This window comes from Jatropha curcas, chromosome 1 (assembly GCF_041381405.1).
Source record: "Jatropha curcas cultivar XTBG-Jc1 chromosome 1, XTBG_Jcur_1.0, whole genome shotgun sequence".
NCBI lineage: Eukaryota > Viridiplantae > Streptophyta > Magnoliopsida > Malpighiales > Euphorbiaceae > Jatropha > Jatropha curcas.
Window position 1 is genome coordinate 29,241,572 of NC_143151.1, and position 131,009 is coordinate 29,372,580.

At 32.1% G+C, this 131,009-nt stretch overlaps 17 protein-coding genes, 1 long non-coding RNA gene and 1 other non-coding gene across 36 annotated transcripts in view; 10 read left to right on the forward strand and 9 right to left on the reverse strand.

The window, feature by feature from the left end:
- The window catches only part of ATAN11 (Transducin/WD40 repeat-like superfamily protein), a 3,530-nt gene extending 2,323 nt beyond the window's left edge, over positions 1-1,207 (reverse strand). For all 4 annotated transcript variants that reach the window (XM_020677854.3, XM_020677853.3, XM_012212025.4 and 1 more), the window contains exon 1: positions 1-1,207. This exon is cut by the window's left edge and continues 122 nt beyond it. In XM_020677854.3, the coding sequence (XP_020533513.1) occupies positions 1-986 (986 nt within the window). In that variant the 5' untranslated portion in view covers positions 987-1,207.
- Positions 1,208-4,903: 3,696 nt separating this feature from the next.
- On the forward strand, positions 4,904-6,905 carry LOC105630253 (pentatricopeptide repeat-containing protein At3g26630, chloroplastic). The gene has a single exon (XM_012212026.4). The coding sequence runs from the start codon at positions 5,169-5,171 to the stop codon at positions 6,621-6,623; it is 1,455 nt and encodes a 484-aa protein (XP_012067416.1). The 5' UTR covers positions 4,904-5,168; the 3' UTR covers positions 6,624-6,905.
- Positions 6,906-8,890: 1,985 nt separating this feature from the next.
- ACS (acetyl-CoA synthetase) lies at positions 8,891-15,751 on the forward strand. Of its 3 annotated transcripts, XM_012212029.4 has the most exons (19): positions 8,891-9,287; positions 9,620-10,023; positions 10,126-10,269; positions 10,418-10,573; positions 10,679-10,801; positions 10,881-11,049; positions 11,137-11,219; positions 11,556-11,657; positions 11,780-11,868; positions 11,947-12,037; positions 12,682-12,795; positions 13,345-13,421; positions 13,506-13,584; positions 13,732-13,800; positions 13,902-14,077; positions 14,243-14,299; positions 14,491-14,581; positions 14,708-14,806; positions 15,247-15,751. In XM_012212029.4, exons 1-19 carry the CDS (start codon positions 9,260-9,262, stop codon positions 15,430-15,432), a joined length of 2,337 nt encoding a protein of 778 aa, XP_012067419.1. In that variant the 5' UTR covers positions 8,891-9,259; the 3' UTR covers positions 15,433-15,751. The 3 variants fall into 3 exon arrangements, 2 of the variants coding, with proteins under 2 accessions (XP_012067419.1, XP_012067417.1); XM_012212027.4 differs by lacking the exon at positions 8,891-9,287 and having other exon boundaries at positions 9,468-10,023; XR_002283975.3 differs by lacking the exons at positions 8,891-9,287; positions 15,247-15,751 and having other exon boundaries at positions 9,459-10,023; positions 14,448-14,581; positions 14,708-14,770.
- Positions 15,752-17,274: 1,523 nt separating this feature from the next.
- LOC105630255 (eukaryotic peptide chain release factor subunit 1-3) lies at positions 17,275-21,017 on the reverse strand. Of its 3 annotated transcripts, none has more exons than XM_012212031.4 (2): positions 20,859-21,017; positions 17,275-18,943 (listed from the first exon to the last, which is right to left on the reverse strand). In XM_012212031.4, exon 2 carries the CDS (start codon positions 18,903-18,905, stop codon positions 17,592-17,594), a length of 1,314 nt encoding a protein of 437 aa, XP_012067421.1. In that variant the 5' UTR covers positions 18,906-18,943; positions 20,859-21,017; the 3' UTR covers positions 17,275-17,591. The 3 variants fall into 3 exon arrangements, with proteins under 3 accessions (XP_012067421.1, XP_012067422.1, XP_020533520.1); XM_012212032.4 differs by having other exon boundaries at positions 20,838-21,009; XM_020677861.3 differs by lacking the exon at positions 20,859-21,017 and adding an exon at positions 20,550-20,802.
- Positions 21,018-21,901: 884 nt separating this feature from the next.
- Positions 21,902-36,186, reverse strand: LOC105630256 (ARM repeat superfamily protein). Of its 4 annotated transcripts, none has more exons than XM_020677815.3 (24): positions 35,568-36,174; positions 34,113-34,211; positions 33,697-33,921; positions 33,470-33,589; positions 33,261-33,344; positions 33,097-33,174; positions 32,777-32,905; positions 32,610-32,671; positions 32,384-32,443; positions 31,132-31,255; positions 30,353-30,487; positions 28,513-28,593; positions 28,217-28,330; positions 27,992-28,071; positions 27,662-27,797; positions 26,672-26,821; positions 25,461-25,546; positions 24,902-25,089; positions 24,704-24,796; positions 24,331-24,518; positions 24,068-24,179; positions 23,498-23,655; positions 23,165-23,281; positions 21,902-22,539 (listed from the first exon to the last, which is right to left on the reverse strand). In XM_020677815.3, exons 1-24 carry the CDS (start codon positions 35,793-35,795, stop codon positions 22,315-22,317), a joined length of 3,072 nt encoding a protein of 1,023 aa, XP_020533474.3. In that variant the 5' UTR covers positions 35,796-36,174; the 3' UTR covers positions 21,902-22,314. The 4 variants fall into 4 exon arrangements, 3 of the variants coding, with proteins under 3 accessions (XP_020533474.3, XP_012067423.3, XP_020533476.3); XM_012212033.4 differs by having other exon boundaries at positions 32,384-32,440; positions 33,115-33,174; positions 35,568-36,173; XM_020677817.3 differs by having other exon boundaries at positions 33,115-33,174; positions 35,568-36,173.
- Positions 36,187-37,449: 1,263 nt separating this feature from the next.
- CXIP1 (CAX interacting protein 1) lies at positions 37,450-40,368 on the forward strand. 2 transcript variants are annotated; one of them, XM_012212035.4, is made up of 4 exons: positions 37,450-37,787; positions 38,084-38,353; positions 39,951-40,013; positions 40,191-40,368. In XM_012212035.4, the coding sequence occupies exons 1-3, from the start codon at positions 37,583-37,585 to the stop codon at positions 40,004-40,006; spliced, it is 531 nt and encodes a 176-aa protein (XP_012067425.1). In that variant the 5' UTR covers positions 37,450-37,582; the 3' UTR covers positions 40,007-40,013; positions 40,191-40,368. The 2 variants fall into 2 exon arrangements, with proteins under 2 accessions (XP_012067425.1, XP_012067424.1); XM_012212034.4 differs by having other exon boundaries at positions 37,454-37,787; positions 39,951-40,368.
- Positions 40,369-41,411: 1,043 nt separating this feature from the next.
- On the reverse strand, positions 41,412-45,411 carry LOC105630258 (4-coumarate--CoA ligase 1). Its single transcript, XM_012212036.4, has 5 exons — positions 44,328-45,411; positions 42,698-42,896; positions 42,073-42,286; positions 41,868-41,970; positions 41,412-41,772 (listed from the first exon to the last, which is right to left on the reverse strand). Exons 1-5 carry the CDS (start codon positions 45,321-45,323, stop codon positions 41,653-41,655), a joined length of 1,632 nt encoding a protein of 543 aa, XP_012067426.1. The 5' UTR covers positions 45,324-45,411; the 3' UTR covers positions 41,412-41,652.
- A 6,914-nt stretch (positions 45,412-52,325) lies between these two features.
- Positions 52,326-55,267, reverse strand: LOC110008615 (protein SUPPRESSOR OF GENE SILENCING 3 homolog). 2 transcript variants are annotated; one of them, XM_020677790.3, is made up of 6 exons: positions 54,637-55,267; positions 53,999-54,506; positions 53,613-53,913; positions 53,070-53,314; positions 52,810-52,976; positions 52,326-52,741 (listed from the first exon to the last, which is right to left on the reverse strand). In XM_020677790.3, the coding sequence occupies exons 1-6, from the start codon at positions 55,110-55,112 to the stop codon at positions 52,471-52,473; spliced, it is 1,968 nt and encodes a 655-aa protein (XP_020533449.2). In that variant the 5' UTR covers positions 55,113-55,267; the 3' UTR covers positions 52,326-52,470. The 2 variants fall into 2 exon arrangements, with proteins under 2 accessions (XP_020533449.2, XP_020533451.2); XM_020677792.3 differs by having other exon boundaries at positions 52,326-52,729; positions 54,637-55,260.
- Positions 55,268-55,894: 627 nt separating this feature from the next.
- On the reverse strand, positions 55,895-59,068 carry LOC105630386 (uncharacterized). The gene is made up of 5 exons (XM_089717747.1): positions 58,469-59,068; positions 57,324-57,843; positions 56,933-57,218; positions 56,617-56,861; positions 55,895-56,447 (listed from the first exon to the last, which is right to left on the reverse strand). The coding sequence occupies exons 1-5, from the start codon at positions 58,960-58,962 to the stop codon at positions 56,091-56,093; spliced, it is 1,902 nt and encodes a 633-aa protein (XP_089573873.1). The 5' UTR covers positions 58,963-59,068; the 3' UTR covers positions 55,895-56,090.
- A 5,777-nt stretch (positions 59,069-64,845) lies between these two features.
- LOC119369161 (protein SUPPRESSOR OF GENE SILENCING 3) lies at positions 64,846-67,927 on the reverse strand. Of its 2 annotated transcripts, none has more exons than XM_037635156.2 (6): positions 67,156-67,927; positions 66,524-67,031; positions 66,144-66,438; positions 65,614-65,858; positions 65,347-65,519; positions 64,846-65,278 (listed from the first exon to the last, which is right to left on the reverse strand). In XM_037635156.2, the coding sequence occupies exons 1-6, from the start codon at positions 67,557-67,559 to the stop codon at positions 65,113-65,115; spliced, it is 1,791 nt and encodes a 596-aa protein (XP_037491084.2). In that variant the 5' UTR covers positions 67,560-67,927; the 3' UTR covers positions 64,846-65,112. The 2 variants fall into 2 exon arrangements, with proteins under 2 accessions (XP_037491084.2, XP_037491085.2); XM_037635157.2 differs by having other exon boundaries at positions 64,846-65,266; positions 67,156-67,920.
- A 471-nt stretch (positions 67,928-68,398) lies between these two features.
- LOC105630383 (uncharacterized) lies at positions 68,399-71,601 on the reverse strand. The gene is made up of 5 exons (XR_005176845.2): positions 70,988-71,601; positions 69,840-70,359; positions 69,449-69,734; positions 69,133-69,377; positions 68,399-68,952 (listed from the first exon to the last, which is right to left on the reverse strand). It is a non-coding gene; the product is annotated as an uncharacterized LOC105630383 (transcript).
- Positions 71,602-74,336: 2,735 nt separating this feature from the next.
- LOC105630262 (E3 ubiquitin-protein ligase RSL1) lies at positions 74,337-76,094 on the forward strand. Its single transcript, XM_089723084.1, has 2 exons — positions 74,337-75,222; positions 75,861-76,094. Exons 1-2 carry the CDS (start codon positions 74,492-74,494, stop codon positions 75,931-75,933), a joined length of 804 nt encoding a protein of 267 aa, XP_089579210.1. The 5' UTR covers positions 74,337-74,491; the 3' UTR covers positions 75,934-76,094.
- A 2,961-nt stretch (positions 76,095-79,055) lies between these two features.
- Positions 79,056-82,235, reverse strand: LOC119369165 (uncharacterized). Its single transcript, XM_089716616.1, has 5 exons — positions 81,634-82,235; positions 80,489-81,008; positions 80,098-80,383; positions 79,782-80,026; positions 79,056-79,611 (listed from the first exon to the last, which is right to left on the reverse strand). Exons 1-5 carry the CDS (start codon positions 82,125-82,127, stop codon positions 79,252-79,254), a joined length of 1,905 nt encoding a protein of 634 aa, XP_089572742.1. The 5' UTR covers positions 82,128-82,235; the 3' UTR covers positions 79,056-79,251.
- A 1,932-nt stretch (positions 82,236-84,167) lies between these two features.
- Positions 84,168-85,924, forward strand: LOC149499326 (E3 ubiquitin-protein ligase RSL1-like). Its single transcript, XM_037635180.2, has 2 exons — positions 84,168-84,974; positions 85,616-85,924. The coding sequence occupies exons 1-2, from the start codon at positions 84,244-84,246 to the stop codon at positions 85,689-85,691; spliced, it is 807 nt and encodes a 268-aa protein (XP_037491108.2). The 5' UTR covers positions 84,168-84,243; the 3' UTR covers positions 85,692-85,924.
- Positions 85,925-88,431: 2,507 nt separating this feature from the next.
- Positions 88,432-91,008, forward strand: LOC149499327 (uncharacterized). The gene is made up of 4 exons (XR_016322068.1): positions 88,432-88,721; positions 88,938-89,076; positions 89,750-89,832; positions 90,836-91,008. It is a non-coding gene; the product is annotated as an uncharacterized LOC149499327 (long non-coding RNA).
- A 3,072-nt stretch (positions 91,009-94,080) lies between these two features.
- On the forward strand, positions 94,081-96,108 carry LOC105630263 (E3 ubiquitin-protein ligase RSL1). The gene is made up of 2 exons (XM_012212041.4): positions 94,081-95,031; positions 95,895-96,108. Exons 1-2 carry the CDS (start codon positions 94,223-94,225, stop codon positions 95,965-95,967), a joined length of 882 nt encoding a protein of 293 aa, XP_012067431.2. The 5' UTR covers positions 94,081-94,222; the 3' UTR covers positions 95,968-96,108.
- An 8,117-nt stretch (positions 96,109-104,225) lies between these two features.
- On the forward strand, positions 104,226-107,009 carry LOC105630264 (E3 ubiquitin-protein ligase RSL1). Of its 2 annotated transcripts, XM_089715676.1 has the most exons (3): positions 104,226-104,501; positions 105,287-106,023; positions 106,719-107,009. In XM_089715676.1, the coding sequence occupies exons 2-3, from the start codon at positions 105,296-105,298 to the stop codon at positions 106,789-106,791; spliced, it is 801 nt and encodes a 266-aa protein (XP_089571802.1). In that variant the 5' UTR covers positions 104,226-104,501; positions 105,287-105,295; the 3' UTR covers positions 106,792-107,009. The 2 variants fall into 2 exon arrangements, with proteins under 2 accessions (XP_089571802.1, XP_089571776.1); XM_089715650.1 differs by lacking the exon at positions 104,226-104,501 and having other exon boundaries at positions 105,140-106,023.
- Positions 107,010-107,788: 779 nt separating this feature from the next.
- Positions 107,789-117,264, forward strand: LOC105630265 (P-loop containing nucleoside triphosphate hydrolases superfamily protein). 4 transcript variants are annotated; one of them, XM_020677842.3, is made up of 13 exons: positions 107,789-108,205; positions 108,295-108,380; positions 108,632-108,641; positions 109,767-109,829; positions 110,169-110,282; positions 110,396-110,457; positions 111,476-111,530; positions 111,779-111,980; positions 112,209-112,315; positions 114,234-114,289; positions 115,565-115,657; positions 116,225-116,339; positions 117,013-117,210. In XM_020677842.3, exons 1-12 carry the CDS (start codon positions 107,872-107,874, stop codon positions 116,330-116,332), a joined length of 1,290 nt encoding a protein of 429 aa, XP_020533501.1. In that variant the 5' UTR covers positions 107,789-107,871; the 3' UTR covers positions 116,333-116,339; positions 117,013-117,210. The 4 variants fall into 4 exon arrangements, with proteins under 4 accessions (XP_020533501.1, XP_089579625.1, XP_020533503.1 ...); XM_089723499.1 differs by lacking the exons at positions 108,295-108,380; positions 108,632-108,641 and having other exon boundaries at positions 107,790-108,205; positions 117,206-117,264; XM_020677844.3 differs by lacking the exons at positions 108,295-108,380; positions 108,632-108,641 and having other exon boundaries at positions 107,790-108,205.
- An 8,197-nt stretch (positions 117,265-125,461) lies between these two features.
- Positions 125,462-127,512, forward strand: LOC105630266 (uncharacterized). Its single transcript, XM_012212048.4, has 2 exons — positions 125,462-125,941; positions 127,122-127,512. Exons 1-2 carry the CDS (start codon positions 125,860-125,862, stop codon positions 127,316-127,318), a joined length of 279 nt encoding a protein of 92 aa, XP_012067438.1. The 5' UTR covers positions 125,462-125,859; the 3' UTR covers positions 127,319-127,512.
- The last annotated feature ends 3,497 nt before the right edge of the window (positions 127,513-131,009 follow it).

The window sequence follows — 131,009 nt, forward strand, 5'->3', positions numbered from 1 at the left end:
TGAGAAGAAGACCACTGCAGCTGCTCAATTTCAGCTCCAGCAGTGTAAGCCAATATAGGATCCAATCCGCCCTCAACAGGCTGTCCCATGGAGGAGAGATCCCAAATCAAAGCCTGAGAATCATCTCCGGCGGTACAGATATGGCAAGAGCTATGTGGGGCCCAAGCAATAGCATTGACACTGGCGTGGTGCCTCTGCAACTCCACCACAGGTAGAGTAGGGAAGCGGATATCCAACACCACCACCTTGGCGCTGTCCATGATGATAGTAGCCATATACCTCGGATCCTGCTTGTTCCATCCTAACCGGACCAAGGGAGTATCCGGTTCCGAACTCTCATAAATAATAGTAGAATGCTCCTTATCGCGAAGATCGAAAACCCTAACGGAGCCATCGGCGGAGACGGAGGCGAAAACACCAACGCCGCCCCAAGCTATGTCGTATACCTCCTTATCATGAGCAATTAGCTGCGTATCAACGGTCTCTCTCTCGATATCCCAAATCGTGCAAGTAGTATCGATACTAGACGTACCAATACGCTTCGGCTCAGCTTCGTTCCAGTCAAAGGAAGTGAGCGGTCCGCAAAACTCGCTACTTTTATTCCCATTAAGCAAGGTTTTAAGCTCCACACGCGACTGGTCTTCCCCAATCCGCCATACACGGAGGAAGTCACTGGAGGTCGCCAACAAATCCGGCTTCTGGCACTCCTTATCAGGAATAAACATGATCTTAGTAGGCGGGTACGGGTGCTCGAACGAGAGATTAGGGTCGGAGCGGATCTCACCATTTGAATCATCAAGCTGGACAATCTCGACTCGGTTAGGGTACTGTTCGAGGAGACTAGCTATGGCTAAACGGTACTTCTTGTCACGACGGACACTCCAGTTCATGGCGTAGATGTGCCATGGAGCTTCATAGGTGTAGATCTCCGATCTCTTCTGCTGTTCATCCGAACCGTCTTGATTCGGATCACTGCTTGCGCCCATAATTTTTCCGTCTCTTTTTTTTTTTTTAATCGGATAATTGGAGATTGAAATGGATGAAGTTGTTAAAACAGAGCGAACCAGAGCCAGTAGGCAGCAGGCAGTGGCAGAGAGGAAATCCGTCTAGTTTTTGTTTTAGGGAATATCCTCTGAAGAGGAAGACTGAATTGAATTTGCCTAATTACCTTATTTGAGATAAATATTAGATTTTTAAGAAATAAATAAAAAATTTTCTTTAGAATTGTCTTTCCTATTCTTAATTTACGTATGTGATGAGTTAGAATTGTTTTTTTCCATTATTCATTTTAAATGGAAAATAAAATCTGTATAAAAAAAAATAAAAACTCATTTTCTCTCATCCTCCACATCATCACGTGATCCCTCCTCTCTTTCTCATCGTTACATTGTCATCCTAATCAACCAACGACCAAGATTCGACCTTCACGCTACACAGCCATCTTGCGCTACTGCAACTGTGATAATTGTGGAAGAGAGGCCAGAAGTAAAGCGTCGATTATGATTTCCAACAATAAGGTAAGCTTTAGTTATATTTTTATAGTTTGCGTATAACTTAGATTTGATTAGTTTTGCATATTTGAATAAGATTTAATAAATTGTATTTGAATAAGATTACGTGTTAGTCTTGCACTTTTGATTTTCTCTCTCATTGGATTTAGTATTTATCATTTATTATTAAAAAAGTCAAGATTTTAAATAAACGCATATGAAATTCTTCACCTCCCCACCTTCCTTAAAGGCATTTGAAAAGTCAGATGATAGTTGACTCATATTATTAATCTCATAAAAAATAATTACTAATAAGATTATTTTTAAATTAATATTTTCTCATTTATAATTATTTTAAAATAATAAATTTCTAGTAAATGGGATTTTAAAATTTTAATTACTATTTTTATTTATATAATATTAAAATAAAGAATAATGTTTTCACTTTAAAAATTAAAAAAAACATATACATGATATTATATAAAACCAATTATATCATTAATGATCATTTATATCTTAACATCAAGTTTTATCAAAATTTTGTTAAACACTAATATCCATCAATTAACTGCTATTAGCCAAGTTTTCTTAGTTTAAGCGAGTATTGATGTTTTGACCAAATTTTTTTACTGAAGTTATCCGAATTAGGTTGGGTGTTTATAGAGATCTATTGGCTCGGGTTAGTTTTTGAATAAAATAAATTTTTGGTGGATATTATAAATTAATAAAATTTAATCTTTTTGTGGATAAAAAAAAACCACTATTTACCACTAGCCGCTAATAACTATTGCTAGGTATCAGCCGGTACAAAGAATTAAATCAAACAAATTCTTATATTTTAGATTAAAATCCGCACTTCATTGAGTTTTTAAATACATCCATTATTTTAATAAATTTACCAAATTACCATTTTTAGGTCATGGACTCATGGATAATTATCTCTTTCATCGGCGTATGATTATAATTTATTCACATCCTCCTAAAGTATTGCATTTACTTGCAAAATTAATGGAGTTGATGAACTATTTTGCAACTTGCATTGGCAAGCTGCTTTATTCAAAAAAAAGACTGCCAAATAGAAAATTACAACTTCTGATTGTGGGTCATCACGTGAGTTTCTTTGGATGGGATTTGTTGATGTAATTTTAATAAAATGCTAGACTAGTACTCACGGCAAAAGCACGTGACATGACCACTTGGCAATTCATGTAATGTGAGGGTAAGGATCCGTGATCCGGCTGTTTAATTGGATTGGGTTCGGAAATGGTCAAAATTAAAATAATAATAAAAAAAAAGAATCAAACAATTTCAACTTTGTTTGTTTATTATTATTATTATTTCTATAAAAAAAAATCGAATTGGGAATTTAGAATTCACAAATTGAATCCCAACAAATTCCAAAAGAAGCGTATCGAATTTTCAAATTAAAATTAGCTCTAAATTCATGAATTGGAAATCAAACGCCAAAATTAATATTAGTGGGATATCATACTAGGAGTTAAATAATAATAAACTATTCTATTATTCACTCACAAGTCAATTTGTATCCTAGCACGTGAGATCTATCCTTGTTGAATGAAGAGCAAAGCATAATTTAAATATTAATAGTGAAAATTAGGGGTGGCCATATTACGGTTCCCGGAACCGGAACCTCGAACCGGTCCGGAACCGTAACCGAAATCGGTGAGAACTGGAACTGGAACCGGAGATTTTCGGTTCGATTCCGGTTCCAGATTTTTGGAACCGGAACCGGCGGTTCCAGAGAACCGGTCGGAACCGGACTGGAACCACCGGTTCCCCGTCCGGTTAGAACCGCCGGTTCAAACCGGCGGTTCTAGCCATTATAAACTGTCAGGTTTGTTTTTTTTTTTTTAAATTTTGTTGTGAAATCTCTTAATAATTATGTTCAAGTCTTTAAAAAAATAAATTTAATTGAAGTATTTTTTAATTTTTTAGGTGTATCTTTTAATTTTTTATGTTCAAATATATATTTTTTTAAAACCGGTCTTCAAAATTTAAAATTTAAAGTTATGGGATTCGCCGGAAAACCAATTGGAACCGTCGGTTTGGTCACCGTACCGGAACCGGAACTTTTCGGTCCGGTTCCAAATCAGAACCGGAACTTTTCGGTTCGGTTCCGGTTCCAGTTTTTTTGGAACCGGAACCGTGGTCACCCCTAGTGAAAATATTAATCAATAAATGATGTTTTTGGTAAGTAAATTAGAGACGGAAGTAACTCGCATTATTAATATCAAAATTCATACAAGCTAAATCTTCTAATTGGAAAAATTTTGAATTCAATTAATTTATTTTTATCTTTAGTAAAATGTTTACTTTTATTCAAAATAGGCAAATCTCATCGCTTCTACCGCCTTTATCACCTAGTAATAATTTGAGAGTCTTAATTGGCGATTCAGACCGTTTTTCTCTCAACGATGAAACTTATCTCTCATTATCTCATTGGACGACTTTGATCCCTTATTATTTTTGAGATATAAAGTGTATAAAATATTTATATTTAATTTGCATTATTAAGTATATTTTCCCACAAATAAATCATCCAAATTCCTATAGAGAAAGTGAATTCCTTATGGATTTTCAGGAAAGTAAAACTTTTCTAGCTAAGCGGAATGAATTCACTGTATCAATTTCTAAAAACTTTATTAAATTTACGAAAATACTATATTCCAAAATATTTGTCACATTTGTTGTTTTAAGGAGTAATAATATTTTTTCCATGTTTAATTAACATTTCAATTTTTCAAATTTTTGGAGTTTGAATATATTAAATTAAGAATAATATAGTCAATTTACTCAATAATTTATTATAACTTAGATAAATTTAATGATTATTTTGAAGGATGTGAAATTCCAAATGTGATTTAGGAACGGAGGTAGTATCGATTTATCCTATTAGCTATATACACTTAAATTTGTATTATAAACATTATTAATTTGAGAGCAATTTACTTCCTAAAAAGTTAATTTACATGTCGAAAGTGTACTTCCTCCAAAATGTATTTTTTGAGAATGTGTTTCCAATCTTAATAACGAAGTTTAATTAAATGCCAAAATTTATCATTTCTTAACTTTGCAAATAACCCCGTGATGCCTTAAATTTTGCAATATTCCTATTATGTTTTTAAAGTCCTTAAATTTGAATAACGTTACACACTTCTATGCACCAGTAATAAATTTTTATATATATTTTGTTTTCATATATAAAATATTGATTTTGCGTATGCTTATTACAAATTTTATAACAATAATTTCATATTTTTTAATTTTTATCAATTGAAATATTGAATTAGTATTTTTTTTTTTTAAAGTAAAAGGATAGATTTATGAATTTAGCCATTTTCTTATACATGGAAATTCCAGGGTGTTTGGATGTCAAAAATCCAAACGCAGCAACCACAAAATTAGAAGCACTCGTATCAGCTCGTAAAATCTCTGCTTCATTTGACTGAAAGAATTATGACCTCACATATCACAAAGACGAGGTTCGGTTTGGTCACTTAGCCGGTCCCATTGCCAAATTTTATCAAGAATTTCCAGAATAAGCATAGAATTTCAATATTTCTGTACGAGACGACACCAAAGGTTATCTTTGAAAAAAAAAAAAAAAAAAAAAACCTCCAGCTGCACCAGGACCAACCCAGAATCGAAGAACTTATAATGGTTGCATGCCTTTCATGTGCAGCCAATACTCTCTCAACAACTACTCCATTTCTGAGCTCTCAGATACAAAGTCACTCCAATAACCCAAAGTTTGGTTCTCAAGAAGCTCTAATCGTTTTTCAAAACTGCTCTAATTTCACTCATCTCAAGCTTGTACATGCTAAGATCATTCGAAATGGCCTTTCTAATGATCAATTGCTTGTTAGAAAATTGCTTCACTTGTGCTTCTGTTATGGCGAAATTGATTATGCCACCTTGCTTTTTCATCAAATTCAAAACCCACATACCTTCACATGGAATTTCATGATTAGAGCTTATACCAAAAATGGTAACTCTCAAGAAGCTCTTTTTCTCTACAATCTTATGATTTGCAGGGGATTTCCGCCTGATAAATTCACTTTTCCTTTCGTTGTTAAAGCTTGCTTGTCCTCTTCTGCTCTTGATAAAGGAAAAGAGATTCATGGGTTTGCTATTAAAACTGGATTTTGGAAAGACACCTTTTTGCATAATACTCTAATGGATCTTTATTTCAAATGTGGGGATTTTGATTATGGGCGTAAGTTGTTTGACAAAATGCGTGTTAGAAGTGTTGTTTCGTGGACTACTTTTGTCGCTGGCCTTGTTGCTTCCGGCGAATTAGACGCTGCCCGTAAAGCATTCGACGAAATGCCAATGAAAAATGTTGTTTCTTGGACAGCAATGATCAATGGGTATGTGAAGAATCAACGAGCTCAGGAAGCTTTTGAATTGTTTTGGAGAATGCAGCTCGATAATGTGAGGCCTAATGAGTTTACACTCGTTGGCTTGCTAAAAGCATGCACTGAACTTGGGAGTCTCCAGTTAGGTAGTTGGATTCATGAGTATGCCTTGAAAAACGGGTTCAAACTTGGAGTTTTCCTTGGGACTGCTCTTATTGATATGTATAGTAAATGTGGTAGTTTGGAGGACGCAAAACAAGTGTTTGACAAAATGGAAATCAAGAGTTTGGCAACTTGGAATTCGATGATCACTAGCTTAGGGGTGCATGGTTTTGGCAAGGAAGCGCTTGCTCTTTTTGCACGTATGGAGGAGGCAAATGTGCAACCAGATGCAATCACTTTTGTAGGTGTTTTATGTGCTTGCGTGCATACGATTAATGTAGAAGAGGGTATTAGGTATTTCAAGTATATGACAGAATGCTACGGTATTATGCCTGTTTTAGAACATTACACTTGCATGATTGAACTCTACACTCGTGCCAACATGTTGGATGAGGTTAGGGAATTAATCAACTCCATGCCAGTGGAACTTAGTAGCAGTCCAGCAGCAGCATTGATTTTGCAAAGCATCATTGATTGTGATGCTGAAAATGAGAAATTGTTTGATTTTCCGGGTAAGGATTTAGACTGTTTTGCAACACCTACTTATTTGTCCCAAAATCAGTTACAATGCTTCGAATGGGATGTTGGTTGACATTTCTAGTTCATTTCTGCGACATTATTGTAGTTAAATGTAACATAAATTGAGAATTTTATACAAACATGTCCCAACATTTATTTTCTGAAGGAGCCAAATGATAAACTTTTGGCCACTAGGCGTAACCATCTTCGTTATTCAAAGACAGAATTCAAGTAGATATGACAAGTATGCAATTATGTACATCGAATAAGTGGGCATAAATTGTATAATTAAACTACATCTGATATTCATTACACATAAGCAATGTGAAATGGTGACATTTCTCTAGTTTTGCAACTTCAAAAGAAATTTATTTTTATGTCCACTAAATCTACAACCATACGGTTTCTTCTATTTTGTTACAGGATGCATCTAAGATTCAGACATACAAATAGCATGTTATTTTGTATTCCATCTTGTGGATATAGTTTTTACCTTAATTTAAAATGTCAATTGAAGAGAGCATGAATTTGGCCTGAAAATTTTTGGTAGATCAGAAACTTGAGTGCCAAGGATTTGAACGCAGACCTCTTCCTCCTGTCCTGGGAGTCTGGAATTCGAATACTTGACTACTGGTTTATTGTAGCCTGGAATATTATTCATATAAATCTTTTCAAGTGCCAATTAACAAAGTATGCATGTTCTGTTTGTGAATGCAGTGATATAGTTTTTCAGCTCTTTTATGTTATTGAAGATCTATTGTATAGTAATACTATTTTTTGACCTTTTTCCTAGCATTGAATAGTACCTTATCTTATCTATTCTATCTGTGTGTTTGTATATTTGCTCCACTAATAACTCTTCATCATTGAAGGGGTACAAAATATATGCTTATATTTCCAAATGCAGAAGCGCCAAACAAGTCCTTGTTGGTGGAAAAGCCAAAGAAACCTGTTCATTTTAAAGTTTGTGGCAACTATTATTTTGAATTTATGCCAACAAGTTTGCTTGGTTTATTGATTTTGATTAATAATGAGCCTATTTCTTACTTTTACTCATGAAGTTGAGTAGATTTGTCTTCTATTGCAAATGAAACCTGTTCATTGGGATATTCAGAATTTTGGTTTACTATTTCTTACTGGCTTAGTAATTAATTAGTACTAATAAGCTTATATCAACAAGTTTGCTAGTTTTTGCCATGAGATGGATACATGACCACTGTTCTGATAGATGATCTATATATGAGTTTTTAGTTTTTTTTTTTTTTCTTTTTCTGTTTACAAATATTCTTCTCTCTTTATGAGAGATTATTCGCACTTGACGAGTTTAACTTGATGGTAAGTGCATATACAATTTAGCCGGAGAAATTAAATTGAAATTTTCTTTTTTTAATGTTTAATTTAAAAAAAAAAAAAAGAAAAAGAAAAACACCATTTGCACTTTCACTTTTTTTTTTTAATGTACAACAAGTGTACTAAGTAATTTATTGTGTTATATGTCAGAGGGAATCTAATCTCATGCCTCGTATTTATTGTAATGTATTAAACTTTATTAACAGTATGTCATATAACACACTCTACCAAGGTTGCAAATTATAAAAATGGTTTGAATCATAGAACGTGAGATTCATAAATTGCAAAATTAATGAAACTTTATGTTTCATTAATTGTTTCATTGAAGAAGTATAGTCCATAGATAAAATTAAATGGTTTAAGTTATATTATTAATAAAAATAATAAAATTAAGAAAATTTTACCACTGAATTTATCGTGAAATTGGAATTAATGATAAAATCTATCAATTCACAGATGATAATCTATTTTTTTCAATTAAATAAAAAATTTTAATAAAATCCATAAAATGGATGCGTTTCATTTGTTAAATTTCAATAATTCAAACGATCTTATAGAATTAAAATACTTGGTAAACATGAGAAATTATCCATTTGTTAGTGTTAAAACTAATAATTAGTTATTGAGTAAGATATAAATTGCAGTTAATTACAAATCAATGTACGGAAAAGACAGAAAATTCTTTGAAGGGGTCAAAATTGCATCTATGAATATTTACAGCTACCATTGTAAATTTAAGCCATAAACATCAGAAGTAGATAAATGATATGAAACATATGTAACAAAATTTTCACGTTTGATTCTATAAAAAACAAAAGAAAAAGGTATCATGTTTGATTATCCATCACGAAAAGAATTTACCATTTATATAATTTTTTTTTTTTTAAAAAAAAAAAAAGGCAAAATGGTTGCTATCTCAAAGTCTCAATCATGTCTTCTCCACCACCAATCACACCATCGTCTATTCTAATCATAGCCCGAAACAAGAAACACCATAGCAAAGCTCACAACAAGAACGGAAATAACCAAGAAAGAGCATACATCAACACATTGCCTTTTCTTTTTCTCATACAACAGAAGGTCAATGGCGACTAGCCGGAAAAAGGAACACAGAGTTCACTAAATAAAGAGCAAACACAGTCCAAAACGAACTACAAGACAAAAAAACAAACCAATTTGTCGCATCGTACATAGCTGCGCCTACTCGCTGCAATTGATTAGCAGCTAGCACAGCAAAACTCCAATCGTCGTTACCTTCCATTTTCATCTTCCTCTTTCTTGAATTCTAATCAAAAAGTTCGTTGAGGATTGTATTTCTTTCAATTAAATTAATTTCCACTTTCTTCTCTTTGGGTGACAATGAAGGCAGCGACATTAATGTCACCAGGTTAGCATTTTCATCTTTTTTCTTATCGATGGAGTTTGACGATAATTACCATGTTAATTTAACTTTATATCTAGATTTAGAATTTGTCTTTATATTATTAAATAATATGTATATATACAATCTGGCATTGACTGTTATTTTTTAAGTTGTTTACCAAATGGAATTGGCAAACAGGAACCACAGCTCTAATATGAATTTTTGTGATAAATATAGAGAAAAAAATTAATTGCGTTGCTCTTTAATCAACGGAAGAAAATAAAAGAAACTAGGAAAAAAAATTAAATAAAAAATTATGTCCATGATGTCCCCGCTCTCATATAGCGGTTTGGTAGGAAATGGAAGAGTAGGAGTTGGAGCAGCTCAGGAAGTTGGCGCTGTTCAAATATCTCCCGTGCTTCTTCGTACTTCTTTGGTCAAACGTTCTTTAACCGTCTCAAATCTTTCTTCCTCCTCCGTATCCTCCGACTCTGTTTCTTCTTCTCCTCGTCATCGTCGTAGTATTCTTTGCAGTCAACGAAAGCTTCAGATTGGGATCGGGATGGCAAATTACAGTTTGAAGACAACGAAAAATCACCTTAGGCATGTTGAGTCAATGAATATTCTGCCGTCCGGTGCCGGTAAAATTCCTTGCCTTAACGCTGTTATATTAGGCGAAGCTTTGGCTTCTGAAGAAGACGATCTCGTCTTTCCCAGTGTCGAGTTCTCTCGCCAGGCTCTAATTCCGTCTCCTCAGAAGGTAACACTTGTCGGTTATAACACTTGTCGCTTATACTGGAATTTTAGTGTTTACTAGAATGGAAATGGTAATGGCAATTTTTTTTTTAAATTTTGAGATCAGTACTTGGAGATGTATAAACGGTCCATTGAAGATCCAGCTGGATTTTGGTCAGATATTGCCTCGCAGTTCTACTGGAAAAAGAGCTGGAGCCAACCGGTAGTATCTGAGAATTTTGATGTCCGCCAAGGGAACATCAAGATTGAGGTCAAAATTCTTTGCTTTGATTCTTAATTTATGTCGAAAGCGTTTTCAAATCTAACATTGAAGCTGCATTTTCAAATCTAACCTTGAAGCTCCATTTTCGTAATTGTAATTGATAATGGTAATGACAGTGGTATTTTGTATTATGCAGTGGTTCAAGGGTGGTATCACCAATATTTGTTACAATTGTTTGGATAGAAATGTTGAATCTGGAAATGGTGATAAGATCGCTATGTACTGGGAACCCAATGACCCTGGTTCTCAAGATTCTTTAACCTACTCCCAGCTTCTTCAAAGAGTTTGCCAGGTTATTTTCCTCTTCATCGTATTTTTATGAGGATGAAAAGGCTAGATATTTAGCTGCTCTACTTGGATTTAAGTGTTATTATTATTATCTTCTTTTCTTTTGCAGCTAGCTAATTACTTGAAAGATAAAGGTGTTAAAAAAGGTGATGCTGTTGTGATTTATCTACCCATGCTCATGGAACTCCCTATTGCCATGCTCGCTTGCGCTCGCATTGGTGCTGTGCATTCGGTATTGAAGCTAGCTAAATCCCCTTTTCTTCTCTTTGGTTTTTGGTTGAGAAATGCCTCTTACATTTTCATTCCATCAGGTTGTGTTTGCAGGATTTTCTGCTGAATCTCTTGCTCAAAGAATTGAGGACTGTAAGCCAAAAGTTGTAATTACTTGTAATGCTGTTAAAAGAGGTCCTAAAGTTATTCCCCTAAAAGACATAGTTGACGCTGCTCTTATTGAATCTGATAAAAATGGGGTTTCAGTGGGTATGTAAATCATCAAACAATTGCTTTGTGGTTTAAACATGATCATCGACCTTATAATTACTTATGGTTGTTTTCTTACTTTGTCAGATGTATGTTTGACATATGAAAATGAATCTGCTATGAAAAGGGATAAAACAAAATGGCAGCAGGGAAGAGATGTATGGTGGCAGGTTAGTACATCATACCTAACTTAGCATATAAACTGAGAAAAAAAAAGCTATTTTTGTTGGTAGTTGGCACATCCAATCTCTTGTTCTGTTTCTCAACCTTTGTATTTTTTTTCTTTATACTATTTCCAATTGCTCGCTATAAGATGGTAGATGATTTACTATAAGACAGTTGCATAGCTATTGTTTACGTTAAGATGGTTGCCTGGTTACTGTAATTCACTAATTCTATCTGTCATGTCCTAATCTAATTGAAAAAGCAGCTTATATAATTGATCGTGATTGCAGACTTAAGTTCATATTTTGAGTTTTGATAAATGATAATACTTCATCTATCAGGATGTTGTTCCTAAATATCCAACTACTTGTGAAGTGGAGTGGGTTGATGCAGAAGATCCACTGTTTCTCCTATATACTAGTGGGAGCACAGGAAAGCCGAAGGTGCTTACAATTCTTAGTTCTATAAAGATTCTTATTACACCTTCTTCTATTCTTGTATTTCAATCATTTTCTGTTTATTTTATTTTCCTTACTTTTCTTTTCTCTACCTTTCATCCCTAAAGGGTGTTGTCCATACCACTGGAGGATATATGGTTTACACTGCCACAACATTCAAATATGCATTTGATTACAAGCCGTCTGATGTCTACTGGTATGGTTCATCAAAATTTTCAACTCAAAACAGCTTAATAGTGTCTGGAAATTTATTGAGAAATTTGATGTGTTTCAGGTGCACGGCTGACTGTGGTTGGATCACTGGGCATAGCTATGTTACATATGGACCCATGCTCAATGGAGCAACTGTTGTCATATTTGAAGGGGTAACTTCCTTTTGAATTACAAACCATCTTTCTTGTTCACTTTTTAGTAAAACACATGCGACATCCCAAAAAATAAATGTTAAGAGTATAGTTTTTATTATCCAATTGTTTCAGTTCTGGCATTTTGATATTCTGCGACTGAGAAAATTTGCCTGCCAGTAGCTTATGGAAAAGTACAATCCAGGTAGAAAGTATGGAGCATATTTAGACAAAAGCAAACTTGTCATGGCATGCACCTTAAAATTTATTTATCATATAAAATAAGTTATGAAGTTCTTCGACGCTTAGATTACTTTATTTTTACAAAGCAAAAAGTATTTACAAATCAAGAAAAAGCAGAGTTAACAGTAAGGAGTAGTAGAAAGTGAGGTAATATATAATCATAAAAATATTATTTCATAGAAAATTTAAGTTTTTTTATCTTAATATCACACTTGTAAAAGCTGTATCATGACAAGTAATAATGTAAAGGCCTTCTATCTTGACACACTGAAGTACCTGTGCTTCTACCAGTGGTAGAATTGCAAGAAGAGGCCATGCATCATAAGTTTTAAATTTTATACCTGTCCCTTTTTAGTTCAATTTTTATGATTGAAACTGCTTGGATTTGTCAATTTTCCCATTTAATAGGATATTGTGTGCAGGCCCCAACTTATCCAGATTGTGGACGCTGTTGGGATATTGTTGACAAATTCAAAGTGTCAATATTTTACACTGCCCCCACGTTGGTGCGGTCTCTCATGCGTGATGGTGATGAGGTAAGATATTTCTCTTTTCACATGAGCTAAGATATTACATAAATCTGTAGTAAACACCTTTATAGTAATTTTTTTTGTGATCAATGTGAAATTAAAATTCAACAGTGCCTTTGTGAAGCCATATGAATTTTGTTTCATAATGCTTAGTTGCGAATTTTATGCGATTTATGTTCATAGTTTTTTTAAGCTGAAGTCATTTTGTATCTATTGGCTTTAATCATAAGCTTTTTGGCTGTTATCATCCCTGCAACTCCGTTAACTTAAATGTACAATGAGGATTCGAAGGAACTAACTCCCCTGTGACTGCAAAAGAATTCTACTTTTGTAATTAATTTTAGTATCACAAAGCAGCTCCACTTGAATCATTTAACCACATGAACTTAAGTCTAGCTTTATTTTTGTGTATTTATGGTGCCTGTTTTTCTTCTTAAGGATTGTGAAACCTGTATCCATTATGAATTATGTCATATACGCATGCAGGTGCATGCCTAGACCTAGAAGCTTTTGTTTGTAAATTAGTACTGATAACAGCTGATGTTGGTTATGCAGTATGTTACTCGCTATTCACGCAAATCATTACGGGTCCTTGGAAGTGTAGGCGAGCCCATTAATCCAAGTGCTTGGAGGTTTTTAGCTCCATCTCATTTTTCTTGACCCAGAAAATTTCATATTTACATGAGACTGAATTAACAGAAATCTGTTTCTTACAGGTGGTTTTTCAATGTAGTTGGAGACTCGAGGTGCCCTATATCTGACACTTGGTGGCAAACTGAAACTGGTGGCTTTATGGTGATTTAATTTCTTTGTACTTGCTGTCCATACACTGCCACCCCTTTGTTACTGTGATTTGTAGTTTTCTATTGCCACCAAAAACAGATTGCTTTACTTTCTCCACTATAAATATCTTAATAATGATTGCCTGTTGCTACCTTTCAGATTACTCCACTACCGGGTGCTTGGCCACAGAAGCCTGGTTCTGCAACGTTCCCGTTCTTCGGTGTTCAGGTTCTTATCAAAATCAACTTTTTATCTTTTCACTTTGCCCCTGCTTTTTTCTCTGTATGTTCATTACTTATGCTTATCAATTTTCATCTGATGAACTGTAGCCTGTCATAGTGGATGAGAAGGGTGTTGAGATTGAAGGAGAATGCAGTGGATACCTTTGTGTGAAAAGCTCATGGCCTGGGGCATTCCGAACCCTTTATGGAGATCATGAGAGATATGAAACTACATACTTCAAGCCATTCCCTGGCTATTATTTCAGCGGTGATGGTTGTAGCAGGCATGTTATTACTTGAACCAATATCACACTTTTACTTGGTGTAGCTATATATGTTGCTGTAGATCTTGATGGTCTCTTGTCTGGACTCTAGAGGCTTTGATTCCCTGATAGCCTTTGGTTAGGACAGGTCAGCTAAAGGACTCATGTTTGATATCAATTTTTCAGGGACAAGGACGGATACTACTGGCTTACTGGAAGAGTTGATGATGTCATCAATGTTAGGTATAAAAATGTTTTTGTTCTCATCCAATTTATATTATTAAAAATGTATTCCAGTTTCCTGGATTTAAATACATTGCAGTTAAATATGCTGAGTTGCGATTGTTTTTTTACTGGTTCCACTCTGCAATCGTCTATCATTACTTGCAAGCAATTGTTTTCGCCTTGTTGTGATGTTTCCAAACTATCGGCAGTGGTCATCGTATTGGAACAGCTGAAGTAGAATCTGCTCTTGTTTCTCATCCCCAGTGTGCAGAAGCTGCAGTAGTTGGTATAGAGCATGAGGTACCTCCATTATTTTTTTTGGATAGCGTGTGAAGGAGAGAGAATATGTTTGCAAGTGCATCAGTAATACTTGCAATTACTTCAAGCACATATGTTTGCTTAGTCTTTAATGTTTCTTGCTGATAGGTTAAAGGACAGGGCATTTATGCATTTGTCACTCTTGTCGAGGGTGTTCCTTACAGTGAAGAACTACGGAAAAGTCTTATCCTCACAGTGCGGAGTCAGGTCTGTGCTAAATCCAATATTTTCTCTATTCAAAAGACAGGTTAATGCATGCTTAATTGCTTATGGCATAAACTATTTTGCAATCAATATATCTAGTATGTCACCTTGGCAGTCATAAGCTTACGAGTTGTAAGTACTGACATGCATAAACTCAGAATTAAAATGCACAGTTCTTATATCATTTTAAATATTTCATTAATCGATCTGCCATTTCTCCAAACTGATATAGATTTGCTCTTGTCAAGTTTGAACAGTTCCGGTTGACTTAATGATACAGTGATTTGCGAATCTTCCCCCAGTTACCTCTCCTATTCCTTATTTTCTCTGTAACTATTAACAAATTACAGGATTGCAGTCAATTAAAATATAAGGATGAATAAGGAGATGCATCTAAATATGTTTATCGGTTACATTCTCTAAAACCTAGTTTCATATTTCAGATAGGAGCATTTGCGGCGCCTGATGCAATCCACTGGGCACCTGGCCTTCCGAAGACAAGGAGTGGAAAGATAATGAGGAGGATTCTGCGAAAAATTGCTTCCAGGCAGTTCGATGAGCTTGGGGACACGAGCACACTGGCAGATCCCGGTGTGGTCGATCAGCTTATAGCACTTGCTGATGTCTAACAATTCTACTGGCAACTTCAGAAGTAGAGTCTTTTATAGAGGAATTATTTAATATTAGCAACATTGATTCATGCTACATTTAGATTTCTGGAATACAAGTCGAAGTATTTGGGTTTCGGCTAGATGCTTAAATTCGTATTCACATATCTGAATCTAGCATTAGTTTATTTTCACTCTTGCCTGTAGTTATATTTCTGTATTTTTCAACAAAATAATCCAGGCAAGTTTTTTATTCTCAGAACAATTTCCTTGGCGCTTGATGCATTATCAAGTTTTGTATTGTATTTGTAATATTAATATAGATGACATTTTTTCAAAATACTGAAAACAATGACAATAGAGACTAGATACTAAGGCACTGTACCAATAATAGTCTTTGCCATTTTGGTGGTGATTGCTAGTTAACATAACACACTTCATTACTAATTAATTGCTTGCATGCAAATCCAAATAATTAGATTTTTCAATAACTAGGCTCTTCTTGCCATATCCAAATTCTAGTACCCCGACTGAAACTCATGATTTGCTCAATTAGCTATTGCTTAAGACTACACTGTGGATCTTTTCGGTTAAAACGCTAAAATTAGTTCAAGCTGTTCAGTTAAAATGCTAAAAGTTAGTTTAAAATACTAAAAGTTGTTCGGTTAAAACATTAAAAGCTTGAACAAGTTAGTTCAAGCTATTCGGTTAAAACGTTAAAATTTAGTTTAAATGTTAAAAGTTAATTCAAAATATGCTGCTAATCCTATATAAAGCAGACATCTTTTATAGAGGCCATGTGGTTATAAAGGCCATGTAGTGATGGTGGAAATCTAGACCTATATATGGTTGTTCTCAATCTTCCACTTGAGGCTGCAGTGGTTCTTTGCACACTTACAAGCCCAATAAGCTCATAAAGACGTGGCTTTCCCATAAAACTTGTGGAGCTTTAACAAACTTTTTTTAATCTTCTACTGATGCTCCCTGTACTGTTCATTCTCCATTCTATTCCCCTTTTGCAGAACTACAGTGTTAATTTTAATCAATCCTTTGGCACATAAAAAGTCCTTAAATGAGAAATTGAGAATGTTTAGGGTTTGAACATTTAATCTTCTACATTGTGGGTATTTATTTGATCATTTGGCAATTAGCTTAATTGGAATTCCTTCTTAATATAATGTTATTTTTGGAATTTGTTTTGAGTCTGAATCTAGTCCTTACGATGTTTGCTAGCAAGGTTAATGATTAGTATATGAATTTGACCTTACATCTAAAATCTACCTCCTCCACTATAAAATATATAGCGGTTGCAACTTAGTAAAATTTTGTTTTTTTTAGAATTTGTTGCAGAAATTACTTCAACTTTAATATTTTTTCCAATTTTATATCAAACATTAAACATTAATAATTTTACTATGAAAATTTTTAATTTCAATTTTTATCATTTTATCACTTATCTAAATTCATGAATTACCAAAAATTACTAAAATTAGGCCCGCCAGTCTCGAAATTCAAGTCTAATTTCCAAATTTTTTTTAATCGTTGCAATAGGACTATAAAAGTTTAAAAGGTATTTTATAAAATTAACAAAATTAAAAATTCATGATAAAATTATAAAAAGAACTAAAGCTGAAGCAATTTTCCTTTTTCCCCGTTAAGCTGTTGTTGAGTTCATCTACTTATAGTTAAACTAGCTATGCCTGTAATTAAACACGAGGGTTTAGAGTTACCAGCAACACCAAAACAAACTTTTGCAGCGCAAATCCTAAGATAAGTAGAATCCCCACCTTGTTGCTTATATCTGTAAATGACCACCAAAAATATATTTATCCAAAATCAAAGAAAAATATTCTGGAAACCGAATTTTTGTACTCCCCAAGCAGATTCAATTTCTCTCTTCTATTGTGCACGTTGGCACAGAATAACAAACATCGTAGTTTGAAATATTGTACAATGTCTCAATCAGTGGGAAAGAGAGGGCAAAACATAAAGGAGAAAGAAGAAAATAAAATGGGGAAGCAATGAACATTCTAAATATCCAAATGAAACGCAGCAAAATGATAAATATCGAAGCAGCAAAATGAGAAAATTATTTGTAAGTCTCAGGCAACATCAATAACGAAGATCCATCACACTGCTACGGGCTTCCATGTGGTCGTGAAACATCACCGTATGGATATCTAATCTGAATCCTCGTAAATTTCCCCATCATCAGACAACTCGTCAAAAGATCTTATGTCAAGCTGGTAGCGAAGAATACCTCCGATTCCACCAAACCCTCTGCAAAATTGTGATCCCTCTTGAGATTTGTTTGTAACAAATTCAAGCGAGCAACCAAAACGCTTGTACTCATTCGCAAACCACTCGAGCAAGGGCATCTTTTCCTGAACCTCCAACTCTGCAGAGTTGGCTGAATCCCTGAAGTTACTCTGATCAGCCTCTTGATCCTTGTTCAAGTGCTTTATAATTATTTCGCCTGTAACACTGTTTTTCAGCACAAATCGATTAATATCAAGATTTTCCCATACAATAAGGATTTCAACAGCACCCATCTCAAGAGCCTTCAATGTGTCATCAACACCAAAAACATATTTTCCAGTATCCTGACTGATCTCCTCAAAGTATTTCCCAATCAAGCGTTTTTCCTGAATGAACTTAACATTTGATAGAATTTCAGCTGACAACTCAATCGCTTGGTTGAAACCATTCTCTCCTCCATAAGAAACATCAACAACATTCAATATCTTTGCTTGCAAACGAGGATCAAACATATCTGACTGGCTCAATTCAGTCTTGAAGTCTGCTGAACCAGCCAGTATCAGCCCCGCAACATTCGGCTGACTAGTAGCAGGATTGATGAAGAACTGTGTGGCAAGCTCAGCAGTTTTCCTAACATAGTTGTGCCGTTTTTCCATCCGAAGACGAGCAAAACGCAGAGCAGACTGTCCTCCTCTTCCATGCTTCTTTGGTAAATCAACAGTAAATTTATGAAGCACTTCTCTTGTGTTGCCACTTAAGGTCCCAAACAGTGTGCCATTCCCATCCATGACAATAAAACCAAACTTGTCATCAGATTCTAAGAGTTCATTCAATGCTTCAGTGTGAAACTTGTTGTCACAAAGGTAAAGTGATGCATTTATAGGCTTGAAAGGCTCAAAATCAATTGTCACCTTCTTTTCCTTGCCATCTTCAGTAACGACTGTTCCAGTATAAAGCACCAGTCCATTAGGAGGAACCTTGTTATAAAGCTTCAGCCTTTGCTGAGCAGATGTAATAGCAGCCAAGACAGACTGACGGTTGACTCTACTCTTAATGTTTGAAGCAGTTCCAAATTCATCGCCCAACATCTTTGTTACCCGAGATATTTGATCACGAGGAGGCATTATAAGAGATATCATACTCGTGCCATTACCCCTTGCTGACTCCAGCGCCTTTATCAGCTTTTTGATTTTCCATATCTCAATATTCTTGTCTGATTCATGACCGTCTGACATTTTGAGCAAAAGTAGACCCCAGACAGATATACACTATCCTGTACAGGTTTATTCCAATAATAAATAGTCAGGAAGGCAAGCCATCACACAGAAAAAGGAGTTATAGTACATTTAACTATTAATGAATTAATAAATAAAAATTAAACAATTTCACATGGTAGCAGAAAACCATATTAACAAGGCAAATGAACAAAGCGATGTGCATGCTTGCATTTACGTAATGTAAGGAAGAATTACAAAGAACTAAGCATTCCCATTTATCAATCCACATCTAAGGGTACTCACACACTTCACAAAACTGTAAACAAATACCAGTATCAGAACACTTCAAGTTAGTGGATGTTCTTAAATGCTTCCTAAAGTATTTACAAAGTTTTGATAAGAAAAAGTAGGAAATAAAATAAGTACATCTCGCAGAACGACACATTTTTCCCGGTACAGGCATAGCTAAAGCCTAACCAACTTCTAGCAATGCTAGTGCTTGAAACATTCTTCTCCAGGTGGTATTTTGATGGTAACCAGCATAGAAAATATAATATTGCAAGGAGCACAGCTTGACGGGACAAGAAGGCAAAACATAACAGCAGAAATACATGTTGACTGAACATAAATGTATAAAGCAAAATCAAAGGGAATGGAATGTAATCTAAAATCTAGAAAAGGATTATTGCAGTACTACTGATAGTGGCAGTTTTGATTTAACAATAGTCAATGACAAACATTCCAAGTGTTGAGGTAGCAAATCAAAGGGGTGTACTAAAACATTCCCATGGACTCAAGGCAAAACGCACGCCCTTGAGATAGAATTAAGCTAATCTAAGAGCATCCTTTATCACCATCCTAAGGTTCTAAGAGCATCCTTTATCACCATCCTAAGGTCAGATGGCATTGGCAACTACTATCACTATTATCAACATAACAGGTGAATAGCTTCCTTACTACTCTGGGCAAAGAAATAAATCAACTGGGAGCTGTTAATTTATTTTTCAATTAAGATTTGGTAAAGTAAAACAAGTATTACATCATGACTCCACTGGGATCGAACCCAGAATATCTAGTTCCAGGACAAGCGCCTTATCCATTGGGCTATGGAGGTTTTCATTGACACCAAAAATTAGCAGTTATTATTTTAAGAATGGGCATGAGTGTGTTTGACAGAGAGTTAAGATTATAAGAAGTCAATTAATGCTACTTCAAGGCCTACAAGACAGGAGGGGGAAAAAACCAACAATTAGAAAGACGAGCAATAGGGATTCACTGAGATACAGCGAGTAATTTTTCACAGAACAAAGTATGATGGTGAGGCAACAAGAATATGCCAATGAAATGAGAAATTATTACAACGCGAGCTTTCATCAAAGGTTGCTATTATTAGAACTTGTCTTCTTGCATCTTTCATCATCTTATAGAATCAAATATAACTTCCTGATCGAGCCAGAAGTCCAGCACAGCCCATCAAGGCTGATGCCCATCTTCTGGTTAATACCATGTAAAAAAAATGATATCTGGTTAAATCATTACACTAAGTTCACAGATGATCTAAATAAGACAGCTCCAAATTCTAGATTGAACCTAATTTTTCCCACAGAAGTAACTATCTTGCTATATCTCAGGACCTTCATAAAGGAAATTACTTAGCCGCACCTTTGCATCAAAGTAAGTAAATAAAATATTTTCTAACAAGATCTTATAGCTTCCCATACTTGGATCCTTCTAATCAAATTTTAGCTACTCCATCACTAGATTCAAGCAACTAGTAGGCAGTTAGAAAGGGAGCTAATCAAATCCAAATAGAAGAAAATAAAAACTCATACAAAATTCAAAATATCAAGTTCAATCAGATCGTCAAAGGGAAAATCTATGCTTGAAAAGAAATAAAGGGAAAAATCGAACAAATGAAGAAGAAAAGATTGAAAAGATAATGAAACACACCAAGAAAAGTGAGAAATACACCTGCAAAAGAAAGACTGATTTGATGGTGGATTGGATTTGAAGTGTGTGTATGTCTGTGTTTAGTATCTTTCTCTCTTTTAGCTGTATTTTTACTCTTCTTTCCACATAAAATGGTCAGACGAGTCAATATGCTTCTTTAGGGTTTCCTGTAAGTGCTCCTTCGCCCCTTTTTTTTTTTTTTTTTTGTCTGATCTATTTTTTCTCAATATTACGTACTTGCCCTAGATTTTTTTTAAAATTTTTTAATTTTTTTAGATTTTTATTTTTCTTCCTCTTGTATTTTTATGAAAAAAAAGAATATTTATGTGCAGTATTTTTTTAATTTTATTATTAATTTTAATGGTTTACAAGTTAGTATTCTTTTATTATTAAATTAAATGGCTATATTTCTAATTTAATTAATTTTACAATGGCATAATCCAGAATAACGGTTGTTTTATCATGAAAAACTGATTATCGATAAAAATAATATTTTTGAAATTATAAAATTTTTTTTCTCTAGTTAATTTGCAAAACTTTGTCTAGTTTTATTTGCCAAATACCATAAAGTACGAAGATGATAGAATTAAGTGTTCCTAAACTTTAGTTCAAATTCAGATGTGAAATATATATTTTATTAAATAATAAATTTATAACTTTAAATTTCAGTTGAATTTCTAAATATGTAATTTATATGTGATAAATATCTTTCAAACTTACAAAACAAAATAACAAAAAATAAATATAGCTATAATATACACCTAGCCTTTATTTGGATGGATGTAAAATAAAGAGTAAAAATTTACTGAGATTATCAAAATCTCTTGTTCGATTTAAGGTAAAATATCAAGGAATGTATAAAATAAATTTATTTTACACCCATTTTAACCAAATTTTCACTCCATTTCGGAAGGAAAATGAATAGTAAAATTTTTCGCCCCTACTTTACTTCCACCCCTTATTGTACTTCCCCTCTTCCCAAAAAAAAGCATTAACAAGAAAGATACCTTTTAGACTGGTAGTTCTCACTTCTGAATCTAAGAGTGAAAAAGAAAGATAAGCAGTTGTCTAAAGAGCTAACAAAAGGATTTCATTCATGCTTGGAAATTGGAAAAGCATTCGCATTGGTTTATTCCCAAGTAATAAATACTCTATACCATCGTATCTACTCTAGCCGCCGCAGTTGCAGATTGGTACACTCAAGCTAATGAGAAAATCTGTATATCCTACATTTAATCGGAAGGTTTCACAAAATTGGGATTTTGGAGAACACTGTACACAGCAGAAAAAAGGGGCAGTAAGGGAAGTAATTACAACGTGGGGACATTGCTCAAAAGATACACCCCCCAGGATTTTCTTTGCCTGATTGCAAGCCAACAATGTATAGCTATGATAGAACACCAGCAGCAACAGGCTCACTAGACAAAAGCTCTTGAAGCTATGGACCGGTTCGGTTATATTTGGATGTTGAGATATCTTAAATTTGGGATGGAACATTGCGGTGACTATCAGCAAATTCTCGAATTAATCGCTTCAAACCTCTCCCTCCTTTACCTTGCATATGCCCATAATTGTTCTTCCCACCGTTGCAACTTCTACTATCAAGATAGTCCGATGCAGCACCGACAAGGGCTTCCAGCCAAACAGGGACAAGAGTTTCGGTTTCTCCCTGCTTTAGATACTCGACTGGAAGAGCCTGCACCTGTTGTAATTTCTACAAGTTAGCCAAAGCTGAAGGCTGAACAACAAAACACCAGAAAATATAAAATCATGGGTATGCAGGACTTTACCTTAGAAGATATGCAAAGGCAGCAAGATATTAATGAATTTAAAAAGGTTCAAGATCAGTAATGAAAATTTCACAAAGATTGCTAGTGTTTTTATTATAGTCATCAGTAAAAAATTTTAGCAACCACAAAGGGCACAGAGCTTGATATGAGGTAGTTAAATGATTCAGCTAATTGCAAAATCCCACTAAACAAAATGATTAACTTGAACTTGATTATTTCACAAGAATCACTGCAAAGTTTAGAACTTTGTAGTGACAGTGAAGTTGATTTATCCTAGAAAGAATTTCATATAACGGGAACTGAGACTACTATTTTAAAACTTCAAATCTGAACAGGACAAATTTCATGTGTTCAATTCTAATGGTTACCAAAATTATTAATACCTATCGAGAAAAAGCATATAATCAAGGAAAAACTGCAAGGTTAAGGTAACCAAAATTGCCCAGTCAAAAAACAAAACTAGCTATCTTAGATGGTTTCTTTCAGACGAGAAAACTCCAAACTTAAAAGTGAGAGAGAAAGAGAGTGAGAGAGGACCGCTGCATGTAGCCAACCGCACAAAGATTCCCAACAGAGAATAGCCTTCCAAGTTGTTCTCTCACTGAAACTGCAAATGGCAGCCAATTGTTGCAAGATTGTTGCGCACTTGTGAACCTATCAGGAAAAGGGCCACATAAGTACAGCGCATTATCGAAGATAAATTCCAACAACATGAGAACCAATCATCAATGAAGTCAGATGTAGAAATACACATGGAGAAATAGCAGATATACGGTTCTAAACACCATATCGTGTCTTAATTAAGAACCAAAATAGGAGATAGAATGTTTAAAAGAAATTACTATCACAAACAAGTGCGTAAAAGCATACCCGTGACATTGCTGAGACACCAAGCAAAGCATACACCACACTTGAAACTAGTCCCTCGCCACTACGAGATATGACCTGAATTGTTATGGCACCATATGATCCTTCAGGAATAGAAGTTCTCGATTCCAGCAAAGAGGCCAGGCTCACCTCCAAAAAACCTAGAAGAGTCAACAAAATTTACATTCATATATAAGGGTCAATAACAAATTAGATTCAGATGCCTCACCTACATATAAATGAGATCAACTCAAAATTTCAAAAGAGACCAACAAAGCTACATTCTTTGAGGATATTGGTCGTACAAACCATGTATCATATTACAGTATATGTATATATATATATATATATATACAAGCTACAAAGAGCATCTTGTTTTTATTTCCATCTTTCAGACAAATTGTCTATCACGAGCAACAAAGCACTATACTTTTTCCATTTTCAAATTAACCTCAAAACAATTTGAACAATAACATAAGTTACAAATTCGGTTAATCACTCTACTCCAGCACTTCTTATTCATAAAGAGCATCAATTCTAGAAGAGACTCCTTAACACAATTACCACACTTACATGACAAATATGACATTGCTGCCAGTGCTGCTCCACGATGCATAGCGGTACAGCATATAGCTGCCTTTTGGAAGGAGACTTCAAGAAGGGAACCAGATGCAGCTAATACTTCCTGAATAAATTACATAATCGGACAAATAAATCAACTCTTTGCCTTTAGTATCAATAGGACTCGTAAAAACTCATTTATCAGTAGCATCTAACCAATATTCTATAAAAAGCGAGATAGAAAGGCAACTCTTGACAAAATAGGAATACTAAACCTTACGAGAGCTACGAACAAATGTGGATGCAAAATTTGCATATGCCTCCACTAAATCTGGCTCTTGGTCACATATATATGACGAATTTAGACCCATTACTGATGCTGCTTGAGTAAATCTTTCAAAAGTTGTGGCAAACAAGGGTCCATACTCCTCTCTATTACTGAATTCTTCAATAACAACAGATGCTGATGATTCCATGGCCCCCACCGCACCCAACAATAATAATAATAATAAAAGAAATAAAGGGAAAAAATTAAACATATGGTAAACCAGATTAACAAAAATGAATAAGAAAAATAATAATGATGCACAGAAAGGAATTAGATACATCAAACAGGAAATAGTATTCAACCAAATCCCAACAGCTTACCTGTTCTTATGTAACATTCGTGACTTTGGAATAACAGAAAATTACTGGATAGGCAATCTAGAACATTAGGCAATAGCATTACAAAGTGCTCCCCTGCAATAATAAACTTCAGTTGCAATATGAAATGCAATATGCTATCTGGACAGACAACCAATCTAAGTGCACAAGGAAAACACAGAAAGAACACTCTTTCATTACCAGAGGACTGAATTGCTAGTGAAAGAGCCCGGCAAGCTGCAGTAGATAAATTGCTACTCTCCATATGTCCAGACCTGAATAGTTTCTCTAACACGGGCCAGAAAACCCTCAGTAGTTCAAATATAGTATCATCTGCACCAGGCATACTAGGTAGAGGTGTAGCAAGATGACTAAATACAGTTCCTATCCTGTAAACAATGACATAAGAGTTGGAGCATAACAATGTTATCAAGGATGGAGCACATACTAAATGGAAAGAATCAGTATCCATCAAAAACAAAATATTCATCTCCTCAAAGAAATTATCATACTTTCAGTCCGCAGTCTTTCCTGACGTATTCTACTTCTTCTCATTTTTATGGTTCAGAAAGTTTATGTCGCTTCAAAAAGAAGCCCAACCACGTTTACTCAAATTTCAATAAGAAACAACATTTAGTTTTCATTTTTGTCCCACAGAGATCAAAATAAGATAGCTGAATAGCTGATAAAATAACGTAACTGCACAGGTGGTAAATTACGCATATGCAAGTAACTTAACTCAATTATCCCAATTGCATACCTGTACAAACCTCTTGCCACAGAGTTCAAAAGTTGTGTATAAGTGGCTGGATTTTGTCTAAGAGAATGAAAGCTGTCTTCATCAATCTGAAAGAACTATGAGCTATTAATGTGGCGTGAAAGAGTGAAGAGTTGACATGAGAATGAAAACAAAACATGCATGGAGTTTAATGAATCAAAATCAACAACAAATGCTGCATGCATATGTCACAAAAAGGATCATAAAGCTATATTTCAGGTCTTCCAGTGACAGTTTGAAACTAAGTAAGCAACCTTCCAGAAACTGAGTTCAAGAATTCATCACCATTGATACGACATTATTCCACACAATTTACCATTCCTCTCCAGTGTGCTAACTATACCAAATGTAGATATTAGCCATTCGAAACAAATGGGTAAACTCTGACTCAGTTTTGGTAGCAACTAAGCATGTAGGAGGAGATAACTGATGATCAAGACTAATTGAGCTCACAATGGTAAGAGGTATTACAAAGATACTTTTTCCTTGTTTCTTAGTATAGAGTATAGACGCAATGAGAAGATACTGTTGTTTCACATACTGGACTAAAGGAACTCCACACAATTGCCTCAATCCCAAACTAGCTGGCACCAACTACGTAGATTGTTATTCATTCAGCTTGGTTTAGGGCCTTATACCAAGGAAACGTAAAAGTCTGAGTTTAAAAGGCAACTGCAACAAAGCTAACCTTCATTCTGAAAATTGCAAGCTTATGTCTCATCCATAATACCTCCATCCCACATACATCATTCCCTTTATTTCTTGACAACACTAGCAGTAAAATTTGACTGCTTAATGAAAAAGTTATGCTTGCAGGCTGCAATAGTCATTTGGTCAGACATTATGATTGAAGAAAATTACCAAAATCTAACAATTCACTTGCATGATTTCATGATATTCTGTCACTTAACCAAGAGAGGAGGGTGGATGACTTTAGATTCACTTCAATTCGCTTAAAAAGGCTATATTTACTAGCAAAAAAATAAAATTCTTTCCCTAAGACATCTTAGAAAAGTTTTGTTCACTAATAACAACGATCACAAATATAGGTGTGCAAAAAATGTTTGCAAAGTAGAACTATTGATAAAGCCAATAACTAGAGCCAGCAAGATCACCTACATAACTGACGAAATTGCAGGAAAGCAGATACCATAAATATGACAAATGGCCATACAAAAGACTTGGAATCTTACAAGTTTTCCTATAGCATCATAGCTAGAAGATAGCAGTCTACCCAACAGATTGTTCTTTAGCTCCTTATTCGGAACAGAGCCAAGGATCATGCTTATTGCACTAACTACTTCTTCCTCATCTTCCAAAGGTAAATGCCTCTTCTCCAAAGCCTGACAAATCAAAACAAGGAAAAAAGATTTTATTCATTCCTTTCTTCTTCTGTTTTTTTTTTTTTAACTTTTGAGAAAAGGAGAGGGGGCAAACACACAGACATGGCAACAATGAATATTTAAATTGGATAAAGATGTAAAAAGATTTAAGTATGAACCCAGGAAAAAGAAAACCTAAAAAGTGGGCATTTTAGACAGCAGGTTTAATAATTATAATAAGATGTCATCCTCTTTTATTTTGGTCGTGTTTTGTGTTTGTGCACGGGCAGCGTCACTAGTGTGCTTCAAGTCTGTGCATTGTGATGTGGCCATGGCAAACATTAACATGCCCCAGAAGGCCAAACTCTTCCTATTTGATGAAACAATGCATACTATGGTAGACAAACTCAGTAAGGAACCCCACCACGCATGACCAAAGATCAGTAAGACCATAAATGGCCATACAACGGTGACCTGTCCAAATCATTGACTTGAGAAATAATACAAGGACAATTTCACTTCATATGCAGGCATCTAAAGCACTTATTGACTTACTAATTCATGTTTGACGAAATCATGGTTGAATACTTCATATCTCAATCAGGAAGCGGAGACACTAAAATGCCCCGAACATAATGATAAATTTCTCAAACACATCAATATCAATAGAGAATATACGTAGGCAGAAAGAAGTTAAATGAAGTAGCAGATTCACTATTTTCAAACCCCCATCCGCACTGCCCCTCCCTCGCACCCCCCCCCCCCCCAAAAAAAAAAAAAAAAAAAAAAAAAAAAATATATATATATATATATATATATATAGAACATCAGATAATGGCATGTTAAACATAAATCCACTACCTCCCCAATCCACATTAAAATTTCCAGATTTGAGGGTTCATAAATCACAGGGGAGGCATCTTCACAAAGTTTACGCAGGGCAGAGGCACAAGCATTTGAGGATTGACGCTCCGAAATCCCTGCAGCAAGAAATAATCTGAAAGTAGCAAGTCAGCCCGAGAAGGAAACTTGATAGTGAACTTCAATGATGCTACATGATGCATGCAAGGACTTCCTTTTAAGAAGGGGAAACACCAATCAGGTGAAGCTGAAATTTGTTGATAACAAGCAAGATAATCATAGTTTCATATTTAAGTGGAAATGTACACATAAATGAAAAAACAGCCTTACAATAATGGCCTAGCATTAGTTTGAAAGGTAGAAATCCACTTGGAAAAGGAGCCAACAACATCTGCAAGTGATCTGTATACCTAAAATGAAAATGTATCTTATAAATAAGAACAAATCAGACCTAAATGGATATCCGAGACGATACAAATAAGCACAGTAGTATTGGCAACTAATATTTACTCTGAATTTGAAAACATAAAATTCTTAAGGAACAGTCTGACATACAATGCACATGAATCCCTTGAGCTTGTCTGAAGGCCTAATAGACAACATAGTTGCCAACTGTATGATCACCGAAAAGTCAAAAGTCTGGGCCTCCTGAAGGACTACTTCAGAGACCTGAAATGCAGAACTTATACACTATAACAATAAGAACAATTGTGCATTGCCAAGAAGCAGTCGCAGCTTCCAAGTTTTAAAAGCTCATGGAAAAACATATTTGAATGACTGTCAAAAAAAATTCAACAGAAAAAAAAAAAAAAAAAAATGATAGCAAAATCATAGAGGTAAGTTGCACTGACCACATTAAGAGCAAACAATTTGGCTTCCACCTCTTTCCAAGGCACTGGTATATTTACAGATGCCCATCCACCAAAGAAAAGCTGCAGCAAAATCATAAGAATAAAATAAGACCGTCATAATCTATTATAAAGAAATCTATAAAACTATTAACTATATGTATCACAAACTGTGGAAAGGAAAAAAGAAGAAAATTTCGACTCCAATATTTTAGATTCAAACAATGATGTTTAGATTCCATGCTCAGCTTCTTCGAGTTCAGAAGGAATAGATTGATGATAGGTTTTTGAAGCGTACAACCTACCTAAAATGGGAAAACTCAACATAAGTTGTACTGTAAAATGACCAACACAGATTTGCCTCCCTTGCTGCTAATATAAACCTACACATAAAGGGAATTGAGCACTTAATCAAGGCCCATCAAAGCCACCCCTCTTATTCTTAATACTGTCCTTGTCTACATAGAATAATAGTACAGCCCATTGAAAACATCATTTAACAAAAATAAATGACTCTTCAAATGAGTTGGGTAATAACATCAGATTTAAATCCATGCCATAATTCCAAATTTTCCCCATTGTACAGAGAAGATTGGATATAGGAAAGGCAAAAGAAGCTAAGGGAATTAGGGCACTATGGCACTCCAAGTAATAACCCAAAGGTGGTTGGCAGGGAAAAAAAATTAGGTTTCTTATGTAGTAATATATACCAAAAAACAAAAGAAAAAACATAAAGAGATTAGATCAACTCATCCAATGTCACTTTGGGATACATGCAGATACTGCCCCACATGGCTAAAAGTAAGCCAGAAGAGCTCTAACTAGGTATATGATAAGTATGAAACCAAAAAATTAAAACCTAAAATTCCAAGTATCATTACAGTTACTAGAACAATACAACACAAGGCTCTGAATATGTCATTTACAAAAATAAACAAACATGCACATCAGTTTGGTCAAGGTGTCGATGCTTTTACCAACACCAACTTTAACATTTTTTTTATAAAATAGTTAACAATTCCATTCTACAATTTTTCTTCTTTTACAGCAAAAAAACTTAAATTGAAATTTGTGAAGGCCTTACAATAAAAATAAAAAGGGGAACAAGGACACCATCATAAGTACATAAGAATTATCCAAGAGAAGCACAAAATAATTAAGTAGATGGACACTCACTGACTCTCCGATTGAAGCCCCAGACCCAAGTTATGCATAAAATATTAGTTAAAAGCAAAAGAACTTCACAAAGAGAAAAAGAGAGATACAAGAAAGAAGAGGGGGAAGGGTGAGCGACGATCCATCTTCTTACATTCCTTTTTATAGCAAACCAATTAGTCTGGGTTAGTATTTGCCTTTCCATGACACAAAACTACACTTTAGCCCTTATCACATCCTCAGCACGTTCTGGTTACTCGATTACATTCAAAATACAAACTAAAATTTAAAGTCTGCAACTTATTTCACCAAGAAGCATAGAGAACTAAGAGTTTAGACAGAAGCCAAATTTTACACCATGAAAATTGTCCAAACAATTCTGACCTCCAAAGTCAAATTTATTTCTGGGCATGTTTCAGATGAGCATAAGTTAAATATTAATGAGGTGATGAAGTAAAAATTCTACGTACAAAGAATGATGAACAGCTAAGCAGGAATCACAAAAATCAATCAGCCAGCAGTTTACAGCCTCACTATTTCCCCACATCTATGACCATAGAAGCATGATAAAATATGCATTATCCATGCAGATAGCAAAGAACTATCTCATTAATTCAAAAGTTTACATTTTTCAAATAACAAGTTGCTTTATATGTTCATGTGTGTAAGCATTCTCTGAAACAAGCACCTTTTGTACAAATGTCACAGGTCTTAGTAATTGACAAATATCCACCAAAAGTTCTGCAAGATTCATCCTGAACTGGACAAGACCATCTGGCAGGTCAAGCATTCCACTATCATCATTAAATGTAGATTCATCAACCTGTCAAAGACAAATTTTTGATACAGTTATAATAGTGGCAAAAAAATAAAGTTATAGATCCCAAAAAAAAAATAAAATAAAATAAAAGATCATATTGACTTATCAGTTGCATTCAATTTAGGCAACACATTGAACTCAACTCCAAATAGACACACTTGTTCTTATTCTTATTGTAAAGTTATAAATCAATCTCTAATGAAAGCAAACTATAAATCATAACTGAGTTATTAGTTGCATTAAATTGAGGCAACACATTGCCCTACACTTCAACTATGCATACTTTTACTTATTGTTAAATCATAAAGATTAAATGCCAATCAAGATGTTATACCCTTTCGCTAAATGCCTCTATCACTCCTAAGATATTCATGTTCAGAACTAATACACATAATTTCACTAATGAAACTCAACTCATAGAAAATTATCTTGAATTCAGTGGTAGGACAAGAGAATACTGCATTCTGTCCCTATCACCAAAAGAGCATAAACATACACACATAACAACTGTTTCACACATTAATCTACTGGTTTGGAGGGTCACCAACCCACTAGACCATCATTGACAGCAATTGTTAGACAACATGAATTACTTACTCAAATCACAGGGGATAAGATAAAAGGAAAAGGGGGCAAACAGAGAAAACCTGAGCACGCAATAAAAGAGCATCAAGCAATGCAGAAAAAACGGAAAAAAACACATCTTCCACATGTTTCCCATTTTTTGAACTCTCTGTATCAGGGCTGAGAATATAGCTTGCAAGTGTAGACCTGGAAAAGACAAGTTAAGGAAGCTATCATTATAGTGCTCTTGTCAAGAACCAGATAAACCTTTAAAACAAACACCTCCACACTACCCAGGATAAACCGTGATAGCAGTACAACCAAATCCCACAACTGAGTGCAAAAAAGGTTTTGGTTTCACTATCATTAGAATTATTGAAAAGCATTACATTAACATTCCAAATACAAACTTTCTTAATCTATTCTCTTTTCAAGTGTTTGTTTGTTCGTATTGCACTCTTGCTTCTAATCAAGATAGTATCAGCCAGACAACTAAAAACTAAAAAGATTGATAAGAGATGCCTATCACAACTTCTGCAATGAATAAATGCTAGGCCTCAAATGATTCCTCATGAACAAGACTATAATTCTCCTTGATTTGACCCTCATTTTCCCTTTTTTTTAATTTTATTTATAGCACAAACTTGTGTGCATTCATCCAAACTAGCCCATCCTTAGGACCAAAATTCGCCATCAAATCTCTATCCACCAATGTAAACCACCATCTTTCCAGCAATAGGTTGTTTCAAAGAAAAAGGAAACTGGTTATATTCCCTCTAATTCACAATTTTGAACTAATTTAGACTATTCTTATGTGATGTTCATTATTGACGTCTACGAGCCAGTAGTCTACAGTCAACTGATATGTTTACTTTCTTATACTGCAATTATAAGAAGAATCCATATCCTTGGCATATAGACCATCAGATCTCTGTTTATTATCCTCATCAATAATTTGCAGCCATGGGTGCAAGCCTATTGTAATTTATATTGCTTCACAGAAAAGGCTTAAGATCAAAAGATTGATACAACAAATTAATATTTTTAAGCAGGTACAGTTGGATAGCAATGAAATTATCAGTCAATGAATAGCTTTATTATGGACACAATTCAGAGTTCGTCCAGAGTTGCATTTAATAAGAGCCCCTAAGACATAGCTCAATTGATTCTGGAGTCATAATGCAACCTAAAGAGCAATCTTTAGACATTTCGATTAAACGGCTTCACACGGCAATAAAACACAAGAATAAATGCTACAAGTAATTACATGTGTGGGTGTGTGTGGTTTGCCTATGACAAAAACTACCAGGTAAATATTGAAATAAATAAGAATACCAAAACTGCAATGTTGAGTCTGCAATCTCCCAGTCTTCACTTGGAAATGCTACACAGCTGCTAAAATGGGAAAATAATTAGGCATAACAGCACATATCAGACACAGATCAACAAACACTGTACTCCAAGGCTCCTAATCTCGAGTATATTAATGCATGCTTTCCATCTCAGAAACTTAAATGAATTTAACGAAATTCTTTTTTAAATTTGAAGATTGATATAACACCTCAGTAGCGAATCTGCCAGCGCAAGTGCCTCGACACTTGCCTCCACAATCAGAGATGGTGCCTAGTGTACATTAAAAATGCAATAAAGCTAATAAGGAAAAGGTCAGGTACAGAATCAGGATACAGAAACTCATTGATGAAATCAGAAAAGAAAAAGAATACTGACAGCCTGCCCAATTTCAGACATCAAGCATGCAAGACCACTGATTATCTTCTCGTCTCCATTGTTGAGAGCAGGTAGGAGGAGTACCTCTTTAAGAAAATGTACTCTGCATAACAAAACCTGAGGTAGACCCTGCAAAAGGATGCTTCATTAGAAAATTATAAAAAAGTATCATGAAAAATCATTATGAAGTTCCTAGAAAGCTAAACACTAAGCATAATAACCTAAACGCATACTTCTTCTTCATGATAACAATAACGTACACATGTAATACATGCACATGAATGTCAAAAAAGCAAAGGTATATTGATAAAGGATACTACCATATGGCATTGGCCTACCTCATGTCGACTTGCAAGTTCAACAAGCACTTCAATTGCCAAATCAAATGAAGACGAAACCTGTGAGCACCAATGCAAAAACTTTTCCCGCATGAGTGCTATTAATTTCACACATTTTCAAGTTAAAGATCACTGCAATTATGTACCTGCAAAGAATTGAATACAAAATTAAGAAGTGGATGTGTTGGTAGTGAGCCTTGTGGAATTTCTGAGAAGCACCCAGCTCGTACCTGCATGCAAGAACAAGAAAATCAGAATTACAATAAAACTATTTAAGTAGAATACTGATTTCTTAAGGAATCCTTGCTTTGATAGAATTTGAAATTATTGACACAACTTTCAACCATGATCTTACCCAACTCAGCAAGCATCGGAGAACTTTTCTATTCCTCTCATGCAGTTGAATACCACCATCATATGTTTTCTGAGATTGCTCCAGGAGGAACTCAAGCACCGTAGGAGTATGAGAAAGAAGCTGAATTTATTATGTTAGATACAAGAACAAATAAGTGGGGAGATGCAAAGCTTAACAGCAACATAGAGTGAAATGCAGGTGTAATGATAAAAAGGACGAACAAAAACCTCTTGGCCATACTGGCTTCTATGAGCTGGACTAATGTTACCATCAGCATTTTGAGTGTCAACAACTTCTTCTGGGAGAACAGTAAGCATCTCCAGAACAGCCATATTACTATCATCCTGGTTCTGCAGAGTCCGAAGGCTGTAAAAAAGCTGCTCAATAGGTTTTCCATGCTCAGCAGCACGTAGTATAAGGGCAGCAAGTGCAAGACAAATTTGAGTCAAAAGCTGTCATTGAGATAGCACAAGACCTCATCAAAAACATACTCCAGTGCACTTCATATGTGAAGCACTAATTAAAAAAACACATCATTGTATTCTAACATCTAGTCCAGTTATTCATATAGCCTGCATATATCATTTCTTCCAAGTTGTGGAGCACCAACAGTGTCCTATTTGGAAGGGAAAAATTGAAGCACCTGGGGAGGGCCTGAACTAAATCTTTTGGCAGCCACAAGAAGAGCATTTAATAAAGCATCTTTGACTCCTAACTGCAAATAATATCCTTCACTCTGGATCTGCATTGTGAAACAACGTCTAAATGAAGTGTCAACATGCCATAAATATTTATAAAGTTGAAAGAGGAAAACAGAAGAATTTGCTACAGTTAAACATAAGGCTTCTGAAAAAAAAAAAAACAAAAAAATCATGTTGTTTGATGCACATATAAAATATAAAATCCAAGCATCAAGTTATTCAAGGCTGCTAGCTACCGTGCAAGTCTGACATTAAAGTTCAGATGAGTTATCTAATAGATGCACCAAGGAATTCATTTTCAGACGTTTGAGTTGGCCAAGTAACATTTAGTGAGAATCAACTAAATATACTCCACAGCAGCAGAAATTTAGAGGAAACAAATCTCTGACACAATACAATTTGTGAATACAAAGCACAAAAATTACACCACAAAAGTTGCAACTATCCAAGCTTCAGCTGATAGCCATCCACTTTGAATATATGTCATTTCTTAACCACAAAAGGATGCACATATAAGTAAACATCTATCTAGGTCGCACCCATCTAAGATTCACTAATAATAATCCAATTTGAATAGCCTTATTCTCATTTCATAAAAGGACAGATTACCAAACCTCGGTCTCGAGTGATTCCTATGTTTAGTTAAGTTATATTCCATTCAATCTAACCCCCAATTCTCTCATTTCCTCTTATCTTACTGAACTGTTTACAATTGTGTTTGTTGCCAAGTGCTGAGTGCTTATACTCCAACAATTAAATTAAGTAAATCTTTGAAATTGATCACCTTAAGCTATATTTTAAAATCTTTATAAAAATATTCATAAAAAAAAATAAAAAGATGATGTCCAGCCTGCAAATGGTTATAAGGTGTTGTTCGATTACATGGCCTTTTAAGCCTTTATTCACTTTACCAGGTCCAATTTATAGAATAAAATGTCATAACCTACAAACAAAGGAAAACAAAAGCATATCGACTGCGTCTCAGTTCAGAAGAACAATGCTCATGTCCAACTGATAAGCTTCCACAATTCCTTCTTTCAGATAGGTAACCATTCAGTTGGAACATTCTTATTTCATTTATTAACATCGTTAGAATACGAGGATATGGAAGTGAAATTCAATGGCTTCAGTTAAAGTAGTATCAAATTAGTGCATAAATCTACCGACATTTTTATATACCGATTACCAATTTTGCCACCGGCAATTGGAAACTACACCATATACTAGTGCAGAAGTACCTTAAAAGAGTAAAGTAAAGCTATGCTCAAACCTAAAGCTATTCCTCATTGTTAATTAAGGAATCGAAATGCAGTCCTTATAAACCTAAAAACACATTTACAGTGCAAAAAATTAAAAAGAAATAGAAATGAAAGCAGAAGAAGAAGAAGAAGAAGAACCTTTCGCTTAAGAATCTGTGCCGCAAAAAACTCGACTTCGAAATCGGAGAAAAAAAGCTGGTGATGGAGATGAAGCTGATCGGAAGTTAGAATAGAAGTGGCGACTTCCCAAGCAGCGTCAGTTTGCTGGAACTGAACCAACCATTGATTAGCAGCCACGCGGTTACAGGACTGAGTGTCGTGGTTGAGGACATGAACAGCTTGGGCTACCTTGATTTGCAAGTCCATTTAAATTGTTTTTTCTTGTCTTTCCTTTTAAAGAAAAAATAAAATTTTATATATATATTTAATGAAAATCAATCATCCAGAGAAGGACGCCTGTGATTCCCTCAGGAAGCTTGGGCCTGACGCTGATTGCTGATTTCGCTCTCTTCGCAAACACCTTGCCCTTTCATCGAACGGCTATTCGTTGCGAAGGTGGTTGCCGCCTGCTACATTCGGTTGATTTTTTGGGAGTCCCTTTTTTTCTTTTTTTTCTTTTTCGAGTAGAGAGAACAGCGTGACGCCGTGTGGCTATTCGCAAGTGGTTAGTGTCACCGTCTGTGGCGGATAGCGTCTATTTTCGGATTTCGCTCCACTCAAGTTGAACTCATGGATTGGCCGCTCTTAATGGGTCTTAATCGGGTAATAACATTTTTGCCCATTCCAGCCCAAATCTTAAAAATATATAATATATTTCCTACATCCCATAAATTTTATCCTACTTTTTATTTGTATCGGATGGCAAAATGACCTGCTCCACGGTGATCCGACTTGCCCCGCCCTGGGTGGAGCCGTTTTTCTCAATAATTTAATATCCTATCTGAAAATCGATCCACCCCGAATACGAATGTTAATATATATATTTATTATATATATAATATTAATATATTTTACATATAAATTTTTAGAAATGAGATGAGCGGGAATGGATTTTTTTTTTTTTTTAGACGGCGCGAAATTGGGATGGAGTTTTTGTAACCCGTCGGATTTCGAGGCAAGGATGGGGCAAATTATACAATGACATTGCGGGGTCGAGATGGGCAATAACCCACCCCTAACCGCACCGTTGCCATCTCTACAAAATATTATCCTATTTCTCTTTTTCTTTTTAAATGAATAATATTTAGAGTTCATATTTTACATTTATTTAATTTACTTTTTTTCTCAATTAATATATTAGGTAATAAATAAATAAATAAATATATATATTATATATGTTTCATAATACATGTCCCATTTAAAATTTCACGTCTCTTAAAAAATAATTAAATTTATCTAAATTACAATAAATTATTGAATAAATTAACTATATTACCTTTAATTTAATATTAATTTTATAAGAAAACTATTTAATTTGAAATAATAGTTATTGGTCATATATAAAATATAAAATGAAAAAAAAATTATTTCTCCTTGAAATCATAAATGTGATAATTATTTTGGAACAAACTATTTTCTCATATGTATAGTTTTTCATGTGTGACAAGTATTATGAAACTGATATTATATATATATATATATCAAATTAAGATATCAAACTTTAATTTTCAACTTAAATATTAACCAATTGCCTTGATTATTAGATAATAAAATAATATAATTTAATTATTAATGAAATATTAATGTGAGTGTATATTTATAAAAAAATAAAAAACAAAAATATCATTTAAGTATATAAATTAAATTTTATTAATTTGTACTAGTTAAATCGAAAAATTTATTAAACAGTGGAGTAAAAATAATATTAATAATATAATTATTTCCAATAAAAATAAATTCAAATATTGCAAATTCTAAATGATTTAATTTCGTTCAATTTATTTTTATTTCTATGATTTGGCCCAAAATAATAGCAGGGGCTATTTGCGTAATTTTCGTAGAAAACTACGAGCCGCCGGCATCCACCTGGATTCTTTGACCGTACACGTGTTCTTTCTATATTCTATATTCTCCAAAGACAAAGAAGGTGAACAGTGAACAGGGAAGGAGGGAGATAAAAGTGACGGCCGTAGCTGTGGTAAGTTAAGACTTGAATGGCTTCGCGGTCAGTGTTTTCATTGCCATCGGCAATAACAGCATCATATTCCTCGTCGCCGAGCAAAATCTCATCGTCGATTGCTCTTCCACTTGTCAATTCTCGATCTCGTTTCCTCTCCTTCCCTCCCCAAACGACTCTCGCCGGTAACCTAGCTTTTAGAGTCAAGCCCAACTTCACTAGAACCTCCTCCATTCGCTGCGGTATTTATCTATCTCTTCTGTAAATATTCTTTTTTCCTTGTTTATCAAAATTGAATCAGATCCACTAGTAATGAAACTGAAATTATTCTTTAATTTTTTTAATTTATTGAATTTATTTTTACAGAAAAATTGGGGAATAAAAAAGGGTTATGTTCTTTTTAGGTAGTTTTGCTGAGAATCTATTTTTAATAATAGAAATGAAACTTTTTTTTTTATATATATTTTTGTATAAAAAAAGCAGAAAAAAGGAAAGGTTATACATTTTTTTTCCGTTTGATGAGAATTTATGGTTACAGCTTTATCTCCTGAGCTGAAGAGTACGTTGGATAAAGTTGTGTCATCGCAAAAAGTTGTTCTTTTCATGAAGGGAACTAAGGAGTTTCCTCAGTGTGGATTTTCAAACACTGTAGTGCAAATTTTGAATTCATTTAATGTTCCTTATGAAACGATTAACATATTGGAGAATGAAGTTCTGCGTCAAGGATTGAAGGAGTACTCTAGTTGGCCTACCTTTCCTCAACTTTATATAGATGGGGAGTTTTTTGGTGGTTGTGATATCACTGTCGGTAAGTTCAGTTTAGATGCAATTTTAATCTTTCTAGTATTTGTTAATCCTATTTGGAATGTTGCCTTGTAAATTTATGTTTGTATTGTTGTATAGTTTGCTTCCTTTGTGCAGACATAATAGTTGAAGGTTTTATGTGAAAAGATGTTAACCTGTTGGTTCTGTGTGGTTATTTAGAATTTAGATCATCTATGACCGTCAAATGCATCCACTATTTTTTGCTGACATTGATTCCTTTGCTAAATAGAAATTTGTGCATTATGGAGAATTTCAGTGTGTTTTGCTTAAGTGTTAACAGGGTACATTTTGTATCTAGTTCTAGTATATGGTTGTGCAGTGCAGGCTAGCAATACACCGGGACATGCTGTGTTCATTCTTCACATTCTGTCCTGTGTTGAATGTTGTAGGTAGAAAACATACTCTTTTGGTCTAGATGATAGCATTTTTTTTTTTTTTCCGTGTGTGTGCATAATGAGAATACTGTGTGAAGAAATTTTTGAGTGTTGTTTGAATTGTAAGCGACCATAATGATGGTTTAGATTTGCATGCTGCACATATGCACAATAATTTGCAATAGCTTGTTGTGTTGAAGTTGTCATCCCAATTTTGGGCCTTCCATTGTAAGTGAACATATTATGATGGTTTAATCAAATTACTATATGTTTGGTGACTTGATCTTGATCATCCTTTATATTTCATGCATTCAAATTTGTCTGCAATTAATGAAAATTTTTACAATGATTTGTATGTTTATAAGTATGTTTGTAATTGTAGGGAGAGAGAAAGCAAACGATAGCTCTGTAGCTTGAACTTTTCTTGAAGCTGCAAATGTGAAAAGCAGTATCAATTGCAGGAAATTAGGGTCTTTTAAAAAAAATTTTGCAGGAATTTAGAGAGTACTTTCAGTTCAGCAGAGAGTCACCTGCTCTCCTTTTTGTGAGGGAGAGGACACAAAAAATTATGGACCAGCTGGTCAAGCCTAGCTATATGAGATTTCTGAACACATTAATTTAGACATATTTATGGGCGAAGTATATAGCCATAAATCACAGTGCCCTAACTGATAGCTCATCTCAATGAACTATTCATCACAAATGAATCTTCTTGAGAGGCTCATTTATGAAGAAGGTGCTTGATATATGTGTGAAGCATGACATTGCATTGCATCTAAAAGATTTGATATAGAATGGTGGGAAATCATGTGAGTAACATTAAATTGTGGACCTAATTTGCATTCTAAGAAGTGACAAAGCATTGATGTTCTGTAGATATGTGGTGTTCACAATAAAGGTGCTAATTCACATCAAATGTTAGTGATGTCACCCTCTCTCTTTTTTATCTTGCCTTTTCTTTCTTTCTTTTGCTAGATAAACTTTGACAGCTTCTTTATTAAGTTTAAATTGTGTTCATACCGCAATCTAGTGTTTTCTTTTCCTTTTTTTTTTTTTTTTTTATATATATAGCAATGGAAAGCATTGGCATGGTATGCCTACTTGATGACTGATCTGAGTGCACAAATGTTTAAATTTATAAGAACTCATGCTTACTATATAAGTTGTTCGTGTTTTGACTTTGGATTGAATATATTTGTTTGCCAGATGCATATAAGAGTGGCGAATTGCAAGAATTATTGGAGAGAGCAATGTGCTCATGAATTTCAGGTGTGGAAGGTGGTTCTACTCATTGACTTGCTTGATAATATTGGCTGTGATGGATTAGTCTGTTGTATGTCAACTTAAATCTTTCCAACTAGATAGTAGTGAATGGCGACTAGATTATTCGCCATATTTATTTGGTGTTTGTTCCAGTAGTCAAGGGATTTGCATTTATGTCTGTAGGAGCCCGACTGCCCATGTTTTGGGGGTGTCTACTGCAGATGGTCTGCCTCAGAATGCTGGAACAAATGGTTGTTACTGTATGAGATTAGAACGCTAATCCAGAATCTCTTAAAATTATACTATAAAGCTCAGGAAAAAGACAGTGTTTTTACAGAAAAAAGAAATTATAGTGTTGCAATACTGTGCGCTTAAACATTTTTCATTAATAATAGTCAAGAATCATAATGATTGTAGTTTTTTAGGCAAGAATCAAGATATAAACAGCATTGATAAAAGTCGAATTTGGTTGTGATGCTCAAATGATTTAAGTGCTGAAATTTGTAAGTTGCAAATTTGCTGAAAATCAGAGTGATTTATTATATCTAGCTTGGATTTTAAGTTAATTTTTGTTTAATTTTTAATGAAAGTTTAGATTAATTGAGATTTTAAGTAATATATGGACAATAAGTCATCAAACAATTTAAAACTAATAAGTTAGAAGTTTTAATTTTAAATATTAAAAATATTATTTAGTAAAATTGAAAATTTAGGACCTAAATTTAAGTGTTGGATAATTTGAGGGGCAAATTACTATAAAGTTCCTAAAGTTTGATTGAAATTATTATTTCATCCTTGTTATTTGGAAAAATTATTGAGTCCCAAGGTTTGGTCTTAAAATGTATTTAATTAATCTAATTTTATAAGTTAAAGTATTTATAAAATGATTTTACAAGTTGAAGCGTTCATTAGGTGTAATTTTATAAATTGAAGTGAAGTGTTTAATTAATCAAAGTAAAAATTGAGGTTGTCACGAGATTTTTCTTGAAAAGCATGCAGGTAGAAATTAACTTGACCATTAAAAAATTAAAAAATTGTAAAAATACGGATTTTGTATTTCCTGCTTTGCTATTTTATCGCGAGACTTGTTATTATTGAGATATATTTATGGTTGTTGTATTTATGAAGCTTGATTTGATCAATATTTAATCTCATGTTCCTTTTTTTTTCTAATGAATGATCTTTGTTTAAAAAGAACAAGTTGTTGAAGTAGGGCTTCCTTCCTTCACTAAAATTAAGGCATCATTAGGTTAATTGTCATAGCTGTTCTTTCCCCCTCCTCCAATATATATACATAACAAAAAAGTAAGCTAAACATAAATGAATCTCATGTTTCAAATAAAAAAATTTGATGCTCAATTAAAAAAAAAAAAAAAAAAAAAAGGCGCATTTGATAAATGAAAATACAACAAACAAATACCGAGAGTTAATAAGGTAATAACAAGAGAAACTGTGGTTTTTCAAAGATGCAAATCATACAAAGAAGAGCTTGAGAGTAATTTCGTAATTGATTACCCCAACATTTATGTTTTTTAGCACATCTCTATATATACCAGCATCATCTTGTACTTATCCAAGCATAATTACTTGCAGACGTTCCTTTCCAAGTTTTTAAATAAATAGGACAAGGATCTTCATCGTCCTTTTAATTTTGAAAACCAGCTGCCAATTTTTCTCTCAAGTTTTTCCTCAAGATTTTGCCTGATGGTGCCTTTGGAATTGCCTCTACGAAGAACACACGATTTACTCTTTTGTAAAATATCACCTGGAATGGAATGGATTATCATGTGGCGATTGAGTAAGCGAAACTACTTGGTAGAGTGGCCATTTATGTACAATAAGAAGAAGGAAAAAATTTACCTGTTTGGAGACATACTGCTTAATTTCATCCTCTGTAATTTGGGATTTTTCTGCTCTGACTACAAATGCAATTGGGACTTCTCCAGCATCCTCATTTTTCAGTCTGAAAGTTTAATTGAAAGAATTGACAATGTCAATTACTATAAATCTTGAGATTCACAAAATAGCTAGAAAAATTACAAAAAAGATCAAGTTTTGCACTTACCCAACAACAGCAGCATCAGAAATTTCAGGATGAGCTAACAGCAAGGCTTCAATTTCGGCCGGCGCGACCTGAAACCCTTTGTATTTGATTATTTCCTTCAATCTATCAACAATGAAGAGCTCATCATCATCATCAATGTAGCCAATATCTCCTGTGTGTAACCATCCTTGTTTGTCTATGGTTCTTTCAGTGGCCTCTGGGTCATTAAGATATCCTGAAACATTGTTTAAACAAAAAATATTTGGACCGATGAGTTTTGACTACCGGATGGTTAAAAAAAAATTCTAAAAACATGAAATACTTCATTTTTCATGAAATACTCATTGTTTTTAGTTATAAGAAAATTTTTATATTATTTTGTATTTATTAGGTAGGTATGCAAGGAGTACATTTGCTGACTAAAATAAAGATATGGTCTCCAGTCAATAATGTGGGTTCAAAGTTATTGTCAATATAAAATAGTGCAAGTGGCATTACCTAACATTTTCACTTATAATTTATCAATTTATCATGAAAGCAATTGGATAAAACTATTTCAAATGAGACAATAATGAATAAACAAAACAGCTGCTAAGAGTACCTCTCAAAAAAAAAAAAACAGCTAGTAAATGCAACATTATTATACCTTTCATGATTTGATCTCCCCTAATGCAAATCTCTCCTGGTTGGTTCCTGGGAAGAGAGTCCCCAGTTTCAGGGTCAACAATCTTCATTTCTGCATTCCTCACCACAGTTCCACATGCCCCTGCTTTTATCTCAAATGGCTCTTTTGCAAATGCCAAGCACATGGCGAGCACAGGCCCTGCCTCTGTCATCCCATATCCCTGTAAATTAAACCATTATTAATTTCCCAATAACTACATTACTTTACATAATACAATTTTTAATTGTTCATATGGTTTAGTTAAAACAGAAGGTTAATCCATGGTATAGAAGAATTATATAATAATTCCTTTCAGTAATCTCTTGCACAATTAATAATGCAATGCTGACCATTTGACTTTCATAAATCATATGAAATATCCTTTTTATCATATGATTTGATTTCAAAATTATTATAAAATATAATGTGCTTCTTACAAATTTGATTAGACCTCTAAGCATATCCTATAAAATTTAACATGCTTCTTACAAATGAGATTAGCCCCACAATGATAATAACTGCTGTAGCTGCAAACAAATGGTCTGGTCGCTAATAGCCAATTCTGTGGGAGCAGAAATGACAAATTGAATTAGGCCACCCAACCAGCTGCTACTTTTTTAATTAATTAATTAATTACAATATAAAAACTCTACCATGTAATAATAAGCTAATGATCTTTTCAAACGATTGATTGTTGATTTGGAACCAAGGCAAGCCAAACAAGATTTTCTTTTTCACACCTTAATTGTAGTCTTACGTAAAAGATAAGGCACATGTGGCTTACCTAAGTATTTTATAGATAATAATTGCCTAGGTGGATCTAATCCATCTGGGCCTTTCCCTAAGTATTTTAAAATTTTCGCCTATGAAAAGGTTTTATAATTGATGTAGGATCAATGGTCCATTAAGGTTGGCAAAAGAATTATACATATATATATATATATATATATATACACACCCAATGAATTGAACAATAATACTCTACCTAAATAAAAATATAAGTATCTTTTCATAAAAGAAAAAGAATAATGAATAATAATGACAGTTTCTTTTCAAATGATTTTTTTATTTTGTATACTTTTGAATATAAAATTAATTTTATTTTAAAGTTTCAAATTATTCATTTCCATAAATATTTTCTTTACAAATCGAATACTTAAAAATCTTTCGCATAACTTATTATTAGAGGCATTCTTATAAATCATATTTTTCAAATGATTGATAAATAGTTTCTATATGAATTAAAAATAGTTAATATTTTCCTTTAAAAAAAAGTTTAATTAAATATTTTCTTATACGTGCACAACCATGAAATCACCAGAACAAAACTTGCCTACATCAATGTATGAAACTATTCATTCAACAAGCCAATTATAATTTTTTGTTTTTGAGGAATATTAGGATGTTTTTTGAAGATTATTATTGTTTTTATCTATATTATGAGTATATTCATTTAAACAAGAAAAAACTATTTACTTGAAATAATATTCCTCAAAATGTTAAAAAAAACAAAAAAATCCATCTCTTACTTGAAATAATATTCCTCGCATTAAAATTTTCAAATAAAAATAGCGATTCCTAGGAATCAATCAAACCAGGGAAGTACTCATACCTGACCAAGTACGGCTTGAGGAAACTTAGCTCTTACAGTATCTTCAAGCTCCTTACCAAGCGGTGCAGCGCCAGATTTCAACATCCGGACAGACGACAGATCGTACTTTTCGGTATCCGGTGATTTAGCAATAGCCAAGACGATCGGCGGCACAATCGGAGCGACGGTCACCTTATATCTCTGTATCAACTCCAACAGCGTCCCAATCTCAAATTTCGGCATAATCAAAATCGCAGCTCCAACCCGCAATCCGCAAAGCATTATCGAATTCAAAGCGTAAATATGGAACATCGGCAAAACACACAGAATCACATCTTCGCTTCGGAAATACAAATTAGGATTTTCGCCATCAACTTGTTGCGCTACACTGGCAACTAATCCTTTATGGGTCAACATCACTCCTTTTGGCAAACCGGTTGTGCCGGAAGAATACGGCAGCGCCACCACGTCATCGGAGCTGATTTTGACATTCGGTATTTCTCTCTCATCGGCCTCAGCCAGCTCAGAGAAATGTAAACAACCTTCTGGCGCAGAATCTATACATAATACTTTTATATTACTGGTATTAGCCAATTCCTTGACTTTCTCTGCATAAGCGGCCTGTGTTATAATCAGTTTGGTGTTCGATGCTTTAACTTGTTTGGCTATTTCTGCAGGAGTGAAAAAAGGATTCGCAGCAGTTGCAATGGCGCCACGAAATGAAGCGCCGAGAAAGGAAAGAACAAACTGAGGAGAATTGTGTAATAGAAGCATAATAACTTCGCCTTGTTGAATGCCAAGCTTGTTCAGCCCTGAAGCTACTCTGCGTGCAGTGAGTTCAACCTCTGCGTAGGTGTAGATTTCGCCGGTGACGCCATTGATTAAACAAGGCTTTGAAGAGTAATCAGAAATGTTTTCAAATATATATGAATGCAAAGGAAGGTGTTTGGGGATGTAAATGTCAGGGAGTTTAGAACGAAATATGATTTCTTCTTGTTGCTTCAATGGAGTTGCCATTGTAGGTTGCAGAGAAAGAGGGACTCTGTTTTTGTTTCTTTAATGTTTGAGTTCCCTCTGAGAAAAGAAGAGAGAAATTAGTGGTGATGATATAGAGAAAGTTTGGGAGTCAAGAATCAAGATGTTGAAAGGCTGAAGGTGGTTGGTGAAAGGGCAAAATGGGAAATGAGAGAAATATTGGAGGGTAAAGTAGTAAAACAGAGAAAGAGTTGAAGAAAAGTGAAAGTTGGTTTGGTGATTAAGAGAGGGAGGAGGGAGTGAGTGATACATGGTGATGGTGGAGTTGGGTTGGTGAGAAAGGATTAATATCAAAAAGTGGGGTCGGGAGGTTGGATGTGGGGTCCATGGTTTGGTTGTGTGAGGAAAAAAGAATTGGGCAGTTGACCTGAGAGAGGTGGCTGTTTTTAATTTTTTATTAATAATATTTTATTTTATTTTATTTTTTTTGTTGATTGTCTCTTTATTTTACCTACCACCAGTCAATTTTTTTGATGGGCAAAAATTTGTCAGCTGTTTGGACTGTCGCCCTTCACCCACCACACAAATGGAAAACTTATTGGGTCTTTCTGTTTAACTCAGTCTAAAGCCCAACTATTCAACTCTTGGTTGATTTTGTTTTCATTCACAATTCTTATTCTTTCTTTTTATCCACAAAGCCCAATTCTCGATAAGGTTTTTTTTTTTTCTCAATTTTTTTTGAATTACTCTCTTTAGAAATACTTTCAACCTCCAAAAATTGTAATCCCACTTTTACTCCTCATTTTTATTTTTATAAATATTTTTCTTTTACGATGCCCTATATAATTAATATTAATTGAATTTATTAGATAATAAAGAAAAAGTGGTAAGATAATTAATTTTAAAATCTTAATATACTAACTCATTATTATATTTTGAAAGTTTTAATGAATCATTATTATACAAGCTTTAGGGTCATTAGAGGTGTATATGAAAAAAAAAGAAAAAATGGTAATTTTAACTAATTTAACTAGTTTTGTTTAAACTTTGTGAAAAATAGTTGGGACTATAATTTTGAAATATATATTAATTATGTATTCAATATATTACCATTATTTAATATTATTGTATTATTTAAATTATGAATTAAATTTATATCTTATTATTTAATTTTTTAAATATTTAATATAATATATAATTTTTTAACATATTAATATAATAATATATTGTTGTTTATTATATTCATTCTAATTAATAGTAGTATTTTAATTTCTAATAAAATAGAATCAGAATAAAATATAGTTCAAGTTATTGAATAAGGTCATACTGAATGATTGTGTATAATCTTTTTTTAACAATGCTCAGTTTATTTTCTGAATATGTTTCCAATGTATAATTTATTTAAAATTGAGCTTTTACGTGGATTTTAATAAAAAATTTTAATTTTAAGAGCAATTTAAACCATTTTTTGGTTTGATTGGTCGATGCGTATAAAAACAACAACACAATAGTTAGACCGTAGTCTCAAACAAGCTGAGAGCAACTATACAATAACTAACTTTTTAACTAACTTTTATATGATAAGGTAGATTTTTATGTTAATTATTGTACATTTAACTTTTAGCATTTTACTGTTTAAATAGCTAACCGCTACTATTAAAATAACTAATTTTACCGTATCGATACTAAAAAAAAACCAATTATGAGATAGCTAGATTAATTGGGGTGAGCTATATGAAATTTTTCCCTCTATTATGTTTGTTCATAATTAAATCCTCAATGACATTTGTGATTAATTTTCTTTTAGCTTAAATATATTTACTTATTTTCACTTAAATTTATTTACTCATTTTCACTCAACTACACTTTGTACCGATCAAACTCTGAGCTTCATTGTCTTTTGATTAAAAGCTCTTATTAAAATCTATCCAATAATTCAATATTGAATAAATAGAGTTGAATATTTTTTTATTAATTTCCGCCTAATTACTAAATTATTATTTTAATTAGTTATGATTTTTTGTATTAATTATTTATTACTATATATAGATATAGCTGTCACGTTTGTGGTTGGTGAGTGTACAGTGTACAGCATGAAAATGTGTCTTGGATAAAAATGGTTCAATTGTTTACGAATTTCCAAATGCGAGTGCGATGGATCTCCTGGCTGCTTACGTTATATACCAAATATGTTAAAAAAATAAAAATCAACTAGTATGATCCAATCATAAACATGTATAATTTATTTGTAATGTTAAAAAAAAAATTTCCAACACACCAGTCTATGTCAAGAAAATTTTTTTTTTTAATACTAGTCCGTTCCAAAAAAGATAATTCACTTTATATTTTCATATAAATTAAAAAATATAGTTAAATTACAATCATATAAGATACAGTACTAATAGAGTTCGCTAAAGATCAAGTTAAGCTTCTCAGTAATTGATTTATTATGCAAGAATGATGTTATAAGATTGACTTATTAGTAACTTGTAGAAGAAATTCAACACTATTCACTCATATTAAGGACTTACTTTTAGATCTGGGGTGTTGCTTTCTATAGATTAAGTTCTAGTTAGGTTTTGTTTTTTTCTCTTTTATTTACCTAAACAGAAATTCCACCCTTTAGTCGAAATTAGCATTATACTCGATTTTTCATTATTCACAAGATTATGAATATAAAAGGATTAGAGCTCAATTTGCCGATTGAATTGAAAGCAATGTATAATTTGTCTAGAAATTAATTATCTGTACAATTTACTCCTTGAAATTGCATTAAAAAAAGTTTTTTAAAAGAAAATTAATTTTTAAATTTCTAATTTATAAAATTATTTAAAAATATAAATTTAGAAAAGAAAAAAGTTGTTTAAATTAAGAAAAATACAGTATAATTAAACAAAATATTTCATTTAAAATTATAAGATCATAAAAATATTTTATTATATTAAATATTTGGTTTGAAAAGTATTTATTATTTTTTGTTTAATTATATTTGATTTTAATCAAATATTTCATTACATTTCAATGATATCTTATTTAAATCAAAATTTTATTTTGGTAAAAATTTGGGTTTTTAGAAAATGTGCTTTTTTGTTGTTTTGGTATAAATTCATGGGATAAAATATATCAAAAGTTGATTTTTGGGTAAATAGTACATTGCTTCCAAGTTAAGGTTTTATTCAGCAAAATTAACTGTTTTGATAGTTGTTTGCTGTTTTAGTAGCTTTTAGCTATTAACTGTTTGAGTAAAATTTCATAAAATACTAAATCTAAATGTTATATAAATTAACTTTTTATAAAACATTGTTTTAATCTCTAAAAGTTAGTTCAAACGCTGTTATCGAACACTATAAAAAATAATATTAACGTTTTGAATAGTCAAAACGTTAAAAATTACTTAAATAATTATTGTGGAACACAGTCTATACTGCAAATTGAATATTATTCTAGCATAAAATGCATAATTAGTTTTAATTTAATATTAACAATTGTAATTTGACCTTCTCCTTTTTGCCCCTCCTGAGCTAACCTCAATCGAGACAAAAAACATTATTGATAATTAAATATCTAAATAAAGAGACATAAGAATTTTAATTATTGTACTAAATTTACCTCCTGAGTTTGTCTTCTTGTTTAGATTCAAAGCACTCTCTCTCTCTCGATTGTGGCAAATTGGCAATGGTATTGTTAGATCTGGATTTTAGTTAAAACGGTAGGTATGAATCTGGCGGGAAATGTTTATTGCAAAATAATAATTTGAAATAATTATTTAGAATTGAGATGATTTATTAACGAGAAAAAAATTTTTCTGGAGTTTGAATTAAAAATTTTTGATTTAGTGATGATGAGCTGCTCTTGACTAGTTTTTAATGGTGAATTATTAATGTCAAGCAATTTTATTTCCATTTATTTTGAATTTATAATCATATTATGCTTGAAGCTCCATCTCTATTTGGTTGTAAATCAATAATATGATTTATCATAGTGATTTAATAAAAGTTCGATAGACGGAGCACAAGATACTTACATATATATATATATATATATAAAGACAATTATGAATCAAATTAATTGTATATCTAAGAAAAAAAAAGGTATGAATTCTTGTTGGAGAAAAAAAAAATAAAAAAATACAGTATGATTCTTGTGGTTTCTGAAATACAAGTAGTCAGTTCTTGTCTTTTTAAAATACACTAAAGCATCATTACAGTTTACTTTCCTCAGATTATAAGGTTCTTCTGTCCAAGTTTTGCATCTATTAAGTACCTTATGAAATGATAAAAATATTTTTTTTATTTTTAAAAATACAGAGACAGGTTAGTTGAATTTTTCAAACTAGATGAACCATACTATAATTTTGTGATATAGTATTTTAATATTTCTCATTTAACCTCTGTGTTCTTCTATTAACTTAAAGAAAAAGATGGAAAAATTGAACAGAATGATATAATAGTATAACAAAATAAAATATGAAAAAATTAAAATATTTTAAAAAAAAATAGAGACAGATAATTATATTTCGCAAACCATAAACATAGTATTGTATTTTTTTTTTCAAAACATATTGAATGAAATCTTACATTGAAATCTTCTCTCTTTTTTTTTTTTTTTAAACATTATCTTTTTTTTTTTTTTTAATTTTTCTAGGCGTGATGGGAGATCTTGTTGTTTCCTCAGTCCACACGATGGCCGTCCGCTTTGACCATATTTTGGATCTGACGAAGAATATTTGAGTCCAACCTAACAGGAAGAAAGCAGGTTGGAGTTGAAGATTTTGACGTGACTTCCAACGCCACAGTAAAAGCCGTCAGGCATGAAATATGAAAGAATAGCTTTGGCATAGTTTGTTATAGTTACTTATTTTTAGTTTTTTATTTATTAAAAACATGAAGTAATTTTTAGTTTTTGATTATTTATCTTTTCAACTGTTTTTTTAATTAATTAATTATTTTATTTTATTCATGATATGAAGAATTTTTGCAATTATCAAATCTCTTCCGTTAAAGATTTTAATTAATAATAAAAATTTTAAAAATTAATTTGGGATAAAATAATTAAAATATTTCATAATTTAATTTTTAAATTTCAAAATTACAATAACTATTAATTATTATATATACAATCAATTGAATAAAAATATAATATCCAAATATTATAATAAATAAATAATACCAAATGACATTAGAAAATAATAATAAATATAAAAATAATACTAAATAGAGAAGAGAAAGAAAAAATATATAATTTTAATAAAAAATAAAACTATCTTCTTGTATTTTTTTTTTGCATAAATAAATCATATTAGATTTGTATAGATAATAATAATAATAATAATAATAATACCTTATTAGGATAAATAATATAAAAAAATAAAAAATAAAATAATGTAGAATTAAGATAATAAGACACAATTACATAAACCACTATTTGTGGTTTCATAAAATTTATTTTTTGTTTTAAAAACAGTTTTCTTAAAGCTTAAAAAAAATTAAATAAGTTTAAAAAATAAGTTTTATTTATTTTTTAAGAAAAAAAACAAAAAAACAAAAACTTTAAATGAAAACAAACCCGTTTGTTATAGTTGTTTGTTTTAAGTTTTTTATTTATTAGAAATATGAAACAGTTTTTAGTTTTTGATTATTTATTTTTTTGAAAATAATTTTTTTTTAAATTTTTTTTCTTTTTTTATTCACAATCTGAAATTTTGTTTCAATTATCAAATCTCTGTTATTAAGTCATTAAAAATTTTAGTTAATAATAAATTTTCTAAAATTCAAAATTTCATGTGAAATAATTAAAATATTTTACAATTTAATTTTAAAATTTCAATGTTACAGTAATTATTGATTATTATATTGAATAAAAACATAATAATCCAAATATTATAATAAATAAATAATACTAAATGATATTAGATTTATATAGACAGAGAAAATAACAATAAATATAAAAATAATACTAAATAAAGTAGAGATGGAAAAAAAAGCTGAGAATTTGAATAGAGATAAAAATATATACTTGTATATTTTGGATAAATAAAATGACATTAGATTTATATAGATAAAGAAAATAAAAGTAATAATAACAACGACAACAATAATTTTATTTGGATAAATATTATAAAAATAAAAAAAATAAGAAATGTAAAATTAAAAACAGAAAACACAATTCTGTAAACTGCTATTTGTGGTTTTATAAAATTTATTTTTTGTTTTCAAAACAGTTATTTTAAAACTAAAGAAAAAAAAAATTAAACAAGTTTCAACAAAAATGTTTTATTTATTTTTTTAAATAAAAATATAAAAAATAAAAAATTTAATCAAACAAAAAAGTCAACTTAATTTTTAATTCTTTTAATTTAAGAGAAATTCATAAAATTAAATAGAAATTTTAACTTCTAAATTTCCCATGTGCAAGTTACGTTGAAAAACCAGCCAACAAAGTCTTAGCTAGAGACTTTAATTCTTTATCTTTTGTTTAAAAAAAAAAAAATTCACTGAATTAAGTCGCTGATTTATTGGCAAGAATAACTAATTTTATGTCTGATTGGATGGTGTATGAAATTTATATGTTTTTTTTTGTGATCTTTTGTATTAGGAAAAATTGAAATTATTTTCTAAAGTTATAGTCAAATTACTATACAAGAATTATCTTTTCAAAAACTAATTATGTGTTCTATAATTTATTATTTTGTTAACATGTTATTCTTTTCGTTCAAAGTAGATTTTTACCGTTTTCATTACCGAATTAACCGAGAAATTTATACCTAAATTATAACCAAACTAATTATGAAATTTTTAATTTATGATTTTGTTAACATTTTGGTCTCTCTGTTTCGAACGGAATAGCTAAACTGTTAATAGAATCATAAATGAGGGACTTTATAATTAATAACTTGTTATTAAAACAGGAGAACCAAAGCTCTCAACGTGGCGAGAGAGAAAAATTTTTAGCCGTGATTAAGATGATTTGAACATTATTGAATTTATGTCGAATTTATATGGTGTTTTTGTTTTCATATATGATATTAAAACCCGAACCGCTAAATGTCACCTAAAATAATAATTAATAAAACACAATTTTTACATATATTAGTTTCACAAAATATGAATTAAGCAAACAATACGACATCGTGCAAACAATACGGCATCGTGTCACTTTGAAACATGCTTCCAATTTGTTACTCGTATTACTAAGACTTCCACTTCTTCCCCAGTAACCCAATTAACGGCATTTTTCCCAATAGCATTTGCCTCAACTTCTCTATGTACTCATGGCGTTCTTCACTACCAGAAGCTGGCATAAGCTGGCGTCTCCTCCCTATTTCCGGCCTAATCATTGTTTCCTCCGTCATAACGGGAGCTATATTTACCATTTCTTGTATTGCTGGCGATTGAGAGCTCTCTGCCATTACTACCTTTTCCTTGTGTTGTTCTGTAATTTCCTGATTTCTGCATCCAGAACTGATGGACTAAATTGAAAAGGACCTAAACGAATAGTAATTTTCGAACACTAACTTTTATTAAAATACCTGTTTTCGCAACAATTTATGCTTGGAAGATTTGCATTTGACTCCTCTAAATTTTCTTGTTCTTCATATTTCTCCTGCTTTATATTCCCAATATCTCCATCGTTTTCATTTCTTCCTTCAAGAATTGTTCTGATTTGGTCCTTGTAGAATTGTTCTATAAATTTGATCTTAGGAAAATAGCATGGAGAGTTGCTAATTAGAGGTGAGCATTAATCGATTTGGTGTAAATTGATTATGTACTTGGCAAGAATTAATTATACCTCTTCCATGCTCTGCTCATGATGCTGTTTTGCTTGATGTCTCAGATTATCCGTCTCCTTGGTTAACATTTGCAGCTTTTCCTTCAACATGGAATTGGATTCTTCAAGCTCTTTAGTATGCCTTTCCTGCTCAGAGACTCTGTTCTTTAACCACTGAAGCTGATGATTCTCTTCTGTCATTTGCCTGATTCCATTCACCACCATTTCTTGATATGATCTCATCTCATATTTCAGCTTAACCTTACCTAATAATCAATTTCAAAAAGCTCAATTGCATAATTTATCATAACAATTCAGGGCTATAAACGAGCTGATTCTAGCAATTTACAATTGAAAAGATAAAAAGTTTGGCCTTTTACAGGCTCGAATTTGAGCTCAAATTCATTTATAAAGTAAGTAGGCTCAAGTTCGGCTCATTAAACTCATCGATCATCTTTTTCTCCGTGAAATCTCGCGCAGCTCACGAGCAGATCGGCTCGTTTATATCCCTACATAACATCATCTGTTTCGGACTTTATGTGATTTTTCAATTTAATCTATTACCTTTAAAAAGGTTGTTATTGAAGAAATCAACATCTTCTTTTACTGCCATGTAACCATAAAGTTGGTGCTGTTCAGCTGATAAGTTAAAGAGCCGCCGGTTAAGGAAATCATCTCTGCCTATTCCCTCCCTTACAAAATGTAGAGTTAGACGCTCTGCTTCTAAATAACCCTTTACTGAGCTTTCAAAAATTAAGATGCTGAATCCACTATGTCCCTTGCAATTGTAAGGGTGTTGAACTCTCACAATACCATCATATGAACTGAACATTTCTAGCAGCTCTTCACTTGTCATGCCAATCCTCTACAATTCCATCAAAATCCAAACAAGAGATAAGTAATTTATATCTATTTGTGCAAATAATAAGATTAGGAGTGGATAATCTCACCTTATGATTCTCATCCTTTTTGTAGGTTGTATTAGCAATTACAACCATAGGAGGCCAAACCATCTCAAAATCTTTGTTATTATTGCTTAAACCTTTGCATTTTGGACTTGCTGCTTCTTGAATTATAGTTGCAGAAATTGCCTGCTGATCATTAGAATGCAACTTGTCTTCCAGCAATTGTGCAAGCTCTCTGTGGAGCCTAATCCTTGTAGACCCTTTGGTTTTAGCATGCTGAATGAGGGGCTGCAGGCCCAAGTACTGTTTAGTGGCACCTCCACCTCTTTGACATACTGGGCAGTGCCATTGTCTGGCTTGGTTTTTGATCTCTTCAAAGCTCAAACATTCTAGTTCCTTAAGAAATTTCTTGAACCACTTGCTCTTCTTGCAAGTCTCAACTTTTCTTGGACTTGCTTCAGAATCGTAATCATCGGTATCAGGTAATTCATCTGAATCACTATTAGCAGGTTTTTTGACATTCTCTGAATTAGTCTTCAGATGCAATTCTTTGCTGTATCATTGTTTTACCAAGTGTTAAAGTACTTTATAATTAAGCTTAACTAATAACACGAATTCAACACCAACACCAGCACCATCAACAAACTATTTATTTTTAACTCAGAAATTAAATGTGCACTGACCTGCAAGTAAAATCCATGGACATTGCCCTTTCCCACAAATTGAGCACATCCTTGGAGAGCAAATGCTTAAAAGAATCCAATTCTAGAACATAATCACAATTTAAGCCTGGACAAGTGACAATATTGAATCCCTCTTTGATCTTTGCCTCTAAATAATTGCTTAGACAATAATCCAAGCAAAATGAGTGACCACATTTCCCATTCTTGAAAAGCTTATCTTTTTCTTTCCCTTCTTTGCAAATTTCACAAAAACTAATAGATGATTCACCTCTTTGTACTTTGATCTCTTCGAGTGATGGTATTTGACAAGCGAGCAAAGAGGCCTTCAGACTTTCTTGAAACTGCAATTCTTCTGCCATTGCCGCATCAGATAGTAGCTGAAGCTCTTTTTTTTCATTTTTCATCAACAAATTATAAGTAGTGGGTATCAAATTATTTAGAGGAAGAAGATTAAAGGATTCAGGAGGTATTGCCATTCTGCAGAAATTTTTTGCCGGTTCTTTTATGCTTCGCTGTCTCTATGAAGTAGCTTATTATATAGTAACAGCTTCCATTTAAATTGCTTACCAAGAACTTCACTTGGAAGTTATCCGGATTCTACTTCTTTGAGGGGCTCAACTTCTTTCTACGGCTTTTCCACAGTCACTGTAGTGGAGTGTAGGGTCATGTGTTTGTTTGACCTTTTGCATCTCTTACCTTATTATGAAGGACCTTAACATATAGGGGGAAAACTGTGTATATGATTTGGGGAAAATGAATTACTTTCTCCTTTTTTACTGATTCATATTGATGAATTTTGTTTTATTTTCCATATTATATTATAGATTTTTATACTAAAATTTCCATTACGTTGTCATTTTTAGCCTGTAACAAGAGATTGAATTGGATTTCTTTCTGTGTCTTTTCCTTGTCCTTGTCCATCAAGAGACAAGGAAAAATTTTTATTTGACAGCAAAATTTGTTCCCTTTGTCATTCTAAATGATTTTTTTAAAGTTTTGTTTTAACAAATGTTGGGTTGCTTTCTTCAATCCAACTCAGATGATAACAACTTCTAGTAGTCCAACTCTGATAAATTCAAAGTTTCTGTACACATGAAAATATTTTCAGGAAACCCTATTTATAAAGCGTAGATATAGTTGTTATCATTCACCAGCTTGCTATTGCTAACAGTTTAATTTACTGGATAGGCAGTCAAGTCTTCAAGTTAATAAATTTTATTTATTTTTTATTCCTGGTCATTCAAAAGCTAAAAATCTATTTGCCAAAGAAATCGGAGAGTCTAATTTATAATAACATTCAAATAGTTGATGTTTAACCATAAGTACAAATCGGGATAAATTTTTGTTTTCAATACATATTAAGATCAGCGATCGATAGTTGCTCCATTCCTTTCACAAAAATGTAGACTCACTTGCAGAATGTGAAAGGGGGAGGAGAGAATTATGCTCTGGGGCTACCTAATAATTTTCAGTAGTATGGGGATTGAAGCACTAAGAACTGGGATGGCAAGATCTTTCCATGACATCTCAAACATGGACCGATAATCGCTAACTACCGGCTTTTCCCCGGGTCTCCCAGAAAATTCTGAACTTGCACTTGCTCTTTCCCTTGCAATTTCAGGTTTCGTAATTTCTTCTCGTTCTGGCAACCTAGGAATCTCTGCTACTTCTTGTGTTTCATTTTCAGTGTCTTGAATGTTTACTAACTCTTGCTCTTGCCCACTCTTTATCTCGTCAAAATCTCCATCTTTGTCATTTCCTGATTCAAGATTTCTGATTTTGTCCTCGTAAAATTGCTCTAGAAATTGCATCTAAGAAAAGGCATTAATATAATCAGTCATGACATATAGTTAATATACCGCTTAATTTCGTCTGTGGTTAGGTGACAGACAAGTACTGCATTGTCTTCTAAAATTCACCTATATTTAAGAGAGAAGAAAAGAGAAAAGGGGGGGGGGGGGGGAGAACTGAAAATGTTACCTCTTCCATTGTCTGCCCATGATGCACATTGGCCTTACTTCTCAAAATATCCATATCCCTGGTTACCATTTGCAGCTTCTCCTTATACATAGTATTAGATTCTTCAAGAACTTCCACATGCCTTTGCTGCTCAGCAACTCTGTTCTTCAACCAGAGAAGCTGATAGTTGTCTTTACTCATTTGCCTAATTTGGTTTACCACCATTTCTTGGTATGATCTCATTTCATATTTCAGCTTACGCTTACCTAATTGCATAATTTACCAATAGAATTATTCTTTAAAGTTGCATGTCAAATATATATTTTTATACGCATACCTTTAAAGCTATCCACGTCTTCTTTCAATGCCATGAAACCATAAAGTTGGCGCTTTCCACTGGGTAGGAAATAGACCGGCCGATGAGTCCAAGCATATCTATCTTTCCGTTCCTCTGCAAAATGCTTATGCAGGCGCTCTGCCTCTAAATACCCCTTTGCTGAGCTCTCAAAAATCAAGATACTTAAACCGCAATGTCCTTGCCAATTGTAAGAGTTTTGAGCCTTAACAATGGCATCATATGAGCTGAACAAGTCTAATAGCTCTTGACTTTTCATGCCAATCCACTGAAATCCACAATTCCATCAAAACAAGAGCCAACTAATTAGTAGAACATTAAATATATCTTCAGAAGAAAGTAAATAGCATTCTATTGTTATAAATAATCTCACCTTGTTATTCTCATCTTTCTTAAGCCTTGTATTTGCAATTAGAACCATAGGAGGCCAAACTATCTCATGATCATTCTTCTCATCTTTTACACTTTCCCATTTGCTACTACTTGCTTCACCTTCAGGAATATTAGCTGCAACTCTTTCTCTTTCATCTCCTGAACATTTCAGCGAACTAGAAGCAAAAGCTGTTTGCATATTCAGTCTCGGTTTCATAAATGGGCTATCTGAAAATCGTGGAACCATGTTCTTGCTAAACATGTAGGTGGATTTGTGCCTTCCATTTCCTCTTCCGGTTGACAATGTAGACCGAGCATTATCTCTCTGTTTTCGAGCTGCGTCTTTATAGTTCCTTTGAGAAACCACACACTTGCTATCATCTTGTGCAGATTTATCAGTGTAGGTTACACTGTGATTGAACTGCTCGGTTCTTACATCCTGTGATGGATTGTCACTGGTGCTAGCAGTGAAAGTCCTTTCACTGCCATATTCTGTACTCTCCCTGGCACATAAATCTTTCCTGCATCATTGTTTTGAAGGAAATCAAGTCACATTCAAATATATATATCCGCTGATGAAAACAAATAGTGCAGAAGTGACCATTTTTTTTTTAGTTCAAGAGAGTAGAATTACAAGGAATTATAAGACAAACTTATTGGTTAAATAACCGGTTAATGACTGGGTTTAGAATATAATTGATTCTAATTTCATTTTTTTAACCCCTTAATTTGCTTCTTAATCAAATAGAGAGGAAGCTGTGCCTTCTGCCAGAGAAAGATAGCCATTGACATGCTAAGCTAAGTTACAGGTCAAGCCAAGTTAGGATCATCAAGTAAGAAATGAAAGCAACAAGAAATAAGTAAAACCAACTGCTAAAACTCTAAACAGTTAACAAAATGTTAAAAATATAGCTAAAATTAATGCATCCTAACTTTTCTTTTTCTTTTTTTAATTATTTTTCTTATGTTATTATTAGCCATAATCTAGAATAAGTACGCTTCCTTGAGGTATTTAATGTTCAGGTTGTTACTAAAATTTACCTAAAAATTAATTATCAGGCAACAAATCTAATTAGGGAACATAATCAACAATCTCAAATAATAAAAATCTCTACTTTAACACCAAATACTAAAAAATACACTGACCTTGAATTGAAATTTGGAGCCACCTCCGTAGACACAGCTTTTTCCCACAGATTCTGCACATCCTCAGGAAGAAGATGCTTCAAATCATCAAAGTTTAGGAAAAAATCACAATCAAAGCCTGGACAAGGAACAGTGCCGAAACCCTCTTTGATCTTTGCCTCCAAGTACTTGCTTATACAGTAATCGGAACAAAAACAGTGACCACATTCCCCATTCTTGATTAGTTTCTCATTTTCTATCATTTCCGTGCAAATCACACAAAAACTGAGGGATGATTCAGATTCACCTATATTTTTCACATATGGTGATGGATTCGGCAACTCTGAAGTGAAAAGAGAAGCCTGTAGAGCTTCTTGGAGCTGCAATTCTTCAATCATTGCAGCATCCGATAAAAGCATGATCCGAAACTCATCACCTCCATTGTTGTTAAAGAAAGCTGGGTGATGAGCTTCATTGTTTGCAGGAAGAAGATCAAAGGTCTGTGGTATTGCCATTTTAGAAAATCTTCGTTGACTGTAAATTAGTGGGTCTTCTACTCTTCTCTGTGTGATATGAACTCTTTACGTGCTTTATAGTTTAGAAAACTTGGCTTGGAAGTTGTCTTTTCTTTTTTCCCTGTTCAGCAACTTCTCTGTAATTAGTCCTTTTTGACTGAACATTGAATTGCTTTTTCTCTGTCCATGTAGGCCATTTCTGTAATCTTTTTAAATTATTATTTTGATCGACTAATAAATAAAATAAAAAATTATTATTAAAAAGAAATTTTTAATCGCATTGATCATATTGACTTCTTTAATCTTTAAAAATCTTTGGCCGTAGAGTTTGTTATTACTATAAGTTAAAATTTTTTTTCTATATCGGTAATATATTATTTTTTTCATTTTCTTTCAATCATCAAGTTTCATTTTTACGTTCCATTTCAATAATTTTGTTTTTACAATAAATTCAACAAAAACGAGCACTTATAAGGGGTAATCTATATGTATACACATAAATATCCAAATGCCCTTTCATTCTTCAATTAACGTCTCTCATCTCTCTCTCTCTCTCTCTCAGTTTCTAGGAGTGGCATAAGGGTAGCTTCCATTATTTCTCATCAATGCAGAAGAAGGGAATCTGCGGTATCTGCAACTGACGTTTCAATGGCAGAGCCATGGGAGGCCACATGAAATCTCACTCAGCTAAACAATTGTTACCTCCAAAACTCATTCCAACCCGCCAACAAAACCCATCATCCTCTTCTTCTCCTTCTAATTATCCTTCAAGTGATCAAAACCCCATGCAAATGCAATCCTCTCGATCCACCAACCAAGAACTCCCTTTGATATCAAAACCTAATCTTGCTAACGGTGGAGTAAGTGACACCGATTTGTCACCAAGGAATGACCCAATTCGGAGACGATCTAAAAGGCAGCGCATATCCGCCGAGAAAGTAACTGAATCGGTCGTGAAATCCGCCCAGTCACCAAATTATGTAATTTATATATCTTCTTCAAGCTATGTGTCGCGGAGAATAATAAAACAAGCATTATATGATCATGAAAGAAATAGATTCAGATTTCTCCTTTGAGATTTCCTTAAATTTAATATATAAAAGATTCATATTTTTCCATTGAGATTTCCTTAAATTTGATATGGAAAAATAATAATTTATCTCGAGATTTTATAAAATTAATTAATTCATCTTTTTATTTTTATATATTAAATATTTAGTCTATTTTATTTTTGCATTTAGGTATTTAATCTCTGAAATCTGATTTCGTCGCATTAAACTATCTTTCCGTCCAATTTTGATGAGCTTCGCCGTTAAATGGATAATAAAAGACTAAAATACCCTTTGAAAAGTCAAAAATTAAAGCCACCATTCCTCTTCTTCTCCTTCATCTCCTCAAATCTCTATTTCTGCTGTTATACAAACTCATTAAATAAAGAAATATATTAAACAACCATTAAATTTATACTGTATCTCACTTTGAGAGCATTACAAATCATAAAAACAAAAAAATCATTTAAAAAATCTGCCCTTCTTCTCCAACCACTTCTTCATTCTCCAGAACTTGTACTGTGTTTTTTTTTTTTGGTGTATTTGTGAGCTGGATGAAGTAGTTTTCCGCCATTCATTTCTCTAACAACTTGGACAATAATCGGCAGAATACATACAAAGTAAAGCCCCTAATAAACCAAAAATGCAAGACCTCAAATTTGAAATTAGCTTTAGATATCAAAACACCTTTTTTTTTTTTTCTTTTTCTTACATTAGCAGTGTCATTTAATATCTTAAAACAAAGCTTTGGCCATAACTACAGCAAAATAAAATACAGGCAAATCAAAATCTATTACAATCCAACCGTCAGTTAATGACATAGCCATGGCTGCTCTTCGACTAGGAGTAGTGGTATCTCCAAGCTTCTCCAGTCCTATCCTCAAAATACAAAATTAGCAACACCTTCTCGGTGGTGGACGACGGAGTAAATATGGGCTGTGGCGGTGAGAGAAGGAAGACAATAGAGAAGAGGAAAATGGGTAAGGAACAAAGTTGAAGAGTACCGTTTTTCATTTTAAAATATCTCTCTCTCCTCTCTTTCCCCTTTTACCTTCATTTAATAGAAAAAATCATTTTATTTTGGACGCAACGATCGTTTCATGTGACGAAACCAAATTTTAGGAATTAAATATTAAATATATAAAAATATATAATATATAAAAATACGAAAATGAATTAATTAATTTTGTAAAAGTTCAATGAAGAAAGAGTTGTTTTCCTTTTGATATATATAATAACTGTATACCAAACCAATTACAAAATTCAAATGAAAATATTTTTAATTTGAAATTTATTATCTAGAAAAATTTTTTTTATTAAAAATGTCACTGTCTTATTTTTTCTAGTGAATGTTAAAATAATATGCTAAAATATTGTTTAGAATTAATTTAGTATATAAATGGGCACGTATATTGGATGCGAATAAATCTACCAATTATAAATCATACGCAAAAAAAAAAAAAAAAATAAAACATTAATATTATTTCAAAATATAATTTTAACCTAACATAAAATTTTCTATTTGAGAAGCTATTAATTTTGGTTGGTCTTTTTAATAAGAAATTTTGGTTAAGCACGTGGTAGTTATACGAATTAGAAATCAAGGAAAAGGAAAGGGGAATGACTCCCTTTTTTTTTTTGGCATTGTATAAATTCTTTTTTTAATTTAAATATTCTTTAGGTGCAGAATGTAAAATATACATAAAGCATAGAGCTTTTTTTATAAATTTGTCAATTTAGAAGATTTTGGCTTGGCTCCCTTCCTCACAAGCTGCATCCAAGTTTCTTACACTATGTTTGGATTGATGAAAAACATAGGAAAATAGTATAATTTTTTTTTTCTTTCTCTTATTTGGTTGTAAATCAATAATATGATTTATCATAGTGATTTAATAAAAGTTCGATGGACGGAAAACAAGATACTTATATATATATAAAAAAAGACAATTTATGAATCAAATTAATTGTATATCTAAGAAAAAAAAGGTATGAATTCTTGTTGGAGAAAAAAAAAAAAATATATAGTATGATTCTTGTGGTTTCCGAAATACAAGTAGTCAGTTCTTGTCTTTTTTAAAATACACTAAAGAATCATTACATTTTACTTTTTCAGATTATAAGGTTCTTCCATCCAAGTTTTGCATCTATTAAATACCTTATGAAATGATAAAAATATTCTTTTTATTTTTAAAAATACAGAGACAGGTTAGTTGTATTTTTCAAACTATATGAACCATACTATAATTTTGTGATATAGTATTTTAATATCTCTCATTTAACCTCTGTATTTTTTTATTAACTTAAATGAAAAGATGTAAAAATTGAACAAAATGATCTAATAGTATAATAAAGTAGAATATGAAAAAATTAATATATTTTAAAAAAATAAAGATAGACTAATTATATTTCGCAAACCATAAATATCGTATTGTATTTTTTTTTTTTTCAAAACATATTGAATGAAATCTTATATTGAAATCTTCTCTCTTCCTTTTTTTTTCAAAAAAAAAAAAAAAAACATTATTATTATTATTATTTTTTTAAAATTTTTCTAGGCGTGATGGTAGATCTTGTTGTTTCCTCAGTCCACACGATGGCCGTCCGCTTTGACCATATTTCGGATCTGACGAAGAATATTTGAGTCTAACCTAACAGGAAGAATGCAGGTTGGAGTTGAAGAATTTGACGTGACTTCCAACACCACAGTAAAAGCCGTTAGGCATGAAATATGAAAGAATAGCGTTGGCATAGTTTGTTATAGTTATTTATTTTTAGTTTTTTATTTATTAAAAACATGAAGTAATTTTTAGTTTTTGATTATTTATCTTTTTCAACTGTTTTTTTAATTAATTTATTTATTTTATTCATGATATGAAGAATTTTTTTCATTATCAAATCTCTTCCGTTAAAAGATTTTAATTAATAATAAAAATTTTAAAAATTAATTTGGGATAAAATAATTAAAATATTTCATAATTTAATTTTTAAATAAAAATAATACTAAATAGATAAGAGAAAGAAAAATATATAATTTGAATAAAAAATAAAACTATCTTCTTGTATTTTTTTGCATAAATAAATGATATTAGATTTGTATAGATAATAATAATAATAATAATAATAATAATAATAATAATAATAATAATAATAACTTAATTAGGATAAATCTTATAAAAAATAAAAAATAAAAGAATGTAGAATTAAGAACAAAAACATAATTACATAAACCACTATTTGTGGTTTCATCAAATTTATTTTTTATTTTAAAAACGGTTTTATTAAAGGTAAAAAAAAATTAAATAAGTTTAAACAAACAAGTTTTATTTATTTTTTAAGAAAAAAATAAAAAAACAAAAACCTTAAATGAAAACAAACCAACAACTCAGGCCTCGATTGTTATAGTTGTTTGTTTTGAGTTTTTTTATCTATTAGAAATATAAAACAGTTTTTAGTTTTTGATTATTTATTTTTTGAAAACTATTTTTTTTTCTAAATTTTTTTTTTATTCACAATGTGAAAAATTATTTCAATTATCAAATCTCTCTTATTAAGTCATTCAAAATTTTACTTAATAATAAATTTTCAAAATTTCATGTGAAATAATTAATATATTTTATAATTTAATTTTAAAATTTCAATTTTACAGTAACTATTGATTATTATGTTGAATAAAAACATAATACCCAAATATTATAATAAATAAATAATACTAAATGACAATAGATTTATATATAGAGAGAAAATAATAATAAATATAAAAATAATACTAAATAGAGCAGAGATAGAAAAAAAAAAGTTGAGAATTTGAATAGAGATAAAAATATATACTTGTATATTTTGGATAAATAAAATGACATTATACTTATATAGATAGAGAAAATAAGAGTAATAATAACACCGATAACAATAATTTTATCTGGATAAATCTTATAAAAATGAAAAAAAATAAGAAATATAAAATTAAAAACAGAAAACACAATTTTGTAAACTAAACAAAAAAAAAATTAAACAAATTTATTTTTGTTTTCAAAACAGTTATCTCATAAGTAAAGAAAAAAAAAAAAAAGCAAATTTCAACAAACATGTTTTATTTATTTTTTAAAGAAAAAAATGAAAAATAAAAAATTTAATCAAAAACAAACAGCAGCTTGATTTTTAATTCTTTTAATTTAAGGGAAATTCATAAAATTAAATAGAAATTTTAACTTCTAAATTTCCCATGTGCAAGTTACGTTGTAAAATCAGCCAACAAAGTCTTAGCTAGAGACTTTAATTCTTTATCTTTTTTTTTTTCTTTTTTCTTTTTTCTTTTTTTTTTAAATCACTGAATTAAGTCGCTGATTTATTGGCAAGAATGTCTGATTGGATGGTAAATGAAATTTATATGTTTTTTTTTTTTTTTGTGATCTTTTGTATTAGGAAAAATTAAAATTATTTTATAAAATTCTAGTCAAATTACTATACAAGAATTATCATTTCAAAAACTAATTATGTGGTCCATAATTTATTATTTTGTTAACATGTTATTCTCTCCGTTCAAGGTAGATTTTTACCGTTTTCACTGCCGAATTAACCGAGAAATTTATACCTAAATTATAACCAAACTAATTATGAGATTTTTAATTTATGATTTTATTAACATTTTAGTATTTCTGTTTTGAACGGAATAGCTAAACTGTTAATAGAGTTATAAATGAGACTTTATAATTAATAACTTGTTATTAAAATAGGAGAACCAAAGCTCTCAACATGGTGAGAGACAAAAAACTTTAAGCGTGATCAAGATGATTTGGTCATTGATGAATTTATATGGTGTTTTTATTTTCATATATGATATTGAAACCCAAACCGCTAACTGTCACTTAAAACAATAATTAATAAAACACAATTTTTACATATATTAGTTTCACATATTATGAATTAAGCAGAGAAAATATGGAATACATTGTCCAAACAATACGACATCGTGTCATTTTGAAACGTGCTTCCAATTTGTTACTGGTATTACTAGGACTTCCTCTTCTTGCCCAATAACCCAATTAACGGCATTTTTCCCAATAGCTTTTGCCTCAACTTCTCTATGTACTCATGGCGTTCTTCACTACCAGAAGCTGAAATAAGTTGGCGTCACCGGCCTAATCATTGTTTCCTCCGTCATAACGGGAGCTATATTTATCATTTCTTGTATTACTGGCGATTGAGAGCCCTCTGCCATTCCTACATTTTCCTTGTGTTGTTCTGTAATTTCCTGATTTCTGCATCCAGAACTGATGGACTAAATTGAAAAGGACCTAAAAAAATAGTAATTTTCGAACACTAACTTTTATTAAAATACCTGTTTTCGCAATAATTTATGCTTGGAAGATTTGCATTTGACTCCTCTAAATTTTCTTGTTCTTCATATTTCTCCTGCTTTATATTCTCAATATCTCCATCGTTTTCATTTCTTCCTTCAAGAGTTGTTCCGATTTGGTCCTTGTAGAATTGTTCCATAAATTTGATTATGTCCTTGGCAAAAGTAGCATGGAGAGTTGCTAATTAGAGGTGAGCATTAATCGATGTGGTGTAAATTGATTATGTCCTTGGCAAAAATTAATTATACCTCTTCCATGCTCTGCTCATGATGCTGGTTTGCTTGATGTCTCAGATTATCCATCTCCTTGGTTAACATTTTCAGCTTTTCCTTCAACATGGAATTGGATTCTTCAAGCTCTTTAGTATGCCTTTGCTGCTCAGAGACTCTGTTCTTTAACCACTGAAGCTGATGATTCTCTTCTGTCATTTGCCTGATTCCATTCACCACCATTTCTTGATATGATCTCATCTCATATTTCAGCTTAACCCTACCTAATAATCAATTTCAAAAAGCTCAATTGCATAATTTATCATAATAATTCAGGGCTATAAACGAGCTGATTCTAGCAATTTACAATTGAAAAGATAAAAAATTTGGCCTTTTACAGGCTCGAATTGAGGTCAAACTCATTTATAAAGTAAGTAGGCTCAAGTTCGGCTCGTTAAACTCATCGATCATGTTTTTCTCTGTGAAATCTCGAGCAGATCGGCTCGTCTATATCCCTACATAACATCATCTGTTTCGGACTTTATGTGATTTTCAATTTAATCCATTACCTCTAACAAATTTTTTATTGAAGAAATCAACATCTTCTTTTTTTGCCATGTAACCATAAAGTTGGTGCTGTTCAGCTGAAAAGTTAAAGAGCCGCCGGTTAAGGAAATCATCTCTGCCTATTCCCTCGCTTACAAAATGTCTACATAGACGCTCTGCTTCTAAATAACCCTTTACTGAGCTTTCAAAAATTAAGATGCTGAATCCACTATGTCTCTTGTTAGGGTGTTGAACTCTCACAATACCCTCATATGAACTGAACATTTCCAGCAGCTCTTCACTTGTCATGCCAATCCTCTACAATTCCATCAAAATCCAAACAAGAGATAAGTAATTTATATCTATTTGTGCAAATAATAAGATTAGGAGTGGATAATCTCACCTTATAATTCTCATCCTCTTTGTAGGTTGTATTAGCAATTACAACCATAGGAGGCCAAACCATCTCAAAATCTATGTTATTATTGCTTAAACCTTTGCATTTTGGACTTGCTGCTTCTTGAATTATAGTTGCAGAAATTGCCTGCTGATCATTAGAATGCAACTTGTCTTCCAGCAATTGTGCAAGCTCTCTGTGGAGCCTAATCCTTGTAGACCCTTTGGTTTTAGCATGCTGAATGAGGGGCTGCAGGCCCAAGTACAGTTCAGTGGTATCTCCACCTCTTTGACATACTGGGCAGTGCCATTGTCTGGCTTGGTTTTTTATCTCTTCAAAGCTCAAACATTCTAGTTCCTTAAGAAATTTCTTGAACCACTTGCTCTTCTTGCAAGCCTCAACTTTTCTTGGACTTGCTTCAGAATCGTAATCGTCGGTATCAGGTAATTCATCTGAATCACTATTAGCAGGTTTTTTGCCATTCTCTGAATTAGTCTTCAGATGCAATTCTTTGCTGTATCATTGTTTTACCAATTGTTAAACTACTTTATAATTAAGCTTAACTAATAACACAAATACAACACCAACACCATCAACAAACTATTTATTTTTAACCCAGAAATTAAATGTGCACTGACCTGCAAGTAAAATCCATGGACATTGTCCTTTCCCACAAATTGAGCACATCCTTGGAGAGCAAATGCTTGAAAGAATCCAATTCTAGGACATAATCACAATTTAAGCCTGGACAAGTGACAATATTGAATCCCTCTTTGATCTTTGCCTCTAAATACTTGCTTAGACAATAATCCAAGCAAAATGAGTGACCACATTTCCCATTCTTGAGAACCTTACCTTTTTCTTTCCTTTCTTTACAAATTTCACAAAAACTCATAGATGATTCACCTCTTTGTACTTTGATCTCTTGAAGTGATGGTATTTGACAAGTGAGCAAAGAGGCCTTTAGACTTTCTTGAAACTGCAATTCTTCTGCCATTGCCGCATCAGATAGTAGCCAAAGCTCTTTTTTTTCATTTTCCATCAACAAATTATGAGAAGTGGGTATCTTATTTAGAGGAAGAAGATTAAAGGATTCAGGAGCTATTTCTATTCTGCAGAAATTTTTGGCGGGTTCTTTTATGCTTTGCCGTCTCTATAAATGAAGTAGCTTATTATATAGTAACAGCTTCCATTTAAATTGCTTACCAAGAACTTCACTTGGAAGTTAGCTTCTTTAAGGGGCTAAACTTCTTTCTATGGCTTTTCCACAGTCACTGTAGTGGAGTGTAGGATCATGTGTTTGTTTGACATTTTGCATCTCTTACCTATGAAGGACCTTAACATATGCATGGGGGAATATTTGTATATATGATTTGGGGACAAGAATTACTTTCTCCTTTTTTATTGATTCATGCTGATGAATTTTGTTTTATTTTATATATTATACTATAGATTTTTATACTGTTCCATTACGTTGTCATTTTTAGCCCCTAACAAGAGATTGAATTGGATTTCTTTCTGTGTCTTTTCCTTGTCCTTGTCCATCAAGAGACAAGGAAAAATTTTTATTTGACAGCAAAATTTGTTCCCTTTGTCATTCTAAATGATTTTTAAGTTTTGTTTTAACAAATGTTGGATCGCTTTCTTCAATCCAACTCAGATGATAACAACTTCTAGTGGTCCAACTCTGATAAATTCAAAGTTTCTGTACACATGAAAATATTTTCAGGAAACCCTATTTATAAAGCGTAGATATAGTTGTTATCATTCACCAGCTTGCTATTGCTAACAGTCTAATTTACTGGATAGGCAGTCAAGTCTTCAAGTTAATAAATTTTATTTATTTTTTATTCCTGGTCTCATTCAAAAGCTAAAAATCTATTTGCCAGAGAAATCGGAGTCTGATTTATGATAACATTCGAATAGTTGATGTTTAATCATAAGTACAATTCGGGATAAATTTTTGTTTTCAATACATATTAGGATCAGTGATCAATAGTTGCTCCATTCCTTTCACAAAAATGTAGACTCGCTTGCAGAATGTGAAAGGCAGAGGAGAGAATTATGCTCTGGGGCTACCTAATAATTTTCAGTAGTATGGGGATTGAAGCACCAAGAACTGGGATGGCAAGATCTTTCCATGACATCTCAAAACACATGGACCGATGATCGCTAACTCCCCGCTTTTCCCGGGGTCTCCCAGCAAATCTTGAACTTGCACTTGCTCTTTCCCTTGCAATTTCAGGTTTCTTAATCTCTTCTCGTTCTGGCAACCAAGGAATCTCTGCTACTTCTTGTGTTTCATTTTCAGTGTCTTGAATGTTTAATAACTCTTGTTCTTGCCCACTCTTTATCTTGTCAAAATCTCCATCTTTGTCACTTCCTGATTCAAGATTTCTGATTTTGTCCTTGTAAAATTGCTCTTGAAATTGCATCTAAGAAAAGGCATTAATATAATCAGTCATGACATATAACTAATATACCGCTTAATTTCGTCTGTGGTTAGGTGACAGACAAGTACTGCATTGTCTTCTAAAATTCACCTATATTTAAGAGAGAAGAAAGGGGGGGGGGGGGGGGGTGTTGGGGGGAGCGGGGAGAACTGAAAATGTTACCTCTTGCATTGTCTGCTCATGATGCAGATTGGCCTTACTTCTCAAAATATCCATATCCCTGGTTACCATTTGCAGCTTCTCCTTATACATAGTATTAGATTCTTCAAGAACTTCCACATGCCTTTGCCGCTCAGCAACTCTGTTCTTCAACCAGAGAAGCTGATAGTTGTCTTCACTCATTTGCCTAATTCGGTTTACCACCATTTCTTGGAATGATCTCATTTCATATTTCAGCTTAGGCTTACCTAATTGCATAATTTACCAATATAATTATTCTTTAAAGTTGCATTTCAAATATATATTTTTATATGCATACCTTTAAAGCCATCCACATCTTCTTTCAATGCCATGAAACCATAAAGTTGGCGCTTTCCACTGGGTAGGAAATAGACCGGCCGATGAGTCCAAGCATATCTATCTTTCCGTTCCTCTGCAAAATGCTTATGCAGGCGCTCTGCCTCTAAATACCCCTTTGCTGAGCTCTCAAAAATCAACATACTTAACCCGCAATGTCCTTGCCAATTGTAAGAGTTTTGAGCCTTAACAATGGCATCATATGAGCTGAACAAGTCTAATAGCTCTTGACTTGTCATGCCAATCCACTGAAATCCACAATTCCATCAAAACAAGAGCCAACTAATCAGCAGAACATTAAATCTATCTTCAGAAGAAAGTAAATAGCATTCTATTGTTATAAATAATCTCACCTTGTTATTCTCATCTTTCTTAAGGCTTGTATTTGCAATTACAACCATAGGAGGCCAAACTATCTCATGATCTTTCTTCTCATCTTTTACACTTTCCCATTTGCTACTACTTGCTTCACCTTCAGGAATATTAGCTGCAACTCTTTCTCTTTCATCTCCTGAACATTTCCGTGAACTAGAAGCAAAAGCAGTTTGCATATTCAGTCTCGGTCTCATAAATGGGCTCTCTGAAAATCGTGGAACCGTGTTCTTGATAAACTTGTAGGTTGATTTGGGCCTTCCATTTCCTCTTCCGGTTGACAATGTAGACCGAGCATCATCTCTCTGTTTTCGAGCTGCCTCTTCATAGTTCCTTTGAGAAACCACACACTTGCTATCATCTTGTGCAGATTTATCAGTGTAGGTTACACTGTGATTGAACTGCTCAGTTCTTACATCCTGTGATGGATTGTCACTGGTGTTAGCAGTGAAAGTCCTTTCACTGCCATATTCTGTACTCTCCCTGGCACATAAATCTTTCCTGCATCATTGTTTTGAAGGAAATCAATTCACATTCAAATATATATATCCGCTGATGAAAACAAATAGTGCAGAAGTGACCATTTTTTTTAGTAAGGGGGTAGAATTAAAAGAAATTATAAGACAAACTTATTGGTTAAATAACCAGTTAATGACTGGGTTTAGAATATAATTGCTTCTAATTTTCATTTTTTGAACCCCTTAATTTGCTTCTTAATCAAATAGAGAGGAAGCTGTGTCTTTTGCCAGAGAAAGATAGCCATTGACATGCTAAGCTAAGTTACAGGTCAAGCCAAGTTAGGATCATCAAGTAAGAAATGAAAGCAACAAGAAATAAGTAAAACCAACTGCTAAAACTCTAAACAATTAACAAAATGTTAAAAAAATAGCTAAAATTAATGCATCCTAACTTTTCTTTTTCCTTTTTTTTTAAAAATTATTTTTCTTATGTTGTTATTAACCATAATCTAGAATAAGTACGCGTCCTTGAGGTATTTAATGTTCAGGTTGTTACTAAAATTTGCATAAAAATTAATTATCAGGCATCAAATCTAATTAGGGAACATAATCAACAATCTCAGATAATAAAAATCTCTACTTTAACACCAAATACTAAAAAATACACTGACCTTGAACTGAAATTTGGAGCCACCTCCATAGACACAGCTTTTTCCCACAGATTCTGCACATCCTCAGGAAGAAGATGCTTCAAATCATCAAAGTTTAGGAAAAAATCACAATCAAAGCCTGGACAAGGAAAAGTGTCGAAACCCTCTTTGATCTTTGCCTCCAAATACTTGCTTATACAGTAATCGGAACAAAAACAGTGACCACATTCCCCATTCTTGATTAGTTTCTCATTTTCTATCATTTCCGTGCAAATCACACAAAAACTGAGGGATGATTCAGATTCACCTATATTTTTCACATATGGTGATGGATTCGGCAACTCTGAAGTGAAAAGAGAAGCCTGTAGAGCTTCTTGGAGCTGCAATTCTTCAGCCATTGCAGCATCCGATAAAAGCATGATCCGAAACTCATCACCTCCATTGTTGTTAAAGAAAGCTGGGTGATGAGCTTCATTGTTTGCAGGAAGAAGATCAAAGGCCTGTGGTGTTGCCATTTTAGAAAATCTTTGTTGACTGTAAATTAGTGGGTCTTCTACTCTTCTCTCTGTGGTATGAACTCTTTATGTGCTTTATAGTTTAGAAAACTTGGCTTGGAAGTTGTCTTTTCTTTTTTCCCTGTTCAGCAACTTCTCTGTAATTAGTCCTTTTTGACTGAACATTGAATTGCTTTTTCTCTGTCCATGTAGGCCATTTCTGTAATCTTTTTAAATTATTATTTTGATCGACTAATAAATAAAATAAAAAATTATTATTAAAAAGAAATTTTTAATCGCATTGATCATATTGACTTCTTTAATCTTTAAAAATCTTTGGCCGTAGAGTTTGTTATTACTATAAGTTAAAATTTTTTTTCTATATCGGTAATATATTATTTTTTTCATTTTCTTTCAATCATCAAGTTTCATTTTTACGTTCCATTTCAATAATTTTGTTTTTACAATAAATTCAACAAAAACGAGCACTTATAAGGGGTAATCTATATGTATACACATAAATATCCAAATGCCCTTTCATTCTTCAATTAACGTCTCTCATCTCTCTCTCTCTCTCTCTCAGTTTCTAGGAGTGGCATAAGGGTAGCTTCCATTATTTCTCATCAATGCAGAAGAAGGGAATCTGCGGTATCTGCAACTGACGTTTCAATGGCAGAGCCATGGGAGGCCACATGAAATCTCACTCAGCTAAACAATTGTTACCTCCAAAACTCATTCCAACCCGCCAACAAAACCCATCATCCTCTTCTTCTCCTTCTAATTATCCTTCAAGTGATCAAAACCCGATGCAAATGCAATCCTCTCGATCCACCAACCAAGAACTCCCTTTGATATCAAAACCTAATCTTGCTAACGGTGGAGTAAGTGAGACCGAGTTGTCACCAAGGAATGACCCAATTCGGAAACGATCCAAAAGGCAGCGCATATCCGCCGAGAAAGCAACTGATTCGGTCGTGAAATCCGCCCGGTCACCAAATTATGTAATTTATATATCTTCTTCAAACTATGTGTAGCGGAGAATAATAAAACAAGTATTATATGTTCATGGATGAAAAAGATTCAGATTTCCCCTTTGAAATTTCCTTAAATTTGATATATAAAAGATTCATATTTTTCCTATGAGATTTCCTTAAATTTGATATGGAAAAATAATTATCTCTCTAGATTTTATAATATTAATTAATTCAACCTTTTATTTTTATATATTAAATATTTAGTCTATTTTATTTTGACATATTAAGTATTTAGTTTTTAACGTTTGATTCCGTCGCATTAAACGATATTTCTGTCCAATTTGAATAGCTTTGCCTTTAAATGCACAATAAAAGACTAAAATAGTCAAAAATTAAAGCCACCATTCCTCTTCTTCTCCTTCATCTCCTCAAATCTCTATTTCTGCTGTTATACAAACTCATTAAATAAAGAAATATATTAAACAACCATTAAATTTATACTGTATCTCACTTTGAGAGCGTTACAAATCATAAAAAAAAAAAAAATCATTTAAAAAATCTGCCCTTCTTCTCCAACCACTTCTTCATTCTCCAGAACTTGTACTGTATTTTTTTTTTTTGGTGTATTTGTGAGCTGGACGAAGTAGTTTTCCACCATTCATTTCTCTAACAACATGGACAATAATCGGCAGAATACATACAAAGTAAAGCCCTTAATAAACCAAAAATGCAAGACCTCAAATTTGAAATTAGCTTTAGATATCAAAACGCCTTTTTTTTTCTTACATTAGCAGTGTCATTTAATACCTTAAAATAAAGCTTTGGCCATAGCTACAGCAAAATAAAATACAGGCAAATCAAAATCTGTTACAATCCAACCGTCGGTCATTGACATAGCCATGGCTGCTCTTCGACTAGGAGTAGTGGAATCTCGAAGCTTCTCCAGTCCTGTCCTCGAAATACAAAATTAGCAGCATCTTCTCGGTGGTGGACGGAGTAAATATGGGCTGTGGCGGTGAGAGAAGGAAGACAATAGAGAAGAGGAAAATGGGTAAGGAATAACGTTGAAGAATAGCGTTTGTCATTTTAAAATATCTCTCTCCTCTCTCCTCTCTTTTGCCTTTTACCTTCATTTAACAGAAAAAAGCATTTTATTTTGGGCACAACGGCTAGTTTAATGTAACCAAATCAAATTTTAAGAACTAAATATTAAATATATAAAAATATCTAATATATAAAAATACGAGAATGAATTAATTAATTTTGTAAAACCTTAAGGAAGAGATAGTTATTTTCTCATTATATATATATAGAGTAACTGTATACCAAACCAATTATAAAGTTCAAATGAGAATATTTTTAATTTGAAATTTATTATCTAGAAAAAAGTTTTTTATTAAAAATGTCACTATTTTATATATTTTTTTTCTAGTGAATGTTAAAATAATATGCTAAAATATTGTTTAGAATTAATTTGGTATATAAATGGGTACATATATTGGATGCGAGTAAATCTACCAATTATAAATCATGCACAAAAAAAAATAATAAAACATTAATATTATTTCAAAATATAATTATTCATAATTATTTTTAAATATAATTATTCATTATTTTTTTCTAGTGAATGTTAAAATAATATGCTAAAATATTGTTTAGAATTAATTTGGTATATAAATGGGTACATATATTGGATGCGAGTAAATCTACCAATTATAAATCATGCACAAAAAAAAAATAATAAAACATTAATATTATTTCAAAATATAATTTTACCCTAACATAAAGTTTTCTATTTGAGAAGCTATTAATTTTGGTTGGTCTTTTTAATAAGAAATTTTGGTTAAGCACGTGGTAGTTATACGAATTAGAATCAAGGAAAAGGAAAGGTCATGGAGAAAAAAAAAAAACCCAAAAAACAAGAAAAAAAAATAATGAGAAAGTCGTTTCCATTTTCCAATGGGGAATGACTCCTTCCAAGCGAAGTCACCTTACAAATCCATGGTCTCATCCTTTTTTTTCTCATCTTTTATCAATCCATTGTCTAGTTCTCTGCAATGGCAAAAGAAACTCTCTCTAACGCCCAATACGCTGAGGAAGTACTATTCCAGGAGGAATCAATGGGCTCGGTGATAATTTCTCAGGTGAAAAACAAAATTCCATCATCAATTCCCATGATTGAACCATCTCCAGAGCCAAACCCTAAAGAAACCGGCGAATCTTCACTCATTTTCTGCGAAATTTGTGTAGAAAGAAAAGAAATCGACCAAATGTTCAAAATCGATAGCTGTGCTCACTCTTTTTGCTGCGAATGTATGAGCAAACATGTAGCTGCAAAAATTCAAGATAGTACTTGTACTATTATTACTTGTCCAGGAATGAATTGCCGAGCAATTCTCGAACTTGACATTTGCAGATCTCAGCTTTCCAAGGGAGTAATTGATATCTGGGAGGAAATGCTATGCAAGGAGATGATAAGCGAATGGGAGAAGTTTTATTGTCCTTTTAAGGATTGTTCTGCACTTTTGGTGAATGATAGTGATTGTGAAGGAGGAGAAGCTATTAGAGAGTCTGAGTGTCCGTTTTGCCATAGATTGTTCTGCGCTCAGTGTTATGTGCCTTGGCATTCTGGAGTTGAGTGTGAAGAGTTTCAGAGGTTGAATGAGGATGAAAGAGGAAGGGAAGATTTGATGGTGATGGAACTTGCTAGAGCTCAGAAATGGAGTAGATGTCCTCACTGTAAATTTTATGTTGAAAGAACGGAAGGTTGCCCACATATAACATGCAGGTTAGTATACTACTGATTCCACAGTCAGTTTTTACACTTACTGTGTTTAATAATAATATTAATAGAAAGCTTCACAAAAAAAAAAAAAAAAAGAACAATTGAAGGGACATTTTGGGTTATTGGAAATTTAAAATGTAAGTGTATTTAATTTGATATTTCACTTCAAACAAAATGTACTTAAATGTACAGTCTTACCCATTTATTTAAATGTACTTCATACTATCTTTTTTTTTGGCATTGTATAAATTCTTTTTTTAATTTAAATATTCTTTAGGTGCAGAATGTAAAATATACATAAAGCATAGAGCTTTTTTATAAATTTGTCAATTTAGAAGATTTTGGCTTGGCTCCCTTCCTCACAAGCTGCATCCAAGTTTCTTACACTATGTTTGGATTCACGAAAAACATAGGAAAATAGTATAATTTTTTTTTCTTTCACTTATTTGGAAATGAAGAAATTATAAAAGGAAGAAAAATATGAGAGCAAAATAAATTATAGCATTCACATGCTATTTTCTCTTCAATTTGAAAGGAAAATAATTAAACATCAAGAAAATTTTTTTTTTTATTTTTGATTTTCTTTCCTTGAATTGCTTTCCAAACAGACTCTAATCTTGGTTATGTTTGTACAATTGCAGGTGTAAGTTCGAGTTTTGCTATGGATGTGGATCGCAGTGGACAGCAAGTCACAGTGGCTGTCAGAGAAATTAGTTATTGGATAATTGAAGTATGAGAGAAATTATTTATTATATATACATACGATTTAAAATGTATGAAATGAAACCTCTAGGTAGACGTTTCCTCGTGTGGCAAATTTTATGTTAATTTTTTTTGAAAACTTAAATTTTATGTTAATTTTATTTATTATATAACAGTAAGAACGTAAACAATAATATTCAAAAGTTATAAAACTCATAAAATAATATTAAAAGCTATTATTTTTAAATTCATAAATCATAATAAAAAAGAAAGCAAAAAATCATTGTATTTAAAATGGCTTTTGTGTTTATAGGTAATGTTTAAAGAGCTATTGTGGCTAAAATTCATAAAAACCATAAGAAAATAGAAAGAGCTGAAGTTAGAGAGTAATTTTTTTAAAAAGTTATTATTTTTCAAATTCATAAATTAGAGAGAGGCGAGGGAGGCATAATTTTTCTACGAAAATCTTTAATTTTTTCTAGTTAAGCTAATACCAAATACTCAAATTTTAGAAGTTTCAGTCTTTAAATAGAGTGTCATGATGACATCGAATAGATTTCTATGATTCTCCTTTATAATGATTTGATTATAATTGACAGTAATAAAATTTATAAACAAGAATTGTATTTGATTAAGAGAACTTGAGAGATTGTAATGCATTCTTGTTTGAGTTTAGGTACAAATATTTATAACATTTATGGCTATTTTAAATAAGAGATAAAATGAATGAACCTTTGACCGAACATTACTTATTTTATAATGGTCAAGTAACGCTCGATCAATTCTCCAATGATGTTGCTATGAATAATGATAAGGATAGTTAGATTATTTATAATATACATTTATAATACTAAATATATAATAGTATTAAAAAATAAATATATCTCTTTTTATTTATTATGTAGCTAAATGAACTGAAATAACATTATGGTTACGCCAAGAGAAATATTATTTTTTTTTAAAAAAAATAATATTCACAAATTATGATAATTTTTATGTTGGAAAAGGCTCCAATTTTTTATGAAAAGATAAAGTGAATTTACTATGATCATGCTCCATTACAATTATCACCATTCCAAGTAATGATTCTCATAAATTTCTTATTTGTTGATATGTTACTGATTATTTTGTTTAAATTGGGAAATTTACTAATAAATTAAATTTGTTCTCTTCTGCAAAATATATATATATATATATATATATATATATATATATATATATATATATATATATGATAAATTGTGAACAAAGTAGTTTATCCACAACTTAACTTAGAAGTTGCTAATTAGTTCATAAATTTTCATTGCTGGACAACTTCTTATATTTTTCCCTCAGCCAAGACTTAGGAGTAGGTCTGTCTTTATTTTTCCTTTATATAGATTCCCCCTTTTATAATGAAGCTTCATATCTAAGCTAATTAATGACAATGATTATGCATAATTTAACTTTGTACTTATATTATGAATGTGTTCGAGAATAACTTTTTAAGTAGCTTTTAATCAAAATGCTAAACGCTACTTAAAAAGTTATTAGGTGACGTAGCGTTTAGATTAGTTTTTAGAGATTATGATAACGTTTTGTGAAAAGTTAATTCACGTAACAGCTAACAACTACCAAAATAGCTAATTTTATGAAACAGACTATATACATAGGATAAAATTTTCCAATAAAAATTAGTGAAATTTGTCAAAAAAATGGAACAGAAATTTAAATTCAGCTGGATATAATTACAATTCACCATTTAACGAGTCAAAAAAGAATTGCTTGAACATTAATTAAGTTTCCAATTTTCCAACGGATAAGTATTTTATTTCTAGAAAAATCCTCTTTTCCAATTTTAAAAATATTGTTATCCAAAATCATTCCCAAGACAAATACATTAACTAAAATTTATTTGCAACACAAATCAATATATTTTCAATGTAGGCTGGCTTGCCTTCAAATGGACTTATGATGTAGTAATAGGCAATGTACTGCCTTGTACGTATGTTTGTCTAGTGACAAGTGACAATATTGAATCCCTCTTTGATCTTTGCCTCTAAATACTTGCTTAGACAATAATCCAAGCAAAATGAGTGACCACATTTCCCATTCTTGAGAACCTTATCTTTTTCTTTCCCTTCTTTGCAAATTTCACAAGAACTAATAGATGATTCACCTCTTTGTACTTTGATCTCTTGAAGTGATGGTATTTGACAAGTGAGCAAAGAGGCCTTTAGACTGTCTTGAAACTGCAATTCTTCTGCCATTGCCGCATCAGATAGTACCCAAAGCTCTTTTTTTTTTTCATTTTCCATCAACAAATTATGAGAAGTGGATATCTTATTTAGAGGAAGAAGATTAAAGGATTCAGGAGGTATTGCCATTCTGCAGAAGTTTTTTGCCGGTTCTTTTATGCTTCGCTGTCTCTATAAATGAAGTAGCTTATTATATAGTAACAGCTTCCATTTAAATTGCTTACCAAGAACTTCACTTGGAAGTTAGCTTCTTTAAGGGGCTAAACTTCTTTCTATGGCTTTTCCACAGTCACTGTAGTGGAGTGTAGGGTCATGTGTTTGTTTGACCTTTTGCATCTGTTACCTTTTTATGAAGGACCTTAACATATGGGGGAATAACTGTTTATATGATTTGGGGACAAGAATTACTTTCTCCTTTTTTATTGATTCATGCTGATGAATTTTGTTTTATTTTATATATTATACTATAGATTTTTATACTGTTCCATTACGTTGTCATTTTTAGCCTGTAACAAGAGATTGAATTGGATTTCTTTCTGTGTCTTTTCCTTGTCCTTGTCCATCAAGAGACAAGGAAAAATTTTTATTTGACAGCAAAATTTGTTCCCTTTGTCATTCTAAATGATTTTTAAGTTTTGTTTTAACAAATGTTGGGTTGCTTTCTTCAATCCAACTCAGATGATAACAACTTCTAGTAGTCCAACTCTGATAAATTCAAAGTTTCTGTACACATGAAAATATTTTCAGGAAACCCTATTTATAAAGCGTAGATATAGTTGTTATCATTCACCAGCTTGCTATTGCTAACAGTCTAATTTACTGGATAGGCAGTCAAGTCTTCAAGTTAATAAATTTTATTTATTTTTTATTCCTGGTCATTCAAAAGCTAAAAATCTATTTGCCAAAGAAATCGGAGAGTGTGATTTATGATAACATTCAAATAGTTGATGTTTAATCACAAGTACAATTCGGGATAAATTTTTGTTTTCAATACATATTAGGATCAGTGATCAATAGTTGCTCCATTCCTTTCACAAAAATGTAGACTCACTTGCAGAATGTGAAAGGGGGAGGAGAGAATTATGCTCTGGGGCTACCTAATAATTCTCATTAGTATGGGGATTGAAGCACCAAGAACTGGGATGGCAAGATCTTTCCATGACATCTCAAAATACATGGACCGATGATCGCTGACTCCCGGCTTTTCCCGGGGTCTCCCAGCAAATTCTGAACTTGCACTTGCTCTTTCCCTTGCAATTTCAGGTTTCTTAATCTCTTCTCGTTCTCGCAACCTAGGAATCTCTGCTACTTCTTGTGTTTCATTTTCAATGTCTTGAATGTTTACTAACTCTTGCTCTTGCCCACTCTTTATCTTGTCAAAATCTCCATCTTTGTCATTTCCTGATTCAAGATTTCTGATTTTGTCCTTGTAAAATTGCTCTTGAAATTGCATCTAAGAAAAGGCATTAATAAAATCAGTCATGACATATAATTAATATACCGCTTAATTTCGTCCGTGGTTAGGTAACAGACAAGTACTGCATTGTCTTCTAAAATTCACCTATATTTAAGAGAGAAGAAAAGGGGGGGGGGGGGGGGAAGAGAGAGAACTGAAAATGTTACCTCTTGCATTGTCTGCTCATGATGCAGATTGGCCTTACTTCTCAAAATATCCATATCCCTGGTTACCATTTGCAGCTTCTCCTTATACATAGTATTAGATTCTTCAAGAACTTCCACATGCCTTTGCCGCTCAGCAACTCTGTTCTTCAACCAGAGAAGCTGATAGTTGTCTTCACTCATTTGCCTAATTCGGTTTACCACCATTTCTTGGAATGATCTCATTTCATATTTCAGCTTAGGCTTACCTAATTGCATAATTTACCAATAGAATTATTCTGTAAAGTTGCATTTCAAATATATATTTTTATATGCATACCTTTAAAGCTATCCACATCTTCTTTCAATGCCATGAAACCATAAAGTTGGCGCTTTCCACTGGGTAGGAAATAGACCGGCCGATGAGTCCAAGCATATCTATCTTTCCGTTCCTCTGCAAAATGCTTATGCAGGCGCTCTGCCTCTAAATACCCCTTTGCTGAGCTCTCAAAAATCAACATACTTAACCCGCAATGTCCTTGCCAATTGTAAGAGTTTTGAGCCTTAACAATGGCATCATATGAGCTGAACAAGTCTAATAGCTCTTGACTTGTCATGCCAATCCACTGAAATCCACAATTCCATCAAAACAAGAGCCAACTAATTAGTAGAACATTAAATCTATCTTCAGAAGAAAGTAAATAGCATTCTATTGTTATAAATAATCTCACCTTGTTATTCTCATCTTTCTTAAGGCTTGTATTTGCAATTACAACCATAGGAGGCCAAACTATCTCATGATCTTTCTTCTCATCTTTTACATTTTCCCATTTGCTACTACTTGCTTCACCTTCAGGAATATTAGCTGCAACTCTTTCTCTTTCATCTCCTGAACATTTCCGTGAACTAGAACCAAAAGCTGTTTGCATATTCAGTCTCGGTCTCATAAATGGGCTGTCTGAAAATCGTGGAACCGTGTTCTTGATAAACTTGTAGGTTGATTTGGGCCTTCCATTTCCTCTTCCGGTTGACAATGTAGACCGAGCATTACCTCTCTGTTTTCGAGCTGCGTCTTTATAGTTCCTTTGAGAAACCACACACTTGCTATCACCTTGTGCAGATTTATCAGTGTAGGTTGCACTGTGATTGAACTGCTCAGTTCTTACATCCTGTGATGGATTGTCACTGGTGCTAGCAGTGAAAGGACTTTCACTGCCATATTCTGTACTCTCCCTGGCACATAAATCTTTCCTGCATCATTGTTTTGAAGGAAATCAAGTCACATTCAAATATATATATATCCGCTGATGAAAACAAATAGTGCAGAGGTGACCATTTTTTTTTAGTTCAAGTGAGTAGAATTGCAAGAAATTATAAGACAAACTTATTGGTTAAAAAATAACCAGTTAATGACTGGGTTTAGAATATAATTGCTTCTAATTTTTCATTTTTTGAACCCCTTAATTTGCTTCTTAATCAAATAGAGAGGAAGCTGTGCCTTCTGCCAGAGAAAGATAGCCATTGACATGCTAAGCTAAGTTACAGGTCAAGCCAAGTTAGGATCATCAAGTGAGAAATGAAAGCAACAAGAAATAAGTAAAACCAACTCCTAAAACTCTAAACAATTAACAAAATGTTAAAAAAATAGCTAAAATTAATGCATCCTAACTTTTTTTTTTTTAATTATTTTTCTTATGTTATTATTAACCATAATCTAGAATAAGTACGCTTCCTTGAGGTATTTAATGTTCAGGTTATTACTAAAATTTGCCTAAAAATTAATTATCAAGCAACAAATCTAATTAGGGAACATAATCAACAATCTCAGATAATAAAAATCTCTACTTTAACACCAAATACTAAAAAATACACTGACCTTGAACTAAAATTTGGAGCCACCTCCATAGACACAGCTTTTGCCCACAGATTCTGCACATCCTCAGGAAGAAGATGCTTCAAATCATCAAAGTTTAGGAAAAAGTCACAATCAAAGCCTGGACAAGGAAAAGTGTCGAAACCCTCTTTGATCTTTGCCTCCAAATACTTGCTTATACAGTAATCGGAACAAAAACAGTGACCACATTCCCCATTCTTGATTAGTTTCTCATTTTCTATCATCTCCGTGCAAATCACACAAAAACTGAGGGATGATTCAGATTCACCTATATTTTTCACATATGGTGATGGATTCGGCAACTCTGAAGTGAAAAGAGAAGCCTGTAGAGCTTCTTGGAGCTGCAATTCTTCAGCCATTGCAGCATCCGATAAAAGCATGATTCGAAACTCATCACCTCCATTGTTGTTAAAGAAAGCTGGGTGATGAGTTTCATTGTTTGCAGGAAGAAGATCAAAGGCCTGTGGTGTTGCCATTTTAGAAAATCTTTGTTGACTGTAAATTAGTGGGTCTTCTACTCTTCTCTCTGTGATATCAACTCTTTATGTGCTTTATAGTTTAGAAAACTTGGCTTGGAAGTTGTCTTTTCTTTTGTCCCTGTTCAGCAACTTCTCTGTAATTAGTCCTTTTTGACTGAACATTGAATTGTTTTTTCTCTGTCCATGTAGGCCATTTCTGTAATCTTTTTAAATTATTATTTTGATCGACTAATAAATAAAATAAAAAATTATTATTAAAAAGAAATTTTTAATCGCATTGATTTTGTAGAGTTCGTTATTACTATAAGTTAAAATTTTTTTCTTTATCCGTAATATATTTTTTTTTCATTTTCTTTCAATCATCAAGTTCCATTTTTAGGTTCCATTTCAATAATTTTGTTTTTACAATAAATTCAACATAAGTACTTATAAGGGGTAATTTATATTTATACACATATATATCCAAATGCGCTTTCATTCTTCAATTAACGTCTCTCATCTCTCTCTCTCTCTCTCAGTTTCTATGAGTGGCATAAGGGTAGCTTCCATTATTTCTCATCAATGCAGAAGAAGGGAATCTGCGGTATCTGCAACTGACGTTTCAAGGGCGGAGCCATGGGAGGCCACATGAAATCTCACTCAGCTAAACAATTGTTACCTCCAAAACTCATTCCATCCCGATAACAAAACCCATCATCCTCTTCTTCTCCTTCTAATTATCCTTCAAGTGATCAAAACCCCATGCAAATGCAATCCTCTCGATCCACCAACCAAGAACTCCCTTTGATATCAAAACCTAATCTTGCTAACGGTGGAGTAACTGAGACCGAGTTGTCACCAAGGAATCACCAAATTTGGAGATGATCGAAAAGGCAGCGCATATCCGCCGAGAAAGTAACTGAATCGGTCGTGAAATCCGCCCGGTCACCAAATTATGTAATTTATATATCTTCTTCAAGCTATGTGTGGCGGAAAATAATAAAACAAGTATTATATGATCATGGAAGAAAAAGATTCAGATTTCTCCTTTGAGATTTCCTTAAATTTGATATATAAAAGATTCATATTTTTCCCTTGATATTTCCTTAAATTTGATATGGAAAAATAATTATTTCTCCCGAGATTTTATAAAATTTATTAACTCATCCTTTTATTTTTGCACATTAAATATTTAGTCTATTTTATTTTTGCATATTAAATATTTAGTCTTATTCCGTCACATTACACAATCTTTAAATGATTTTTCCATCCAATTTTAATGTGCTTTGCCGTTAGATGCAAAATAAAAGACTAAAATACCCTTTAAAAATTCAAAAATTAAAGCCACCATTCCTCTTCATCTCCTTCATCTCCTCAAATCTCCATTTCTGCTGTTATACAAACTCAATAAATAAATAAATATATTATGCATTTTATTTTTTATGATAGTTTAATGTGACGAAACCAAATTTTAAAAACTAATATCAAATATATAAAAATATGAGAATGAATTAATTAATTTTGTAAAAGCTCAAAGAAGAAATAATTATTCCCTTTGATATATATAGAACAACTGTATACCAAAGCAATTAAAAAATTCAAATGAGAATATTTTTAATTTGAAATTTATTATATAGAAAATTTTTTTTTATTAAAAATGTCACTGTCTTTTTTTTTTTTCTAGTGAATGTTAAAATAATGTGCTAAAATATTGTTTAGAATTAATTTGGTATATAAATGGGTAGTATATCGGCTAAGAGTAAATCTACCTATTATAAATCATGCAAAAAAAAAATAATAAAACATTAATATTATTTCAAAATATAATTTTACCCTAACATAAAGTTTTCTATTTGAGAAGCTATTAATTTTGATTGGTCTTTTTAATAAGAAATTTTGGGTTAAGCACGTGGTAGTTATACGAATTCGAAATCAAGGAAAAGGAAAGGTCATGCAGAAAAAAAAAAAAAAAAAAAAAAAAAAAAAAAAAAAAAAAAAAAAAACAAGAAAGTAGTTTCCATTTTCCAATGGGGAATGATTCCTTCCAAGCGAAGTCACCTTACAAATCCATGGTCTCATCCTTTATAGTAACTTATTTCTCATCTTTTATCAATCCATTGTCTAGTTCTCTGCAATGGCAAAAGAAACTCTCTCTAACGCCCAATACGCTGAGGAAGTACTATTCCAGGAGGAATCAATGGGCTCGGTGATAATTTCTCAGGTGAAAAACAAAATTCCATCATCAATTCCGATGATTGAACCATCTCCAGAGCCAAACCCTAAAGAAACCGGCGAATCTTCACTCATTTTCTGCGAAATTTGTGTAGAAAGAAAAGAAATCGACCAAATGTTCAAAATCGATAGCTGTGCTCACTCTTTTTGCTGCGAATGTATGAGCAAACATGTAGCTGCAAAAATTCAAGATAGTACTTGTACTATTATTACTTGTCCAGGAATGAATTGCCGAGCAATTCTCGAACTTGACATTTGCAGATCTCAGCTTTCCAAGGGAGTAATTGATATCTGGGAGGAAATGCTATGCAAGGAGATGATAAGCGAATGGGAGAAGTTTTATTGTCCTTTTAAGGATTGTTCTGCACTTTTGGTGAATGATAGTGATTGTGAAGGAGGAGAAGCTATTAGAGAGTCTGAGTGTCCGTTTTGCCATAGATTGTTCTGCGCTCAGTGTTATGTGCCTTGGCATTCTGGAGTTGAGTGTGAAGAGTTTCAGAGGTTGAATGAGGATGAAAGAGGAAGGGAAGATTTGATGGTGATGGAACTTGCTAGAGCTCAGAAATGGAGTAGATGTCCTCACTGTAAATTTTATGTTGAAAGAACGGAAGGTTGCCCACATATAACATGCAGGTTAGTATACTACTGATTCCACAGTCAGTTTTTACACTTACTGTGTTTAATAATAATATTAATAGAAAGCTTCACAAAAAAAAAAAAAAAAAGAACAATTGAAGGGACATTTTGGGTTATTGGAAATTTAAAATGTAAGTGTATTTAATTTGATATTTCACTTCAAACAAAATGTACTTAAATGTACAGTCTTACCCATTTATTTAAATGTACTTCATACTATCTTTTTTTTTGGCATTGTATAAATTCTTTTTTTAATTTAAATATTCTTTAGGTGCAGAATGTAAAATATACATAAAGCATAGAGCTTTTTTATAAATTTGTCAATTTAGAAGATTTTGGCTTGGCTCCCTTCCTCACAAGCTGCATCCAAGTTTCTTACACTATGTTTGGATTCACGAAAAACATAGGAAAATAGTATAATTTTTTTTTCTTTCACTTATTTGGAAATGAAGAAATTATAAAAGGAAGAAAAATATGAGAGCAAAATAAATTATAGCATTCACATGCTATTTTCTCTTCAATTTGAAAGGAAAATAATTAAACATCAAGATTTTTTTTTTTTTTTTTTTTTTTGATTTTCTTTCCTTGAATTGCTTTCCAAACAGACTCTAATCTTGGTTATGTTTGTGCAATTGCAGGTGTAAGTTCGAATTTTGCTATGGATGTGGATCACAGTGGACAGCATGTCAAGGTGGCTGTCAGAGAATTAGTTAGATTGGATTTTTTTTTTTTTTTTTTTTTTTGACATTGTTAGATTGGATAATTGAAGTATGAGAGAAATTATTTATTATATATACATACGATTTAAAATGTATGAAATGAAACATCGAGGTAGAGGTTTCCTCATGTGGCAAATTTTATTTTATTTTATTTTTTTTTTTTTTTGAAAACTTAAATTTTATGCTAATTGAAGTACGTTAGTGTGGGCATATAATTATCTAGCGATATTGTTACCACTGAAGTTCTTTGTCTATTCATGATATTAGCTTTATGATCATGTGTCGATGTAGCTCTACCAGCGCAAATTCGACAGAAAAAATAATAGTAAAAACATAAATAACAATATTCAAAAACTGTAAAACTCATAAAAAAAAATATCAAAAGCCATTATTTTTAAATTCATAAATCATAATAAAAAAGAATGCTAAAAATCTTTGTGTTTTAAAATGGCTTTTGTGTTTATAGGTAATGTTTAAGGAGCTACTGTGGTTAAAATTCATAAAAACCATAAGAAAATTGAAAGAGCTGAAGTTAGAGAGTAATTTTTAAAAAAAGTTATTATTTTTCAAATTCATAAATTAGAGAGAGGCAAGGGAGGCATAATTTTTCTATGAAATCTTTAATTTTTTCTAGTTAAGCTAATACCAAATACTCAAATTTTAGAAGTTTAACTCTTCAAATAGAGCGTCATGATGACATCGAATGGATTTCTATGATTCTCCTTTATAATGATGTGATTATAATTGATAGTAATAAAATTTATAAACAAGAGTTGTATTTAATTAAGAAAACTTGAGAGATTGTAATGTGTTCTTGTTTGAGTTTAGATACAAATATTTATAACATTTACAGCTATTTCAAATAAGAGATAAAATACTAAATGCGGAGCTAGAATTTCGAAACTTAAAAACTGAACGAGGATCTCGGGCTTTAGTTATATAAAGAATGAGCCCTGGTTATTTTAAGTAAGAGATAAAGAATTAAATGCGGGGCTTGAATTTCAAAACTTCAAGACCGAACGATGATCTCGAGCTTTAATTATATAATGAATGAGCCTTTGACCGAACATTTTTTATTTTATAATGGTCAAGTAACGCTCAATCAATTCTTCAATAATGTTGCTATGAAAAATGATAAGGATAGTTAGATCATTTATAATATACATTTATAATACTAAATATATAATAGTAATAAAAAATAAATATACCTCTTTTTATTTATTATGTAGTTAAATGGATTGAAATAACATTATGGTTAGGCCGAGAGAAATATCTTTTAAAAAAAAAATAATATTCACAAATTATGATAATTTTTATGTTGGAAAAGGCTCCAACTTCATTGCTGGACAACTTCTTTCAGGGTTTAACTTTAAATCCTTTCGGATTGCTTTCTATATCGCTTTTTCACTTTAAATCCTTTTGGACTTGCTTTCCACATCGCTTTTTCCCTCAGCCAAGACCTAGGAGTAGGTCTGTCTTTATTTTTCCTTTGTATTGATTTCCCCTTTTATAATGAACCTTCTTATCCAAGCTAATTACTGACAATGATTATGCATAATTTAACTTTGTACTTAATATATATTATGAATGTGTTCGACAATAATTTTTAATCAAAATATTAAATGCTAATTAAGAAAAAACAATTTCATCCAAATTGACAAGTGGGTTGAATGGAACAAGCAGTTTCCTGGTTGTGAAACTATTCAAATGTGAACTTTCTATTGCAAAATTTGGAAATTTCCCTGAATTAGAGATTTTCAAGCTTCTCTTTTCTTTCAAACAATTACTATGTATAATGAGAAACAAAAGACGATTTTAAAAATGAACTTTTTTTTATCTTAAAACACCTTAAGATATAATTTAGCTACAATTATATATATAACTAGGTGGAAGTCCACGCTACGCGAGTTGTTTTATTACTTTATTATCATATATTGTATTAGAGGTTGTTTTTTTTTTTGTTGTACATATAAAATAAATATTTATATATAAAAAATAAATCATACAACTTCAAAAAAATAAAAAGAAGCAAATAAAAATATTATAAAAGATATACATATAAACTAAAATATGGTAAACACATTATACATACAATACAAAACTCCTAGACAATAAACATTAGTTAAATTGTTTTACAAAATTATAAATTTGAAAGACATACACAAAAGTTATATCTTACTCCAGAATTTTTGCAAATAAGCATAAAGACAATAGTAAAGTTGTAGATTGTAATACGCCGAATTTTTATTTTCAAAACTTTTGAATTTTCATTAAATCAAAAATCCAGATTTATGATAATATGGGCCGTTAAGACCGAGTAATTCTAATTGAGCCCAAAGTTTTATGAATTGGGCCCAAGCCCAAAAACATATGATTTAGAATTTTCGTTTGGGTAATACTTAAAATTTCGATGAAAATAAAATGGAACACTAATTGTTAATCGATTAAAAAATGTGTCTATATATATGTAACTACTATGTAAATTAATCAGCCTAAAATTAAATATCTTTATTATTAATATTTTATGAATAAATTGAGAAAATATTACGAAACTGAACAAAATAATCAAATAAATTGAACCGGACCCAAAAATCAAATTAATTTTTCGAAAACCAGATAAAAATCCATAAATCAATTGAAAAACCAAGCTAAAACCATGATTTAAACCAAACCAGACTCGAATCGACCCAAACCCCATCCACCAATTAGAAAATTCTAGGAAAAAAAAAAAAAAAAAAAAAGAAAGAAAGAAAAGAGAAACGAGAAGAGAGACTCAGTGGTCTCTCTCTCGCTCTTCTCTCTCAACAACCCCCCCTCCCTTTTTCTTCTCGTTCTCCGACCACCGGCCGCCAAATCCGGCAAATAGATACTCTAAAAATATCTACTCGTCGCAAGGAATTTGATTTAAACTTTGGTTTGCGCGATTTGAGCCCGGATTGAGAGAAATCTCAACCGAAACATTTAGCACCGTTGCAACAACTTCTCCGGCGATTTCCCATCGTTTTCGATGACTTGAGGCGTCGAGGTAGGTGTTGATCGACTCCTCTCTTCTTCCTCTTTCATTTGGTGGCCTCCTCGTCGACTGTAATAGCCGGAATCGAAAAACCCAAAATGGGTTTCACCAAACCTTTCCGGTCAATTTCCGGCCAAATAGTTCATACCCACCTTGATTTGAATACATATTAGTGATCCTCTCATCGAAACGAATAAAATGATATATTGTTTGTTAATTTTGGTGAAGATTTGAATTTTTCGGCCACCGTGCACGGCGGCGGCAGCGGCGTTCCGACGACCGGCCGGCGAGGCTCCGGCGAGGACTTCAAAGGCAGAATGTTCTCCTCTTCGCGCGGATCACGGAAATCAAATTCGATTTTCGATCGGTACACTCTAAAGCTTAATTTGCAATTTTTGAATAAATCCCGAGATAATTAATTAATGAATTTAATTAAGTAGTTAAATAAATTAAATTAGATATTGTTAAATATATTTCAATGAATATTAATTATAACTATAAGGTTGATGCTGAAATATAAATTCCTAGCTAATAATAAATTTTAGGAATTTTATTAACAAATAAATAGTCATAGAACAATTAATTATAGTGGACTGTGTGAATTGAATGGACGGATGAATAATGGTTATGGCGGATGGGATTAGTTAAATGTGAATTGCCCGATGGATGGGCTATGTGTTGACATGTGGCTTATGTAAAAATTTGGATAGTCCAGTTTATAGAGGAAATGCTGCCGAATTTTTAATAACACTTAATGAAGAATTAAATTAGTTATATTTTTAATAAGTAGTAACGACTAAAACTTTAGGTATTATGATCATTATCAGCATTAGGAATATCATTATTATTATTATAACTAGAAATTTTATCTAAAGGCTATAAATTAGAATAAATAAATAAATAGGGAAACTATATATATAGAAAAATATACAGTTTAGTTTGATATGTGAGTAAAATGAATAGTAACCAAAACTAATAATTAAGGTAAAAGTACGTTTCTTGAATTAGACCTCTAATGTAGAATTTTCTTATTATGTTAGATGTTTATAAGTTCCGAAAGGTGGAGACAAATGCTGGAAGCGTGCAATAATAAAGATAGTCCTTTAAAGGACAATAAAGGACTGTGAGTAGTGTTAGATAACTAGTATCATCCACCTGCATTCATGCATTCACGGCTAAATGTTATCATGCATTATTTTGTTGAATTGCCATATCGTGCTGCACTATTTGTATTGCTTGATTAGCTGTGATGTGATATTACTGTGCCTTGTTTGTGTGGAATTGGGATGAAGTGGGTCACCATGGGTTTGTGAGACTGTTTCTGTTATATGGATCCTGATTCTGATTTCTGTTAGCCGGGTAAATGGGAGATCGGCGCCCCCGTGTGCATCTACTGTTCTGATCTGTATGATATGGAAAACCACGGGTTGGTCTCTTTGGGCGCACCTGATAATCTAGATCTGATCGCAGCCCGCAGGGTGGCCTCCTGTTGTGAGCGCTTGAAGATCTAGATTTGATGGAGACGACCGGGTTGCCTCCTGTTGGTATAAAAAAAAAAAAGAAGAAGAAGAAGAAGAGATTATACTGAAATCACAGGTTGGCTTCTTTATTGGGCGCACCTGATAATCTAGATTTGATCGCAGCCCGCAGGGTGGCCTCCTGTTGTGAGCGCCTGATGATCTAGATTTGATGGAGACGACCGGGTTGCCTCCTGTTGATAAAAAATAATAATAATAATAATAAAAAAATAAAATAACAAAAAAAAAAAAAAAGAGAGAAAGACTGAAAAAATAATGAGAGGACTGGTTGTGTGAGGATTGAACCGGTCGGCCAGAATAGGGGATTGGCTCCCTGGTGCACACGTGAGAGGATGAGCCATGTGGGAGGACGGCTCATCGGGGTTCGGTGACTCCACTGACTAATTTCCACGTGATGTGATTATATGAAGGTGATAATACTTGTGATTGCTGTTGTATTGCCATTTGTGTGACAAACTGCATGATCTTATAATTAAACGGTAACCGGATAAAAATATTTTAGCATCTGTGTGATTGTGTGGGGTGAGAGGGTTATCTAACCCTACTCATTGAGTTTGGCGCTCACCCCTGCCTACTATTTTTTTTCAGGTAATAGAAAGAAAGGAAAGCCCTATGGAGTTGAGACACTTATTGTAGAAGACTGTTAATGATAGAAATAACGATGTTAAATATAAAGGTAGAGTTCCGCAATTGTATTCCAGTTGGGTTGTAAATAAATAATAAAAGTCCATATTAAATATATGAACTGTATTTTAGATGCATATGTATAATAAGTAAATGGGCCTGAATCCATAATTATGAATAGAATGTGAGATTTAAATAAGTTAGGCTTACTACGGGTTTCGGGGGCCTTAAGCCCACCCAGGTCCTAGTGCCGGTCCGGCCCACGGAAATGGGTCGTGACATAGATATAAAAATATAAAATTATTATAAATACATGGATGAAAAAAATTAAATAGTCGAATATAAAACTAAAAACAATCAAAAATCAAATTTCAATATAGAGATAATTATTTTAAATAAGTACTAATTTTTAAACCTAAAAAATATCTTAAATGATCCAATAAAAAGTTTTAAAATTGAATGTAGATATAGATAATTATCGTAAATGAATACTATAATCATTAGATATAATTTTCTAATATTTAGATAATTAAATTAAAATTTAAATGACAATAATATTATGTATCTCAATTTTTTTAATTTATTAAATGTGTTTATTTTTTTTAATTTATCAAATGTTATATTATAAGCTCGTTTTGTTATTTTAAATGTATTTATTAAATTTAATGTTTAGATTTCTCTTTAACCTGCTACCTTAGCATGCAAACCAAATAAAAAAAAAAAGAGTAAAATAACAATAATAACAATAATAAATAAAAATTATTTTAAAAAATAATAAATAAAAATTGACCTTTCATTCATAAGCATAAAAACTACACAAACAAACTAAAAAAAAAAAACTCCTAACAAACATATTCAACACCATACAACTAATTAACTAATTGTACAAAGATAAAAAATAAGTGATCGAAATAATAAGATTTAATTAATATCGGTCCTGTTTACTTATCTCTTTCTTTTCCTTGCTTCTATCTTTGCCTCTATATCCACTTTTTTGCATATGTATCATTTCATAAAGTAAAAAAATTCTGTAAAAGAAAAGGAAGGGGAAAAAAAAAACTAGAGTTAGCGTTATTGTAGTCAAAAAAAGATGCGGATTGACGTTGTCATTTTCATTCTTTTACTAATCAAAATATGAAAAACAACAATAATATACACATGAAAAAAAAAAAAAAAAATCAAACCTAGAAAATTAAAAATAAAATAATCGAAAAAAATGACAAAATAAAGAAGAAAACTATTGTAAAAATAATCATTGAAAGAGGTATATATAGACACATATATAGGTAGATAGATGAAAAAAAAATTGAGAAATTTTTATTCTAAATTCAAAACTTCAAAAGATTCAAGTTTTAAATTCAACAATTCAAAAATTTTTAAGTTTTACTTATTCAAAAATTTAGATTTTAAATATAGGTATACATCGATATGAGAATAGAATGCTAAAAAATTATTAAAAATTTAGAAAATTTATAAAAAAAGAGAAAAAAAAAAAAACTCAAACATGAAAGTGCTATATCTAACTTTTTAAAGATTTTTTTTTTTCAGGATTATATATATGTATTTTATATTTGTATAATCTAGCAATAGATTTCTTTATTTTAATTATTTAATATATTTGATGTTGAAGACATTGAGATTATTGAAAAGTATGAATTTAATTTTTTTTGAACTTTTATATAATGTATGCTACTTTTATTTGGATACATGATAATATCTTTTACATTATTAAATTTTTATATTATTTTTCAATGTTAATTATATTACATATTGTCGAGTAAAAGATCAATTTGCATTCCACTAAACCACATCTATTACACACACGATCGATCTGCACTCCACAACGTGCCAGAGAGAAATCCACAGGCAATTGCGATTTACAGGCTCTATCATAAAATGTTTAACTCGTGGGGAAATCTTTTGTTTCCAAATTCTTTTCCACAAAGGAAGGGTAGCAGCTGAGCAGGGAAGACATCGAAGCCTCTTCGCAATAGGCCTGATTAAGGCCTATCAAATATGTTGTTTTAACCGAGAATGTCCCACCCTTGGTAAGAAGCCATGATAAAATATCATTAGAACGAAGAGGTGAAAGTCTGATTTGACCATCAGTAACAGATTGAGAAAACGTATCTTGTATCTCATCCGTCCTCCAACAACAAGACTTATGATCAATTAGAGAACTAATAGTGTCATTAGGATCAGAAATTCCATTCCAATAAGAAAATTAAGACATTGGTGAAATTTGACAGTCACCGATCCTTCCATGTTCATGTTCTAGCACCATTCCCTACAATTCATCTATAGCCTTAGTCTATCAGCCAACGTGCATGTGTGATACTATGCCAAATATAACTTGGCCGATAACTAATATTAGCTTCGAGAAATGAGCTATTGGGATAGTGTCTCGCTTAAATAATCGAGCAAAGAGAGAACCCTCATTAGTTGTCAGCCTCCACCCCTGCTTGGCTAGTATAGCTTGATTAAAAGATTTTAAATCCTGAAAATCCAAACCATCGTGCCCTTTAGATTTACTTAATCCACTATATTTAACACAGTGAATTCTTCTCTCATCTTTTCTCTAGCCCACAGAATCTAGCCATTAATGCCTCTATATGTTGCAGAAATCCTATAGGAATCTGAAAACAATTTGAAAAACCATATTTGATGATGTTGAAAGATTAATTAAATGTCCAACAATTTGAAAAACCATCAATTGACATATCTATCAAGTCATTCAAAAATATATGTAAATACAGTAATTTTTATTTTTCAATTGCAATTTAAAACCAATCATATCTCTTATATAATTATTTTAAATTTAAATTTTTTTAAAGGTTTTTGGCTTTTCCAGCAAAGTGAAACTTGCGGGGACTGAAGTTACTAACCACTTTAATCAATACATTGTTGATAAAATTTAAAATTTTTTAATAAGACAGATGACTTATAATTATATATATATAATTAAATTACAAGTATGTCTAATGAATAAATATAGCAACTCCCTTCAAAAAAAAAGAAAACGAATAAATATAACAACTGCACATTAAAAATCAAATACCATAATGTGATTTCGTGTTATTAAAAAAAAAAAAAAAGACTAATTAGACTAACAGTAATACAAACAAATAAAGAAAAGCAGCAAAGGAAAAAAAAAAAAAAATCTAAAGGGACAAAAACTTAAAGTTACTCAGAAAGTAGTTTCCAATAAGAAAGACTCCTTCGAGGCGAAGTCGCTTTGTAAATCCATAGGCTCTTTTTATATATTAAAGTCGCTCCGACTTTCAGAGAAAGGAAGAAGAATTCTCTATCAATCTAACTCATTTCCATTAATCCATTGACTAGTTCTCTGCAATGGCAAAAGAAACTGTCTTTGATTTTGATTTGGTTGATGATTTCTACTTATCTGCTCTCTTCGACGATGAAGAAAACGGTCCGATGGAAGCTTTTCCAGTGTCCGATGCCAAATACGCCGAGGAATTACAACTCCAGGAGGCATTAATGGGGGCGGTGATAATTTCTCAGATGGAAAATAAAATTTCATCATCAATTCCGATGATTGAACTATCTCCAGAGCCAAATCCTAAAGAAACCGGCGAATCTTCGCTCTGTTTTTGCGAAATTTGTGTAGAAAGAAAAGAAATCGACCAAATGTTCAAAATCGATAGCTGTGTTCACTCTTTTTGCTCCGATTGTATAAGCAAACATGTGGCTACAAAAATTCAAGATAGTGCTTGTACTATTATTACTTGTCCAGGAATGAATTGCCCAGCAATTCTCGAACTTGACATTTGCAGATCTCAGCTTTCCAAGGGAGTAATTGATATCTGGGAGGAAATCCTATGCGAGGAGATGATAAGCGAATCTGAGAAGTTTTATTGTCCTTTTAAGGATTGTTCTGCACTTTTGGTGAATGATAATGGAGGAGGAGAAGCTATTAGAGAATCTGAGTGTCCGTTTTGCCATAGATTGTTCTGTGCTCAGTGTTATGTGCCTTGGCATTCTGGAGTTGAGTGTGAAGTGTTTCAGTGGTTGAAGGAGGATGAAAGAGGAAGGGAAGATTTGATGGTTATGGAACTTGCTAGAGATAAGAAATGGAGTAGATGTCCTCACTGTAAATTCTTTGTTGAAAGAACGGAAGGTTGCCCACATATGACATGCAGGTTAGTATACTACTGATTCGATTTCTGTGTTAAATTCTGTGTTTAAATAAATTTGTTTTGCTTATAAATAGTAATTCTTCTAGTATTAATTAAAATACAGTATTGTTAATAATTTATTATTTTTAATAGTTTTTAATCATATCAAAATTTAATTTAGAAGAAGTATGATTTTTTCATTAATAAATTTAATAAAGGTTATTGAGTTCAAAAAAAATACAACATAAAATAAAATTAGCAACTAGCTAATGAGAAAAAGTTTCCAAATAAAGTTTTTTAAATAAGAAAATGATTAGGGGTTGTCAAAAACTGTAGGGGTGTTTGGTTTAAACTTATTTGGCAACATTGTTAAAGGTATCCTTTTTAAATTATTTGGTTAGCGTTTTAACAATAATTAATCAAATTTTTCTATACTAATAATTTATATTTAAAAGCTAATTAAACAACTATTTCTGCTGAATAATAAATATTTAATTAATAGCTGATATTTATTATAACAACTAATACCTAGACTCTTGGGAAGAAAACTAAAAAACAAATTTTAAAAAATTACGAAATAGTACCAAAATTACCAAACCTAATGTGCCTATTTGCAAATGATATTTTCTCGTTTACCAAATATGTAAACTTTATTGTCAGAATTTAAGCGTCAATTAACCAGCTTTAAATAGCTAAACTAAACACCGGTTCAACGAAATTTAAGCTTCAATTTATGTTGCCTTTGATTAAAATTATATACATTAGTTTGTATTTAGTGCTGTAAATGAAAAAAGTTCATTTTATAAATTCAATAAATCGATTTTGAGCAAGTAAACAAGTTGCATTTTCTTTTAAACTATAATCCTGCATATGATATATAATTGCAGGTGCAAGTTCGAGTTTTGCTATGGATGTGGATCACAGTGGACAGCAAGTCATGGTGGTTGTCAGAGAAATTAGTTAGACTTGGTAATTGAAGTACGAGAGGAATTATTTATTATATATACATACGGTTTAAAATGTATGAAATGAAACATCGAGGTAGAGGTTTCCTCATGTGGCAAATTTTATGTTTTTTTTTTTTTTTTTTTTTTTGGAAAACTTAAATTTTATGCTAATTGAAGTACGTTAGTGTGGGCATATAATTATCTAGCGATATTGTTACCACTGAAGTTCTTTGTCTATTCACGATATTACCTTTATGATCATGTGTCGATGTAGCTCTAGCAGCGCAAATTGACAATGAAAAAATAATAGTAAAAACATAAATAACAATATTCAAAAACTGTAAAACTCATAAAAAAAAAAATATCAAAAGCCATTATTTTTAAATTCATAAATCATAATAAAAAAGAATGCAAAAAATCATTGTATTTAAAATGGCTTTTGTGTTTATGTCAGTGCCCACTCAAGTGGGACCCACACACATTTTGAAAAGAAGGAATCAATGTTGGCGGGCGTTTTTGACAAAATGTAAAGTGGCGGTGCAACTTGAATGAGTTGTACACTGCTCATTAAACGCGTTCCTGCCTATAAATAGAGGCAGATGCAGTCACACACACAGTAGAAGAAGAAGAAAAAAATATAGAGAGATATCTAGTTTTAGGAAGGGTTTCCTAAAATAGGGGAGAGAAAAATAGTGAGGAAATTATTTTGGAGTGTTTTGGAAAATACTTTTTGTGTCACTATTTTTGTATTACTCTCTTTGTGTACCTACTATTTTTTAATAATGGAAGAATTATTCGGAGTTTGTCCCGTGGACGTAGCCCTAAACAGTTGAGAGTGAACCATGTAAATTTCTGTGTGTCTCATTTCTATTTTTTCGCTGCGTTAATTTTCTCTTAATTGATTGAAGGGACTAATAAGTAGTATCAGAGCTGATGTCCAAAAACTGATATCAGAGCTGATGCCTAACAAGTGGTATCAGAGCTGAAGGTTTCGGCAGGTCCAACCATTCAAATAGCAGTACCGGATCCGTGGATATATTTTGAAAATAAATATACCATGACGAAGAGAAAATTACGACAAGTCCACTGGTGTTGTCCGCTCGGAAAGACGTTGCAGAATCGACTTAGTGATGAATAGTAAAATAGTAACTCATAGTTGATGGTGAACAGTACTATTGGCGTTACTGTTGCTGAGTCCATTTCAAGTGCGCCCAGCACTATTCACGCATAGTACTATTCACGTGTTACAGTTACTATTTATGCATACAGTTACTATTCGAGTATACTATTACTATTCATGGTCACTATTCACGTATACTGCTGTTCACGTATATGGTTTATGTTGGTGATGATTTTCTGCGCAAAGTCAAAATGGACAAGCAAAATGATCAGTCTAAATGGCGAGAATGACCATATATGGAGAAATGAGAGATCTCCTTATGGTAATCAAATGCATTTGCCTGTGTTTAGTTCAACTAAACCGGAAGACAAGACTGATGAGGAATGGGCTTTCGAGCATGCGTCCAAATCTCGGTTGGTAGATTTGATGATGAAGGTTTCTGTAGCACCTTCAGAAATGGTCAGTGGAAACTCACAAAAGGTTCATTTGTGGTAGCTAAAGACTGAGAGTTGTACGTGATGCATGCGAAACTCTCGTAAGACACTTTGAGTGTAGCAGAGAATGACAGTACATTTGAATTGTGGCATAAACGACTATGCCACATGAGTAAGAAAACTCTAGCAAGAAAGAATGTACTACCTGGATTGGATGAAGTTCACCTAGACAAGTGTCCTGATTGTATGGTGTGAAAGCTAAACAGAGTAGCTTTCAAGATTACCCATCCTTTTAGAATGAAGAGTGTATTAGATCTGATTCATTCAGATTTGTGTGGACCATTGACGATGTCATATGGTGGAAATAGATATTTTGTGATATTTATCGATGACCAATCTAGGAAGACTTGGGTATTCATATTGAAGTCTTCTAAACCTGGTTCAGAGACAGACAGGCAAGAAGCTGAAGTGTATCAGGATAGATAATGGTGGAGAATACACTGGCCATTTGATGCTTTCTGCAAAGAGCATGGCATTCGACATCAAACGACACCTTCCAAGATGCCGCAACTGAACAGTTTGGCTGAGAGGATGAACAGAACTTTGATGGAGAGAGTCAGATGTTTACTCTCATATGCAAAATTGTCTAAAAGATTTGGGGTGAAGCGTTACTCACAGCAGTTCGCCGTTCACTCTGTTTCCCTCTACAGTATGATACTCCAGAGAGAGTACGGTTAGGAAAGGATGTTTCCTATGATCATTTGCGAATGTTTGGTTGCAAAGCCTTCGTACATGTCCCGAAGGATGAACGGTCGAAGCTTGATGTCAAGACTAGACAGTGTGTATTCATTGGCTATGGCTAAGACCAATGTGGCTATAGGTTTTATGACCCAATCCAGAAGACGATTATAAGAAATCGCGATGCTATATTTGTTGAAGATCAGACTATTGAAGCAAAGTGCCAATAGATCTGATGAAGACTCAACAAACATACAGAGAGTCCCTCCAATAGAACGCAGACAAATTGGAGATGAAGAAAATGTTCCATAAGAATAAGTGCCAGAGTTAGAAAATCCAGAAGTTCCTAATGAAAATGAATCAGATGAAGATTATGGTGTTCATGTTCAACCACCAGCACCGGAAGGTTCTCAAACATTAAGAAGATCTAGTAGAGTCTGACAACCATCTACTAGATATCCAGTCAATGAGTATGTACTAATGACTGACGGGGGAGAACCTGAAAGCTTTGAAGAAGCTATTGAAAATGAACACAAGAGGAATTGGATTGAAGCCATGCAAGATGAAATGAAGTCCTTGCATGAGGATGAAACATTTGAGCTGATGAAGTTACCTAAATGCAAGAAAGCTTTGAAGAACAAGTGGGTGTTCAGGATCAAGCAGGAAGAACACAGCTCCCAACCATGATTCAAAGCTGGACTGATTGTGAAAGGATTTAATCAAAGAAAGGGTATTGATTTTGATCTTTTCACCAGTTGTGAAAATGACATCTATTCGAACAATGCTCGGAATGGCCGCCAGTTTTGAACTGGAAATCGAGCAAATGGATGGAAAGACTACCTTTCTACGTGGAGATTTGGAAGAAGAAATATACATGGAGCAATCAAAGGGTTTTGTAGAAAAAGAAGATTGTGTTTGCAAACTGAAGAAGAGCCTGTACGGCTTGAAGCAGGCACTGAGACAGTGGTATAAGAAGTTTGAGTCTGTTATGGGGGAGCAAAGCTACAGAAAGACTACTTCAGATCACTGTGTTTCTATTCTCTGATGATGACTATATTGTTTTTGCTCTATGTGGTTGATATGTTGATATGTTGATTGTTGGTCAGAATTCTAGCTTGAAGATACAGCTAAGTAAGTCTTTTGCCATGAAAGACTTGGGACCAACAAAGCAAATTCTTGGCATGAAGATCGAAGAGCCAAGAAATTATGGTTGTTACAGGAGAAGTACATTGAGAAAGTACTTCAAAGGTTTAAAATGGAAAACGCTAAAGCGGTTAGTTGTCCTCTTACTAATCACTTTAAATTGAGTTCTAAACAGTGCCCTTCTACAGATGGAGAGAAGGAATGTAACAGCCCAGCCCTAGTGTGATATTGTCCGCTTTGGGCCTATCTCCCATGCGGTTTTGTTCCTGGGCCAGGGGATCACCCACTCTGCCAACCCAAAACGCGTCACACTAGTTCAAGGCCTGCCAATCTTTTGTACATTACTTCCACCTTGTACGTAGCCGATGTGGGATTCGCTTAAGGTGTTGTGCCCCGATCCCGGGATATCACAATGAAGAAATGGAAAACGTTCCATATGCTTCTGCAGTTGGAAGCTTGATGTATGCCATGGTTTGTACACGGCCAGATATTGCTCACTCAGTTGAAGTAGTGAGTCGGTTTCTTTCAAATTTTGGAAAGGAACATTGGACTGCAGTGAAATGGATTTTCAGGATATCCAATCACATTTGCAGGGGGAGCCATGTCGTGATAGTCAAGATTACTGAAGCGTGCATGGAGTTGCTGTGGCTGAAGAAATTCTTGAATGAACTCGGAATTCGTCAAGAACGACATCAAATATTTTGTGACAGTCGAATATTGTTGGTTAGTTGCAGGGACTATGATAGCTAATGTCCCCACTTGAGTGTGCAGGGGGAGATTTGTTGTGTCTGTGCCCACTCAAGTGGGACTCACACACATTTTAAAAAGAAGGAATCAAAATGTGTGTATATATCGCTTTCTATATCGCTTTTTCCCTCAGCCAAGACCTAGGAGTAGGAGTAGGAATAAAAGGGTCACCAGAAATACATGTGTGTATATATATATATTGTGACATCCTACTGAGTCGAGTCATTGTATAGAGTCGAGTTGAGTCGGGCTGAACCAAACCCGGTTGGGGTAGAATGGGATTATAAGTGGACTTACTTGAATGAGAGAAAAAGATCAAAGTATAAGGGTTAGGATTTACTTGCACTAAAAGATCAAGCTTAGGTATTAAGTTGTAGCCTGTTGACAATTGAGGTACCATTTGGTAAGTTCACCTAAAATGTATTGATATTTTGATGGCCTACCCGTGATAACCATTTCACTTTTCCATTTTCATCTTTATCTTCATCTTCTTCATCTCCTTCCTTTCCCTTCCTTTCTCCATCCATTTTCATGGTAGTTAAGCATTAAGTCAACCTCTATTTCTCCAAGTAAGTAGAATTTCTCGAAGCTCTATGTTATTCAACCTCTAATTGAGTTATATTGTAGATAATTCATAAGAATTCTTATGTATAGGAGAAGTGAGTTCAAAGATAGCAGAAAAAGGAAGCTAAAGAAGAGCTCAAGCTTTTTGGAGTGAAGGTTTGATATCTCTTGTCATTTACCACTTTCTTTGCATGAGAACTTGTGTGGTGTGTTGATAATGAGAAAATATGTTGCTTAATGTTGAGTGAGAGGATTGGAAATGGTAGAAAGCATGGGAGGAATTGAATAAATGAAGTAGATATTGAGTTTATGCTGAAACAGGTTTTGCTGGAAAAATAACCAGTAACTTCAACTTGATTTTGACCCTATTTAATGATGGAATTAGGAAGTGTCATAGAAGAGTTATTTGTTCCTCTATGTGTTAGCCTTACATGGGTTTTTGAATCACCCAAATCGGAGTTATATATTGAGAGATATGACCAAAAGAGTACAGACTGCGCAGGCTGGAAAACACGACGCGCGCTCGCGAATTTCATTGTGCGCTCGCGAATTGTGCCTGTAAACTCTCTGACTCTCATTTGGTGCTTTTTGCGCTCGCGAATTTCATTGCGCACTCGCGAATTTGGCCTGTAAACTCTCTGACCCTCTTGTGTGCTTCTCGCGCTCGCGACTTTTCATGGCGCACTCGTGACTTGTGTTTTTATGCTCTTTTGGACTTCATTTTCTATGCAATTGGATTCCTTTGCTCAACTTGTATGCCTCCAATCATTGTAAAACAAAAAGACAACATAAGAACATGTATCAAAACAACATGCAAGCATGCAAATGATGTGAAACCAAGTAAACATTATGATTTATGAAGTTATGAAACCATTAATATGCTGTTGTGTTATACTATTGACATACCAAAATTATGCTCCATTGAGGTTAGGTAGAAACCATGTAGATAAGGCTATGTCGCGACATAGGATAGCAGATCTGCACCCCATACAGTTTGGTACTCCGGCTACAGGCCGTTGAGTGGATATGATTATATATGGGCCATAGCAGCCAAGTCATACAGTTTCATCCAGTTTCATACAATTTTTCTTATCACATCGGTTTCACTATAACCTTATGAAGCCATACAGATATCTTGATTTAACATTGCATGAATCATACAGTATAATAAACAGCAAGAAAGATCATCAAGGTAAAATGAAAGTATCATGATATGTGTGCTTATATGTGCCATACACATGTTTAAGTATCCATGTGTGTTTATATGTGCTTAATTGTTTCTTTATATGTTGAGATATCCACTGAGCTTTATTTGCTCAACGAGTTACCTGTTTAACTCGCAGGTTTTGAGACTGGACCGTAGAGAGTCAGCTTACAACTGCTACAATTCATCTGTAGAAGACTCAGTCTTCAGGGTAGCTACTCATTTTGATGTGTATCTTTTGTCTATCCTTTTCATGGCATGTACAGGGCACACAGTTGGGCCCATTTCATTTTGAAAACTAGTATAATGTTTTGTAAATATTAATTACATTATTAATGTAAACAGCATCAGCATGATATAAGAGTCTGTATCCATTATGAGATCAACATGACAGGTCATTAAGTCAACCAGTTTGTAGCGTCTCGGTTCGGTTCATTCTGGTTAACGGGTGAACCGGGAAGGGATGTTACATATATATATATATATATATATATATATATATATTCTGTCTTTATTTTTCCTTTATATTGATTCCCCCTTTTATAATGAAGCTTCTTATCTAAGCTAATTAATGACAATGACTATGCATAATTTTAACTTTGTACTTCTATTATGAATGTGTTCAGTAACAACGGCTTTTTAAATAGCTTTTAATCAAAACGCTAAACACTACTTAAAAAATTATTTGGTAACATAGCGTTTGGACTAGCTTTTAAAGGTTATGATAGCGTTTTGTGAAATTAATTCACGTAACGTTTAGCTTTTAGCGTTTCATAAAAGCTACTAAAATAACTAATAACTAAACACTATTAAAACAGCTAATAACTACTAAAATAACTAATTTTATAAAATAGACCCTATATATATATAATTTTCCAATAAAAATTAGTGAAATTTGCCAAAAAAAAAAAAAGGATCAGAAATTTAAGTTCAGTTGGATATAATTACAATTCACCATTTAACGAGTCAAAAAAAAAAGCTTGAACATTAATTAGTTTCCACTTTTCCAACGGATAAGTATTTTATTTTTAGAAAAATCCTCTTTTCCAATTTTAAAAATATTGTTATCCAAAATCATTCCCAAGACAAATCAATATATTTTCAATGTAGGCTGGCTTGCCTTCAATTGGACTTATGATGTTAATAGGTGATGTATTTAAAGTTGTTTGAGTTTTGACACTGCCTTGTACGTATGTTTGTCTAATGACAAAATCTCTTTTCTTGTGAGTTGATTTTTAAAATATGCTTATTAATAACAAACTTTCCTCAAAAAAAAAATAAATAAATAAATAAATAAAACACAAACTTTTCCTTTTCATTCATTAAAATAAACATTAGTTAAATTGTTTTACAAAACTATAAATTTGAGTTGAAGAGCAACGTTTGTCATTTTAAAATATCTCTCTTTCCTCTCTCCTCTCTCTTGCCTTTTACCTTCGTTTAATAGAAAAAAGCATTTGATTTTGGCAGAAGAATCGTTTAATGACGAAACCAAATTTTAGCGCATATCTACCGAGAAAGTAACTGAATCGATCGTGAAATCCGCCCAGTCACCGAATCATGTAAGTTGTATATTATCTTCAAGCTATGTGTCGGGGTGAATAATAAAACAAGTATTATATGATCATGGAAGAAAAAGATTTATATTTCTCCTTTGAGATTTCCTTAAATTTGATAAATAAAATATTCATATTTTTCCTTTGAGATTTCCTTAAATTTGATATGGAAAATAATTATTTCTCCCTATATTTTATAAAATTAATTAACTCATCTTTTTATTTTTGTATATTAGGTATTTAGTCTATATTATTTTTGCGTATTAGGTATGAGTCCATCACATTAAACGATCTTTCTGTCCAATTTTGATGAGCTTTGCGTTAAATGCACGGTAAAAGACTAAAATACCCTTTGAAAAGTCAAAAATTAAAGCCACTATTCCTCTTCTTCTCCTTCAACTCCTCAAATCTCCATTTCAGCTGATATACAAACTCAATAAATAAATAAATATATTAAACAACCATTAAATTCATACTCTATCTCACTTTGAGAGCATTACAAATCATTAAAAAAAAAATCATTTCAAGAATCTGCCCTTCTTCTCCAACCACTTCTTCATTCTCCAGAACTTGTACTGTGTTTTTTTTTTTTTTTTTTGGTGTATTTGTGAGCTGGATGAAGTAGTTTTCTACCATTCATTTCTCTGACAATTTGGACAATAATCGGCAGAATACATATAAAGTAAAGCCCATAATAAACCAAAAAGGCAAGACCTCAAATTTGAAATTAGCTTTAGATATCAAAACACCCCTTTTTTTTTTTTTTTTCTTCTTACATTAGCAGTGTCATTTAATACCTTTAAATAAAGCTTTGGCCATAACTACAGCAAAATAAAATACAGGCAAATCAAAATCTGTTACAATCCAACCGTCAGTCAATGACTTAGCCATGGCTGCTCTTCGACTAGGAGTAGTGGAATCTCCAAGCTTCACCAGTCCTGTCCTCGAAATACAAAATTAGCAGCACCTTCTCGGTGGTGGATGGAGTAAATATGGTCTGTGGCGGTGAGAGAAGGAAGACAATAGAGCAGAGGAAAATTGGTAAGGAAAACAAAGTTGAAGGGTACCTTATGTCATTTTAAAATATCTCTCTCTCCTCTCTCTTGTCTTTTACCTTCATTTAATAGAAAAAAGCATTTGATTTTGAGCGGAAGGATAATTTAATGTGGACTAAATATCTAATATATAAAAATACGAGTTAATTAATTTTATAAAAGCTGAAGGAAAAAATAAGTTTTTTCCCATTTAATACATATATATATAGAGTAATTGTATATCAAATCAATTATAAAACTCAAATGAGAATATTTTTAATTTGAAATTTATTATCTAGAAAAAATTTTTTTTATTAAAAATGTCACTGTTTTGTTTTTTTTTCTAGTGAATGCCAAAATAATACGTTAAAATATTATTTAGAATTAATTTAATGTATAAATAGGTACATATATTGGATGCAAGTAAACCTACCAATTATAAATCATGCACAAAAAAAAATAATAAAACATTAATATTATTTCAAAATATAATTTTACCCTAACATAAAACTTTATTCTATTTGAGAAGCTATTAATTTTGGTTGGTCTTTTTAATAAAAAAAAAGTTGGGTTAAGCACGTGGTAGCAATAGAAATTCGAAATCAAGAAAAAGGAAAGGTCATGCAGAAAAAGAAAAAAAAAAAAAAAAAAAAAACAAGAAAAAAATTAATCAGAAAGTAGATTCCATTTTCCAATGGGGAACGACTCCTTCCAAGCGAAGTCGCCTTACAAATCCATGGTCTCATCCTTTATATTTACTTATTTCTCATCTTTTATCAATCCATTGTCTAGTTCTCTGCAATGGCAAAAGAAACTCTCTCTAACGCCCAATACGCTGAGGAAGTACTATTCCAGGAGGAATCAATGGGCTCGTTGATAATTTCTCAGGTGAAAAACAAAATTCCATCATCAATTCCAATGATTGAACCATCTCCAGAGCCAAACCCTAAAGAAACGGGCGAATCTTCACTCATTTTCTGCGAAATTTGTGTAGAAATAAAAGAAATCGACCAAATGTTCAAAATCGATAGCTGTGTTCACTCTTTTTGCTGCGATTGTATAAGCAAACATCTAGCTGCAAAAATTCAAGATAGTACTTGTACTATTATTACTTGTCCAGGAATGAATTGCCGAGCAATTCTCGAACTTGACATTTGCAGATCTCAGCTTTCCAAGGGAGTAATTGATATCTGGGAGGAAATGCTATGCAAGGAGATGATAAGCGAATGGGAGAAGTTCTATTGTCCTTTTAAGGATTGTTCTGCACTTTTGGTGAATGATTGTGATTGTGGAGGAGAAGCTATTAGAGAGTCTGAGTGTCCGTTTTGCCATAGATTGTTCTGCGCTCAGTGTTATGTGCCTTGGCATTCTGGAGTTGAGTGTGAAGTGTTTCAGAGGTTGAATGAGGATGAAAGAGGAAGGGAAGATTTGATGGTGATGGAACTTGCTAGAGCTCAGAAATGGAGTAGATGTCCTCGCTGTAAATTTTATGTTGAAAGAACGGAAGGTTGCCCACATATAACATGCAGGTTAGTATACTACTGATTCGATTTCTATGTTAAATTCTGTGTTTAAATAAATTTGTTTTGCTTATAAATAGTAATTCTTCTAGTATTAATTAAAATACAGTATTGATAATAATTTATTATTTTTAATAGTTTTTAATCATATCAAAATTTAATTTACAAAAGTCTGATTTTTTTTCATTAATAAATTTAATAAAGGTTATTGAGTTAAAAAAAATACAACATAAAATAAAATTAGCAACTAGCTAATGAGAAAAAGTTTCCAAGTAAAGTTTTTTAAATAAGAAAATGATTAGGGGTTGTCAAAAACAGTAGGGGTGTTTGGTTTAAACTAATTTGGCAACATTGTTAAAGGTATCATTTTTAAATTATTTGGTTAGCATTTTAACAATAATTAATCAAATTTTTCTGTACTATTAACTCATATTTAAGAGCTAATTACATAATTATTTCTGCTGAATAATAAATATTTAATTAATAGCTGATAGTTATTATAACAACTAATACCTCGACTCTTGGAAAGAAAACTAAATAAAAAAATTTCAAAAGCTAAAAGGGGTTAAATTAAAAGAAAAATGTTTAATTTTTTAAAAAACAAATTTTAAAAAACTTTGGAGCTAGGTAGCACTTATACCATATAATAGTTAAGTTGCATTTTGTTTTAAACTATAATCCTGCATATGATAATATAATTGCAGGTGCAAGTTCGAGTTTTGCTATGGATGTGAATCAGAGTGGACAACAAGCCATGGTGGTTGTCAGAGAAATTAGTTAGACTCGGTAATTGAAGTACGAGAGGAATTATTTATTATATATGCATACAATTTTACTAGGAAGATGTTTCCTCATGGGAAATTATGTGTTTAAGTGAAGTAGATTACCTTCTTGTTTTGTTTTTTAGCTATATTGTTTATAAATGGCTATGATGTTTTGGCTATCATAATTCCCATTCATCTATTAATGCAAAATGCACTACCTATTTAGGACTAGTACGGTATTGTATTTTCAAACTTTAAAATAGTGTTTAATCAAATTATAAATTAGTATGTTGAATAAAATAAATATATAAGTGTAATTTTATAGATTAAAATATTCAGTGAGTTAAAATAAATGTTGAATAATGCCTTTATCTATTTTTGAAGCAATTGATTTCATATGTCTATCACTTTATTATAATTGTGGCAATATAATTTGAGGAACTTTTCAGTTATTTTCAAATCTATAATATGATAAATTTCTTTTAACTAATTGACTTTGATTAATTATTGTGGAAACCCATTTACTCTCGGTAAAAAAGCGACTCTAGTTATGAAATTGAAACATATTAACATAGATCAATAATGGCCTAATAATAAATATCATTTCAAATTTTCTTTTTTACTTTTGCAATTTGACCTCCTATGTTTATCTTCTTTTTTTTTCTTTTCTCTAAAAAATTGCTTTGTAATTGAAACATTTTATTAGCTAAAATTTGAATAAAAAAACAAACTACTATTTATTTTAAAATTAATTTGAGTTATTTGAAAAATATCAGTATACATAAATTATTAATTTCGTTTGAATTTTTTTGAAATTAATTAATAAAACCTGAATCAAATAAATTTTATTTTATTTTATCTATACCGAAAAATATAAATGTATTCATATCAAATAAAATTTTAAAAATAGAAGTTTTATAATAAAAAAGGCGGCAAGACTGGACATGGGGTGTACAGTGGACCCCATTCATAATCTGCAAGTTCGTTTCTGTGCACACGAAGCAGGAGAACGCTTTAACTATGTGGCGCCAAATACTCCCAATGTAATCTCCCCGATCAATAAAGCCCCACACCACTACCAACAGCAACAAAAATGGCTCTGTTCAACATTACCTCTTCGTCTCTTTTGAAACCCCAATCTCTCTTTACAGTTACGCCTTCAAATTCTTACAACAAAAGAATCGCACCTTTTCAATTCCCTACTTCCTGCTCTCAATCAAACTCTCCATCCTCTAATGATCACTATAGCGCCGAGAAAACGCCCAAGAAGAGACTATCGGAGCAGTCATCATGGGAAGCCAAGGATTCGGAGGGGAAAGATTATCTGTATAGGCTGGGCAAAGAGGCTGATAACATGAACATTGCTGTCGGCGCCAGAGCTGGCGTCATCGATCCTCTTTTCGCCGGAAATTTCCTTGGAAAAGATTGTAATATTTCTTTCCTTTGGTTCTTATTGTTTATTACAGTTAGCATATTATCGTTTAGGATATTTTTTTTTTCATTTTTATTTTTGCAGCGGATATTGTGTTTGATTACCGTCAGAAAGTGACAAGGTCATTTGAGTATCTTAAAGGCGATTATTACATCGCTCCTGTGTTCTTGGTAACTTCTGTTTGCTTTCTGATGCTCGGTCGCTAATGATTTTATGTAAAGTTCCTATTTGTAGAAAATTTAGGACTAGATGTTGTGCAAAATCTGTGGAGAAATATTCTTTTCTCTAGTCGATGTTGTATACAGAGTTTAGGAGCTAAAACTACTTTTTTTTTATTCCTTTTTTGTTTAGTAATTTATCTATGGATTATGAATTCTTGGATATTCATCATGTTCCAATTTTGTGTTTTGTTTTTTGACAGGATAAAGTTGGTAAGTTGTAGGTTTGGGCAAAGGTGGAGAAACTATGATGATTTTTTTTTTGGAGTAATAAAAGTTGGTAGAAATGGATTACTATCCAATTGAATTATTGTCTTATTTGTGATCTTAATTTTTTCGTATGAATCTTGTCAATTTCTGTTGCTATTTGTTTTATAAGGGCACAAGAAGTGGTTATATTTGATATGATGTGTAGGCAATTTTTTAGCCTTTGCTTTAATTGCATAATTGTCAACATGTCAGTGAGATATGTTTGATACAGAGCCTTAATTTCCCTCTTGCATTTAATGTTATTTGTCTGCTGTCATTTGATGGAAAGCTTGATTAGTAAGTTTCTGTTGGCTACTTGGTAACCAGCATCAATTTGCAAGGGCTCCCTTTGGACTTTGGTAGTTTGTCTATAACACTTCTAGTTTTCAAAACCTTGAGATTCTTTATTAGGAAAGAGGATAACATAGTTCTGTTTCTCAATCTTTGGCAAACAAGGAACTTGTTTCACCATTTACCTGTCAATGTAATAATATGTGCAAGAGAATTCCGACATTAATGGTCAACTGAACTTCATTGATTGCAGGACCAATTTATGGATATAAGAAATTAGGTTGCATGTGATGAGTTATTATTCCTTTTCATATGGCATATATAAACATGATTCAATCTGGAAATGCTGGCATTTCTAGAATATTTTGTAAACTTGCCAACTGACAAGATTTCGTAGCTTTGCATGCACAAAAGCCTTAGCAGCACACCTCTTTCCACTGATTGTTGATGTGATTTTCAATTTTATTTGTTGAAATAAGACTATATAGTAGCAGAAATTTGCATGATTTAGAAAATGATGAAATTCACATTTATGTTTCTGATACTATTTAACCACTGGCTCAGATAGGAGCTTTTGTGGAAGGCTTCCATTTTTAATTAGTATAACTGTGTAACCCTTTAAGGGCAATGTATGAATAACTTGTATCTGTTGTAATTATATGGTGTGTGAATAAATTGTAATCTCTTACTATAATCTTATGTCAAGCTTTATGCAACTTTGTCATGTACTATATATAACATGTATAACAATATAAATCACTGCTTACATAGTTTTTACGTGTTCTGCTCTTAATGCAGTATGCCACATTGTGAAGAACTACATAGCTCATCTTCTCGATGTCAAAGTTCCTTTAATCCTAGGTATTGATTCAAGTTATTGTTCATTGTCAAAGTTGAGAAATGTTGGTTAGAGTTGGTTGACAGTTGCCAGTCCCTCTCTTCACAATTCAATCTTACTTCTAAACATGGTAGCATATAATTATTTCCCTTAGAGACATTTTATATATGTGCTAACAGGGTTATCTTCTACATATATTTCCAAGCAAATTAGTAATCTCTATGCCACTTTTATAAGTGCTGAGTAGTGTTCCTATTTCTAGTAATACTCTCCAACATGTGGCTTCACATTTTTCCACATTAGGAGAATTGAAAATTTAATTTTTTTTTTTGGTGGCCATTCATTAATGCTTTGTCTTATAGGTATTTGGGGAGGAAAAGGACAAGGAAAATCATTTCAGACTGAGCTTATTTTTCAAGCCATGGGAGTTGAACCTGTAATTATGTCTGCTGGAGAACTAGAATCAGAAAGAGCTGGTAAGATGGACTCCCTGCAACCTGTAATAAATAAACTTACTAGATTTGTTTCTTGGTTACATTAATTTAAATGTGAAATCACACATATGCATAATATTTTCTTCCATTTTCAGGAGAACCTGGAAAACTGATCCGAGAACGCTATAGAACAGCTTCTCAAGTGGTCCAGAACCAAGTTAGAAGCTTTACCATTCTCAATATTGGTATATGTATGTCTAGGGTCATGACTTTAATAGTGTTGCTATATGTGAGGCGTATAATGATATTGGTTCTTTTTTATTTTTATACCTCAATGTGTTGGCCTTGTGAATCTTCAACTCTTTTTTTCTCCTCTCAAATCTACTGACTTTCTCTTATTAAAATAATCTTGAGTTGTCACTATTATCAGATGAGAATAGCCTTTGCACCATCTAATGCATCTCTTTGCACTTCATCTTACACAAAATTACATTTGCAGACCCGGAAATTCCTGAAAAGATAATACAGGCGGGTAACATCCAAAGAGTCTGATTTGAATGTACTTACAATCAAATCCTCCAATTGCAAAAGTAAAGCTGAGCTGATAGGCTACATATATGAATCCATGTTGCTTACATAGTAGCAATGGAGTCCCCTTGTGATTTCCATATTGTTTCTTTTTTTTTAATGAGATATTTTGGTTTTAGTGCCATTCTAGTATTTCTGATTACTGATCGCTTGTAAGTGACATCCCTCTGAAACTAAAACCAAAATTTAGTGACTGGAAAGATTGCAATTGATGTTATGTGACTTTAGTGAAACTAAGTATGAAATTGGATACCATTAGTATAATTTAGTTGTACTCATCAACAATGTATTATTGGTTGTATATGCAGAACATATGTTCTCATTTATTTATTTTTTTGTGTGAAAAGTGGGAAAAAGATTGTTTCTATGTTAAGAAGTAAAACTTTTTTCTATGTTTGTCAAATATATTTTTGAAATCATTTGACTGAATGGGCTCTCTTCAGTCCACGTAATAGTGGGAATATGGGCTTATGTAAGGCTCAAGTTTCTAGTTTGATGTGATACTAAGTGCAGTTAATTTGGTTGAACTATGTGCAGTGTTTACTCTACATATTGATCCATTAATGTGAAAGATTTATGCTGCTGTTACTTAATGGACTTCTTTAAGTCATTAATCCAATTTGGCCAGTTTCCCTTAACTAATGCAGGGAAAAATGAGCTGTTTGATGATCAATGATATTGATGCTGGCCTTGGTAGATTTGGTGAGCTACGAATACATTTACATTTGAACTCTGGAATCCGGCCTGAATGATTTAATTACACAGTTTTAGCATTGCCTTCCATTTTATTATGATGTCTTTTACATCTTTACTGTGTTTGTGTACACTGTTATGGTTTTTAGGATTTTTAGCATCAAATTACTCACCTTGAAGTAACTGGCACATTTTTGTTTCTTTTTTTCTTATATTCATTCTTTGTCTTGAAATATATACAATTTCTTTTTATTCAGGAAACACTCAAATGACAGTGAATAATCAAATTGTTGTTGGAACCCTAATGAATCTGTCTGATAATCCTACAAGAGTGAGTATTGGACAAGATTGGCGAGAATCAGATGTCACAAAAAGAATTCCTATCATTGTGACAGGAAATGACTTTTCAAGGATTTATGCCCCCTTGATTCGTGATGGAAGAATGGAAAAATTTTACTGGTACATGATTCATCAAACAATCAATACGGTTTTATATTTTAGCTCCTTGTTTGTTTTGTACAAACACCAATGACACTTTCACATTTTGCAGAGTGCAATTTAGTTTATTCCAATTAGGACACTTACTGAAAATAACATGTCATGGCACTTCCATTCACACAAGATCCCATCCTTGTCCAGTGACAATCTAGTGAGCTACATTGACATCCAAAATATTGTGTGGTACAGGCAGCCTAACCATGAAGATATTGTGAACATTGTTCATAGAATGTATGAGAAGGATGGCATATCAAAAGATGAGGTTATAAGCATTGTAAACACGTTTCCTAATCAAGGTACCTTTATATTCTTCCTATCACTTTGAACTGTTATACTTAACTTCATGTTGCATTTCTTGAGGTTTTTACTTGATAGGATTGTAACATTAGTCAATGCAATTATGTGTTTTACCTGTTTTAAATGTATTCTTATTTTTCATTCCAAATGTCTTCTGTCAATGCTTGTGGACTAAATGTTTGCTGTACAACTTGTATTATCACAGTGTAGCATATGCTATTGTATTAATCTTTCTGTGGCTGTCTGAAGTGTGTTCATGTGGTTTTATGTCCCCTCATCATCCAGGCATGCAAAGCTATATCAAGAAAAAAAGGGACCAAAAGGCACTTGAGTATATTGTGCACCCTCATTGTATTTGCAGATCAAATGATACAGATTGAGAAGATCCATTTAGATCAATAAAAGCTCCAGTAAGACGCTGCTGGCTGCAGGAGCTAAGATTTCCTCTTCAGGACATGTAAAATTTCAATATTTCAAACCCAAGCTTGAATCGGGAAGAACAAGTGTCGTTTTCAAACTTTCTTAGCTTTTAATATGGTATCGGGTTTAATGGGATGGCAAGATGCCAAGGTTGACGGAAAGATCTCTTTAATTTTGGAGAAACTGCAGAGCTAGGAACACGAAGCATTCTGTACTGGAATTCACAATGGAATTCACATCTGTAACCCATATTTGTAGGGAGATGCAGAAACGGTACTTCTAAAGAGACACTAGTCATCTATAGAGATGCATGATACTTCAATCATGAGACCCTCAGCAATTTGATATTGGTGACAGGCTGTCATTCAGATCTTGCTTGAGTCATATGAACCAAACTCCTTTTATTATTTTCCTGTACTAGAAGGATGCATTTCAAACTGGGCTGACCTTCTGTCATCGTGTAGCCACTACAAATTGGAGTAGATCACCGGATACCTTCTACTTATGATTTGGATAGTCTCCATTTGCAAAAAGTTATTACTTATTACATATGCATTTGCCTGCATGATTCATCACACCTAATTGTTGACATCACTTATCACAAGGTGATAAATTTGTCTGGGAGAAAGCTCTCAAAATTTGAACTGCAGCAATGTGTTGTCAGGTGACTCAGGTCTTAGATTCTTGTGGACTATGAGACCTTGAATCGGCACTTGCAGCACTATTAACATTTTAGACCTTTTGACATTTTGAATCTGGGCATATCAGACCTCAGTTAACTGAGATGAGTTAGTGGAGCAAAACACTCCCCCAGATCTAGCCCTAAGACATTCTGAGCATAGTTACAGTAAACATGCAAAGGGATACGACGTCAAGCCAATATCCACCATCTTACTTTTGGCGTGCAGTAAAACCATTAAGGGTGATCAACAAGCTTGGAAAACTTTTATTTATTTATGGTTTATAAAAATTTATCAACTTTATCCATAATTTGTTAAATGTGATGGTGCATTCAATGCTTGATGTGCTTACACTTTGCTGTCATTTGGCAATTTGCTTTAACCAAAATAAGATGGAAAGTTATGCAGACTTCATCGTCATTTACTTTGTTTTGTTTCTTGGGGATTGATAAGTGAGTTGAGTTCATGGAGCTAAACACTCCCCCAGCTCTAGCCCTAAGACATTCTGAGCATAGTTACAGTACAGCATGCAAATGATATGGACTTCGAACCAATATCCATTGACTTAATTTTGGCGTGCAGCAAAACCATTTAGGGTGATCAACAAGCTTGGAAAACGTTTATTTATTTATGTTTTATGAAATATATCAACTTTATCCATAATTTGTTAAATGTGATGGTGCCTCCAATGGTTGATATGCTTACACTTTGCTGTCATTTGGCAATCTGCTTTAACCAAAATAAGATGGAAAGTTATGCAGACTTCATCATCGTTTACTTTTTTTTTTTTTTTTGTTTCTTGGGGGTTGATTTTCAGCTTTGGATTTTTATGGAGCTCTACGGTCCCGGACTTATGACAAGTCAATTTCTGAGGTTTGTGATTCTTTTATGTCAAGTGTGAAAGCTTTGCACCTTAGAGTTATCTGTTCTCTTGCAAATAAAAATTTCAGTATTATTGTTATTTATATATTAAATAACTTTAACATAAATACAAATAGGAGAAGTGCAAGCATAAAGATACATGGATGTGATTGAAAGTACGACGATGATTTTGATAATGGGAAGCCCAAGTTTTGAATAGAAGAAAACTAGATAATCCAACTTTATTATGTGCATGTCTGTGTTTCATCATCCAAATTCTTTCTTTCACCATTGGTTAAGTTTATATTGCCCTTTCCTTGCATTTCCTTCAAATAATATGAGTTTCTATCCTCACTTCTCTCTGTTTTCCTGTCTTATATCCTTCCTTCCAACCAAACTCATTATTGTATGCAAATTAATTTAGATATCTAATGTTATTCAATTTTCTGAATGGCCTTTGTTGTATACAATCACTTTCTTTGACTATATTTCACCTTCTCCGATGCTTGGTTGCAATTACTCCCTTGGTCCCATAACATAGTCCAGTTGAACTTTGGCTTGAAGATTAAGATAAGCCCTTTGCATGAAGTGCTTTTTGTTAGTTTACCAATTTTATCCTTTAGTAGAAAGTAGCACAGAAATCAATGCAAGTTATTTGGTGGGTATTATTGACAAATTAGTCTTGACTTGTTGACTTTTAACTAATAGGAAGTGGAAAATTAATTTGGGACAGGCGAAGTATATGCTATTATATGAACCCATGTTTCCTCATGTACAGAAGTCTTGAGACCCATGAAGGCTAGAGTCCTATAATTAATAGGATGTCTGCCAATGCATTTATTGGACATCTAAACCTATTTAATGTGGCTTGTTAAATTCCTATCAGTAATTGTTTGTTATTTAGATGGTTGACAGAACAAAATTTTGTTAACAGGTTGCCTGGCCTCTTGAACGTTTGTTTGTTTTGTCAAATAATTATGGAATGAAGTCTAATTATAGCTTTTAGCTGAAGCTTCCTTTCCCACGAAAAGGGGGGAAAAAGTGCTAGAGTTTCCTTTGAACTGGAAATGCAATTTTTGAATTCCAATAAATTGTTACCTGGCTTTTGCTTGCTTCATATAGCTAGTCTTCATGAATAGTTCATTATTAGTTGTCTAACATTGCGTGATACATTTGCCTTTTTAAGTAAGGAAATTATTAGTTTCACTAACAAAGTCTGACATTTCTTATTTGAAAATCATTCAATTATACACCCGTGTTCATATTGAAACTTTTTTTCTGTTTTAGTGGATTGAGGACATTGGAGGTGTTGAGAATCTTGGCAACAAACTTCTCAGACAGAGGAAGAATGAGGAACTTCCTGTGTTTACTCCCCCGAAGGTAGCTTAAGTATAGTGTAATTTTTGTGCCCCTTTTTCCATCAGTATTTTTATTCCTTCTTCTATTTCTTTTGGTTGGGTATAGAAATGCAGTGCTATTTTTCGCTCCAAAAATCCCTATCTAAATGCGAAAAATGATAAATGTGAAGTGGTTACCCTTGGATGTATGAATTTTACATTGAATAATAATAATAAACAAGTGATATGAGGACTTATAAGTATATGTGTGTTAGACCTACTAAAAGTCAAGATTTTATATAATATGGGTTTTTCAACATCCACTCATTTATAACCATATTCATTTCCCAATAGTGAGAAGACTAGAAGTATTAATGTCTGTATGTTGATTATTGTCTGTGACAGAACAAATGATTTTTTTTTTTTTTTTTCCTGATAGATGGAACATTTCTGTGGCATTAACTTTTCTATGTATCTATATAAAAATAATATGTATCTGGTTTTAACTTTAACTTTTTTATATATTTGTCATTTGACTTGTTTCATTAATGTGTAAATACTTATGCAATATTGGAGTGGCTTAAATTGGTATTTCCTTGTGTTGGAGCAGCAAACTGTGGAGGCTTTACTTGAATCAGGCTATTCACTTGTCAAAGAACAGCAGTTGATAATGGAGACTAAACTTTCAAAGGAATACATGAAGAACATGGACGACTAGAAAACAAGTATGCAATTGCAGTTTCTCAATTTTGTATGCTACTTGGCTATTCTTTAATGGCTTATAGGCTATTAACAAAAATAATAACTTAATGTATGACTTATTGAAAAAAAAAAAAAAGTGTTCGGCTAATCTAAATTCACATGGGAAAAAAAATGCATATGATATATGTTTGGTTCAGTTCGGTTGACAGTTTCGGTGGTTTTGACTTAAACACCATAAATCGAACTTACCTTTTCAGTTTCTCTATATTTTCTATATTAAACCAAACCACCAACTTTTAGAAATCATGATTTTGAATTGGTTTAGACAGTTTATGACGGTTCATTGGGGCCTTTAGTTTTAACTTGCTATGTCTCACTCAAATTGCTCAAATTTCTGCAGTATTACGAATTTTTCATGATAAATTGAAATTCATCAATCTTTTATTGATCCTTAGCAAATTCAATTATCATCTTTTGACAGAGAAATTAAAGTCATGGAAATATTTGAGATTACTTTGTTTTTTCTCTTCATTCTTTATTTAGAGAGTTGGAATCACGTGAAAACAAAATTAAACTGGAGGAGGACAAATTAAAGTTAAAATCCAAATTTCTATGTTAAAAAGAAAAATTCATATCAAGGCCCCTCGCCACGAATAATGCTGACACAAATGGTGGTTGGTGGTTTTAATCTGGTAGCAGGTCGTCACGAGAAACATGTCATCTCTGAGGGCAATGAACTGTAAGACAGAGCTATAGAGAAAGAGAATGCTTTCGACCTTTGTTGATTCGGTTTCTTGTGCTTTCGAGAATTAATGCTTTTTAGTGCTGTATGAAATGTTGAGGAGACAATGTAATGAAATCGACAAAACGGGGAAATTTGTGTTTTCAGGTGCATTTCTAATATGCCAGTGTTCTATGAAAGTGGAAAGCCAGCTAGATAATGGGTTAGTATTAACCTTCCGTTCTATTATGTGCGCAATCACAAATGCAACTAAAACCTTTCTTTTCGTCGCTTTTTCTGCATTTTTTCTCGGTAACCAAACAGGATAAAGAAAGCCCCTAGTGAATTTCGGAAGGAGATGAGGGTTTTGCAGGAGGCAGAGGTGATTTCAAGTGAAAAGGTGACATAAAAGGTTGGGGAAAAGGATTTTCCTCAATTTTAGAGAATTTCTTTGAAACCCAACTCTTTCTATTAAACAACTATAGTTTAATTAGTTTCAGGAACAATTTAATATGAGTAATTTAATTTAAATGAAATATTAATATAGATTACTTACTAATTAACATATTAGAAAAAATAAAATAGAAATTGTAATTTAACCATACTAACTTAATCTGTGCGAAAGTTAAATAAGGAGAACAATTATAGTGCAAGAGAGCGAAGTGCAGCTCAATAAAAGTCAACTATCCATGAAAGTACTATGATATTATGACTCCATAGAAAGAAAAAGAAGAGGCATTTTGGAATAAAGAAGGACAACTTATCATTATCTTGAAGAATATTTCATATGTTGCTAATTCATGGGTACCATTACTATTTGTCATCAAATCTAATAAATTGAATTTTCTTTTTTTTTTTTTATTTTTTTTTTTTTGCGGTTTTTCTCCTTCCTTCATAACTTCAAAATTATCATGAGAACATGATAGACTTAGGTAGAGAAAATGTGATAAGATGATCTTTTTGTCCGTTCATCTGATTCCTTTATAGGAGATTTGGCAATGTGATTAGGAATTAGTCATTCCACATTCAACTATTTCTTAGAATGAGCGCACAAAATTAAGATATATAAATTTTACATCATCGCAGTGTGGAAAGAAAAAGAAAAAGAAAATTTATGTTTATAGATAAGATTAAAAAGATTCACTATGATAAAAAGAAAATAATATTATTAAATCATAGACATAGAACTTAGACAATATTCAATTTCATAACTATTTCTTTTTCATTGATTTGCTATCGCTTCTAACGAATTAAAAAAAAAAAAAATTTAATTTAATATTACCTAGTTTTTAGTAACTAATGGTTGCTTGTGCTTCAGGTTTCATAAAAAATAAGAACCTTCTTGCCTATCCTCCCTCTTTTCTCTCCTTTTTCTTTTAGACGACTATTGATTTTTTTTACATTTTATCTAGAAGCTCAAATGGCACACCATTACTTTACACTTCACAATAAGCAATTGCTCTCTCTCTCTCTATGCATATATGCTTTTCTTAAAGATGGAAGAATCCGAATTTTATAGAAGGACATAAATTGATAAAATAAAATAAGCATACTTTTTTTTTTTTTTTTTACTACTTATGACTTGAGTGAGAAAGTCAAACTATTTTATAGTTTTCTTCGTCTTCTTTTATTTTTTATTTTAAAAAGAATTAGTATTTAGTTTTTATTTATATTCAATACACGAATCAAATTTATATTTTCACAATTTAATATATAACTCATAAGATTTTATTTTCATTGCAATTTTAATTAATCCTTCTATTTTCAATCAATTGCTAGAAAAATATTATTATTGTTTCTAATAAATACACCTAATAGTTATATGTTATGTAAAAACATGTAAAAGAAAGAATTACTATTAAGTCAATTTGTGGTTTGATTGGTTTTCTCACTTCTCATAGAAGATATAGAGAGTGAGAGGCCTCGGGTTACGTTTGCGTTAACCCTATAACTCAAACAGCTAACATAATTTTATTGAATAAATCCTTAGTCTAATAACTAATTTTATCGAATAACTCTTAGCAGATGAAATTTTCATACTTGTGTCAAGCAGAAACCTACTCATTTAAGGTCATTTCATCTAGTCAAATTGTAATTTGGAGCTCTGACTGATTAAGCAATTCCTAGAAAAGGATAAGTGTGTGAATGTGACCAACATAAACTTCTGTTCCAAATGTGTTAGTGGCTTAGTGGTAAGAACAATCAAGATTATCCACAAATTATAGAATCCAATGCTTGGAAAACCTAAGAATTTTCCCAGTCAAATAAATTGCATCATAAAGTAAATTAATCCTTTTTGAGCTTTTAAAAGTTTGAAGCAAAGGCCTAATCTCTATCATTAACTTTGTCACTACCACCTTTCAAGAGCCTAATCTCTCTATTTCATTTCTACTATTAAATATTTGATGGCTAATGTCTTGGTTTGGAGTATTAAAGCTAGAAAATAGCTTGAAAGAAAAGAGAGACAAGCAATAATGGTACGTTTGTTTCTTATCCACTCTTATTGGCTTTGAAATAGGAACAAAAGGCCAAGTTGAGTGATGCAGAATCATATATTGGGTTATGATTTGGTAAAGGAAAAATTTGTGAGAATGAAATGTTGACTAGTAACCAATAAACAAATGGGTTCTTCAACAAAAGAATAGAGTATATATGTTAAGGACCCACATGATGACGTGGTTCAGCTTCATCATATGTGTAATTTTTTTATTTTTTAAATTTTTTGAAATAAATAAATGGTTGGTTTGTTTGGTTTAATGGATGGAATGCCATCTATTGTGATTTTTTTTTTTTTTTTTTGAAAAAGAATCCTCAGTTAATTTTTTATATTTTTCCTTTAGAAGGATATGTTTTTCTTCCCTCTTTATTGTGCCCAAATCAATTATATTCCCCATTTTGAGGATTCTTTTAAGCTAGCCTTCCATTTTGTTCACAATTATTATATTCATGAATAAACTAAATAAGGGAAAAGCTTATGATGATGTTGGATTGACTCAATTCTACATCATATGAGAGATATATGAGGAAAAATAAAACAATTTTTAAGACTTTTTGAAGTTTTAAAGGATATATATTAATCTTCCATACCAATAAAATTAATGTTTTTTTTTTTAACCATCCCGGGTCCGAAATTCGTTAGCCTGATTAATTAGATTCGCGCCGGACAGGCCTACAAAGGGAGCAAAGTGTTCCCTCCCAAATGTTTAAAGGAACTCTATATTCAGGAGTTGAATTCAAGACATCTGATTAAGAGATAAAGGATCTCTGTCATCTCATCTCACCTTTCGATCAAAAGTCTAATAAAACTAATGTTAATAACAAATAGAAAATAGATCAAACATTTTTCCTTTTTTTTTTTAATTTTCGTCAAAGAAATAAATCTAAGAAATAGGCCATCTTTTTTTTTTTTTTTCATATACCAAGTTTTAAGATGACAATAATTTTTCTTCCATTCACCAAGACACAGAAAACTTTCCTCGACCGATCTTATCTTTTTTCTAGAAAAGAAATATATATTTTTAATTTTCAAATTCAAATATTGATTTTTTTTTTTTTTTTTGAAAGAAGACATTCAGCCAATTTCTTAATATCTTTTATAGGAATTTCATAAAAAAAGAAAAAATAATCTGCCTTTGCCAGAAATAGAGTTGTTGATATCATTATTGGAATTTAGATTTATTTCTTCCTAACGCTTCCACCAACCATCGTGTTAATTTATGTTAAGCAAATCCTAATTGAATGATCATTTTAAACTCAAAATTGGCAAATTGTTTCATTATTTAGCAATTATCATGCATAGTCATTTTTCCTTTCTAAGCAATTTTTAAACTTTATGTATTGATGATTAGCTATTAATCACTTTATTAATTTCAAAAGTAAAAAAAGAGCGAGTTACGAAGTAATAACTAATTAATTTATCCACTAATACCATCCTTCTCATAATTCTTGTCTTATTTTTCTTTTTTTTCAGCTTTCTCATATTTTTATCCTGTTTCCTTTTTAGAAATGAATAATGTATAAAATTTACTATTTTACATTTAGTTACTATACATCTTTCCCAATAAATATATTAGTCAAATTAGTATATTATTATTAATTAAATCTTATTATAAATAAAATTAAAATATTAATATTTCATTTTCTACTTATGCATTCAGAGATTGTCTTGATTATTCAATAAATAATTAATTTGATTAATTTCATTATCAATCTAATATAATTTTAATTAAATATTAATATAAGGGTAATTTACTAATATCAGAAAAAGCAAAATAAAAAAAAATATTTTCATTATACTAACTAAATTTTATTGATTTGTGTAGAATTTAAATCATAATAAAATTAACGGAGGAGGAGAGTAATAGATAATAATATAAAAAATTATTAAATATAAGAAAAAAATTTGTACTAAAAGATTTTTAAAAAAAAGATTAAAGTGATGGGACCTGTGGGCCACGTAAGACTGACACTTAAACAAAGCCATTAAACCTGTGGGCCACGTAAGACTGACACTTAAACAAAGCCTAATGGATGAGTTTAGGTGAGGAGACTTTTCCAGATCTTGTAGAATATAAACGTTACTGTAATTTTATTTATAATAATAATAATAATTAATGTTTAAGAAAAATATTTTTTGTTGAAATTATTTTAAGATAAATATTAGCACTAGCAAATAGTCAGTAATCACCGTTGCTTTATGTAGGCCTTCGTCTAGACTTGATAAAATTCATTGCCTGTTTATTTTAGAAAAATAATTTATTTTTAGAAATTTTTTAAAAAATATTTTTTTTTTGAAAAATAATTTTCAAATACCTATTTTGTTGTTTAATTGTAATATTAAAAATTAGTTAAAAATATTATAATTTATAAGACCATAAAAATATTTATAATTACAAGAATTTTGTGTTTCAAAATTTATTATCTAATATGAGAAAAAGCATAAAAAATGATAAATTTTGATAGTCGCTGATGATAATGGAAGACGGTGCCCGGTGATAGTGGTTAATGATGACCGACGATTAGTGGTAGTAGCGGTAGTTTAAAAAAATATATTTTTACAAAATTAAAATAAATTTGTCAATGTCCAAAAAATATTTGAGTCTCTTCAAGGTGAGAAGTTATTGTCTTTAAAAATGATTTAATTTTTCTTTATCCAGAAAAATATTTTTCGATTTCCATTGACTTATTTTTCTAAACACTCAAAATAACAAAAAATTTGAAAAATGGTTTTTCAGAAAAATTATTCACGAAAAATCATTTTCAAAAAATAAACATAATCCAATTATCTTAAAAAGGATCTCTCTGACAAAAAAAAAAAAAAAAAACACTAATAAATATTTGTTAGAATTTTGTGAAATATTAATTGTCAAAGGTTGGGTATGTCTATAATTATGTCATGCTTATTTAGCTATCAACATATGCAAAAACTATGGAACTATAAAGAAAAGTGTATATATATATATATGTATCAAAGCCTTAATAGGGTCCATATGCAAATGCAAGGTATCTTCCAAAATTCCAATAAATAGAAACTTTTCACATTTTAGAAAAGCAAAGAAAGAGATGTTTGAAAAAAAAAATAAAAAGGCATCCTAAGACAATAACAATTGCAAGTCACAATTTGATTGGCTAGAAAATCGTTTTCAAATTAAGCATAAGGTGGGCAATCTTTTTCACACCCTATCCATTACTTGATTGGGATTTAATGTTATGCCCTCAGGATATATCTATTCACTTAATTTGAAAAGCATGAAACAATATTAAGATAAACAATATTGAGCTTCTTCTTTTTTATTTAATTTGTGGTTACTTTTAAGTTGAAATAAATTATTTTTATTTACACAATTAAATAATATAAATCACGAAGAAAATAAATAATTTACTTTTTTTGCCTTCTTATTTTGCTTCACATGCTATAAATAAATATATATATATATATATAAATCTGCGAAGCATAAGAGATCGCCAAGTAAATATATAAAAATGGAAGTACATTCTTTTTTGTGTCATAATAAGAGAACGATGAGGTGGCAAGAGAAATAATTTTTAAGGCGTTGAATTGACAAGAAAATTTATTTTATATTATTTTTATTTTTATTTTTATTAATTTAAATATTAATTAAGTTAGCATTAGTGTTAATATCATTAATAATATTAAACATTAACTAAATAATTATTGATAATGTCATTAATATTATTTCATATTTCTCATAATAAAAATTTATATATTTTTTTTTCTGTATGACTATAAAATTTAATTCCCTCAAACCAGCAAAATGGACATCTCAAGGATTGAGTTTATGATCTCACTCTTATGGGAATTATGGTCATTAACCACTTCAATCAACACCTTATTGTTTTTATTTTTTTAATTTAATAATACTAAATGTGCTTTAGTGTTTTCAATAATTAAGTATATACCTAATGATATTATTAATATTATTTCAAATAATAAAATTTTTCAGTTTTTTAATAAAACTAATAATATTATTAATAACATTATTATTAATAAAAAAACACTTTCAAAATCATTTTTCTTATATTATTAGAAACTCATAAAGTATATATAATATATAACTGAGTTGGCAAGAAAAATTGTTTTTATGTGGTTTTTTAATTTTTTTTTTTCAATTTACACATTAATTGAGTTAATGTTAATATCATTAATAATATTGTAAGCTTTCTAATTAATTAATTAATTAATATTAATAATATTATTTTCAAATAATAAAACTTTCCAGTTTCTTTTTTCTAATAATTAATAATAAAATTTAACAATTCATCAAGAGAAGTTTCAAAATCTTTTTTCTTATACTATTACTAATTTGTAAAGTGAATATGAATAGGAAAAATAGAGAAAAACTTAAACCTAAAATTTATATAATTTTTTTGAAAGGATATAAGGTTATTAATTATTAAAAAAATCTGAAGAGCTTTTTCATTAATGTAATAAATTTATTGTTTAGATTACTGGTTATTGAAAAATAAATAAATAGTTTTTATTAATACAATAAAAACTAGTATAGATTATTAATTATAATAGATTAAATTATTGAATTACTGAATTCAACTATTACAAATAATTAAAATTTGCATTTTAAAACTTTTGAAATGAAAAGATAAAAATAAAAATATTAAATCTATATAATATTATTTAAATTTTTAAAAATAAATATACAATGACATATTTCCCAAGAAACGGAAGACACATACTAGCTATCGACGCCCTTACGTGATTAGCCACGTGGACTTGAACGTTGCCGACAGTGGCCCTTTTGTAGGCCATAAAATTTAAAAAAAAAAAAGCTGATTCTTTTATTTTCTCGTTTCTTTTGAATTTTTCATAATCTTAACTTAACGAAGTAAATTCAAATTATCAACTTAAACGCCCGTTATGCTTTCTGCTAAAATTTTCAATCAAAACATGACACGTGTAAACTTTTTTTTTTAAAAAGGAAAAGTCAGACTGCCTAACCAATTAATTAGAATGAATATAAAAGCAAAAGAAAATAAAAATAATATAAAAGCGAAGAAAAGCAAGTCCATAAAAATTTAACCACGTGTTCCTTTTCCTCTTTTATTAGTATTTATTAGGAATAAAGTTTTGCTTATTATAAATAGTAAAGCATTGGCCGTTAATTGGTACAGTGCTACATCGTCAAGCACAAGAAGGAAGGAAAAAAAAAAAAAAGAAAAAAAAAAAAACACATTAGCCATATTACAGGGATGAAGTGATTAATACTTTTTCTTTTTTGATTGAAGTTGCAAGAGTCTAATAATTTTAAATATCAGTAATTATAGACAAAAAAAAAAAAAAAGAAACCAAGAATAATAACCACTTGCAATCATATTAATTATTACTCTCAATTCTATAAAATAAAATTATAAAGATTATTCACTTGTAAAAAATAAGATATAATTATAATTTGGAGCAGATAAAAAAGAAAAATCAATATGTTTTGTGATGTAAAGTTAGTGTTAATTTTTAAAATTTGATCGAAATTATTAACTTATCCTACTATTTAGTAAAAATACTACTTTGTTGTGAGGTTTAGCACCATTAGATTATTTGATTCCATCCAAAAAATATCAAATTTACTATTAAATATTTTATAATATTTGATTATGTAATTACTTAACAGTTAAAATATATATAATTTTTTTAGATAGAAAGACCGAATTATACGAGGTAAATCCCATAACAAATAAGTGATTTTGCAAAAGAGCTAGTAATTTTAAACAAATATCGGAAATTAGATAATAATTATATTATAAAATATTAACAACAAATAGTATACTATTGGCTTAATAGTTTAATTACTATTTTTTATTATTATATATTTTCAATTATAAACATGGCTCGAGAACAAGAAAGTGGACAAATTTTAAAAAATAATATGTATATATATATAGAAGCAAAGAAAAGAAGAAGGAATGTGCAAAAATTAGGCCACAACAAGTGAGAGAATAAGAAAAGAACAAGTAGTATATAAAAGCGCTCACGTGTCGGTGGTTTTGATTATGAGATTGTAACAAACAAACAACAGAGCTCATTGCCTGCTTTGATTATGGCAGAACTGGAGCTTATTTCAAGAGTTTGAAACCACCAATCCCCTTTCTCTCTTTCTCTCTCTCTCTCTCTCTCTCTATTTTGTTTGCGGTGATCATTGAAAGTGGAGCACCGGATATCAAAGAGAGAGAAAGGGAAAGGTCTGGCAGGGTTAAAGAGCATAGCAGCCAGGGTAGTGGTGGCCGGCGGCGGCTGTTGTAGAAGGAGGAAGATAAGGAATAGTAAAAGGAAATTGAAAGTGGGAGATAAATCAATGGATTGGTGGCATAAAATGCTTTTTCCTGTTAGAAGAGTTTGGTTTGCTGTTTCTTCTCATCTCAAGCCTCGCAAAAATGGTTAGTTCTTCTTCTTCTTCACTTTCACTTTCTTCTCTTTCCTTCTCCTCGGACATTTTTGTATGAATAAAAAAAAAAAAAAAATTTCCATTTCTTACCTGAATTTTTATTTCTTAAATTTATCTTCTTGTCTTTTTTAACAAGATTTAGTTCATTTAATTAGTATTAATTAACTTCATCTGCACCTGTTTGGTACTCTCAGAGGTAAGTAATTAATATTCAGAGACCAATAGAGTATAAAAGAATTAATTAACCATGGATAAAGAGTTTAAGCAGGTGCTTTGTTGTTGTTGTTGTTGTTTTTTATTTAATTTTAATTAATGTTAATTTAATTACATTAAAGGCAATATAAAAACCAAATAGAAAAGAAATAATTGCAGGAAGATTCCGATCCAATGATGATGAATACATTCACTCAAAGACAAATTAACAGTGTATGAATTGTCAGTTCCTTCTAGTACCTGGTTTCATTAATTATTGCAAAAAAGTCCCTTTCTTTTTAATATATACTCTAATTATACTTTATATTAATAATATATAAATCTAAATATCTAATATCCCCATAATAAAATGAAAGATGCACAGGCTTAAACATTCTTAGTGATGACCTACTGCATCCACTAATGACTAGGCTAAATCCACTAATAGAAATTAACAATAAAGTTTAAATTTTTATTTGCCTGAAAGTGGCATTGCTAAAAACAAAATTTGCCAGCTAAATAAAAAATTTTTTACCTAAAACAAATAAAGAAAAGGATGAGGCCTAACAATAAGATCAACTTGTATTTCAGTGTAACTTATTTATTTGTTTAGTCAGTCTTGCTGGACATTTATGTCCCCCCAAATGGTCGAGCTTCATTTAGGATCTTTTGTTAATGCTTAATACAGTAAAATCATCTTTATATAACCCAACCAATTGGAAATTCAAGAATTAGGGATAAGTGCTCAATTTAGCTTTTAAACTTTCATTAAATATCTAATTTGATTTAAAATTAACTTTTCAATCAATTTAGTATATAAACTTTTTAAGTTTTTGATAGTTTTTATTTTTGGTAAAGAACTAATAAAATATTAATTTTTCTAATTTTAATACCTTGAATGTTGTATTTTTCTTAATGGAAACTCAAAGCAACAATACCAAATAATCACAAACCACTTACAAGTTTATGTTTTTATGCAGGTGCTGGACTTCTGAAGCTTCACAATGATGTACAGACCTGCGGATATGAAGATGTTCAAGTTATGTGGGAAATGTTGAAAAGATCAGAATCAGAGCAGATAGCTAACAATCCCAAACGCAAGCACTGCCCGTTTCGGAAAGTTCTTATATGGTCTAACCACAGTGCAGCATCTTCCTTCTCTGCAAATCGTGCCTAATGCAAGACTCCATCTTTATACTCTATGTTAATAATAATTTGCTGCTTCTGTCCCGAAACTAGACATGGGCATTCATCTTGATTTTAATATCCAACGGCCGACATTGCAGTAGCATTGTATAGAGCTGTTGCTGAATGTATCTAAAAATCGATGCAATACAATATGTGTCAAAAGTTTACCATTGTCATGACAAACGAGTTCCCGTCAAATGAAAGTCATTTGTAAATACATATAATGTTTTGTTATAGCCTACAATCAAACGTTAAATGTAGTGGCAAAAATTGCATATTAATTTTCAGAAAACAAAATTTGTTACAAGAGAAAAGAAAAAAAAGAAAAAAAAAAAAGAAAACAACAAGCAGCATCCAAATATGTTAGAATTTGTTTTGATCAAGTTCAATGAATGGATTTCAATCCAACAATAGCCATTTCCACAACAATTAATATGACCACATTCAGTAAATAGGTTTGACTTAACTTTCTGTCACATGGGCTTTGAATTTCTACACAAATAATGAGTTTTCAGTAACTTGTCCAGTTGTTTAGATATTCAAAACCAGAGAAGAGAGAGTGAAGATGCTACTGATTTAATGGTTTTTCCAATTTCTAGCGTGTGAAAAGATAAAAGCAGAGCACCAAAATAAATGAGAAACATAGATATGCCTTAAAATTCTTGAACTTTTTGTATAACAAGCCATGGAAAGACAAATATCACGCTTACGAAGATAAACGATAACAGTTTTGTGGAACCGAGAGAGTGTGCACTTGAATCAATGATGAAAAGAAATAGGACACCGAAAAGCTCTTAGCCAGACTTGATCACGAGGATAGGCGTCGTGTCCAGATGTCATCACAAATTAATCATCTCTATTCCGAGAAAACATAGCCGAATAACCCAAGACATTATAAGGAATTTGTTTATGGCATGACATTTCCAAATATCATTTCAGTTGTCGTCGTTGCTTTTTCTGAGTTCCAATCAACTGGTGGAAGATGGGCCCAGAATGGCATGTTCTAGAGTGGTGATTTCGCACCTGAAGAGGTACTTCTGGCGGTCTCCATCTTCTAGCAATGATAATGTGATTAAACCAGATGCAGAACAACAAATTTGGCTGATAACACCTTAAAAACAGATGCTATGTTTGATAAACTCGTATAAATGAATTATTAAAGAAAAGAAAGGAAGGTAAGCAAGGTTTGGAAATAGTTTTCAACCTAAAAAAGACACCTCAGTTAGAACCTTATTAGCTGCAAACATTGCCAGAAATCTCTCAGGTGGCAGTTATTGGTTCAACACCCAACTCTATATATATATATATATATATATATATATATATATATATATAGAAAGAAAGCAAGCAAGCTGCCCATAAATATTTAGGATAACAATATTGCCACAAATTGTATTAATTTAGGCACTTCGCTATTTCATCCCTACTCGTGTTAAGTCCTACTACACAAATGAAAGGAAGTGGATGGAAAGACGGCACCAGAATACCCTGGATGATTTTCCTAATTCAGCAGCTATTTTAATGTGGCTCTGTTCTGGATGACACATTGATCCTACCTAAACGTTAAGTGCAGGGCCACATCCTTTTCTGAGTTGCTCCAGCCAGGTGAAAACAAGGTTTCAAAGTGAATAAGCAGCAAGGTCACCTTTCTATGACCCTGATTTCTGACAGTCTGGCCTACTCCAATCTAATAAAATAGTCAGGTATGTACGCAAAATAGGAAAATGAAAGAGCAATATAGGGCTTGCCAAAGCCCAAGCTGAATTTGTTTGTTTATATTGGATTAGAAACAAAAATGGACTGTAAATTAGCTTATAGCATTGTGATACTACAAGATATGGACTTCAACACACCCAGAACATGTCAAGTGAAACTTAAAACCACAAATTATTAAATTAATGGATCCACATGATACCAGGTTTAGATATAAATTAATGCTAAAAAAATTTGCAGTTTCAACAACTTATGAGCATCTTAACTGAAATTTTGAGAAAAGAGGAAAAAGAAGTAAGATGATAAAAGAATTGACAAGAAAAAATAATAACTGTTAGGACAAAGAAACAGAAAGGACATATTTATTGTTTCCATTTATAAAATCTGCAGAATGTATGAACTATTTTTTATCATACATTAGTGAATGTCAAGTACCATAGAATCCTGATGCTTGAGCCTATCTTGTGTACCTCTTCTCTGTATGCAACTCAACTCACCTAAGCCCTTAATTTAGATGGGATAAGCTATTTGGATCTGTCTTGATTCAACATGATTTGGGACAAAATCTATAAAGAGGTCAGGAGAGTGATGTAAGTGGGTAGGTTTAGATTGATTACCAGTAATATTATGAACCCATCCAACATAGTGAATATGAATATTGTCAAACCAAAACCCACCAAAAATCATACAGAAAGAGATATCTCAGGTTCAACAGTTTACTAGTTTAGCCCTGGTTTCAGGTTGAGATGTCAGCATGGGTAAGAAGAGAATGGATGGCACAAATATTTCACTTAAATAACTGACACTCATCATCTGATTAGTCTATGGCTGACATGGTTTATCTGCCTAAAAATTTCTCCTTATGAAGCCAAGTAAAGGCAAGAGGAGAGCGGATTTGCAAACAACATTGTAGAGCACGATCATACCCACAATCTTATAGAGTAGAACCAGCCAGGAAAACCAAACATTAAGACTCCTTTCGAGACAATTTCACACCTGCCAAAACAACTTTCGGGTTTCAGCCAAATTAATCATTACCCTGACAAGTGAAGTTTGTGCTTGTTTGGCATTGCAGTTGTGCCACTTTGGGAAACTGTGTTCGCAATATTTAAAGCTTTGCAAATTCAAAAATGTGCATTAGATATATGCTTATATACAGGAACACATATTCGATACACAATAAATTCTAAATAAAACGATTCTATTCCTTACTGGTGGAAGCCAAGGAAGGTTTGAGGAAACATCAAACCCTGATTAATGAAATAAATAAACCACAATGTTTGTGGGGTGATGTCAATTGAAGCAGGATTCTAACATTATTTGACTTCAAGAATGCATTAAAACAAATTGGGGAATTTTTTTTTGATGTATTTTAATTTTTGATTAACTAATAGATGACTATAGACAACCTTTCAGTTTCCCAAGGAAAATTCTCATTCATAATGGCAAAAATATGATCATAATAGCAAGTGCTTGCTTCTATTGAAATCATCCCCGCAATAAAATTTTATTTTTGAGTAACTACAGAATTGTGCTTCAATTGATGACCAAAGAAGCACTGTCTAGGTGGCATGCAAGCCTGCATATATAGAAATTTTGCAGGAGCACATAACTGAAATGAAGCATAATGTGAAAGGGGATTCAGAACAGTTATGCAGCACCTGCATAAACAGATTGGTAATATCTGCTCATAAGCCAAAACTGTAAATCCTGCACGTAGCATATATGCATAGCATCCATAACAGTTAAATAAATGATAGACAGAGATGGGATACTAGCTATATTTAACCTTGAAGAATTTATTTTTCCCATTTGTGCACTAAAATATCTGTAAGTCAATCAGCAAATCTTTGTTACATCGAAGTCCTGAAAGTGGCAAAGAGAAGTGACAACATTTCTTACGTTTCACGGTGAATAGAGCTTATCACCAGGGTTAGAGCATAAAATTGAGCTTCTTATGGCCAAGT

Bases quoted from the DNA above. Each gene is read 5' to 3' on its own strand.
- LOC105630253 (XM_012212026.4), top strand. From the start codon at position 5,169: ATGGTTGCATGCCTTTCATGTGCAGCCAATACTCTCTCAACAACTACT.
- ACS (XM_012212027.4), top strand. From the start codon at position 9,580: ATGTCCATGATGTCCCCGCTCTCATATAGCGGTTTGGTAGGAAATGGA. The intron at 10,270-10,417 runs GTCAAAATTCTT...TGTATTATGCAG, and splicing joins AAGGGAACATCAAGATTGAG to TGGTTCAAGGGTGGTATCAC. The intron at 11,050-11,136 runs GTATGTAAATCA...TTACTTTGTCAG, and splicing joins TAAAAATGGGGTTTCAGTGG to ATGTATGTTTGACATATGAA.
- LOC105630255 (XM_012212031.4), bottom strand. From the start codon at position 18,905: ATGTCAGACGGTCATGAATCAGACAAGAATATTGAGATATGGAAAATC.
- LOC105630256 (XM_020677815.3), bottom strand. From the start codon at position 35,795: ATGGACTTGCAAATCAAGGTAGCCCAAGCTGTTCATGTCCTCAACCAC. The intron at 32,672-32,776 runs GTCAGTATTCTT...AATGTACACTAG, and splicing joins TGTCTGAAATTGGGCAGGCT to GCACCATCTCTGATTGTGGA. The intron at 25,547-26,671 runs GTAAGATTCCAA...TAGTTCTTTCAG, and splicing joins ATGATGCTATAGGAAAACTT to ATTGATGAAGACAGCTTTCA.
- CXIP1 (XM_012212035.4), top strand. From the start codon at position 37,583: ATGGCTTCGCGGTCAGTGTTTTCATTGCCATCGGCAATAACAGCATCA. The intron at 37,788-38,083 runs GTATTTATCTAT...TTATGGTTACAG, and splicing joins AACCTCCTCCATTCGCTGCG to CTTTATCTCCTGAGCTGAAG. The intron at 38,354-39,950 runs GTAAGTTCAGTT...TTTGTTTGCCAG, and splicing joins TGGTTGTGATATCACTGTCG to ATGCATATAAGAGTGGCGAA.
- LOC105630258 (XM_012212036.4), bottom strand. From the start codon at position 45,323: ATGGCAACTCCATTGAAGCAACAAGAAGAAATCATATTTCGTTCTAAA. The intron at 42,287-42,697 runs GTATAATAATGT...ACAATGTTTCAG, and splicing joins GGGAGATCAAATCATGAAAG to GATATCTTAATGACCCAGAG. The intron at 41,773-41,867 runs GTAAATTTTTTC...ATTCCATTCCAG, and splicing joins AGCAGTATGTCTCCAAACAG to GTGATATTTTACAAAAGAGT.
- LOC110008615 (XM_020677790.3), bottom strand. From the start codon at position 55,112: ATGGCAATACCTCCTGAATCCTTTAATCTTCTTCCTCTAAATAATTTG. The intron at 53,914-53,998 runs GTGAGATTATCC...ATGGAATTGTAG, and splicing joins AAAAGGATGAGAATCATAAG to AGGATTGGCATGACAAGTGA. The intron at 52,742-52,809 runs GTATTTTAATAA...TTAGTCCATCAG, and splicing joins ATAAATTGTTGCGAAAACAG to TTCTGGATGCAGAAATCAGG.
- LOC105630386 (XM_089717747.1), bottom strand. From the start codon at position 58,962: ATGGCAATACCACAGACCTTTGATCTTCTTCCTGCAAACAATGAAGCT. The intron at 57,844-58,468 runs GTCAGTGTATTT...ACAATGATGCAG, and splicing joins GCTCCAAATTTCAATTCAAG to GAAAGATTTATGTGCCAGGG. The intron at 57,219-57,323 runs GTGAGATTATTT...TGTGGATTTCAG, and splicing joins AGAAAGATGAGAATAACAAG to TGGATTGGCATGAAAAGTCA.
- LOC119369161 (XM_037635156.2), bottom strand. From the start codon at position 67,559: ATGGAAAATGAAAAAAAAGAGCTTTGGCTACTATCTGATGCGGCAATG. The intron at 67,032-67,155 runs GTCAGTGCACAT...ACAATGATACAG, and splicing joins TCCATGGATTTTACTTGCAG to CAAAGAATTGCATCTGAAGA. The intron at 65,520-65,613 runs GTATAATTAATT...ACTTTTGCCAAG, and splicing joins ATGAGCAGAGCATGGAAGAG to GACATAATCAAATTTATGGA.
- LOC105630262 (XM_089723084.1), top strand. From the start codon at position 74,492: ATGGCAAAAGAAACTCTCTCTAACGCCCAATACGCTGAGGAAGTACTA. The intron at 75,223-75,860 runs GTTAGTATACTA...GTACAATTGCAG, and splicing joins TGCCCACATATAACATGCAG to GTGTAAGTTCGAGTTTTGCT.
- LOC119369165 (XM_089716616.1), bottom strand. From the start codon at position 82,127: ATGGCAACACCACAGGCCTTTGATCTTCTTCCTGCAAACAATGAAACT. The intron at 80,384-80,488 runs GTGAGATTATTT...TGTGGATTTCAG, and splicing joins AGAAAGATGAGAATAACAAG to TGGATTGGCATGACAAGTCA. The intron at 79,612-79,781 runs GTAACATTTTCA...GCCTTTTCTTAG, and splicing joins ATGAGCAGACAATGCAAGAG to ATGCAATTTCAAGAGCAATT.
- LOC149499326 (XM_037635180.2), top strand. From the start codon at position 84,244: ATGGCAAAAGAAACTCTCTCTAACGCCCAATACGCTGAGGAAGTACTA. The intron at 84,975-85,615 runs GTTAGTATACTA...GTGCAATTGCAG, and splicing joins TGCCCACATATAACATGCAG to GTGTAAGTTCGAATTTTGCT.
- LOC105630263 (XM_012212041.4), top strand. From the start codon at position 94,223: ATGGCAAAAGAAACTGTCTTTGATTTTGATTTGGTTGATGATTTCTAC. The intron at 95,032-95,894 runs GTTAGTATACTA...ATATAATTGCAG, and splicing joins TGCCCACATATGACATGCAG to GTGCAAGTTCGAGTTTTGCT.
- LOC105630264 (XM_089715676.1), top strand. From the start codon at position 105,296: ATGGCAAAAGAAACTCTCTCTAACGCCCAATACGCTGAGGAAGTACTA. The intron at 106,024-106,718 runs GTTAGTATACTA...ATATAATTGCAG, and splicing joins TGCCCACATATAACATGCAG to GTGCAAGTTCGAGTTTTGCT.
- LOC105630265 (XM_020677842.3), top strand. From the start codon at position 107,872: ATGGCTCTGTTCAACATTACCTCTTCGTCTCTTTTGAAACCCCAATCT. The intron at 110,283-110,395 runs GTAAGATGGACT...TTCCATTTTCAG, and splicing joins ACTAGAATCAGAAAGAGCTG to GAGAACCTGGAAAACTGATC. The intron at 112,316-114,233 runs GTACCTTTATAT...GTTGATTTTCAG, and splicing joins AAACACGTTTCCTAATCAAG to CTTTGGATTTTTATGGAGCT.
- LOC105630266 (XM_012212048.4), top strand. From the start codon at position 125,860: ATGGATTGGTGGCATAAAATGCTTTTTCCTGTTAGAAGAGTTTGGTTT. The intron at 125,942-127,121 runs GTTAGTTCTTCT...GTTTTTATGCAG, and splicing joins TCTCAAGCCTCGCAAAAATG to GTGCTGGACTTCTGAAGCTT.